Source organism: Elgaria multicarinata, chromosome 10, assembly GCF_023053635.1.
Source record: "Elgaria multicarinata webbii isolate HBS135686 ecotype San Diego chromosome 10, rElgMul1.1.pri, whole genome shotgun sequence".
In the NCBI taxonomy this organism is placed as follows: Eukaryota; Metazoa; Chordata; class Lepidosauria; order Squamata; family Anguidae; genus Elgaria; species Elgaria multicarinata.
This window is the reverse complement of record NC_086180.1, coordinates 84514121-84618997: the sequence shown is the minus strand read 5'-3', so window position 1 is coordinate 84618997 and position 104877 is coordinate 84514121. Positions and strand designations below refer to the sequence as shown.

Sequence of the window (104877 nt, the reverse complement as noted above, 5' to 3'; positions counted from 1 at the left end):
AAACAATCCATGACTACCCTTCTGGACACCTTAAGATACTGATTCAGGAAGCTATTTGTAGATCAACAGTATGATCCTAAACATATTTATTGAGACGGTCCTCTGAAATTAATGCTGCTTACTCCCAGGTACATTTGTATAGCATTACAGTCTAAATCAGTTTATATCAAGTACAACAATTTTCAAGTTGTACCAAAGCATACTGTGCTAAACAAGCAATGATCACTCTACTTATGAAAATACAAAAGCTAGAAGGTGATTCAACTGTTTCTAGCAGTAGTTACAACACACATCGCAATAACATGGTAGTCCACATATTAACAAAGCTGGTGATTAAGTTAAGTCATGAACTAATAGAACCTGCTTCCAACTTAATATATGTGAGATTAGGCTGAATGTGCTGAAGACTTCAATCAGATAAACCTCAGCCAAATGTTCTCTACAGTTCAGAGGAAGTAGGAGCATGCAGAATAACCAACCATTGACCACTCAACTGACGGTTGACTACTTAAATAAATCACCATTGGTTATCATGTTGTCTCAACCCAGATGTAGTCTTTTAATGATTGAAGTGAGAATCTTACAACTTTTATATATCACATGATTTTAAAAGTTTTCCTTAACAATGGAAAAATCATATAATGTCAAACCATTACTCTTAGTTGCTCCTAAGGGCTGTGGGCTGCCTTTGTCATGAATAAGCATGTTCTCAAATACCGAGCGATTTAATGATGTTTTGGATCTGCTTAGCTTATGGGCAGTCCATTGTAAAACTCAGTGTAATTGAATTTAATCTAATACAACTCCAGGTCTGATTTTTAGCAAGTCCACTTATGACAGCTGATTTAATTTTTATTTTATTTTTTAAAAATGGAACCTGACTGGAGTTCTCAAAATAAGAGGATGTAGGGAAGTACTAGGAAGTTGCATTCCTATGACTATTTACTTGGGAGTATGCTCCACTGAACTCAGTGGGACATATGTCTTGAGTTAACATCTATAGGATTATACTGCAAGTAAGTTTGTTTATTTATTTACTGCATTTCTATATCATACTGCCCAATAGCTGAAGCTCTCTGGGCAGTTTAGCATGGGAGTCATCATACAATGAATGTGAAGAAGATTCAGAAAAGGAGCATGAGTGGGAGTTAGATATGGAATCCCTGGTGGATTCCATATCTAACATGGAATTTCGTTTTTGTACAGTACATACTATTTCTCAAAAACAACAGCACACAATTGGGGTGCTGAGCACTCAGCCACAAAGACACACACATGAAATATAAGGCAGACGCAATCTATTACAAATATGGGTGTTTTTGCTATTTCAACCACTGCCTTCTATTTTCTCTCCATACTATTTCTTAGGCATTCAGTCAGTCAGTCAATCCAGTCACAGCAGGAAATGGTGATAGAGTGACAATAGCATAGAAATACTGATGGGGTGGAAAAAGAATAAGAAATATGCCTTCTGGATATTTCCATTTTTTCATCTTAATTACATTGCCTTCTTTACTAGATTTTAATTGACTGAAAGTTAAGTCTGATTTTTTTCCTTAGAAATATTTTTTTTTCATGATGTGCTGGTCCGACCCTGCCTAAAATGAAAAGATGTGTTGAAGATTTCTATACTTATAATACCACAAGAGGGCACCAACCTACAACTTTAAAAAGTCAAGAATTATTCCTGTTTCTTCTGATACTTCTCCTATTGCTTCTCTTCGGCATGATGCTAAGAAAATAACGCAAGTTAGTATTTCTAGACACATAAAGTGAAGCTTCTTAGCCTATATATTTATTTCAAGTCAAATAAATATATAAGTGCACATATGATTAATAATCTACCGTATTTCCTCGATTCTAAGACGCCATCGATTGTAAGATGCACACTAATTTCAGTACCACCAATAGAAAAAAAGCTTTGATTCTAAGAAATAATAACCACACCCGCGATTCTAAGACGCACCCCATTTTTGGAGATGTTTATATGGGGGGGAAAAGTGCATCTTAGAATCGAAGAAATACAGTAATTATTGAACAATGACTATGAGTTCCATCACACCAGCGATTTATCATGGTCTCGCCATGCCTGGCATGTGTTTTTGCAGTGCGGTTTCTGAACATTTTTTGAATCCCCACGTAGAGCATATTACAGAACTCCAAGCAGGATGTAACTAAGGCATGTGTGACCATGGTCAGATCAGACATCTCTAGGAATGGGTGCAGTTGGTGTACTAGCTTCAGCTGTGTAAACACTCTTCTGACCACTGCCAAAACCTGGGCATCCAGATTCAAAGCTGATTCCAGGAGTACACCCAAACTACGAGCGTGAGCCTTCAGGGGACTGTAACCCCAACTATAGCTTGAATCCAAATTCCATGATCAGTTCTTATATATTAGTTAGTAGTTTCTTTCTTTAGGCGAGGACTATCAATTACTTCCAGTTGAATCCTATGTATATTTACTCCTAAATTCCACCATGTTCAATGAGTTTTACTCTCATGAAAGAGAGAAAATTGTTTCACTGAGTTCAATGTGGTTTACTCCCCAATAAGTGTGCATAGGATTGTGGGGATAGGGTTGCAATCCTGCACATATTCACTTGGGACTCAAGTCCCACTGAACTCAGTGAGACAGTTGAGCTACATGGCGAACCACAGGCATGTTTCCTTGGATTAAGCCCCACTGAAATTAGTGAAAGTTATTTGTAAGTAAACATGCGCATAGGATCAAGCTGCACAGCACAATCCCATGTATGTTTATTCAGAAGTAAGTCCTACTATGTCCAGGGAGGCGTACTTCCAGGTAAGTGTGCATAGGATTGCAGCCTGATAAAAACATGTCCATGATGTTCTGTTTGTTAGTATGATCTTTGTACTTAGAATCGTTGTGTTTTAGGAGCATCAACATTAAATTACAATTAAAATACATTAAAATACAATGTGAAAACCATTTACATAAAACACATAAACAAGCAGTATACAGAAGGATAACTTATATCCAAAAACAACATTTTTGTAGTAAGATTATATGGAAATGAATCACCTAGACTATTTGTGGGTTGTAATACAGCTGACCTATTAGTTAGTATTAACTATTAGTCATCTGTCTTCTTATATTCCTTGGCTTTATTTGTCCGCATAGTTTGAAATAAACAAGTGAGCCATCTATCAGAGCTTACTAAACATGAGGATGGAGATGTCTCCTGGGCATAAGATGGTGTGATTTGTTTTTAATGTCAGTTGTTTATCAGAGAGTTTTGGCTATTGGGTAGTTCAAAAACAAAATGAAATAAAAATGTAAAAAGGAAATTGATGTGGTCAAAAAATGGCAGAAAGCTGGAAAACTGCCAGTTCAAATGTTGCTGTAGCCATAAACTTTCCTCTGTCTCTCAGCCTGAGGTTGCTTCCTGTCCAGGCTTTTATTGTTTTCCGATGGCTTCTCCCTGTTTTTATGAAAATCATGAAACTGTTGCAAAACCATCCACCAGCGAGGATGTACCACTGCACTACTTTCCATATTTTAGTTGGGGGAGTTGTTACGACGTCTTCTGCAATCAGTGCAAGGTTGAGTTCCAGTGCCACAACTACTAAGCTCTGGAGTCTCAGCACCTGAGGACATCTTTGCATTTCTGTTTCCAGTAACCGCCATGGAAATAAGGAAAGAGTAAGTTGTCCTTTCACTTTTGAAATGGCTGATGCTGGTAGTTTATGAAACTCCCATATTGCACAAATGCTAAGCACATTGCTTATAAATGTATTGAAATACCTGTTTCAGACCTTGCACAAGAACGCCTACTTATTTAATTTTAAAGAATCAAGGGGAGAGAAATATAAAACACTGCTAAAAAGAGCAACGCCCAATGTTAAGATGATAACCACCTAGCTTCTCAACTCCTGGCAACCTTGCTGTTTTCTTCTACTAGCAGTGGAACAGAAGCAGCAATCTCTAGCGGAGCCTGGGAAAAGCTTTTACTTCTTCTACCCCCCAACTACCTCAACCTGCAAGATCGTTTCTGGACACAGAAACAGCAATCTTGCAAGCAAGGTCTCTGGGGTGGAGAATGGGAAAGGCAAACACCTCTGTCTCCAGCAATCTCAGTGAGGAAGAAGAGTATGTGTGTCTGTGCATGTGTATGGGGGAAGGGACAAACAGCTTGCTTTACTATTAATACTTCTGTACGCTTGAGATGTGCACCACACACAGGCTAGGCATGTTGGTTTTCACAGCATTACAAGTTCTAGAACTTGCACAGTAACTCCCACTCATGCTGCAAGGTGCCAGGCAAGTGGCCTTGAGAAGAACATTTTACTATCAGGCTACCACTACTGAGAAGGCCCTTTTGCTGGTTGCTACCTGCCTAACCTCTGAAGGCAGGGACACCAGGCAAGGGCCTATATTGATGATCTTAACTAGCAGGTAAGTTCATGTAGAACAGGCAGACCTTTGGATAGAAAGTGATAAGCTGCATATTGCTTTAAGGCAAAAGCAAGTACTTTGAATTGTGTTCAGAAACAGACAGGAAGCCAGTGGAGTTTTTAAACTAGTGACTAAAGCTGGTGTTATATACCAAAATGTTTCACATTTGAAAATCTGTTTATATAAGGGGGCATTTAATATTTTTAAAGCTATATTTTAAATTTTAGAAATTATTTTTAAAAATCTATAACATTTATAAACTGGATGTGCTACTTGTGGTCATTCTTTTCATTTTTGGAGAACCAGTGATGCGTTCCAGCAAACTGCTTCTGGTGCTGCATCGTGAACCAATTAATTTGTTTTATAATAGCATTTAGCCAGAGAGTTTGCGGCCTGGAGCCTATTACACTAGAAAGCACCTGTTTTTGTATGTAGATGGTCAGGTTCAATCCCTGGTATCTTGAGCAAAACATATGATGTAGCAGAAGATATGTAAGAGCTCTGACTGAGACTGTGGGGAGCTGTTACTTCCAGTAGCAGAGGCCCTAAGCCTATATATACCAGTTGCTGGGGAACATGGGTGGGAGGGTGCTGCTGCCCTTATGTCCTGCTTGTGGGGTCCTGGTCAATACCTGGTTGGCCACTGTGTGAACAGAATGCTGGACTAGATGGATCCTTGGTCTGATCCAGCATGGCTCCACTTGTGTTCTTATGCTTCCAGCCCAGGAGGCAATACTGGATTAGTGAATAAGTGGACCAACAGCCTGACTCTTTATAAGGAGCTTCTGATGTTCCTCTGAAAGAGAAGAAAAGCATTTGACAAGTTTACAAAGCAGGAATGCCTTATCACAAATCATTGGGCATGTCTACACCAGCCCTATATCCTGGGATCGTTCCTGTGCATCCAAATGCTACACAGGGGATCCCGGGAACAGGCAGGGAGGATCCTTCCGTTTCCCTGGAATAATCCTTAGGTGCAGAAAGGGCCATTATCTCCAAAAAGAAATCTTCCTGCTATTCAGCTATGAGAAAACTCTGGCCCTTTCTACACCTAAGGATTATCCCAGGAAAATGGAGGGATTGTCCCTGCCTGGTCCTGGGATCACCTGTGTGTCATTTGCATGCACAAGCATGATGGGGTGGGGGGAGGCAGGTGTAGAAACGGCCTAGGCTGCCATGGTGATACAATTTCAAAACACCAAAGGTAGCCATGGTGGCCCATGAGGAGGGGGGGGAACTACCGTTGGGATACCTTTATTACTATGATTATATACCTGTAAAATGTTTTTGTCCCAGTAGGATTTATACTCAGGGCCAGTGCTACCATAGAGGCCATTCAGGCGGCTGCCTAGAGCGCCAAGCTAAGAGCGGCGCTGGGTGTAGCACAGCACTCACGTGCATTGGCTGTGAGCCGGCCCGAGGATTCAGCTGGGCCTGGGCGGGCGAGATGGCGCCCCACGCTGGGGTGGGGCAGCTCCACGCTCGGACTTCCAGAACGCGCCCGGAAGAGAGAGAGAGAATGTATGGGTGAATGGGGCGCATGGGGTCTTTGAGTGAATGCATGTGTTCATGCGCGTGTTTGTTTGGAGTGAGTGATGCTGAGTGTGTGTGTGTATGTGCGTGTGTGAGTTGGGGGGGGATGATTTGGAGGTCATATTCCTACTAAATAATGCATTTTTGACCCATAGATGTTCCTTTCCAATTTGTTTGCTATAATTGGCATGACGTATTCCTTGCACTTTAAAATAAATTTAGCAGTTTCAAGTTTTGTGCTTCTTATTTTTTTCCAGGAAACATATATTCTTAAAAATTATTATATTATTATTATTTATTTATTTATATAGCACCATCAATGTACATGGTGCTGTACAGATTACACAGTAAATAGCAAGACCCTGCCGCATAGGCTTACAATCTAATAAAGTTGTAGTAAACAATAAGGAGGGAAAGAGAATGCAAACAGGCACAGGGTAGGGTAAACAGGCACAGGGTAGGGTGAAGCTAACAGTATAGAGTCAGAACAAACTCAATATTTAAAAGCTATAGGGAAAAGAAAAGTTTTTAGCTGAGTTTTAAAAGCTGTGATTGAGTTGGTAGTTCTCAAGTGTTCTGGAAGAGCGTTCCAGGCGTAAGGGGCAGCAGAAGAAAAAGGACGAAGCCGAGTAAGGGAAGTGGAGGTCCTTGGGCCGGCGAGAAGCATGGCATCAGAGTTGGTATTTTTTGTGAGTGTGAGTGTGAGTGTGTGTGTGAGTGTGAGTGTGTGTGTGTGTGTGTGTGTGTGTGAAAGTAGCTCACCTTGCCTAGGGCGCAGAATAGTCTGGGCACCGGCTCTGTTGATACTTCAGCCCCAGCTTTGTTATTGCATTCCCCGTTGTGCGGGATGAGAAAGACTCCTGAGGCGCGGGGGAGCGACAGGTGCGCCCTCAGCCACGTTAATCCAGGTAAGCGCTGTAGAGGATGCTTCTGACGGCCCCGCCCCTTTCTCCCGCGCGCACGCGCAGCATGCCATTTGCGCTTGGGGCGTCATGTCGGCCGGTGGTTGACTTTCCCCCCCTCAAGCGGGCGCTCATGGCGGGCGGCGCGAGCGTGTGAGGGGCCGCGTGCGCGCGCGCAAGGTTTGTGGCAACCCCTCCTCCCCCTCCCCCTCCCCGTGCTCCCATGGCGGGGTCTGAGCCTGGGCCCGTTCTCGGCCTCGACGAGGAGGCCGACGAAGAGCTGCTCCAGCTGGAGACGGAGCCGCCGCCCGTGGCGGTGGCTGGGAGGGCCGCGAAGGCGACTCCTGGCGGCGCCGTCAGGGTCAGTCCCGGCCGGGGCTCAGGGCCGGCAGCTGGACTGGAGTTGGACCATGACGAAGGCGAGGAGGACGACGACGACGACGACGAGGAGTCGGAGCCGCTCCTGGGCGCGGCGGCCTCGGGCTGGAGCCGCAGGAGCCGGGAGAGCCGCAGCGCCGCAGGTTAGAGTCCGCGCCGATGCCTATTTATTTATTTATTTTCTTAGAATATATACTGCTCCCCATTGAAAAATTTCGGAGCGGTGTACAAGGTAAAATGAAAATAAAAACAATAAAACAGTTCAAACAAAATTTAAAAGAAGCAAAAACAGAGATCCAAGGCTGCTTCTTGGAATAAAGATGTTTTCAGGAGGCGCCGAAAGGAGTACAAGGTTGGAGCCTGCCTGACCTCCAGAGGCAGGGAGTTCCACAGGAGGGGGGCCACCATGCTGAAGGCTCTTCTCCTGGTGGATTCCAATCGGAGGATGGATCTAGGTGGAACCACCAGGAGCAGGCCCTCGGATGACCTCAGTGAACAGGCAGGTTGGTAAGGGAGAAGGCGCTCTCTCAGGTATCCTGGTCCCAAGTTGTTTAGGGCTTTGTACACAAGTACAAGACCCTTAAACCTGGCCCAGTAGCGAATAGGCAGCCAGTGCAGTTCCCTCAGCAGAGGAGTTACATGCTGGAAAGGGGCAGCTCCAGACAACAGCCGAGCTGCAGCATTCTGCACTAGCTCCAGCTTCCGGAGCAGCTTCAAGGGCAGCCGCACACAGAGCGCGTTGCAGTAGTCCAATCTTGAGGTTACCAATGCCTGTACCACCGTGGTCAAGCTATCCCTGTCCAGGAGAGGCCGTAGTTGGCGCACCAACCGAAGATGGTAAAAGGCACTCCGAGCCGTGGTGGCTACTTGAGCCTCCAACGACAGAAGTGGGTCTAAGAGTACCCCCAAACTACGAACCTGTTCTTTCAGAGGCAGTGCAACCCCATCCAGAACAGTGAGGCAAGTTCACACCTGAGGTGACAGAGTCCCTGCAGTGGTGGAAGGCGCTGGCTGTACCACTTCAGACCGCGGGGCAGCTGGCAGCATATTCCAGGGCTCCTCCCCCCTGTGCACGAATCCCTCCCTTTGGGTGAAAAACTGTTTTATTTATTTATTACATTTTTATACCGCCCAATAGCCAAAGCTCTCTGGGCGGTTCACAAAAATTAAAACCATAATAAAACAACTAATAGGTTAAAAACACCAATACAAAACTACCCGTATCTCTTCGATTGTAAGACGCCATCGATTGTAAGACACACACTAATTTCAGTACCGCCAACAGAAAAAAAAGCATTGATTCTAAGAAATAATAATCGCACCCGTGATTCTAAGACGCACCCCGTTTTTAGAGATGTTTATATGGGGAAAAAAGTGCGTCTTAGAATTGAAGAAATATAGTACTACAGGTTAAAAACACAAATAAAAAACTTCTATGGTAGGGAGAGGACTGGCCCTGCTTTTCGTCCCTGGTGCTTTAGGTTTCTCCTTAGAGGGATTCCCCCCCCCCTTCAATCCACGAACATGACCTACTTGCCCCCCCTCACACACCTGCAGTCTGAAACAGTACAGCCCTCTCTACCGTCCAAGGATCCCACTGTCGGCCTACTGGACAGGACTTTATCGGCTTGAGCTTATAGCTCAGGAAAAACTTCTGACTGTTAGAGCAGTACAACAATGGAATCAGTTACCTAGGGAGGTTGTGGGCTCTCCCACACTAGAGGCCTTCAAGAGGCAGCTGGACAACCATCTGTCAGGGATGCTTTAGGGTGGATTCCTGCATTGAGCAGGGGGTTGGACTCGATGGCCTTGTAGGCCCCTTCCAACTCTGCTATTCTATGATTCTATGTGTAAATAAGCAAAACTAAAGCTCATTCCTTCCCATGTCCATATCAGATTGTAGCTTTGTTTCTTGTCTTTTTGCATGAAAATTAATACATATGTTTTGCGTTTCCCCCAAATGTATTGATTCGATTGTGCAGTTTTGAAATGTATGTACTTTTCTCCCATTGAGTAAAGATTCCAAAAGCACACATTTTTTCATATGCTTTTTGTTTTGTTTTGAATGTGCTTTCCCCCTATGAATTTCATCACAAACTCTGAAATGTATGGACTTCAGCTTCAGATTGTCTTCTGTGTTTGGTTTCAGGAGATGAGACCTGGGTACATTCTGGTAAAAAATGAACTAAAATGAATTTCTAATACATCCTTAAATATAGCAACTAATTGGAAAATAACGGTTTGATGCTATCTGGAGTCCTATCCTGTTTATAGGACACTTAAGCCTATCTGCTGCATTTGTAAAACTGCCTGTGTGAGGAGACCAGGGCACACAGCTTCTCTATCGGGTTCTCCTGAGCAAGAGGATGCTCTTAACTTTTTTAAAAAGAAATGTATACATTAAATGTGTCTTGCCACACACACTCTTCCAAAGAGCTCAGAGAAACATAATGGGTGGGGTACCCTATTTAATTCTACCACCTCATAATAATTTGTGGATTTATTTACTTATTTATTTATTTATTTTTACACCTCTTCTCAGTCCCTCTCACCCACCCAAAGGCTCCTGGAGTAGCTTGCAATATTTATTTATTTATTTATTTATTTATTACATTTTTATACCGCCCAATAGCCTCTCTGGGCGGTTCACAAAAATTAAAACCATAATAAAACAACCAACAGGTTAAAAACACAAATACAAAATACAGTATAAAAAACACAACCAGGATAAAACCACGCCGCAAAATTGATATAAGATTAAAATACAAAGTTAGAACGGTCAAATATAAGTTAAAATTAAGTGTTAAAATGCTGAGAGAATAAAAAGGTCTTCAGCTGGCGACGAAAAGAGTACAGTGTAGGGGCCAGGCGGTAAAATAAAATCAGTAAAATAATCCTTATTATGGCATATCTGAGTGCTCCAAGTGATTAATTCACATGGGGTTCCTAGCACTACCAGTTAGAAGGCATTGTGTAGCTATTCTGTTTTTTTCTCCCTTAATGGATTTTCTGTGGTAAGAGGAAAGATGGAAGAAGCAGTAGGAAAACAGTGGGGCACTACACGTTGAAGATGACATTGTCTGGATTCAGTTAAAATGAAGTGATTGCGCAATAGAACCCTTATCTGGAATTATTCATCATGTCAAGCTTGATATTCCCATGCAGTAGGATGTAGTGGTGGAGTTGCTGCTGACTAAAAGTAGAATTGTAGGTTGGATTGCTCTTCTATGTGAAAACTCGCTGCAAGTAGAAAACTCGGAGAGTGGGCTGGGCTGGGCCCTTTTTCTCGGTTGTATGTCTATTTAGAGAACCTTTTACGTGGGACATCTTTTTAGTGTTATGATTGGAGTGCCACTGGGGAGGCTCAGCTTAAAACCCACACTTAGCCAGAAACTCCACTGAATGATCTTGGGCCAGTCACTCAGTCTAACCCACTTCACAGGGTTGTTTTGAGGATAGGTTGGAGGTGGCGGGTGAAACTGTGTACACTCCTTGGAGGAGAGCTGGGAAACAAATCTCATAGGTAAGTGAATTAGAAGTGCAGTGCTCCATCTGAATCCTAAATTTGCACAGTCCATTCTACCATATTATTATTCTGCACGTGTACATCAAGCCTCAGTAATTCTTTGAACAGCTCTGTGAAGTAGGTCAGTGTTGTTGTCTGTATCTATATCTTACAGATGAAAGGGAGGGCTGAGGCTGAGAGAATTAGTAGCTTGACTGTGGTCACTATGGGCAGATTCTTACTACTACACTACAGTACAACTTCCTTGCTGGTTGAAAAGCCCCATCCTGCATGGCCAATGGTCAAGGTTTGTGGGAGTTGTAGTTTTGAATAAGGTTGCCTACCCCCTAATCAGTGGCCAGCCAGATGCCTCTGCCCACTCACAAGCAGCCATCAGCCACCTCCTCCTTTATCCACAGCCATAGCAACCTTGGTAGATCCTCTTCAACTCCAATTAGCCAAGTCTGACTGAGGCCTTGAGCTTCTGGCAGTGCAGGAGCCATTTGAGATCACACATTCCCAGGTGTTAAATCATACACTGGGCCTGGGCTGATGACAGGGCTTTTAAAGGAGACACAATCTGACTGGTCCAAGTTCTTCACAGGAGGGACCTTAGTAATTACAGGGCAATTGTAACAGGCATAGGGGAAATGTTGATCAGTAGGACATTAGGGACACACATGTTCATATATTTAGGCTATTTTGGTTCTGTTGCGTTACCATAATAGGGAATGAAAAATAAAATATTAAAGGTAATCATTCCTTCTCGCAGTTAGTGCCAGTTATAAATTCTAAACTATCTCAAACTTTAATACCTAAAAAAGTGCAGCTATGTTAAACATTTAGTATTTTTCTTTCTTTCAGAATTGGTGCCTAAATTTGCTTGCTGTTCCTTCCCATGTTCTGATTTCCTTTATATAAGTGATAAATAATAGTTTAAGTGCTTGAAATAATTTTAAAGCTTTTAAGTGATTAATTAGCAAAAATTCTTCAGTTTGCAGTCCTAATTTAAAGTGCCTTATCTAGCACATACAGGAAATGTTGGAAGTACTGCAGAGATGAATTTCTTTTTGGATGATCCTGAATTTGCTGAAATCATGCAGCGAGTAGAACAAGCCATAGAATGTGGAGTCTTTCCCGAAAGAATTTCCCAGGGATCCAGTGGGAGCTACTTTGTCAAAGATTCAAAGAGAGTGAGTGCATTGTTGCCCCAAAATATATATAGATACATATTTAATTGTTAAAAATAGTGTAATAGCTTCGATAAAGGTTTGCCATGGTCAAACTTAAGTACACATTGTCGTGTTGAGGCTGGTTGAATTAATTTCACATTGCAGTTTCTGCAGTGTTAATGAACTGCCTTGAGAAAAATAACAGTTTTTTTCTTCCTTACAATGGTAAGGAACCAAAAAGCTTTTGGCAGACTGTAGAGCTGACTTCTATAACATAGTAAAGCACTGATTTGTGTAATTAGAATTGAGTATTTCAAGAGTCTGTGTTCGTAATGTATAAAATATGTAGGTTAGTTTCCATTTGGTCTCAAGCTCAAACCTTCTGTTCATTTACTTTGAAATGCTGCTAAAAAACTACTTTATTTGGTATTTACCTCTTAAGTCTTCCTAGTAAAATAATTTCTAACAAATAAGTATACATTATTTGTATAAGAGAAGTATATCCCTACTTTTGGTCCCTCATTATAGAACTTAATCTTACTAAGATTAAATTGATATAACCTTTCATTACTTTTAATTGCTCAACATTGGCTATGTATTGTATGAAATTACACCGTGTTCTGCATATAAAGGGATGATTAATAACTTGTTCTCAGGACATTTTGAAAGGACATTACATAAAGAGTCAGCAATATGAAAATACATCGATGAAGGTTAAGTTTCAGGATTTATGTTGTATCAAAGCAGTTTAAATCCAGGATTTCCAGTTGAACTGGTTTATGTGATGCAGCATAACAGCCTGAAGTTAATTGCTGATGCTCTTACAAATACATGCTTAGGTTGAATAGCATTGCAAACTTGGAGATGTTGTACCGGCTTTATGGAGGCCAAAGTTGGGAATGGGCACCACTGTCAGATCTGGCATGGTTTCTGTGCCACCGTAAAGCTGGATAGGCTAAATCATTGTTCTGCCAGCAGGGTTTAGTTGAATGACCTGCTGCGCATGTAATGAGAAGCCACAGTGGGTAAATTTCCCTGTGGGGTTTCTCGTGGTGGTAGTGGTCACCATTTTGAATATTTGAGCTGTGGCAGGGGTGCACTGTAGCTTGTCGTTATGTGTGAACCCCATGAGGGTGGGTTGTTGGGATAGTTGACAAGCCACCCAGAACCCATTGACTGTTTTAGGGTTGCGGCTGGCTTCTTAACCACCTCAGCAAGCTACTCTTTCTGGGTTTGCATGTAACAACAATCTAAAGCATGCTGCCACTCCGGCTCAAGTATTCAAAATGGTAGCCGCCATCACAAGTAGAAGCCCTGCAAGGAAATTTATCCATGGTGGCTTATCGTTACATGCAAACTGGGCCAATGAAGATCTCTCTATTCTAACAGAACAGTGGAGGTCCCAAATAGAACAGGAAGCCAAGTTATATGTGTTAACTTAAGCTTTCTGTTTATTTTATTGTATTTCTCTGGATAACAAGGTTATATTTCTGTTGCACTGGGTTTTATAAGCCATTTTCTTAAGTCAGATACTTGAGACTAGTTTTGGTGAAAGTATTTATTTTTACAACTCCAGAGTCACAGACCCTATTTTTCTTTTAAGTGTTGCCTATTTGAAATATGTTCTACTGTGCTCAGTCTTTTGAGGACGTGTTTTAAAATGTGTGTACCTGTTTGTAGAGGTTAACTTATAAATTTATGAACCACCTTTGTGTTGATGTATCAGCTGTCATGAATTTTGAATTTGCATACTTTACTTACACAGTACCAAAGGAAAATATTGATGCTGTTTCCTACCTTGCTGCCTATATATTAAAAGTATCGTATTCCTCTTCCGTACTTGATGAGCCACAAAGGGAGTAAGGGAAGTGGTTGCAAGGTAGCTTTTGTGGGAACTGCTAGGAAACATGAAATGGACAGATGCTTTTCTGACTGCTTCTATAAAGAGGATATTTTAATAAATGAATATTAACGACTTGCTCATTCTTTTGTTTTTTCCCCCTGTAGAAAACTATTGGAGTGTTTAAACCAAAATCTGAAGAGCCTTATGGTCACCTAAACCCAAAATGGACCAAATATTTTCACAAAATCTGTTGCCCCTGCTGTTTTGGTAGAGGCTGTCTTGTTCCGAATCAGGGATACCTTTCTGAAAGTGGTGCCTATCTTGTAGACAGTAAACTGGGATTAGGAGTAGTACCTAAAACAAAGGTAAGAGTGTTTTGCAGCAGGGGTTAGCCCTGCAAAAAATTATGTTTTACAGCCTTTGTTAAGCTCTCATTATATGACGTCACAAAAATAAGATACAAACCACAGCCTCTGATTTCTAGTATATTGGGTTTATTGCGCTTCATAACACTTCTGAGAGCTTTCATTTTTTTAGTTCAATCTTTTTGCCACTGCTGCCCAGGTGACTTGCACTTTTTTCACAGATTAGGCTGGGGTAAATATCTCAACCACCTGTATTCGTACACTTTATTATTGTTGTATCCTGTCATGCAACGTAGTGTGTTCTCAGGGTGGCAAAATTGCAATAGTAACAAAACAATTACATATTCATAAACATTAGTAAAAGATCTACACAATTAAATCAGTGATCCACTTAAACTAGTAATTGTGATCCACTTAAACTATAGCAGAAAAATAAGTCTTCTGAATGAATGATGAAATAAAACGCTTTAACTGGTTTTCAGAATGTGAAGACAGAACTGTCTTGCTGAGCTTCCATAGGGAGGGAATTTCAAAAAGAGGATGCTACTATTGAGAGATCCTTGTACCCGCTGACCTTTGTCAAAATAGGCATTTGGTGTAGGGTTTCTTCTGGAGATGTCACTTGAGCTACGAGTGTCCACCCTCCAAGGAATAAGAGAAGACGAAGAGTTCTTAGACAGAATGGTGGAACTTCAACAGCAGAGAGAAACACAAGAGGTGGAAGAGCAACAGCAAGTGGAAGCAGAAGTGGGGAATGCTGAGGTGAGGAAAGCCAATGAAGAGGGAACTCCCTGGAAAAGGGTGACAGGAGCAGAAGAACTAGAAGACACTCTGCACCAGTGGAACCACTAGAGCTATGTAACTGCTTTCATCTACTAAAAGATGAGACTGGAGGACAGTCTGCAGAGGAAGAATTACAGAGGACCCTGTACAGCAGTGAGCAAGAGTCAGAAGGTCAGTCAAGCAGACGCAACAATACCAAGGCCTACAAGAAGAAGAGCAGAGTAGTCATTGTGGAAGACTCCCTGCTGCTTGGGATTGAAACTCAAGTATGTCACGAAGACCAATGGACTTGCTGGGTATACCGTCTCCCTGGAGGACAGATTCTAGATGTGACTGAAGGGTTGCCAGAGCTCTTAAAGCCCACTGACACATATCCTTTTCTTCTCATCCATGTGGAAACAAAAGATACTGCCAAGCAGAGCTACAAAGAAATCATGTCAGACTTTGAAGCTTTGGGAAGGAAACTCAAGAACTTTGGGGCCCAGATAGTTTTCTCATCCATCCTCCCAATTCTTGGAAGAGGACTACAAAGGGAATGGTAAATACTCTGGGTGAACGACTGGCTACGAAGGTGGTGCCGACGTGAGAGATTTGGATTCTGGGACCATGGGCTACGCTACTTGGAAGATGGACTGCTGGCAAGGGACGGGTTGCACCTCACAAGGGCTGGGAAGAATGTATTTGGCTACAGCATGAAGAGCTTTAAACTGAATCCTATGGAGGAGGGAGACGTAAACTTGGAGGCAACAAAGGGTGAAGGCTTATGCACCGTAACAGACAGAATAGCTCTAACAGCACCCCAAAATAGTCTTCACAATAGTTTAGGAAGGAAGCCAAATTATAAAGCACACGGTCTTCGATGTCTATATACTAATGCCCAGAGTATGGGAAACAAACAGAACAAACTTGAACTCTTAATACATGAAGGCAAATACGACTTGATAGGTATAACTGAAACTTGGTGGGATGACTCCCATGAGTGGAATACAGCAATTAAAGGGTATAATTTGTTCAAAAAGAACAGAAGAAATAGAAAGGGAGGCAGAGTTGCACTATACGTTAAAAATACTTATTCCTGCACACAAATACAGGAGGATGGGCCTGGTAGCCCCATCAAGAGCATCTGGATTAAAATAAATGGGTCAAGGAATAAAAGGAGCATGATAGTCGGAGTCTACTACCGACCACCCAATCAAGGAGAAGATGAGGATGAAACTTTTGAAAAGCAACCTGTCAAAAGTGGCCCTTCTAAGCAATTCCTCATATGTATGGCTGATAACTTTCTTCTACAGAAAGTGGAGGAAGCAACTAGAGGATTGGCTATCCTTGACTTGATACTGACCAATAGGGATGACTTAGTGGATAAAATGCCAGTTACAGGAACTCTGGGGGAAAGTGACCACATCATACTTGGATAATTGTTTTTAAAGGAAGCAAAAGCTGAGTGTAGCCATACATGTACTCTGGATTTTAGGAAAGCTTGATTTTAATAAACTCAGAACTATGATAAGTAAGGTCCCATGGCAAGTGACCCTAATGAGAAAAGGAGTCCAAAGTGGGAGTTTTTATAAAAGGAAATTTTAAAGGCACAATTACAAACAATTCCAACAAGGAGAAAAGATAGAAGACAACTGAGGAAACCAATGTGGCTCCACAAAAAACTTAGAGATAACCTGAAAACAAAGGACACATATAGGAAGTGGAAGGGAGGCCAGGCTAGAAAAGAAGAGTACAGACAAGTAGCACAGAAGTGCAGGAATGGCATCAGGAAGGCTGAAGCTGAGAATGAGCTGAGGCTAGCGAGGAATGCTAAAAGCAACAAAAAAAGCTTTCTTCGGGTATGTGCATAGTAAAAGACAGAGGAAAGAAATGGTGGTTCAACTGCTTAATGAGGATGGCAAATTGATAACAGATGATAAAGAAAAGGCTGAAGTGCTCTATTCCCACTTTGGCTCAGTCTTCTCCCAAAAGCGGGTCTACGACCCACCCACCCCCGGCAAAAGTGAAGTACAAGCTGAAGGGCTAGGATTGCAGTTTGAGATTGATAAACAAATGGTCAGGGAACACCTAAGTTCTTTGAGAAGAGAAGGCTGAGGGGAGAGTTGATTGCACTCTTCAAATACTTGAAAGGTTGTCACAGAGAGGAGGGCCAGGACTAATCGGCTCAAGTTACAGGAAGCCAGATTCTGGCTGGACATCAGGAAAAACTTGCTGACTATAAGAGCAGTGCGACAATGGAACCAATTACCTAGGGAGGTTGTGAGCTCTCCCACACCAGAGGCTTTCAAGATGCAGCTGGACAGCCATTTGTCAGGAATGCTTTAAGGCGGAATACTGCATTGAGCAGGGGGTTGGACTCAATGGCCTTATAGGCCCCTACTCTACTATTCGATGATTCTATGCTTCCTTCCAGTCAATCTTTAAATGTGCAGTCCCAATTTGAAGCAATTGAAATATCTGGACATTCTTCAAAAGCAACCCCACTTAAAGCAGTAGTCCAGCCTGGACATTACTATAAGAACATATATCACAATAGCCAGGTCATCACTTTTTTGCAATGGCTTAAGATGGTGAAAAGCTCTGTTGGCCACAGTTGCTATGTGAGGTTTGAGGAGTGATGCCAGGTCCAATAGTAACTCCAGGCTACACATCTCATTCTTCAAGAGAAGTGTAGCTCACTTAGTACAAGAAAATCACTAACTCCCAAATCAGACAGGGCCTTTTGCATTGGCATGTAAACCTAGGCCCACTTAGCTTTAAGTGGCAAGAGCTGTTTTGTTTAGCCTCAGTAGCCTGTGCCAAAGACCATTTATGAATGCTGCAGGAAACAGTCTATCCCTGAGTTGTGACTTCATGTTCTATCACTGTTAAGGGATAAGACAACCTTTGAATAAAGATGTAGCTATAATAAGTACAATCCCCAAGTTCAATTCAAACCCTATTTTACCTTGTGTGTTTTAAGATTGTCTGGATTGTTAGTGAGACCTTCAACTACACTGCAATAGATCGTGCAAAATCAAGAGGGAAAAAATATGCTTTAGAAAAAGTGCCTAAAGTTGGCAAAAAATTTCATCGAATAGGACTACCTCCTAAGGTAAGCCCTTTGAAAATATTTCAAAATTTTTATTCTGATAGTATCTCTGGGAATCATTTTGTTTTGGGGCCCTGGTGATAGAACAGTTTGTCTACTTCAATTCAAAACAAAATTGGACAGAATAGTAATCCATTCAATTCCTGCTGGCCAGGATCCAAAAACACACACACACACACCATTGCCAAGAGAATATTGAGCTTTCGTTTCTTGAACAGTAGTACAACACGCTACATCCCTTTTGAAACTGAGGAGACTCTCAAAAAGTGAAATATGATACTGGAGTGGCTTTTCAAAGAAATGTTTTTTAAAAATCTCTTTAGTTATGTCCAACCTTATGGCTGCACTTTTGTGCAGAAAAAAACCCTCCTTTGTTTGTTCATCTTTACTTTTTCGATATATCACTCTCCTTATTGTTGTCCTTTAATTCCAATTGACTTTTATTATCTTCAGATTTTTAATAAATTCCAAAAAAAAAAGTCCTCAAATGATATTGGAAGGATTCCCAGACTGTAGGAAAATATAGGCAGGGCTGTCTGCCACAATTCAGAAGAAGTACAGAAACATAAATATGGTATTGGGCATAAAATTAAGTTTCTTGAAAATCTTAGTTTTAATTAAACAAATATAAGCATATTTCTAGCCCTTGTGGCTGGGAAGGTATGCTAAAAGTGTGTGTACATTGCTTGTTGAAATTTTAGAGAGCAACAAAGCTGCTTAATAAGATTTTCAGTGGTTGGGGCTCTGTGAAGCTCATCTCACCCCCCCCCCCCTTCCACCCAGGATTAGCAAAATCAGAATAAACAGAAGTTAAGAGAAATTGGCTTGCAGGTCTTGGCATCCAGGCAATCCAATTCAAAGTTCTAATGTCTTTAAAGTGGAGTTCAAGCAACTGTGAATAAAGTTTCTTCTCATCCACTGTAAGAAATACAGTAACTTCTGTGGTTTCACAACTGCTTCGATTTCCCATGAAAGATTCTAATTTTCTCTTCCCTGGCTTATGTTAGCATATTTAAGCTGTATAACTTCAGTTTAATTGTTCTCACACTTCAACCTGAATCCATTTCATGGAGTCAGATCTGTTTCAAGTCTCAGTGTTTGCTACATTTCTTTTTAAAACAGTTGACATATTAGGTGGTTTTAAAGTCAATTCTATTCCTTAAATGCAGGATTTATTTTAAATTGCAGGTTGGCTCCTTTCAGCTGTTTGTTGAAGGCTACAAAGAAGCTGACTATTGGCTCAGGAAATTTGAAACGGACCCTTTGCCTGAGAATACAAGGAAACAATTTCAGTCTCAGTTTGAAAAATTGGTTGTGCTTGATTATGTCATCAGAAACACTGGTATTTAATAGTTTCTATTACTTGTATTAGATCATACTATGATAATATTCTTGTAAACGGAGAAATTAAAAGAATAGGTGGGCTTGAAAAATCGATTCTATATATTCTTGGAGGGCTTTGACAATGCATATCGTGCTAGAGGGGGGAAGAAGTGGTGTGAATGTCTATTCTTGGGAGTAATGAGGTAATTTGAATCAAGCAAATTTGCGTTTAGAAGGGCCCCTGCCAAATTGATATTCTTGGAAGGTTAGTGTTGGATGGTATTAGGTTAGAATGTTAATTGTATGTGTTGTGGGTCCTGAGACTACGTAAGGCAGATCCTGTGAATAAATAAGTAGAGAACATTACTATTGCATGGTTATGTTTTTTTCAAATAGGAAAAAAAATGAGAGAGTGCTGATTGATCCAAATGGAGATGGCTACATCGTTGATAATGTGGTTGTGTGGAAGTTTTCCTGATCAGGGTCCTGTTAGTGGCTCAGGTGGTGATTCCCTCAAGGTCATGAAGAGTGAAATGCCACAACTGGCTTACATAATAGAAGAACAGTGGCATTATTTGTTCTGCACTGTGTGTTGTTTATCCATGGAGTCATTAAAACTAAATAACTAGAACAACAGTATTATTTATCATATTATTCCTGTACAGAAGTTAAATCTGTGGTGTTGGCTGAAGACTGCCAACTGCCTGCCATTGCAGATAGGTCTTCTTAAGGTCCTCATTTGTTTTTGCAGCAGCTACCTTTGCCTAGTCTGAGGCAGGGAGATAGCGACTGCTGCTGGATCAAAGGAGGAAATGTTTTTTAAAAGATAGTTGTAGTTATGGGGGACAGTTATTTGGCGTGGGGTGTCAGCTTCTGTTTCTTCTTTCAGAGAGTACAGGATAAAGTCAAACTTCCAAAACTCTCATGCCCCTGCCAATCAACGTGAAAGCTAGTTGCCCTTTTCAAATTCTTAATGAGTGGAGAACTCTGAACTGTTCCTTCCCTTATGAGAAAGGAATATATGATTCAATAGATTCTTAACTATTTAGAAAAAGGAACCCAAGTATTTCTGCAGATGTCTACTTCAGGACAAAGAAGATAGGCTGGTTGTGGGGCAGACAGAAAAAAATAACCCACAGTGCAACTCAGAATATCATGGGAATGTACATGTTCTGACCAATACTGTTTGTAAAAACAAACAAACCTGGACTTGTCATTTTGATATAATTTCCATTTATTTAGCTTGTCCGCTTCTTCCATAAATATGATTTAAATCCTTCATTTAAAACATATATACATTCTAATAGATATGTGTGTGTCACTAATTGAGCTTTCTTCCAATTTCTTTGAAGACAGAGGCAATGACAATTGGTTAGTCAGATATGAAAAGCAGAATGATGAGATTGACCTTTCTGATAAGGTAAGACAAAGGTGCTTGTGTTTACATAATGTGAATGTTGCAGGATAAATTAAATGAGTTGGTTCTGTCTCATAAGGGCATGGGGGTTCCTTACTTTCTCGTCCTATTTACGTATGGAATGACATATAATTGGATAGGTATGCATTAAGAAGAACAACCAGTTTGATGTTCCCATGATGTAATAGTAAAACTATATATATGCTAACATACTTACTGGCATATTTTAATTATGCCCACTTAATATTTTTCAAGTTTTGCTTTTTGTTGCTGTACTGATGCAATGTTTCAAATGCACACATTCATATAATAAATTAGAAGATCTGCCAACTGGCTGCCATTGTGGATAGGTCTCCTTAATTGCTTTTGCAGCAGCGATGTCTGCCTAGTCTTAGGCAGAGGGACAATAACTGCTGCTGAATCAAAGGAGGAAATTGTATTCAATCCTTTTGCACCTACATTCTGACCTGTTTAAATTATTTTTCCTACAGGATATCCAGTGGCTTAATGAAAAAGAGCCTATTATTAAAATAGCAGCAATTGATAACGGTCTAGCTTTTCCTTTCAAACATCCTGATGAATGGAGGGCATGTGAGTTATTTTAAAAAAACAGTTACCACTTGAATTAATGTAACATCAGTGACTTTGCATACGTGTGAGCTGCTCTTTCGAAAGAACATTTTGTGTGATTTTACTTCATACTAATTATACGTTTTCCTCATAGATGGGACAACATGTCATATAGGTAGTGTTGTCTCTCTCATGAACTTCCCTGTGTGCTAAGATCTACTGGGAGTGCCATGCTTTTATATTGTATTTTATATTATGGTTTTATACTGTTGTTTTATACTTTGAATGGTTTTAATTTTTGTGAACCGCCCAGAGAGCTCCGGCTATTGGGCGGTATAGAAATGTAATAAATACATAAATAAATGCTGTTTCTTGTAGTGAAATTGCCAAGGGAGCAGGGAGCAGCATTTGTAGTGATTGCACCCACCAGTTTAGAAATTCCTGTGATAAACATGTCATTTTTACAAAGGTTTTTGAAGATGTGTATAGAGGGGACACTGGCAGCTGTTATTGACTAAGTGCTGGTTTTATAGAATGTATAGTACTTTATGTTTATATTTCTTTATTTTGTATGTCAGTTATAATTATTAAATAGCCAGAAGTCTGACTGATTGAAAATAAATATGAAGAATATTTCTCCCAATTACAAAATGTGCTGTTCTTTCAGCCTTTGAACTGAGATGCTGGAAAATAGCAACTACTATCTTGATTTTTTTTAACAAAAAGTAAAGTTGCATATTATCAAGTTGCATTTCCTGAAATCATTGAATTGAACAATGCATCTGAAAGTTTTAAGTTCAGTATGTTAATTTGGGAAATGTCCTCCTTCACCTCCCCTTTTTCTTCCTATTCCCCAGATCCATTTCATTGGGCTTGGCTTCCACAAGCAAAGGCTCCTTTTTCTCAAGAGACAATAGATTTGATTCTTCCGCGGATTTCTGACATGAACTTTGTACAGGACCTTTGTGAAGATCTTTATGAACTGTTTAAGGTAGCTTCAAAAATAAATTGGGCAGAGCTATTTAAAGTAGTTTCTAATATATGGCAAAATAATAATAAAATATTTACTCTTCTGAATTGGCTTTATCTATTAAAGTGAAATGTTTGCAAAATAAAAAAACAAGGCTAATTAGACCCTTTACAGCATATGATTTTAACAGTTTAATATATGTTGTATAAATTTTATACAAATGACCTTTAGATAGACCTGACTTGAATTATGAAACTTTCTGAAATCAACTTCTTTATCTTTCAATAAAGACCGACAAGGGTTTTGACAAGGCTACTTTTGAAAATCAAATGTCTGTGATGAGAGGACAGGTAAGGATGCTTTTTATCATATCAGACTTTTAAAAATATATTTCTGCATTTCATAGCTGTAGACAACCTACTATTCACTACCTTGTGAAGTCTTGGAGATTTAACTAAAAAGCTAAGGTTGTAATCCTATACAACTTTCCCTGGGAGTATAGGATTGTGCCGTAAGCTATTTTGTGCCTATTCAGAATTGATAGAAATGTAAAGTGATCAGCCAAATAACAATAACTTTACATTCCCAAATGTCCTGGAGACTTGGTTAGTTCTCTAACAACAACTCCCCATGGTCCCTGAAATAGGTTGGTGACTGCCGCTATTGGGCGGTATAAAAATGAAATAAATGAATAAATAAGGCAAACTCCATGTTAGGCATTCTAAGAAAAGGAATTGAGAATAAAACTGCCAGTGTCATACTGCCTTTATACAAATCTATGGTGTGACCTGTCACGACTACTCCCTTTGGGTCTTTTTTTAACCTTTCTGTCTATAAAAGGATTCCAACCATGGACCCTGTTGGAATATTGCTGCTCACTGGTTCTGTGTTTCACTGACTCTTCTTGGCCCCACAGCAACCAGCCCCACACTCTGTGCTCCACTATATTCACTCTTTTACTTCACTGCTACCACCATATATCCCAGTACCTTACCTCAGGTACTTTAAGAATACAGTCCGGCTTATAAAACAAAATAACTTTTATTTAACAATAAGTAAGTGCATGCAGTTCATCAATCTTGTGGTTTCATTTGTTGCAAAACATGTTTGTTACAATACAGTATCATGTACAGTATATCTGCCTACTCTACCCACCAGTCAACTCTATCTCCTCCTGTTCCCTCTTTTCCCAAAACAATAAAATGTTGATCCTACTCTGATCTAATCCCTTCAGCAGACAAACCCAGACTCTCTCACTCCCCTTCAAACACTTGAATCCAACAGTCAATCAGCATTCACTCCAACATTCCATTCACTCACTCACTCTCCCAACAGTATTAACCACTTACCATCCGAAGACCAAACAGCACTTACATCATAGATAAATAGCAATAAACAGTAAAACATTACATGACCACATTTAGAATACCGTGTGCAGTTCTGGTCACCACACCTTAAAAAAGATATAAAGCTGGGAAAAGTGCAGAAAAGGGCAACTAAAATGATTAAGGGGCTGGAGCATCTCCCCTATGAGGGAAGGTTACAACAGCTAGGATTGTTTAGCTTGGAAAAAAGGAGGCTAAGAGGAGACCTGATAGAGGTGTACAAAATTATGCAAGGCGTGGAGAATGTGGATAGGGAGACATTTTTCTCCCTCTTCTGTAATACTAGAACCTGGGGTCATCCCATGAAGATGATTGGTGGAAAATGCAGGAGAGACAAAAGACACTATTTAAATACTTGAAAGGTTGTCACACAGAGGAGGGCTGGGATCTCTTCTCGATCATCCCAGAATACAGGACACGGAATAATGGGCTCAAGTTAAAGGAAGCCAGATTCCGGTTGGACATTAGAAAAAACTTCCTGACTGTTAGAGCAGTAAGACAATGGAACCAATTACCTAGGGAGGTAGTGGGCTCTCCCACACTAGAGACATTCAAGAGGCAGTTGGACAGCCATCTGTCAGGTATGCTTTAAGGTGGATTAATGTATTAAGCACGGGGTTAGACTGGATGGCCTTATAAGACCCTTCAAGGGTGCTTTCTACACCTAAGGATTATCCCAGGCAAATGGAGGGATCGTCCCTGCCTGCTCCTGGGATCCCGTGTGTCATTTGGATGCACAAGGATGATCTCGGGACGATCTCGGGATATAGGCATGGTATAGACATGCCCCAACGCTACTGTTCTATGATTTTAAGTACTTCTACACACAGCGCATAGTTAAACTATGGAATTCACTACCACAAGATGTAGTGATGGCCAACAGTTTGGATGGCTTTAAAATGGGTTTGGATAAATTCCTGGAGGAGAAGGCTATCAATGGCTACTAGCCCTGATGGTTATGTGCTATTTCCAGTATCTGTGTGTGCCAGTTGTTGGGGAACATGGGTGGGAGGCTGCTGTTTCGCCGTATCCTGCTTTGTTGGTCCTTGGTCGACAGCTGGTTGGCCACTGTGTGAACTGAGTGCTGGACTAGATGAACCATTGGTCTGATCCAGCATGTCGCTACTATTCACTCCGCTCTAGGTGGCTGTATGCAGGGTTGCTTTGATTTCCATGTACACAAATGTTGGTTTCTCTGTGGGGTAATGTGGAAGGGGATCTGTATAGTGAAGTCTGCTCCAATATCGCCCATTCTGAATTGGAGCAAACTTAGGAGTCTTCCCTAAATGTGCTAATTTCTTAGTATTATACACTTTAATCTTTGCAGATACTTAACCTTACTCAGGCATTAAAGGATGAAAAAAGTCCTCTTCAGCTCGTCCAGATGCCCCGTGTAATTATGGAGAGAAGTCATGGTGGAAATCAAGGACGACTTGTTCACCTGAGCAATGCATTTACACAGACTTTTCATAGCCGGAAGCCTTTTTTTTCCTCCTGGTAGAGACGATTATATGTCTTCAATTTAGCAAGACTTTCCACTGTGTAAAGGGTTCAGAATAATGCAATTCTGCTGTACACAGACTGCTGGACTGCCAAAATCTCAGAACTTAAGTTTTGTATTTTGAATGTAATAAGTTTACAGTTTGTTTAAAATTGTGAAATTTTACATCAGGGAAATGAGGAGCTTGTCCTATACTGTATTTTTATAGACAGTTTAATGTTTTCTGTATTTAATATTAAAAGGGAAAAATAAAGTTTACAGATGCCAAAGACTACTTTTGATTAAATTGTACGAAGGAAGTGTTTTGTTGCATACAAATGTCAAAAATCATGTCTAATTTTGTGAGAGATTAAGCACTGCCTTTTCATTCCTCTACTGTAAGAAAGCTGCTTGAAATTCTCCCTTAATAACAATTATCAAATTGTTACATGGGTTCTTACTGATTTATGGACTCAAAATATTACAGACTTGTCTCTTGATCAAGTTACCACTGGGATCTGGGACCAATATTATTGTATCTGCTTTTAGAAAATGCAGGCATGAAAAAGGACTAAGTTAATGCCACAATGCCAGAGGAAACCCTCCTGCATCAAAAATTTTGCTTGAGGGCAGGGATGGAAGCACGTCTCAACCTATGCCTCTCACCACTACATTAGCAAAGTGAAATATATGTGTAGCTTTTATCCCTGCTGAAAAAGGGGTAGATGGAATGTTCAATTAGGTCCAATGAATATATGTGTAGGTTCTGGGTTATCCCTTGGAGGTAGATGTAAATTGAGGAAATGCTGGTGCTCCCTCCGTTATTCCTCGCCTCGCTACATTCTTTCTCTCTCCTTGATATTTAAAAACAACTTTATGGAGAAGGGAAGATGAAGGCACGTTTAATGACCTTCTGGTTATTGAGACTTAAAGTATGCCAAAGATGTGTGTTTTTGTTGTGGACCGTGTTTGGGATTAGCGTAACAATACCAAGAATTCACAAAGCTTGGCTTTTGGGGAGCTGTCTGCCAATATGGTGTATGCTTTGGCCTTGATATTTTGTGGTTCATTTGTAAGAATGATGTATGTGAAAATTAATATATTTTCTTTAAATAGATCAACAGTTTCATTAAAATAATATATTTGTTTTTTAAAAAACAAAAACCTGCCAATTAAATTTGTGAACTGACATCAAAATGGATACCTTCCATTACTGATGGTATATTTCTGCCCCCACCCCCCATATTGGTATCCTAGACACCCAAATGTGCTGTGAATTAGAAATGGATCCCTATCCATTTTATTATTATGAGACATGTCAGCAACCCTAAGCTATTTTCTTGGCTTCAAACATTAATTGCAGAGAAATCTATAGATTTCTATAAGTTGGTAATACCTGTTCTAAATTCAGTGTTACGCTTAAATGAGAGGATCTCATATACTGTCTGTAGCAAAGATTGCTGTTATGAAAGTTGTATGTTTGGTACTTCCAGAAATGCTGTGTCTTGCTGCTGAGCAATATTCCTGAAGTCCCCTTTTTTAAAAAAAGAAAAGGGGGTGGGGTGTTGGTAAAACAATGTAGCATGTTGGAACAATTCACTTGGTATACTAAAATGTATAAGCCTTAAAATACAAAACTCACTGTACTGTAGGATTAGAAGACAGTCATGTTTATGAACTTATGGTGGCTTCAGTTTTTATCAACTCCCGTAAATTTTAAAAGGATGTATAAGATGACCAGACTTTGCTGTCTAAACCCAATAAAGACATGGTCTAAATTATTTTTTTGCCATAAGTGTCTTCTTGATTGCACTTTATTTTCTTCCACAAAGTGTAGGGTGGCATGTATAGGGGTTTCCCTGTTTTATCCTCGCAACAGTCATATGAAGTAAATTGTGCTGTGAGATGAATGGCCTAAGGTTATGCAGTGAGCTTCATGGCTAAGTGGGAATCTGAACCTGGGTGTCTCTGGTCCAAAACGTAATACATTATGTATTACTCTACACTGGCTACGTTTATTGTGTAATGCATCAAAGACGAGAACCACTTGCTAGTCTTTATGGACAGCATCCAAAGGAGAGACATGCCTGATCTGCACAGAGAAATAGATATTTTCCTGAACTATTTTCATAGAAGGGGTACCAATCCAAAAAGGGTAAGAAACAATGGCATAAAGTTATATACTGTGGTCCCAATGCAGAAGTCAGCAATTTGTGGCCTACATTTCCCATCATCCCTCATCATTGGCTATGCTGACTAGGGTTGGTGGGAGTTGTAGGTCAAAACATCTGGACGGCTACACATTGCACATCCCTGTACCAATGTACTCAAGTTTTCACTATAGGTAGTGTAACTTGGAGCAGTCAGTATGTATGTATTTGAATCCTTGGGAATGGGTCAAATTAAGATCGGTCCAAATGAAATTGGCAAGTTAGGAGCTTAGAAGCCCTCTTAATTATGTGGTAGAGTTTACATGCACGCAAACAAGGACAAACTTTAATTTTATTAAGAATGTGCTAGTCACTATGATAGTAATCATCCTAATTATGTTGTATATCGTAATGAGTTGCTTGTTTCATCATTGCAAAGTTTTGTTATTCTCTAACACTATTAGAGCAATAAATATGTATTTTGTGTTATCTGGCTTGAGAGGTGCATCAGGGACCACAACCCATAAATTAATTCTTTAATTCTTAAAACACTCTGCTGAGATATATAAATGTGTTGCTGTGTGAAGTCTGTCCATGTAGCCACTGTTTTCTCTGTTGACCAGGTGAAGAGAAACTAGTCAGATGGAACAGGAATGGTTTACCTGTCTCACGGCACACTGCCAAGTGCTACCCTTCAGAGATTATTGAGCTCCCAAGTTTTGGTCTGAGCCTTGGGAGACCTTACAATCCTACAAGCCGCTATTTCTCAACCTTACGCTAGGGTTGGGCAAGTGTTTTTAAAGCATTAAATGTATTTGAACAGCAAATGTTATCTTCAATAGGAATGATAATTATGCTAATAGTTAACTAATTGTGAAACAATGAAAGTATTTTTTTAAAATGGTCATGAATGAAAATAATGTTATGTAAAACGTCTATAAATGTGAACAATTTACTGCACAATTCTTCCCTTTTGGCATTTATTCTGGAACACCAGGCTCAGCTTAAAAAGAAAAAAATAAAGCAATCATTTTTAAAGGCAGTTGGGCTAATTAGGAAACAAGCCAATTCTTCAAACACAATCTGCATTATGCAATATTTGTCAATTATGAAACAAGCTATCTTTTGCCTGGCATAACAACGCAAGGCTCACCTACAATAACTTTCAAGTAAGTATGTTTAGGATCGCAGCCTTCTTTTAATGTGGGATTCTGATTCAGCTATAATTTCCACAGGGGTCTAGCCACTGGGGCAGGACGGTTGCCGGCCGCCCCATCCCCGCTGGTACCGCCTAGGTCAGTCTTTCCCACCTGCCGCTCTGCCGATGTGTTGAACTACAATTCCCAGCATCCCTCAGCCAGCAAGGCCTACGCTCGCCATTAGCGGAATAGGAACTCCAAATAAAGCAGGAAGCTCGCGGGCGAGGAGGCCGGAACAGCGTTGCGCCGGTTGGGGAGGATGGAAAAGGCTCCGCGCTGCGGGGTGGCCGTGGTGCTTGGTCGGGACTCCCCAATCCCTGCTCCCCATTGCCCTCATGGTGAGTCAGGTCGAGCAGCGCTCTTCGTTTTTTAATCCTAGTTCTCCCACATTGGCCCCGTTCAGACAACACGCTAAACCAGCAGCGTGGTTTAGCGTGTTGTCTGAACGGGGCCATTGAGAACCAAGCCTATAATGGCCAGGTCCTGCAACTGTTCTCTCTTTCTAAACTCAGCCTTCCAACATATTAAGAACTCTGAAAGACAAGTGCTATAGAAAGCTAATATTTACATTAAGTAGGCTGACCGTATGAAAAGGAGGAGGACAGGGCTCCTGTATCTTTAACTGTTGTAATGAAAAGGGGATTTCAGCAGGTGTCCTTTGTATATATAGAGAAACCGGTGAAATTCCCTCTTCATCACCACAGTTAAAGCTGCAGGAGCTATACTAGAGTGACCAGATTTAAAAGAGGGCAGGGCACCTGCAGCTTTAACTGTGGTGATGAAGAGGGAATTTCACCAGGTTCTCCATATATACAAATGACACCTGCTTCTATGCAACTGTTAAGGATACAGGAGCCCTGTCATACTTTTCATATGGTCACCCTACATTAAGGCTTCTAGCTAAAAGGTGCAAATGACAGAAACGACAATAATAATAATAATAATAATAATAATAATAATAATAATAATAATAATAATAATAATTTCTTACCCGCCTCTCCCTTTGGATCAATGTGGGGAACAACATTAGTACAGGAATCAACACATTTTAAAAATTCTTGATTTTACATTAATCTGGGTAGGCCTGTCAGAAAAGGCTAGTCTTCAAAGCTGCCTTAAAATCACAGAGAGTTAATATTGTGAACCGCCCAGAGAGCTCTGGCTATTGGGCGGTATAGAAATGTAATAAATAAATATTATGAATCTCTGTCGGCAGGCCATTCCATAATCCAGGGGCGACAGAAGAAAAGGTCCTCTGGGATCAATGCTAAATATTCCTTCTCCACCCCCAAACCTCTCTCTGATATCAGTGGCATTTAGGAGCATAGGGGTGGCGGACGGAACAATTAATACTAATAACTATTAAAAATATAAATATTAGGCACGATTCAGCCAAAGGTATGCATTTCTAACTCCTGTTGATTCAATGGAAGAGCTCAACTGTGCAATCCCTTACATGTCTCCTCAGAAGTCAGTCCTATCGCGTTCAATGTGACTTACTTCCAGGTGAGTGGGGTACAGGATTGCACACTTACCTTTCCCATTGGAAGCAGTGGGGCTTAAAGATGTTTATCTCCTGCTGATTTGTATCCTATGACTTAATTTTATTTTAGTTGGGGGAGTTTACTTATTTTTGCTAACTTCATTTTGCAGTTTTGTGAAGTGATTGTCTTACTGTGTATTCTGTTTCATGATTTGGGGCTTACGCTCATGCAAAGCAGGGAATCTGATTTTTGTTGATGCTCCCCTACCTACTGCATCCTATCCCATACTGTTTCAAAGTGTCTCTCAACCCACAGGATCAAGTATTGGGTAGCTGCAGTGAATACAGGGGATTGCTGAAAAAAGGTGTTCATCTTGTGTGAACAGATGGACACTCTTTTAGTGCAAAGCCACCATTGGGTACAACCCATATTAAACTATATTAATTATTTAAAGAAACTACTATTCATCAAGGGAGGTAAAGCTGAGAGACCAGATATTAGCTTGGATAAATCCTGGTTTCAAATATGCATCCACTTTGTATTTTGGACTGTATTACAAGTCTGGTTTGGTTGTTGTACTGTCTTGTGTGTTTTTCATTCACTCTGATGTATTTTATTAATATTTCAAACTGTGGCATGTTTGCTTGTAACAACAGCCCATGGGTCTGTTGTGCAGACGTAAGCGAGCCTTCTGCTTGGTACTTCTGCTTCATGTCAACCGAGAAATGCCCCATTCCTGGGTTGTTTAATGTGACATCTAAACCCAGAACTCTGGGTTGTTGTGGAACAAACAGACTTTGAACTCGTGGTTTGTTGTTGGGATAAAGCTCTGGGTTGTTTGTTACTCAGCCCAGAGAAGTCAGATGTCTCATCAAACAACAAACCATGTTTGTTCCTCAACAATTCAGAGTTCTGGGTTTGGGTGTTACACCAAACAACCGAGGAATGGGGCGTTTCTGGGTTGTTTATGAAAGTGGATGCAAAGCAAATTGTAGCAAGCATGTGGAAGGTTTTACCTCGTTCTTTGGATGGTCCAGTGTCTCAATCTGCAAAACTTTATTCTAACAATAGAAAGATTTCAGAATCTGAATGGCACAGTGTGTCCACAGTTTGCACTCACTGAGAAACTCTGGTTAGCGAAAATGTAAAAAAATGCTTAAAATGCTTAAAAAAAAGGTTCCAATCTCCTCCTTGTGTCTGATCCAGAGGCTTATTCATGTTACAGTAAACCATGGTTTAGTGCAGGGGTGCAGAACCTTTTTCAGCCCAAGGGCGGGCTTCCATTGTGGAAAAGCTGTTGGGGGCCTTATCCCTGTGTTGTGTGGGGCTGAAGGCAAAAGAGGTGAGGTGGAGCTAAACTTACCAGCATATTTTAGCTTAAAGCTCTTGCTTCCAGTAACTAAGCTTTAGGAGAGGTATTTCAACCTTTTAGAATGGGGGGAAATCCACGCAAAAGTCAACAAACCACTAGGTGGTTGGAGGAGAGAAGGTGGGGGCTAGGGGAAGGAACCTCAGAGGGCCAAATTGGGACTGAATTTGACCCCTAGGCTTGAAATTCTTCACCCTTGGTTTAGTGTGATGGCCAAACACAGCCAATACATTTTATTAGGACTAAACAAAAATCTCAATGGCCTTTCTGATCTTTGGCTCCCTATATAGTATCCCTGTACGGAATTTCATTGTCCAGTATTTTATTGCAAATTGTAAATTCCCCACAAATTCAGTCTGTCTCCTCTCAGTACTATTAGTTTCCCCCCAAAAAATCTCAACAAGGTTATTAATGGATCAAATGAGAATTCGTAGCCGATTATAATTTGGATGCACTTAACAAACTTTTGACAATATTCCACCTTTGTAGTTAAGCGCTTACATTCCACTGCTTAGCCATACCGACTTCCTTTGGATTATCAATTTGAAAGTAATTTTATTATGAATCTCAGACATACTGACTTTCGCTATTTATTGCAAGATTCTATTGTCTCCCCCTTCCCCCATTTTCTGCACCGTTTGAATATACTTATTTTAAAGCTTTTTTTTTCTTTTTCTTTAGGCCCAACTCTTCTATTTGCAAAGATTCTTCAAGGGAAAGAAGGGAGAAGATTTTATGCTTGTTCTGCGTGTAGAGAAAGAAAAGACTGTAACTTTTTTCAGTGGGAAAATGAAAAGGTAAACAAAAACAATACAGGTTTTAACAGTGTGGATTCATCTGTTTAATCCCAAAAGACATGGCTGACCCCAAGTTCAGTACTTTTTAGTTGCACTTCAGTGGCAGAATTAAGAACTTGCTTAAAGCTCTTCCATGTTAGTAATATTCTTTCGGATTTATACCTTTTTTCCTTCTTAGGTGTCAGAAGCTAGACTTTCAGCACGGGAAAAATACAACCAAAGTCACCGTCCCTCTTTCTCACATGCAGACAATGTGGAAAGGTGCTGTTTCTGAACGTATGCTTATTTTTGTGTATGTTTTTAGTTAGGGATTTTGGAGTTGCCATCTTTTTTTGCCTCTGCACTTCTATTTAAATTTATTTATTATTTATTTATTTAAAACATTTCTTGGCCGCCTTTCAGAGCAGAAGCCCTCACAAGGTGGCTTACAACAGCAGAATATGTAAAACATTAAAAGCAATAATGCATAAAATTAAAACAATAAAAACAGGAGGATTGAGTTACAAATGCTGGCATGTGGACAGTTGGCCAGGAACTGAGGGCTAAGCCAAAATTTGATGGAGTTAGGGTACAATCCTATGTGTGTTGAGACAGAAAAAAAGGACTATAACTCCTAGCCTTCCCGAACAAGCACTGGTATTTTATTCTAATTTAAATACAGGAGTACAATTTGGAGGTGTAGGATTGGGGAAGGACCCCCAGGCCCTATCACTGCAGGCTTTTAAGAAGCCCCTGAAGACTAACTTGTTTTCTTTGGACTTCTCTTGATCATGTTTTATCAGATGGGTTTAGCTGCAGTTGTGTTGTAAGTTCTGTGTTATGCTGATGTTTGTTGAACATCTGGTTTTTTATTATGAATTTTGTTATATACATTTCTATGGTTATAAGCTGCCTTGTGAGGGCTCATGCTCTGAAAGGTGTTATATAAATATTTTCAACAAATAAAGAACTTATTATGCACGTGCACACACAACTTGGGACTGATTGCATGTTATTATGGTAGGGTGTCCACTTGTGGTTTTTGTTTTTTACAGTGTATGCCTAAAAGGTTATGTGTAGGTGAAACAAATATGTTTGGAAATACCTTTATTATATAGGAACTTCCTAAGAAAGTTAGGATTGGCTGCAATACCATGTCCTGTGTGTGCTCACAGTCAGAAACTCAATTTTGATGGCACACTATACACTAGACATAGAAAGGCAAAGGGTGTGCAGCTAAAAAGCAAAGAAAAATCTAAACACCAAGATTGAAATTCTATGCACAGTTGTTTGGGAGAGAGCCTTATTGCACTCAGTTGGTTTTACTTCTGTATAAATATGCATAGGATGCACATGCATTCCCATTCTATTCAAAGCAAAGATGGGTTCAAAATTCAGTCAAAAGGGTGTCCCATGGCTACATTATCTAAAAAACGTACCAGACAAACTAGCATTCAGGCTGCAGATCTGGAAGACTAATCCACAAACCAATTATTCCCACTCCTATTTTGAATTGAAGCCCGGCTGTCAATCGAACCTTTAAGATCAGCTGCTCTATTTGTTCAGCTTCTTGGGAAATAATATGTTCGAAGATGTTCCCCCTACCTGTACTTCGGTAAATGTTTTCCTGTTAAGGATAGTTGGTGGATATAGGCAATTTAGCATCATGCTTTCAGATCATGGGGGATTTCTGATGTGGCTCCCTCTCACACAGCTCCCCCAACCCTGACCCTAATGTGAGATGTGCCTTTTTATACAGGGGCCTAATCCAGCCAGAGTTCAACCTTTGAGGTTGCCTTGGTTCAAATGGGAGAGAGAAAATTATGTCATTGCCCATTGCAGTGAACGAGACCTAAGAGTGGATCTGTTGTTTTGGGGAGATGAAATGGCCAAGCTGCTGCTGCCGCTGTTTATGTGGAACAGGAGTGCAGAACTTCAGACCCGTGGACCAAATCCAGCCCTCTGGAGTTCCCCAGAAAGCCACAGCCCATTCCCTGGCTCCACTGACTTCCCCCACTCACTGATCAATTGCTGTTTTCCTGGCTTTTGTGTCGTTTCTCCCCAACTTGGTGCCCTCCAGATGTGTTGGTCTACAACTCCCATTGTTCCAGCCAGCATGACCAACACAAGCAAAAAACAGGTTGCTGCGCAAAGAGCTTACAATATAGATGGAGGGTGGGGAGACACCATGGCACATGAGGGGGAGGCAAAGGATGGAGCAAGCAAACGCAGGAACAGCAATGATAATTCTCTACTTTGTCTTCTAATACAAGGTACAAGGAGTTTGTCACCTTGCCGCTATCGGAAAGAAAGTTTTGCAGAGAATGCCAACAGCTGCTCTTACCACCGGAGTGGGGAAGACACTATGGCCATCAGGTGCTCAACAGTGTCTCTCTTGCCCAGCTAAAAAGACCTAGCCAACTCCTCAGCCCTCTGGAGAATAAGAAGACAAATGCACAATATCTGTTTACTGATAGAAGTTGTCGGTTCTTGCTGGATCTAATTGTTGCGCAGGGATTCAAAAGGGTGCTTTGTGTTGGCACCCCAAGGTAAGTCACTCAGCACCTTTGCTCCCAATATTTTTTCTTAACAAAGGGATATTGTTGGTCGCTCTCTGGGAATTTGGTTTAAAAGCTTTAGTTCAAGGCAGCTCCAAGCATGCTGGTTGGGCATGTTGGGAGTTGTATTACTTTTTTCCCTGACTAAACATGCATAGGATTGTGCAACAGGGAGTGATTTATTTCTAATATAGTTGAACTTTCATCTAAGTAAATAGCTCCATCATCTGGTTAATTAATGGAAAAAATGGGTTTTTGGGATGTTTGCCAGAAGTTGTAGCAAAATCCATTGGAAGTTTCTACATTTCATGTTGGTTGCTGGTGAAACAAAGCCTGAAAATAAAGAAAATTTCACTAATTAATTGAAGATTTCATTGGATATTTCTGAACTTGGTATATCAGATGTTAACAAAAGCTTGAATGGCTCTAGGTCTCCAAGTTTCTCTCATGTTACGTGTCCGGTTAGGGAAATTCTTTAATATGGTGCCATTTTCTAAATACTACCAAACGTATCCTTTGGTGGCGTATAGTGGATGAGCCTCCAAAGGAGGCTAGCTACAAAATAACTGACAATAAGTAGAACAAATCTAAATAATTTTATTTCCCGTCTGTCACACACACATATAAATAAGTACTTTTTGAAAAACATACAAACATATAAAATATGCACTGTAAAAGTAAGAATACATTCATATTTATCAGCATGGGGCTGACAATCATGGATGATCTAGTCAGGATAGAAACATTTCAACATTTCACAACTTGCTCAGTAATTGAAATATATACATGCAATAAATATTTGAAACCTTCAGTAAAATGATCAACACAGCCTCTATGGATTGTCCAGGAAAAGATTGTGTGATAGGGTGCATGGAAATTTCTATAGCCTCTCGATAAAATAGCAGTTAAAGAGAATGTGCAGAACAAACTCCACCGCATGAACCAGCTTGCCAGTAGCAATTGAAGGATCTCCGGTTCACTTCCTCGCATCTCCAGCTAAAATGTCTTTCTACTACCAGGTCTGGGAAGGAGTTTGGCCTGAGATCTTGGGAGAGCCACTGCTACTCAAATGAGCAATGGTCTGATTGTGTATAACAGCACTTCATGTGTTCATAGATGTGGTGGAGTGAGTTGAACAATATGAGGTGTCCTTAATATTGCAATGGCAAAACCTAGGGGTTCTCAAACATTTTCACTTATGTCCCCTTCTAGACTTCCTCTATGTTTGGGGGCACTCCCTCCCTTCCCGGTCAAATGTAAAATTTGAGATGTTCAGGTTCTTAATGTTAACAGGCAACAATTATAGTAAAGGAAAAATGCCTGTGCCTTCATATTCAGTCCATGAGGCCTCAAGGGGGAAACGGAAGCATTCTTGCATTGAGCAGGAGGTTGGACTCGATGGCCTTTTAGGCCCCTTCCAACTCTACTATTCGATGATTCTATGAAGCTTGACAAGTTTTAAGTCCCCATATGTTTTGTTGCAGACCTTGGGGAAATAGTTTGTTAATTCTTCCAGGAATTGAAACCTTCATAACTTCAGCCTTGTCCTTGAGAGTTCTAAAGGTGGCTTAGCCCATGAAGAATTTCCTGACAGAGATCACCTCAGTATAGCAAATTGTATGTACCGTGTGTATGCTGACTCTTGTACATTCATTATTTAGAGGTGATACTATGTATGAAACTTGTCATGGGGCCCATGGCTTTAATCTGAAAACAGTTTTGGTTTGGTTTTGTATTAAAAAGCGTATTCTGTACGTTCACTAGCCATTGTCTGATGTTTGTTTATTGTATGTTTAAATAGGTTCATGTTTATTTTTTAAGGCTTCACGAGTTGATCAAATCCCAAGCATCAAATGAACAGAAGATCTCCGTTAAGAGCCTCTTGTTAGATATTGATTTCAGGTAGGTTTTATTAAATGTTTGATGCTCTCTTCATTAAGATTTCTCATATTAAAAACTACTTCATTTCCAAGCTTCCTCAGTGTATGGTCAATATGTGTGATACTCTGTGCTGTGTAGTTGAAAAATCGATACTGTTTTTTTTTTTTTTTAACATTCATTGCTTCTTATCCTAACTCTTTTTCTAGCTAATCAGGAATTTAAGTAACTTGATTAGTGTATTGCCTTTGTGGCCATGATGTTTCTGACACCTGCTAACCAAGCTGGTGTGATGGCATGGAATGTTATTGAATATTCTTTTATTCAGGCAACGTGGTGGCCACAATGTCAGTGAGAGTAGGGAGATGGTCAGTTTGGTTGGAATTGAAATGTGACTCTGTCCTTAGGAACAGGAATAGCTTTGTGGGGCAGACTAAGGAGTGGAAGACGTCCCTGAAGGTAGGGACAGTGGCTGAAGGAAGGGTGCAGAGTAGAGAGGGCTCTGAGGAAAAGAATAGGTGGTAGATAAAATAAAAAGCCAAAGAACAAAGGGAGCTGTGGTATGCCACACATTTGGCTGCACACTACTCCTTTTTTAATATAATGAAAATAATTACTTTACAGGTATTCCCAGTTTTATACAGAAGAAGACTTCTGCCACTATAACATGTTTAACCATTACTTCTTTGCTGGAGAGGTAAGGAAAATTTTACAGAACATATATATTGAAATAAATGTTGGGAGCTGGTGATTTAAAAAGTGTAACTGTGCTCTTGCTTGTGGAGATTCTAGAAGGCTTGCATAGGCAAAATAGTGAACTTTCATTTCAGTTTATGTCCCGCCTTATCTCAGGGTGGCTAAATGAAACATAATAAAAATAATATATCAAATAAAATGCCTCTATAAAACAGAAAATCAAGTTGTTCCACAGAAGAGGGCTACAATGTACGTTACGTATGCAAGTACATAATGACACATGAATAGAATGCACAAGGATGTCATACATTTAAATGTACTCCTTTACAATCATTTTTCACTTTTTCTGAGTTCACAATTCTGCAGGGTCCAGTAAAAAATCAGAAGTTCCAGTTTGCGTTACTATTTATTCACGTATTTATTTGTGGCATTTGTATACCGCTGAACATAATAAAATCTCTCAGCGGTTCACAGTAAAAAAATTCAACATTAAGAACACAACAGTAAGATATTACTGTAGGTTAGGTTGGCAGCTCCGCCCTGCCAGGGAGAAGGGGAGGTGTCTGCAGAGGAAGCTGCTAAGTGATTCAGTCCTGCTTACTTCTGAGGCTTTCCTTCCTCTGAGTAGACACGTGGAGGCTTGTCCTGCTTACTTTTGAGTTGGCTTAAGATGAGTAGGGATCACATTTAGGGCCCACCTACTTTGCCTTTGACCCTGCTCAGAACTTTCCTGGGACCTCTAATCCCACCAAGACATTTCCTAGTTTGGAATTTCAGCCCTTGGAATGAAAAGAAGAAACAGTTCCCCACCCTGATCTAGAGAGATCAGATAGCTTTCCCTGGGTATAAAGGAGTCTTTACAAAAATTCTGAAGGCAGTGCTTCACACATGAGCCTCCTATGGCGTTTCATTTTTAAGAAATAAATGTGCAAATCAGTGTGTGAAAGAAATAAAGAGAATTGTGAAACATCTTTTTACTTTTCTCAGTCACTTTTTGATCAGATGTTCAAAATCAGCCCATTGAAATTGAGATGTAATACATTTGGGGATTCTTTTGGTTCCCTTACAGTGTTTGTAGCTCTTCTAGGAACTATTCCCATCACAATTCCAAGTGTTCCTATGTATCCCTGAGGAGGAGGAGAAGACGCATTGTTGTTGTTCCTTTATGAGAATGCTGAAGACCTTAGCATTCCAGAGAGTAATCAGTTAAGGGCATGTTTAGATAGAAAGAAGTCCTACAATTCCCAGCTTCTCTCGTGCCAGCCATCCTTGCTAGGGCATGCTGGCAATTCTAAGACTTTCTACTGTCTAAATATCCATAGCATTGCACCCTAAGTCTCTCATGTGGAATGAATGATTGAAGGCCAGAGTCCTAAATTGTGCACTGTAGCTACAGATGTAATTTTCACTGAAACGGATTTTTTTTTTAAAAAAGGAGAAGAGTTACATTCAGGACCAAAAGGACTAGAAATTTACTTTTCCCATTTTTAAGTAAAAGCTAATCATTCCAAGCTCTTTTCCTAAATAATGAGCTTCCCAAATGGAAAAAGTAAATTTCTAGCCTTTGTACTTGTATTTATAACCTATTAAAATTATTTAATGAAAACATAAATTGATCTACATTGTTGCTGTTTCTCATTGATATAATTACCTTCCTGGGGTCCCTTTTAGGCCTCTTGCTGTTGAAACATTTCAGGCTATGGAACCTTGTACTGAGTTTCTCTCTTGCTTAGAGAGGCCTAGTCTACCCCTACAGTAGAATGAGGTAAAGATAGTTTTTTTTTAATGCTCTTCCACGTTAAAACAAAAAACAAAAGCTCCCTGCAAATAAAAAACAAACTATAGTCTGCATCCCCTACTCGGTGACCAGCATGGCTTCTTAATGCTGGCCACTACGTTGTGTAGGCTTATTTACAGGACTGCTTGTACCACTTCATTTGGCTGCCTGAATGATCCAGATTGAAACTCTACTGATTGACGGGACACATAGTATTCCTCAGAAGCATGAAGTCTTGCTGTCAAATGTGATAGGATCTTTGTTGATTAAAATCCAGACACGTTTCGCAATTGTCAAATGCCTTTTCAGGTTACTTCTAGAAGTTTTAGATTTAAAATAAATTTAAATGACTCAAAATGCTTTTTGGATCCAGCTTCGCTTGCTCCAGCTTTCGTCTGGGGCAGCTGGGGCTTGTGGAGAATTGCGCATCACCAAAAAGGAGGAAGTGCATTGTGGGGGGAAAAGAGGGCCAGATTTGCATACAATTTGCATCAGTTAATTTATATGTATGGATGCAGATTGAGAAGTGATTACCATAATTTAAAAAGAAATACAGTTGATCTCACCATAGTGGTGAAGAGTGTGACAGATGACCTGTGTGCCTGCACAGACTTTTGTCTGATGATGGCAACTTCAAGGCCTCTGCTCACCCTCTTATGGTTCTTTACCTTTAAACTGGACTTGGATTGGACAGACCTTCCAATAAAGGATGCTTTCAAGTAGAGGACTGTCCTCTATAAAGTAGGACACTGGCCACCTTCCTTCTGTTCCTTAAACAGCAGCCAACTGCTTTTGAACTGAGAGGATTTTCCGAAACAACATGATGTGGTTCTTTAAAAATAATAATAATCAAAATTCCCATTGCGCATTTCTGACCCCAGCGTGTGATTATAATAGTGATTGGCTCTCACAAAGTAAGTTTGAAATGTAAGTTGACCCTGATCTCTTGCAGGCAGCTTATGAAATATGTCAGAAATTCTTGCAACAAGATGAAGGCAAAGATGTCGTCATGGTGGCTGATCCTCCGTTTGGAGGCTTGGTTGAAGCATTGGCTTTTAGTTTCAAAAAGCTGGTTGCAATGTGGAGGCAAACTGGAGGTGAAGGTAACTATTTCTGATGTGGTTGAGGGAGCAAGTGGGGGGGGTCGATATTTTAAAATAATTGTTTGATTTGAGGAAATGACTGCAACTTTTGTGACTATATTCTGATTTCAGTTGAATATTTGGCATTATGTACAGCGGGCTCAAGCTTTAATTTGCAGGCTTATCAATTAAAGCATTTGTTGAAGGTCAGAGGGGTAATGGCCGCTACAAAGGTGTTTGCAAGGGAAACTGGTTTGTGTGCTGTTGAGCTACTTGTAAAAAGAATTATTATCCGTTCCCTTTTACATTTGTAAAAGTGCATATACATTTCTTTTGTAAAAGTGCATATACATTTCTTTTGCTTACTAGATCCTGACAGCAATACGTTACCTATACTTTGGATATTTCCATACTTCTTTGAGTCACGCATTCTTGAATTTTTCCCAAATTTCTGTATGTTGGATTATCAGGTATGGGCAAAAATAATTGGTAGCTTTGTGAATGAAAAAACATGCTTTGCTATGAATGTTTGGGTGCTTACTTGTTTGCGATTTCAATGCCGCCGGTATTCAGAAACGCCCAGTCTTTAGTTTGATAGGTTGCTCTGACTATTTCTAGCCATAGAATCATCTACTTCAGTGTTTATTTTCTCTCTGGCAATTAAATTTCTCTAAGGAAGGTCTGAGTGCTACTCAGAATGCTTTAAGTTTCCTTTGTACTCGATAAATCTTACCTTTGCGTTTGTACATCCACCACCTTTTCTTTTTGAATATATGGGTACTATTTGTTGAACCATTCTAAATGAAGCAATTTGACCTCATGAGAAGAATTTATCCACCAAGTTTTCCCTACGTAAATTCTCATAGGCTGCAGCTCCAAGCCCATCACGCTCCGTCATTAGTGTTGGGTAGCATTGATGTTCAGAGGAAAAACTCTTGGCCTGGATTTGGCAGTAATCTAGTCACCTGCCGGACAGTTCATGACAAGTTGTGCCTTGGCCAGAGGTGAGCCCCACCCTGCAGTCTCAATTGGCACAGCGCACACCAAAGTTTACCATTTTGGTAATAACAAAGACTTGATGCAACAACATTAATTATGTTTACATTAATTATGTTACATTAATTCTAGAGGTGTTTTTCAAGTGATCCAAGAGTCTATAGTACTAGGAATGGGAGTGAATCCCACTCATAGATTGAAACATGAAAATATCAGCCCTGATCCATTGGGCAAAAACTGCATTGGGTAAAACAAAAATCTTATCTAGAGTTCGCTGACTAAAATGAATGGGATTTCAGTTAGTCATGGCTAACTTGCCCCATTCATTTTAGTGGGTCTACTCTAAGTAAGACTTACATTGGATTTGACCCACTGTGTGTAAAACCTACAGAGCATGTGCACACCTCTCTATTATCCCTGGGGATATTTTTGAGTTTACTGAAGTATGAATGTCTAAAAATTATAGGTATAGATAGAGAATAGATGGGAAATTTACATGAGGCTTTCTTTTAATAATTATTACTGGTTGTAACTCTTGGATTTTATTATAGTTGAGTCTCTCTGTTTTATAATTTGACTCCACACACACATACACACACACCAGCTTCCATTTTAATTTGTCCCAGACACCTGTTAGGCGGGGGGTACAATTCATAAATGTATTAAATAAATAAAATAATACTGATGTGGAATTTTGTTTATAGAAGTCTTTCAAAAGTCTATTTAAAAGTCTTTCATTGCATTTCTGCCCTGGCTTTATTTCCTAGGTGGACTATGACAATCATGCCCTCTATAAGCATGGGAAGACCGGTCGCAAACAGTCTCCCGTCCGTATGTTTACCAACCTTTCACCACAATTAATAGCGCTTCCTGTAGAAGAAGGATACAGGTAAGGTTTTTATTCAGCTGAGTAGAGTTTTTTAAAAATAAATTACATTTTAAAGTAATACTTTTTTTAAAAAAGCATTGATGTGGCTCACTGAGACATCAGTTTATTCAGTTTTAGCCATGCACCGTGAAACAACCCTTGAGGTAGGCTAATCGTTTTGACTGTTTTTTCCCTGTCTGCCAGGTTTTGCCCTGTCTGCCAGCGCTACGTCAGCTTAGACAACCAACACTGTGAAGCCTGCAATTCATGTACATCCAAAGTAAGTGAGTTCGAGAAGAATTTTAGCAGGAGTTTGCCCTTTCAATTTGAATCTAGTACAAATAACTTCAGATGTAAATAAATGCAGTCAGAATTAGGGGGTGGCGTGGAGAGGCGGGGGAAATTGGAGGGATTGGGAGTGGGAAGGTGGGGAACCTCAGATAGGAAGCTAAGGCTGCAGTCCCCGAGCCCACTTTGGGAGTCAGTCTCATTGAAATCAGTGGGACAGAGTAAACCTGGATAGGTTTGTCGTTGCTGTATCTACAGCACTGCCTTCAACTAGATTCTGCAGGAAATGACCAAGAAATAAGGAGGAAACTTGAAGCATTACAGCAGAGATGGGATCGTGAGGAATGGGTGGGAGGCTGCAACCCTCTTGTTCTCCCTCACCATCCCACCTCCAAACATCAGTAGTCGTTTGTGTAAATGTGGTAAGCCCTGGCTTCCATGATGGTTGCAGAGGCTGGTGTACATATGAGGGCAAGAAAGGGGTTGGGAGACTGATTGGCCCTCTTCATTTTATTTAGTGAAAAGTCTAGCGCAGGAGTGGACAACGTGTGGCCCTCCAGATGTTCTGGCCTACAACTCCATGATCCCTCTGCATTGGCTATGCTGGCCCTGGGGCTGATGGCAGTTGTAGGCCAAGACATCTGGAGGGCCACACATTTCTCACCCTGGTCTAGAGGCTCTATACCGTTGGTAGAAACCCTGAAGCCTGTGGCTTATGTATTTGCCCCCCCCCCCCCCCAATACTCAAGACTAGCCACACTGGAGGCAGGGTTCACAGGTAGACATGCGTTCTTTTGAAAGAAACAAATGATCCAATTTTTGTCCTTGTTGTGTTGTATGCCAGCCTTTCCCCAACCTGCTACCCTCCAGATATTTTGGACTTACATTAACATCAGCACCAGCCAGAACAGCCAATAGGAATCCTGGGATTTGGGGCCCAAAACGTCTGGAGAGCACCAGGTTGGGGAAGGCTGTTGTATGCTGTAGTATAGTATTTTTTTATATGACTGCAAGAGAAGAGAAATGTGCTCACTTTGAGCTTGCACACTTATTCCTATAAGAGGAGTTCATTGGAAAGGCAAAACGATTTCTTCAATCAAGTAAGGAATTCTAGTAAGCCTTTCCCCAACCTGGTAGCTTCCAGATGTTTTGGACTACAACTCCTAGCATTCCTGATCATTGGCCGTGCTGGTCCAAGCTGATGAGAGTTGAAGTCAAAAACATCTGGAGGGCTCCACGTTGGGGAAGTCTAATAGAGGCTCTAGCAATATATGCAAGGAAAATAGAAACTAGATAGCTAATGACACCTCAAATAATTTCATTTTAAAATCTTGACACTACTTAATTTTTTTTCAAATAGGATGGGAGACGGTGGACACATTGTTATCTGTGCAAAAAATGCGTAAAACCCTGTAAGTATTTTTATTCACATTTTTACTATGCAATTTGCAATCAGGGCTGATCCACGTCCAAGTGCTATTAAAATGTTAAGTCTCCATATTTCAGTATTTGGCAAGACAAGCCAGCTTTCATACCAGTCTCAAAGCAAGCAACTATTATGAGACACCTTGATTTCATGTGTGTCACGCAGCTATTTTTGCCCATTGTTTTCCAGGCTGGCTGGAGACCAGAAGCCCTCCTTTTAGGGCCTAGGGATACACTGTAACATTTTGTTCCAGGTCTCACATGTAAAACATAATGTTTTTTAGAAATGTCTTTTGAAATGGTCTCACTAGTGTTTGGAATTCTGTCCATATAGAACAATTTATACACTGTCAGTGTTGCCCTTTTCAGAATTCTAAATTGCCAATTTTATCTTTGCAGCATGGATTCACTGCAGCGTTTGCGATCGCTGTGCTCTTCCTAGTCACTCCTGTAAGGACACTGATGCGGGATGCTTTATTTGTGGAGCAAGAGACCATAAACGCAACACTTGCCCTAATCTGCACGTGGCTAAGAGAAGTTACCATTGAGTTTGCCACGTGAACACATTTGTTTGCTTATCTCACAAGAACGAGCAGTTTGGCATCCTTTTCATGAAAAACAGAGGCTGGGTTTTCTAAATGGGGCGCAGGACCTCCTAAAGCATCAGGATGCTATAAACTTTTCAGGCCTTTTTCCACTTCCGAAGTGAAATAGCATATTCGTTTTTTGTAGATAAGAATCACAAAGTATTAGAAGATTTGCAGTTATTTGCTGCAGATATGAAAAGGAGGAGGAGAACCACCACATTGCAAAAGCTGTTGTGCTTGTTTTGATTTTTATATAGCATATTTTTATTAAAGTCCACAGTGATTAGTTAAATATGTGTTATCCAGTAACAATTCACATTTACATGTGTACATTTACACATGTACACATGTTACATGTGTTTGGAACACGATGCAGAATTTTAGTTATTAATGTGCATATAATGCAATACAATTATCAAGATCCATTTTGCAAAAGAACAACACATATCTGTGTTCGATGCATATCTGCCCTAAATATGTAATGTCAGCATGCATATGAAAATACACAATAATACGTAATAATAATGATGGAATATGATGGGACAGGTTCCACACAACTCTTAACAGGCAAGGGAAGGTGAAAACTCTTCCCTGTAGCTGATATGGCTATAAAAGTGCATGTGCTATACTACTGCTATCATTTGTGTTACTGCAGCAATTCTGCCTTCAAAGTGCTTTCAGAATCACACAATGATAGTGTTATCAGCTTTTAGAAAGAGTGTGCATTTCTATAAAGATTCTAGATCTGTTAACTATTTAGTAGAATTCATATTTCCAGTTTCCTAGATTAGAGAAAGCAGCAATTGGTATTATTTCTCTTGATTTGCAGAGGTGCCCAAAAGGCAAGGCAAAAGAAGAACAAGGCAAAAGCGAAAGTTATGAAGAAAACTGGTGGAAAGAAGGCAAGAACTTCAAGACAAAGAAAGAGCAAGAAATAGAAAAGTGCACCCAATTTCAGTGTTCGCAGCGTTCCTCCATCCACAGTTTGCCGGATATTCATCTGGGTATTGACAATTGGACTGAATGGCAACATTGAATAGTAAATGAAAATGTCACAAATTTAGGTTCAACAAAACAGGCTAGCCAAACTCCTGCTGAACATATGTGAAAAGCCAGCCAATATTATAAACTCTTCAATATAATGCAGACATGCTTTGAAGAATGCAAAACCAATGGGATTTATTTTATAAATGTTAATATATTTTTTGTAAAAAGAAAAAAGAACTGACTCGCTAATGAGTTCACAATGTTTCATTGTCTGTTGGGGGACTTCAAAAACTGTGTCCATGTCTTCCTAAAAAGCAGTCGGTAAGGCACGGGCTGAGCATAAAGAACTGCATGGAAAGGACCCACTAGTTAAACCAATCTGTAATGTCCCCGGCTAAACCAGATCTTACAGCATAGGTCTGCTGCACATCTGGAGTGTTGATAGCCCATTCAGTGGGAACAGCAGGCTGGACTTCAGGGAACAACTGGTGGAAATCGGGAGACGCACTGCACTTGGTTGGTGTATAAAAACAGCTTCCTTGGAAGGCAGGCTTGAAAGGAAGTCCTTAATCTCTATCAGCTGGAGCAAGAACTTTCCGTCTCCCCAGACCTCTTAGGAAGTTGTTCACAAGGGCCAAGTGAGTGTGTGGCATCAGCCGAGAAGCTTATTTTCTGCAGGCAGTACATACCTTGGAGCTAAACATGCTGGAAAGGGCTAAAGTGCTCTGTATTTCATGGAGACAACGTTACATTTCACCTAGATCGCACCATTTATAACAGTGGGAGGGGCCCTCCTTCAAGCACCTTTCACCAGTGGTGGTGCAAATTCTCCCATCCTCAGCAACTACTGTGGATGTGACCACTTTGGTCACTGTCCACTTGCCCTGTTGCTCACTTTGAGTACCCCCTTGGAGCAAGCCAGAGGGTATGCTCTCCAAAGAGATGTGTTGACTGTCCAAAGCGGTTGTGCAGCTCTGCACCCAATCCCAAATGCCTGACTCTGGCTAAACAGAGGTCTAGGCAGCTGCTCTGGAGGAAAGGTGTCCTGGGAGATGGCCTGCCGCACAGGTGTTCTGGGACCCCTCTCCAACCAAGCAATGTTCAAGTTTCTTACTATGAATTTGGAACTACAACATGATGAATGAGAGAAAAACATTAAATTCACTGCTCCGTGGAGATTTCCGACACCAGATGTGCTGCAAGACATCTGGGGTTGCTTTGGAACCTGAGATGTTTGGTGGCGATAAAACAGGCTGGGTGGCATGGTGGTGCAGTTGAAAAAGAAATCGCAAGTGGAAGGATTAAACACTCTTCCAACATAACACTTTGCTTCAAACTGCATCCTCCCAACAAGATGCGGGGGTTAAGTTTGGGAGCTCAGTTGTCTAACTTGATATTCTATGTAAGTCCCTGTGAGCACACGTTAGGTGAGAAGAGGCACTTGTCTACAGATGTGCTGAAATAAGGTAATTATCACTGTTAGTTGTTTCTCCCTTTCAGTTCTCTCTGATCTCATGGTTTACAATTCCAGAACAAACCTTTTACCACTTGCAGAAACCACCCTGCCAACCAACTGTATGTGTGTATATGTTGGGGCTAATGATAGCTGAACGGTTAGTGGAGACTAGAGGCAAAGGCCTGGTCTACACCAGCCGAAAGATTTGGCAATAGAATTCTGACAAGAGAGAAAGGACAGTATTCAAAAGGGGGGTTATTTTTTTGAATTTTTCCCCATGTAAAAAAAATCTGCTAGTAAAAACTAGCACTGAAGTGTGTGGGGAGGTCTAGTCCAGCCTGCTCCCTGCTATGAGCCTTCACTACTTGCACATGGTTTTCATACCGACAATCAATCAAAAATATGTTTACCAAGGCCTGTTCGTCTTCTGTACTCTACCACCTCATTCTGCTGCTGGAAATTGAGGGCAGAAGGAGAGAGAAATCAGCTGATGATCAGACCCACTGTGAGAGCTCTATTTGAGCCTTGTCAACTTTCTTTTCAGGCTGGGTCTGTTTAGAGCCAGATTGATTTCTAAATGGCGCCAGTCTATAGTATGAATCCTTCAGGTTAATCTCACACTTACTGGTTATTTATGAACATTCTCTAACATCACTTGCAGACAATGTACAAAATACCTTACGTTGCAGATTACTACACATTCTCTAAGGTTCCTTGAAGATCATGCTTATTGCATTGGCAAATTATATAATGATGATTAGATTATGCTGAAGTATACACATCCTTCAGTGTTTATTGGAGGCTATGCATATTGACCAGGGAATGTGCAAAATGCAGTTGAGAGATACACATTCCTCAAGGCCTGTTGGACATTATGCATAATGGCTGGAGAATGTGCATTATTCCCTCTTCATGAACAGGTTATATGCATGTTCTCCATAAAGCATGGTGAATGTGCAAAATGGCTGGTTGTTATGCACATTAGCCATTCAACTAACAGTCCCAACATATTCATGGAACTTGGGATGACACATGTTTCTGATGAGGTGGCTTGTAGGCCAAGAAAGCTTATGTCATAATGAATTCACTGGTTTTTAAGGGGGGACAAGACACTCTAGTTTTTTGGAATCAACTTAACATGGCCAACCTCTGAAAATAAATAATTGTTACATCCAACGGTGTCATTCCACTGGTGCAAAGTTTCTACCACTTGCTCAGAGTGACCCACAACAGACGGTGGGCCTGATGCCAAGTGAGAACCCCCATTCCTAAAACAAGAGGGAGCATTCAAAGCAAGTGCCCCTCCCTTAATCCAGTCAATGGGAACATCTCCATCAAGTGCTGTGAAGTGGTGGGTCAATGAATTTTATTTATTCACTACATTTACCACAAAGCTCTCTGGGTGATTTTATTGTGCTATCCATAGAGAAGGATGCATTCTGTGATTTGAAGGTGGTTTGGGACAGATCCTGTGTAAGAATCAAGAGGATCCACATGGATCTGTGTTTTTGCAGCTCTGTGGGTCCCGGTCAGAATAAGTGTGTGTAGGTTGGATCCAGACTTAGTCATACATAGAAGAGACCCACTGAAATCAATAGGACAAGAAGGTAGGGTGACCATATGAAAAGGAGGACAGGGCTCCTGTATCTTTAACAATTGTATTGAAAAGGGAATTTTAGCAGGTGTCATTTGTATGCATGTCGCACCTGGTGAAATTTCCTCTTCATCACAACCGTTAAAGCTACAGGAGCTATACTGCAGTTATACTGTGACCAGATTTAAAAGAGGGCAGAGCACCTGCAGCTTTAACTGTTGTGATGAAGAGGAAATTTCACCAGGTTCTCCATATATACAAATGACCCCTGCTGAAATTCCCTTTTCAATACAACTGTTAAAGATACAGGAGCCCTGTCCTCCTTTTCATAGGGTCACCCTACAAGAAGGTAGTCATGACTATCTGAAGCCTCACTAATTTCAACGGACTACTTTTAAGCCTGGCTAACTCTGGATCCAACCCAATGTTTTCAAAGGGTAGTGAACCTACGCCATATAGCTGGTAATTTACGGGGGCAACTACCTGAAATCAGGTGGTGTGTATGTGATGCTAGGGGTTGGAGTGAGGGCGCAATCTTATGCGTGTTTACTCAGGGAAGAAATCCTACAACTCCCAGCATGCCCCAGCGAGGCATGCTGGGAGTTGTAGGATTTCCCCCCCCCCCGAGTGAACAGGCCTGTGATTGCTTCCTGAGGCGATAACGCATGTCGCCGCCTCGCCGGGCCTTCTTCGTGCCGAGAGGGCTAACCCGACGCTCCGGCCTTAAGCCGGCGGCCTCCCCTTTTCTCCGTAAAGGGGAAGCGGTTGCTGATGCCGCTTCCGGAGGCCCAAGAGGGAAGCGGAGCCGGGAGGAGGTGGGTCCCGCTGTGCTGCAGGCTGGGCGGGAGGAACGAGGCGCGCCACTGAGGCGGGTAGGAACCGGGCTCCTCCGCGCCCATTGAGCGCAAGCTCTTCCTCGATTCCCGCGGAGGCGTTCTGCCAAAATGGCGGCCCATGGCCACCAAAGGCGCAGGCGGCTGTGAGAGGGAGGAGGGTCGGAAAAACGGCCGAGTGGAGGCATAGGAAGGCGCCTGCCTTTCTCCGAGTAGGACTCCTGTGCCTTTCCACGGCCGCGCCATGGCAGGATTTAAACAGGTGCTTCCAGCCTAGCATGGCAAAGCTGCACCTGTTGAATTTCGACCAACTGCTTGCTAAGGGCGCCGTCCAGCCGCCCTCTCTCCCAATGTAGAGGCTGGGCTCTCGGAATAGAAGAGAGTGAGATTTGTCATTTCTCTGTAGAAATCTTGTGCCGTTCACAAATGCAGGACAGGCAGAAATTCGTCTAGTGCTGCTTTTCCTGTTATATATGCTACCCAGGTGGTGAAAGGCTCCAGAGGTTTTGATGAATGATTTTGTTTCCTTTTGATTAGAGAGCACTGGGAATGTAGGCTGCCCTTTTAAGTACTTGTTTTATTAGAAACCTATAAGAGCGTCATGGGCACCAAACCACCCAAACTAGCAGATGCCTGACTGCTAATCTTAGCAAGGGAGGACCCCAAAAAAGCATCTGTTGCAGCCTGCTCCAAGGTGACACCACAGTTCCAGCTAGAATCATCCCCCACTAATTTGGGAGTGGGACCATATAGGGCAGGGGCGAAACATCATCATTGTAAGCTTATGCGGCAGGGTCTTGCTATTTACTGTTTTACTCTGTACAGCACCATGTACATTGATGGTGCTATATAAATAAATAATAATAATCATCATCATCATATATTTCTTACCCGCCTCTCCATTTGGATCGAGGTGGGGAACAACAATGAATATAAAACACATTAAAAACTGATAAAAAAACATAGCATACATGATTAAAACATCCTTAAAACAGAGGGCCAATCTGATGTCAAGTAGGTTTCTAACCTTTCTGAATGTGTGGCTCCCAGTTCTTGTTGGTTTATGGTTTGTTCTAAGCTCAACATCAGTTATTAGTCAGTGGCCAGTTTTTAACTTGCTTTTAAGCAATGCCAGTATGCAAAGGTGAAGTTCCACTCACCCAAAAGGGGCAAAAGAAACAATGTGGGACTTTAGCGGAGAACATAATTGCATTTAATATCTGTCTCCCACAACAAAGCTAATGTGGCTTATATGTCCTGCCTACAGAGCAAGATAGGCCTGGCTTATTTTTGTTTACTGGTAAATGCAGCTTGTTTGTTTGTTGTGCAAGCTGGTAAAACTAACCAGGAAGAGATAGCTTAGCATTACGTCCAAACACAGAATCCTGGTTTGTTGCTCCCAAATAAGCCAGGATTGTACAGCAGGATTTGTTGTTGGCTTACAGATGCTGGCTTATTTGGGGATAACAAACCAGGATCCTGGGTTCAGATGTGATAGTAAACTATCCTGGTTAGTTTTTGCTGTTTGTGTGAAGGGAGGAGCAAATTGGGTGTGAATGGTCTGCATGGAGTAGCATGCCGCTTTCTCACAGTAAACCAAGATGAACCCAGAATACTGGCTTATCATTATGTGTGAACATGGCCAATAATTGCATAAACAATCAACATAGAGACACAATATAAGGATATTAAAGCTGCAGTTTCATACCAATTTAATCTAGGAGTAAACACCATTGAACTTAATGAGTAGACATGTATACGATTGGGCTGTAAGAGTTTCAATGGATCACTAAGCTCATATAGGAAAGATCTTTAGTGGACCAAGGTAAAATGGCATCTTCTCACCCATCCTTCTGTTCAGACTGACAGCTTGCAGAGGAAACACAGAACCTTCGATGTCTAGTTTGGCAGAAACTAGACCAGTGGTTCCCAATCCATAAACTCATGCCCAGTGCCCCCTACCCTACCCTATAAAATCATTATTAAGAATAGCGGTTTTCAGCGACCCACTAAGGACGATAATAACAATAAAATTCAAAACAGTAACAATTAATTGACTATTTATTCAAAACCCAAAGCACCCGCTTCAGGCTTGCCAAGGGAGGGAGGGGAAAGAGAGCGAACGCCTCTGTTTTGCAGCCAGCATGGTGGGGCACACCAAGCAGGATATGTCTCTTCATTAGCATTTTGGTGTTTTTGAAACATTTCAATTCACCGTTAAAAGGACTCTTCTTAATCGGTATCAATACATGTGTGGATTCTTCGCTTATACGACTTGGGACCAAACTAACTTCTCCCATAAAAATGTCCCTGGGTTTTAAGACCTTCTGGAGAGGCGCTTCTTGGAAAAGACCACCTCGAGCGCTTCCCTGCCACCCCTTTGCCTCTTAGCGCCCCCCCCCATGCAATCCCACCGCCCCCAAGGGGGCTGTACCACCCACTTTGAACTAGACTATCTGGGATATCTACCAGTATTTGGTAGCTGGTAAATATGAGACAGGACCTTTGGAGGTATGTTCAAGATCACTTTCCATTCCACTGAACATCCAATACATACGAAAGGAGGAGTTGAGGATTATAGTCATCTTTATGATACTTGGTGGAAAGCTAAGTGATGGTAGCTGGTCAGGATTAACGTGCAGACATGTGGCATGACTTTGAATCTGATGCATCTGAGAACTCAACGATTGGAGTCTTGATCTCTGTCCTTTGGTTTCACAGAGTCGCCACTGCAACCATGCCTGCTTTCCGGCAGGTTGGAGAGAAGCAGCTTCCCCAAGAAGTCATTTTTATGGCCTGGTCTCCCAAGCGGGATCTGATCGCCCTTGCAAACAAAGTTGGAGAGGTGAGGAGAGTGAATGGTACTTCGCACAATGATGTGGACTAGTTGCCGGCTGCCTTAGGTGTTGTCCCTGCTGTTTTGTTAAAAGTGAAATTGGTTGTCTTCTGTAAATGCCCTGGGAAGATATATGCGACTTTAGGTTCCATGGAAGAAAGGTGGGATGTAAATGCAAAAAATAAAAAGGGATTATTTAGGACCATTGCTACTGTAATGCAGCATTACGCATTGAAAACTTTATGTGCAATTTGATTTTACACGTCAGAATTGCTGTTAGGTACTGTATTAATCTTCCTATATTTTTCATCTTTGCATAACCTGTTCTGCATGTATTTCTGGAGCAGATAGTGGTTGAAAAAATGTTGCATTAGAGCAGGGGTGTTGATCCTCAGGGTGAAGGGGTCCCGATCTGTCCTGTAAACAGGGAGTTTGAATGTTTCTAACCATTGTTCCCAACATCTTAGGTTTTGCTTCATCGACTTGCAAACTTTCAACGCGTTTGGAGTTTGCCACCAAGCGAAAGCACAGGGAAAGAAGTGACAGCCCTTGCGTGGAGACCAGATGGCAAAAGTAATGTGCAATAAATGACACTTTTTACTGTGGTTTAGATTTTACATTAAATACTCCTCTTCAGGACTGCGTCATCCATTACCTCTGAAAGACTAGACCTGTTGCCAATCCTTTGGGGTGTGGTGTAGGGAGGTTCAGTTTACTATACTAAGCCCACTGGATAAGTGTTTTGCTTTACAGGCCTGATTGTGTTGGCTTGCAACCCAGAATGCATTTAGGGCGCAGTCCTATTCGGATAGAGTATCCAATGAAGGGTGGGAGGAGAGTGGTGCCTCCGCATTCCTGCTGCCCTGCATTTCTGCTAGACAGGTGATTTAACCCATCTAGCAGCAGCGCCTTGGAAGCAGAGGGAAGAAGGCTGGGGAGGCCATAGGATATGTCGTACAGCTGCCACCCTAGTCTCCTCCCCTTCCTGCACCTGGAAACACCCCCTTCCCCCATCTCTGCGCTCCATTTTCTGAGTGCGGAGAAATAACTGGCGCAGCTCTCTCTGTGCCAGCTACGAGAAGGCGGGGGAGGGAGCAGGAAGCATGCTTTCCTGTCTCTGAGGTCGGAGCCAGGAATCTGAACTATCCTTTGCCCTCCCCTGCAACACTGTCTGGGGGCGGGCATAGGATCTCTCTTAAGATCTGAAATGTAATGCTTTAACTGCTTGCAATGTCCATTGCCTTTTGTAGTTGACATACTGAAGTGGCTATCTTTTGTGCACTGTATATTTTAATATTTCACCATTCCTCCTATAGTTTTGGCTTTTGGACTTGCTGATACTAGGAGAGTTATCCTGTGTGATGTCGAGAAACCAGAGAGCTTGCATTCTTTCTCAGTGGCTGCTCCTATCACTTATATGCACTGGATGGAAGTTACGGAAGAAAATAGGTAAGTATAAGACACAGGCTTGCTGATGGCTACTCACCTGGGAGCTGATGTGATAAGAATTGCTTCCAGGTGATCAAGCAGGAAAGCGTTTGCACCCAAAAATGTAAATTGAAAGCTTTCTGTACATTCTGGAAAGTTCGAAGTAGCCCTCTCTGCCATTCATTTTCCATCTGTGCCCTTCCCAAATTCTTCAGTGCTTCCTGTATTTAAAAGAAAACCAAAACCCAGCAACCAAAAATCAAGGGACTGCACTTCCCAAAAACCTGGAACAGCATCTTTGCAATCTGCAAGATAATCAACAATATAAGAATTTGTCTGTTGCATAACTGTTGCAGTGTCCACATTTTATTTTTGTACTTAAGGGTGCAATTCTATGCATGTTTTGATGGAAAAAAGTCCTACACATTCCCCAGCCAGCATGGTTGGATGGAGAGTGCTGGTTGTGGTAGAATTTTTTTCTGTTTAAATATCTCCTTTTGTAAAGGGACAGTTTAAATGTAGCTATTTTAAGAAGGAGAGCCAAACATTTAGAACAAGAGTGAACAGCTAGTAGCCCTCCAGATGTTGTTGGACTCCAACTCCCATCAGCTCTAGCCAGCTTTGCCAAAAGCAAACAATGATGAGAGCTGTATTCTAACAACAACTGGAAGACCACAAATTGCCTACCCTGGATTTAAAATGTAAATTCTTGAGATCTGAATTTCTACCTATCACTCTTTTAGGATACAATCCTGTCCAGATACCCATCTGTCTCCAAACTCAGACATCCTAAGCAGAGTAGGAGGAGTGCAGAGGCGATCATCACACACACGTGCTTCTCCTGGTCCACATTTTTGCTAGACGGGCATTTTTGCTTGTGGGAGGAGTGCAGAAGCGATCATCGCACCTGTGCTTCTCCCAGTCTGCATTTTTTCTAGATGGGTGTTTTGCCCGTGGGAGGAGTGCAGAGGTGATCATCGCACCCCTGCTTCTTCCAGTATGCATTTTTGCTAGATGGGCGTTTTTGCCTGTCTAGCTGGGGCTTTTCAGAGGGGGATGGAAGGAAGCTGGCAAGGGCTTAGAGTAGCTCGTATTCCCACGCCTACTCCCCTCCCCGCTCACAGAAACACCCCCTTTCCGTCCTCTCCAGGGTCACTTTTATGAGTTCGTAGAGGCAGCCGGTGTGGTTCTTTCCACACCAGGTGCGAGGGAGAAAGGATGGGACACTTGGACTCCTGTATCCCAGGTCGGAGCAGTTTGTCCAAGCTTGGATCCAGGAATCCAAACTGTCCTATCCCCATCCACCCCAAAAAAGATGCTGTCTAGGGCCCGTAGGAGTGCTCCCTTAAAGTGCATTTTACTTTTGGCATAACGTCTGTGGAAATGAAGCCAAGAGATTCTTCTCTCGTTTCAGTGTTCTCACTTCGTTTTATAACGCGGAAGATGAGTCCAGTCTTCTTCTTCCTAAACTACCTGCGTTGCCAAAGAAGTAAGTGTTACTTCCTCTAGGCTTATTACCTCAGGCACAGTAGGGCCTTCTCAGGAATGAATGTGAAGCTCTAAAATGAGCTCCCTAAGGAGGTTCGCCTGGCACCTACACTATATTCTTTCAGGCCCCAGGTAAAGACTTTTTTATTCTCTCAGCGTTTTAGCAGTCTATAAATTCAATTTTATTTATTTATTTATTTATTGCATTTATATATACTGCCCCATAGCCAAAGCTCTCTGGGTGGTTTACAGTTTTAACTTTGCTGTTTAAAATTTGTATTTTAAATTTGTATTTCTGCACTGCTGTTGATTTTATCCTGGTTGTGCTTTTGCATTGTATTTTATATCAAGTTTTTGTACTTTTTTTTAATACTTCGAATGGTTTTGATTTTTGTGAACCGCTGAGGGAGCTTTGGCTATTGGGTGGTATAGAAATGCAATAAATAAATAAATAAATAAGAACAAGTATAGAAAGCAAGGCCTATATCTGTTTGCAAGCATTTGGCGGTTAAATTGAGGCATTTCTACTACTGGGGCTTTGATTCTAGTTGCTGATGGGGCTGAGTGTGTGGTTTTATTGTCAGCTGTCTCCTGACGTTTTTTGTACGTGTTTTTTTACAGTGCCATCCTATATAAGTAGGATTATAAAGATGTATAGTTATGGCTCTTTTCTGCATATAAATGGAATCATTTTTATTGGGCCCTCAGGTACGCCTGTGCTCTGGGGCATGACTGTAAGCCTATGCGGCAGGGTCTCGCTATTTACTGTTTTACTCTGTACAGCACCATGTACATTGATGGTGCTATATAAATAAATAAATAAATAATAATAATAATAATGCCATGATGCATCGGGGAGGGGGCGTTTAATCACTGGAGCACTCTTGTGCATTGGGCCCATGTCCTTTAATGACACCATCCATGCGCTTTTTGCTAATTTTTATTGTGTGTGTGTTTGTGTGTGTGTGTGTATATATATATATATATATATATATATATATATTACACACACACACACACACACACACACAAACATACTGTTTACGTGAGCGTACAATTTTTTCTGAGAGGACATCACCAATGTGCTTACATTTTTCTTTTTTCATCTAGCTATAGTACCACTGCCAAAATTTTCAGGTAAGATTCATTTTCTGTTTCTATCGTTTTTGTGAATTTTGAGAACAAGTCTGTGTGTGCATATATTGCAAATGATTTTTTTAAAATATTCTGTTTTAGTGAAGAAAAGTCAGATGAGATCATGAAACTCATGGGTGATGTCAGGTAAATGTCCCTTTTTAAAAATGAAACGTTTGGTTTATTTATATAATACATGAGAATAAGGAGATGGAAATTAGTTAAGAAGACGCGCTGCAAATGTTACCCTTTAGGTCAGTGAAATAAAGCTTCACTTGATTGGTCAGTAAACAACAATTGTTGGTAAAGCTGTAACTTTAGTGGAGGGCACTTGTTCTGGTTCGGATGTATCACTGTACTAGGGAATGAACACAAAAATATTAAAAGTGGTCAGGAGTTCTGAATTCCAGCATATCGTTCTTTCCGTCTCATGAGTCTCAGCAGGTATCCAACCATGCAGCATGTAATCAATCTATGGAATTCCTGGCAGAAGTTGTGATGGCCACTGACTTAAATCCCTTTAAAAAGGTGTTTGACAAATTTGTGGAGAAGAGATCCATCAAGACTAGTATTAGTGATACCTAGATGCTCCAAACCTTCCACCTTCAGTATCACTTTGCCAGGGGACAAGCAATTGGGGAGAGCTTTAAGTAGTTTTGATTTATTGAACTTTAAGTGTGCAATCCTATGCAGGTTTAGACAGAGAAATGTCCTGCAACTCCCAGAATTCCCCAGCCAGACATGCTGGCTGGTGCATGCTGGGAATTGTAGGATTCCCTTCCCCCTGTCTAAACATGTGCCCTAAGTTACCTTTTACTTGCTTCAGTGTTTCAAAAAGGCATCAAATTGAGGTTGGGGTAATAGACAAATATCTAAATAGTCAGTTGGTTAAAAGGCAGGTGACTAACCCTGTAAAACTCCTTAATTTCTTGAGAGCCCTAGGAAGGAAGTTAAAAAGGATCTGCTATTTTTATTATTGCTGAAGAAACAGACACCTCCAGCATGTTGTATAATTTAGCTCTTAATGGCACACTTCTCAGATTGCACTATGCTATTCAAAATGGATGCTTGAATAGTGTTATTTAAATAGAGGAACAACATCAAATGTTGAGGGGACTTGTGAAAATGACTGTGCTTTCCCAACGTGGTGACTCTTCCCAGTTGACTCCCCTCTCTTCTGTCTCTCAGTGGCTGCAGACACCACAGTAGTCTCACTCAAGCTCTATTCAAGCATTGTAAATCTGAGTAGAGCAAACGCGAGATGAATGGGCATGTGGTAGCGCACTCCTTCCTCATGCGTTTACTTTACTCTTCTCTGTAGCAGCACCCACCCTCTGGAAAACCCTCCCTCATGCAGTTCGAGAGGCAGAAAATGCGACATTTTTCAAATGCCTCCTAAAAACACACATTTTTACCCAAGCTCTCCTTGGGCTGTAAGTAAATTAACCATGGCGCTCCATTTTGCGGCTCTTTGAATTGTTTTTACTGGGTCTGTGCAGACGACACGCTAAGCCATGGTTAGGCCACTAACCCTTTTGCAGCAAATGGTTAGTGAGCGTGTTTAAACCATGGTTATGTAGCCACCATGGTTAGGGATGGTTCGCACAAGATGCTAAGTCATGGTTCACACGACACGCTAAGCCGTAACATTTAGCTCAGAATGTGTAACCACTGTGGCTTAGCGTGTCGCCTGAACAGGGTCATTGTAGGTGTTTCAATTTTGTGCTTTTAATGGCGTGTTTTTTAATATTGCATTTAAATGTATTTTAATATTGTGAACTGCTGAGGGATTTTATTATACTCAGCTGTATACATATGTCACAAATAAATAAATGAAAGAATGCTCAGATTTATAATGCCTGAACTGGGCTTATGTGGACCTAACCTTCAAGCTTGATACTAGGACTCCAACCCTTACTGGCAAGGATTCTACTATTGGTGGGGTACACACTGCACTCTGCAGAGGGCTTTATAATTGGCAAGGCCCCTCCCCAAACTCACCCCACCTGTCCACATGGACGGTCATTACTACCTAGCTAATATTGCTACCTAGCAATATTAACAAGCTGCATTTAGTGAACATTGGCTTGAATCCAAACGATAGGGAGGGGTCTGCCAGTTCCCTCACATGCATATAACATGCATACCATCTGGAAGGTCCCATGATCCTCTGAAGCAGCTTTGTAGAGGGTCCAAAGGAAGACAGATGGAAGGGATGGCAAATCAGTCATCTCCTTCCCTCACAGTACTTGAGCAGAAGTTTTTGTGCTGGTGCAAGAGGGCAGTTTGGCTCCAAGCCATCATGCTGTCAACTTTTTGATGCTTGCAAATTGTTGTTTTTCCTGGCTGAACAGAGGTAGGCAGCATTTTTGGACTTCAACTCCCAGCATTCCTGACTATTGACCATGTAAGCAGCAGCTTATGGGAATTGAAGTCCAAAACATTTGGAGACCTACTTTCTGCCCACCCTTGGCCTAGAAGACTGTAGTATGAAATATGTGTGAATGTAGTGACAACCAGAAGAGGGCAAGAGAGGGCATTTCAGACGTGACATCCATCTGTGGAATGCAATCCCCAGGCAGGCTTCCCAGTATGAGTGTTGTTTTCTTTTTGGTGCCAGGCAAAACATTTTTATTCTCCAGGCTTTTCAAAGTATTTTAAGTATTTTAAAATGTTGGCAACTGCTCTGATTTTATTTATTTCATTGTAGTTTGAACTTGTAAACTGCCTTGAAACCCAATTTGGCAAAGGATGGTTTATGCAGAATAAATGGCTAATGCGTAGGTATGTTTCCTAAGCTCAATGCACTCGTGATTATCTCTCCTCTTTTTTTAAAATACTTAAATTTAGGCTTAATGCTCTGGTTCTTGGAGGCAACGCTGGGTTCATTGAGATCTATGCTTATGGAATGTATAAGATTGCTACAGTTACAGGGGTATGTAGATCTTTTCGTTACCACAATAATTCTACTGGAGGTGAGTAGGAACTGTCCTCTCCTAAGAGGTTTACAGCTGATGGTTTTATTTAACTTTGTAGCTAAATTCTACCCTGATGGTTGAATATTTGCTCACATCTGTTCTGACTTAGATGCCATTCTTTTGACAGGATGTGATATGGATGGAAGTAGAATACCGACTAGTCACGTTTTTATGGATATTTTACAGCTAGTACATCCTGAGGACGTGGGCAGACTTGTGTCTCACCATTTAAAATTTTGCTCTACGCTGCCTTTGGAACATTTAGTCTAAAAGGCAGATTATGTATCAGTAAATACATAATTATTACGGATTATGTATCAGTAAATACATAATTATTACCAGTCATTCAGCTTTTAAAGACACAAGAGCCTTGTTCCCCTCCAAATATGGTGGCCATCCGAATTGAAATAAACTGTGTTGTGCCATTAAAATGAAGTTCTGAATTGTAAATACTGAGAGCAAACAAAATTTGTACTTTTGTGAATTGTAACTTACTATTTTAAACAGATTTTAGCATACACAAGTTGCAGTCCTATGCACTCTTCTGTGAGAAAGCAACAAACACAATTTATTTTTGAGTAAATATATATCGGATTGGGACGATAATACGGCTTTTGAAATTGGGGGACAAAACAAGTATAATAGTGTGTACAAAATGGTTTGTTCCTAAATAATAGAATATTTATAATTTTTGCACCGGATTCTTCCAGGTGACTGGTTCTTGTCTTGCGTTATGCTTATCGAGTGACTTGAAATCGCTGTCAGTTGTTACGAAAGTAGAAGTTTCTCCAGATTCCAAGCCAGAAATAACATACTTCCAAGTGAGTAGAATTGCAGGAACACTCAACAGCAGATTTATTTGAAACCATCATTGATGGTTCATTCCTTCAATGGGTGTGTTGCAATCTTTCTGAGCAACACTCTTAAGATTTGCTTTGTTGGATTAGACCACAGCACTGTCCTTCTAAGGATATGCACCCAACTACTTCTGGGAAGGTCACCAGCACAGAATATTAACTATTCATCCTAGTTTCCCCACAGTGTCTGGTACCCAGAGGTATACTGCGTCTGAGCATGGAAGTTCAGTTTAGCTATAATCATTAATAGCCATTGATGTGAATGTTGACCGTGCCCATGAGCTGTGTGTAATTCACTTCAGTCTGAAGGGGGACATCCATATGTGCAGAAGCCTCCCTCCACCATGACTGGAACCCTGTTTGACCAGGGTTTCTGTTCCCACAAGGAAAGCCTGCATGCATGCATACATGAAGGCCCCCTTCAGACTGACACGAATCACGTGTTGGATTGGGCTGGTGGGGACAGGGTCCTAGCCAGCACATGTATTGGCATTGAGAGGGCAAGTCTAGTCCATGCATTTTCGATAGCTGGTTCACGCATTCGGTACCCATGGATACTGAACCCCTGAAAAGGGCTGTGTGTGTCCTTCCTTATGACTCTAGTTATCTGTGCTGTAATATGCGCTGCTGCTAGTCCAGGACGTGTCATTTCCTCTGATTAGAACTTTGTTCTTTGGTATAGCTGGACACCAGTCTACTCTCAACCTATTTACCGGAAGTGACTCGAATGGCTCGAAAATTTACACACATTTCAACTCTGTTGCAGGTACACTTTTAAAATTATTCTGTTCTTCACATTGGCCTGGCACCAAAGTAGTTCTCTGAGCAGGCTGCCGGTTTGGGTTGGATTAAAGCCCTTGTATTAAACTCTGCATGAATAATTGGGCACTACCCACTGCAATACTACCACTAATGTAAATTATGTTGAGCTGTGCCAATAGTATTCGTTAATATAACATTTCTTATGCTAGCACGATGTAATTTATGTCAGTGGTAATGTTGCATTGGATACTGCCAAATTATTTTTCCCCAGAGAATCAATCTGCAGTCCTAAGCATATTTACATGGAAGTAAATTTCACTGAAATAAATAGGATTTATTTTCAAGTAGTGAGGATCAGGCTGTCGATATGATCTTAAGTTCCTTCTTAGAGTAATTCAGAACCAGAGAGAAGAGTGTGTTTTAAGATGATCTTGTTTTTATGCCATTTTTAATTTTCATTTATAACCTTTTTATCAGATTTTGATGATAGTGGTACTACAAGTTTTTTGTTCTAAGAAATGTCAAAATCATACATAAAGTCTGATTGAATTAATTATTAAGATACTTTCTGCAAGATCGTTTTGATTTCCAATATTGTGACAAAAGACATGAACTGCTATTTTTCTCTGTTTGTAAATAGTATATAAAGCTTTCGCTGACATGTATGTGTGAAGCTTGGGAAGAAATATTGATGCAGATGGATTCACGGCTAACCAAATTTGTACAGGTATTACAGAAACACTCCTGTTTCAAATGATATTTATTTTAATCCTACTTCTCCTAGTAATGTTTCTTTTCCAGGTAAAGCATGGGAGTAGATTATTGGCACAGTTGTAAACCATTTGTTCCATGATGATGATCATCATAATAATTTATTTCTTACCTGCCTCTCCATTCTGATCGAGTTATAAAAAGGACTATTTTACACACGCAGCTTGCATGAAGCAAGTGGTATTTTTAGAAGTTAGATCTTTAGGAGCATTGAAACGTGAGGAAAAGAAAAAAGGGAGGGGGGAACTAAGGTAGGTTCTCTTTGGCATGAGAAAGGAATGTCAGTCACTCTTTGGTAGAGCTTTCTGGATTTGCAGCATCTCCATCTCAAGGATCTTGGGTGGTGGGGCTGAGGGAGATCTCTGGAAGAGGCTGTGCAGAATCTTGGGCCATCAAGAGATGGGCCAAAGATCTGACTCCATAGACAGCAGCTCCACAACTCCACTTCACCTTATTAGCCTGTGGGTGGTGGAAAATGGAAGGAGCAAGTCGCAACAGCTTTACATTGGACCACTACAACGCCTAAGACATCCTACTGTATGCATATACCTTATGTATGGCTACTAGTCCTGATGGCTATAGGCTTCCTCCAGTATCAGGGGCAGTATGCCTGTGTACACCACTTGCTGGGGAACATGGGCAAGAGGGTGCTGTTGCACTCATGTCCTGCTTCTGAGTCTCCCTGGGCAGCTGGTTGGCCCCTGTGTGAACAGAATCCAGGACTAGATGGACCCTTGGTCTTCTTATGTTTGCTTGGTGTGGGTGTCTTTTTGTTGTTGCTGTTTTGCCTCCATTGCCACAGTGTTTCCAAGTGCAGCGCTTTAATTTTCTCACAGGAGTGAGTGCTGGTTATTAATCTATGTGGAAGAAATCAAAGGAGTTAACTCAGAGGTTCCGCTCAAGTAGGGGCTAAACCTGCTGTCTTTCCCTGGTGGACCCAGCCATGGAGAATCAAGCCTATTCCCATCTGTGGAGTTCCCATCTTGGGTTCTGTTTCATGGCAACTCTATAGCAAGTGCCTTCCAGATATTTGGGGTGACAACTCCCATAATCCTTGACCAATTGCCAGGCTGGCTGGGCCTGGAGAACATCTAGAGCATGATGAGATGTTGGGAACGTACATATGTGGATAATTCTGTGGGCCGGTTTGCACAATGCAAGGGTGGTTAATGGCTTGTTAACCACCCTGTACTTGCTGGTTGCGTGCAAGCACAACCAACATAATTACTCTCACCGGGTGCAACCTGGCGAAGGTGGGTGGATGGGGTGGTTAACAAATGGCTCAGCAATCCTAGAACAGGCCATGGGTTCTGAGTGGTTCATCAACCACCCCAGCCACCCACACTCGCCGGCTTCACAGGTCACAACAAACCACAGGTTATGTCATTTGGGCCGGCACCCCCAAGGTGGTTAACAAGCCAACATGGTTTATTAGCCACCCTTGTGTTGTGAAAGCCGGGTCAACGTATTCATGCCGCAATCTTCAATCCGCAGGAAAAGAATACAACCACTTCTGTGCAAGATGAATTCATGCAGTTACTGCTGTGGGGCAAAGCAAGGTAAGTAGGACACAGGGTCCTGTGTTCCCCCTGGATTTGTGCATTATTCAGGCAGAAAAAGTGAACTGTGTGTCTGTTTTTTGTTTTTTTACTACATAGCCTTGAGCTTCAGGCGCTACTAATGAATCAGCTAACAGTAAAGGTATGTTAATGTATATGTGAATATATATATATATATATTAAGGCATTTGGTTAACCTGGACTGTTAAAAACAAAAACTCTTCCACAGGGCTTAAAAAAACTTGGCCAGTCCATGGAGTCCTCCTATTCCAGTATTCAAAAGCTCGTCATAAGTCACTTGCAAAGGTAAATCTCAGACTGTGTGTTGAGTTTAGTGATAAGCATTTTTTAAAGAAAGCTGGATGAAAATAACATTTCTAATATTGGTAAACTGTTACCTTTGAATTATTATTATTATTTGTCTATTTTAGTTATAAAACCTGAAGACAAAAATAGTTGATATGTTAGCCTCCATTACATTAGAGGGGAAATTCTCTGGTTTCCTATATTTCTTCTTCGTGGTCTCTGTGCATCATATATATGGGCCCTGCGCCAAGCTCATATGTGCGAATGCACAGATGACCACTCAAAGAACTCCAGTTACAGGTAAGCAACCTGACTATGCAAGGAATTCCTAGGTTGGCCTGAATATATGAATATTTATTTATTTATTTATTCATTACATTTTTATACCGCCCAATAGCCAAAGCTCTCTGGACGGTTCACAACTAACTTAGTTATCCAGAAATTAAACTTATTTTAAAATTTGTACCCCACTGAAACATAGCTCCATGGAGCTCCTAAGGCCACTACCAACATAATAAAGCAGCATTAAAATGAGCTTCCGCCAGTCTGTCAGGCAGATTCTAGAAAACCTCTGCCATTTCTAAAAGTTGTTTGAATATTGAGTGTGAGGACAGATTCTTAATTAAACCATTCTGCTGCCTTCCTTCAATAGTGGCTCTGAGGCCTTGTTGTACCATTTAAGTGAACTGAAAGGAATGGCATCGTGGAAACAGAAGTATGAGTCTCTTGGATTGGATGCGTCAGGAATAGAAGGTATATGATGAGTTTATGGGCTAGCACCTTGCTAGCAAATTCAGTTGCCTTTAACTGTTAACTCTCTCTTTACAGAAGCCATTACTGCAGTGGGCTCCTTCATCCTGAAAGCAAACGAGCTGCTTCAGTACGTATTAATCTAAGATTGTTACCATATATGGACAGGACAGCATTTTTAGACAGTTACATATTCAGATGTTGAAACTAGCAGTTGCTGTTGTCCAAAACACAACTTTCCATTCCATTGTTTTAGTCTCCAGTTGTGTGCAGCTTAGATTTATTTATTGCAGTTAGTCCTCATGTTTTTGTCTTGCCCTGGCTTGCCCTGTAAAGTACACACCGACCCGGTTTGTATGATTGCAGAGTGGTTAAAAAGCTACAGTAGATTGTTAATCATCCTGTGCATACCAATCCAACCCTCCAACAGCCTATGGGTTCTGCACATCTTCTTAATCATGGCAACAAGCCACCCTGGCCAGATTTGCATGATATGGGAAGCTGTGCGGCCAAGGTTAATTATGCTGATTTCCCTGGCATGAAACTAGCATTCGCGGCGGGGGAAATGCACCACCACGGCTTTTTTCCCCACCATGATTGTGTGAACGTGGCCATTGAGAGCTAGTGTCACAATCTCACTCAGTTGGTGGCATCTCCTCAAATGCATGATGATGACATAATAATTAATAATAAATAATAATATACTAGCACTTGCCCACTGGCTGGCCCACATATTGTTGTGTACAGCGCTGTATCTACGGGGGCCGCTACATTGCTTAAAGCTAATGCCAGCCATGTGGAACTCCAATATCCCTGTTTTACATCCATTACAAGTGAAATTGGTCCTTAGTCAAGTGTGTACAGAGTGTTTGAAAGTCTCTTGCTGTACCTGCTTGTGAAATCCAAGTCACTGTTCATAGAAATCTTTCCTTTGTTGAAGTTACAATGGAAATTGTATCAACAGAGGTGCCCCATTAGCAAAGCTGCTGAAGAGAATCATCCATGTTTTTGTATTTATATCTATATATATTATGTATGTATATTTCAATTCCTTTTTAATTTTCTCTCCACAGAGTTATAGACAGCAGTATGAAAAATTTCAAAGCTTTTTTCCGATGGCTATATGTGGGTAAGGAAAATGGTGTTAATTACATTGGGCACTTTCCCAGCCTTCGGTCTCACCCAGGCATGACTAAGAAATAGATGCCAAGGTGAAAGGGCTGGGCTTAACACTTCATGGCTGGGGCCACCAGGGCCACCTTTAATCACTCCCATATAAGTGAATGGTTTTCTTTCACTGCTATGGAGAAAAGTAACGGGGCTGCCTTTGGAGACACTGTTGTGATAAAAGTCAAAAATTTCCCTCTACGCTGAGTGGCCAAGCCCCACCAACATGAAAAGGAGAGATGCCTTTCCTTCCTGATGACAGCTCAGGGCTGTTGAAGTGAAGCAATATGTTTTAAGTGTTTCCTTCCATCCGTCCTCCCGCTCTACAGTTGCTGGTTTCAAGACTGGGGGGGAAATGGGAAGGAGGCAATGTGGAGTCCAGTTAGCGTTTTCACTTGGGAAATGAACGATTGACCCCTGTTTCAGTCAAACCAGCCAGAGCTCTAAGGGAGCTCTCCAAAGTGCTGAAGCAATTATGGGGATAAGGTTCAGCACATTGGAGAGCAACTTTATAGAGTTCAGGCTGGTTCTGACTGAAACTCAGAATGGATTCACAGCCCCAGTGGAATCGGATCTACTTTGCCCAACTGATATAAAGATATCTTTGAATGCCCTTATAAGTGAAATCTACAGTGGCAGCCAAAATTGTGGACACTTTGAAATTTTCATGTTTTGCAACTTTGCATGCTTATACAAAATGTTCTGTTTCACAAAATTCAAACGTTTATATATCCATTGAAAGAGAAGTTAATGCTGAATTCAATACAAAAAAACCAGAATGCAAATATCTGCAGTACAGAAAATGTTGTGCTTACTTCAGTCTAAAAACAAACACAGGTGGGATTGAGTGAAGAAGCGGTTTGGAATTGCAAACCCTACTGGCCAATCACAGTCCTTGTTCTGGGAACCAATCACATGGCAGTACCTGCGATACATCATATTTCAAGTTGGGGCAAGTCAGTTTTGCTGTTTGTTCTGTAACTGAAGCGCAATTGGAGATGGTGTGAATATTTGAATTATTTCTCAAATTAAAAGTGTACGTACGTACATCATAAATAGAGCAATGGCATCAAAGGAAAAAGTTGGTTGGACACCCAGGAACAGAAGCAGGATTGTTGTATTACATGAATCAGGTCTTTCAATTGATATATAAACATTTGGATTTCGTGAAACGGAACCTTTTCTATAAGCATGCAAAGTTGCAAAACGTGAACATTTCAAAATGTGTCCTCAATTTTGGCCACCACTGTAAATGGTGTATGTAGTAGCATGGTAGTCTATGCAAACAAAGCAGTTGTGACATTCTGGAAATGAATTGGCAGAATTTAGGCCGTCTCAAGGGACAATACAGGGTGGATAACAGGAAGCTCCCCTCAAACCCCACATTTCTAGATCTAAGGGGGTTGGGGCAATTGTTGCTTATGTTAAGAACTGTTAGTTCTGGCGGCAGGTATCAAATTGCACCTTGCAATGCACCTTGGGATAGATAAGCAATAGCTGATCTGCATTTCTGGATACATAAAGGTCAGCTGCAACTCAGATATGTCTTTTGCTTTTTGTGGAACACGCAGATTCCTGATTTGGCATAGAACAGAAGTATAGAGAAACATGAGTCTTTATATTCGCAAAGCCGGTGATTAATTTTAGGTGGCGCGCCAGGTGCTACACCTACTATTGATTCATTTAGTCTGCAGATCTCCCATTTTGAAACGGGGTGTACACTTGCAGACCTCATGGCCACAACATCTGGCCAGATCTTTGGACTTCCCGTTTTCTTTCTCCAACCTCTGCTTTTTGTACCACTTAGCCTGATGAAGAATTCTGGAGAACTTGAAAGGTAGCACACACTTGTGGCATTTTGGTTTGTCCTAATAAAAGTGTTGCCCAATTGTAGATTTTGTGCATTATAAACACTTCTTAATCTTCATTTTATGAACTGGGAGAGTGAAGAACAGGGGACTTTCCAGTGGTAGAGGTTGGTTAGTTGCAGAGCTGTGGCTAGCATCCAAGAATTAATTTCCACAGTCCCTTATTCTAGCATTCTAGCTACAGCCTTGGGGAAATGGAACTTTCCTACTTCATTTCTGATGTGTTTCTATTTAATATGGGGAGTGAAGAATGTGGAATGGAGGAGGCAGATGTGAAATAATTTCTTCAGATGGTTCTGGTAATTTCTTCTTTTCCAGCCATGCTGAGAATGTCAGAGGATCACGTCCCTCCAGAGCTGAACAAGGTAGTAGTATTCTTTTGGTCAGTCATGTACATTCTGAATCAGGCCTGTATAACTTGTCACCATCAAGCCAAACTTGGTCCTAACAGCTGAGCACTGTGACCTGCCAGGTGCTTGACATCATTTCCTCTTCTCATATTTGAAATCTTAGTCAGCCAATGAAAGCAGGAAGTTCATTGGGATGGGGGTGTATGTGCACGAGGCTGTGCTACCCTAAAAGTAGCGGCACCACACTAAAATGACCACCAACACCACAAATTCCTTCCCTTGTAAAGTTACAGTCCCCGTAGATATGAAAGGTGTTTCAGGGCACCAACTTAGCTAGAGAATTGCCCCAGGAAGTTCAGTGGCTTCCTCTGAGACCTTGAGCAAGGGGAAGGAAACAAAATGGTGTCTGACTCTATAAAAGCATGTAGAGGAGCCATTTTGACTGACGATCCAATTCCCATCTCAGAGATTCCCAACTAACAGTGGGGCTGAAACCAAGTAAGGATCCTAAACCCGTTCAGTCGTATTGGCCAATAGCGCTTTTAAATTAAGATAGGAAGGTATTCATGGCTCAATGAGTTCATAACTTCATATATCACTCTAGGTGTACTACGTAGACAGTTAGTGGACCCAGTGAGATGGCTGCTTAACGCCATCCACCTTAGCCAAGAAGTCATTTGCTGTAGTAACGTTAGACACCGGTAAGGCCTTTGATCATCTGGAGGGGCTTTCCTTGCAAAATTAGTGCAAACAAACTGTAAATGGGTGATAGATATCTGGGGGCCATAGTGGATGGAGTAATTAGGGCCAACGTGCATGATGAAAGACTACCAATAGCCTTAAGAACCGAACCCTCCATAAAACCCTCCATAAAGGAGGGAGCCAGTGTGGTACAGTGGTTGGAGCGTTGGGTCAGTCTTGGAAATCTGGGTTCTTGTCCCCACTTGACATTGAAGCACACTGAGAGACTGGGACAGTCACAGACTCTCAGCCTAACCTACTTCATATGGTGGTTGTGAAGATAAAATAGGGAGGAGGAGGAGGAGGTGAGCTGCCTTGGGTTCCTCGCAAGAGAAGAAAAGGTGGGAAATAAATATAATAATAATTAATAATAATAATAATAATAATAATAATAATAATAATAATAATAATAATAGGGAACACGCAATAGGGAACATGAATATGTTTGTGAATGATGTAGCTCTCTTACTTATGAACCTTCTCAGCTCTGTTCTGGTGTGGCACAAAGCCTTAACAGAAAAGCTGACATATCAACTCAGGCTCATGAAAGGGGAAAAAAACCTGATTCCAAATGCCATTTGTTATTGTTGTTTGGCACCTTTTCATTTATTCCACAAACAAGAGAGAAAATAGTCAAACACCCCTCCGGCTGCCTATTCTCAGTTATAGAAAGAATGAGCCTTTGCTTAATTCCTGAGGTTGATATATATAAACTGGCAATGCTGTGTAACTCCTGTTTTGTTGGTGTTAACTGTTCTGTTGTTAGAACCTGTTACAGCCTGACGAGAAACATAATCATATACAAAAGTGTAAAGTTTTCCTATACATCTGAACAAAAAATAATAAAGCTTTAAAAAAAAATGTTTGGGATGTGGTCAGCTTGTCAGGTCACCGGTGGTGCAAGCCTGTTCTATAACTTCTGTAGCCAATGACTTGCTCTCATTCTTGTGAGGAGGGTGACTTTTAAGGGGCAATGTGTCGCATTTTAATTTAATACAATGCCCCCATAAATAGTTCCATTCTCCACAGACTTTTCTCCACTTGATAACAAATTTCTGCCTTTAACATTTTTAGCGGTCTCTCTTTAGCCCTCTTCAGGTGTTCTTCATCCCATGTTGAATGAATGCATGAGGAGAGGAATCCTTCAACCCCCACTCCCTCTGTCATCACATCTCTCACCCTATGCGTGTGGAGAGTGACTGTCTGAACAGGGGACCCTCCTGTATCCAAGGAGAGCCCCTAAGGGAACAGGAGGCTCTCCTGTTCAGACTGTCACCCTCCATGTGTTCAGGGTGACTGTGATGTGCAAGGAGGAGGTGTGTGACTGGAGCACACCTCTCCTCATGCATTCATTCAGCAGGGAATGAAGAAGGCCTGAAGAGGGCTTTTATTTCTGGGTGAGAGCGCTGGAACTGAGCTGAAGGCTGCAGGGATCAATGGATTATTGCACCATTTTAATGTCATGGAAGCTTTCTTTCCACGTCGTCCTTTGCCCTCTCTGGGTGGCTTCCTAGGGCTACAAAACTTCTTACCCCCAAGCCGAGTGCGGCCTGATGGTCTACCAGCCACTTGCTAAACTTCCTATTCTTGCTACTTGCACTGGGACTTCCAAAACAAGGTGGAAGCGATCAAGCTTGGGCTGCAGACTGCTTGGTGAGTCGTGGTTTTTGCCTTTCCAAGATGCTTCCAGCCACATGGCATTTCTGCAGTGGTTGATTAGGTGGGGCTGGAAAACAGCCACTGCCCACATCTGGCTGGCCCGTAGCAAGGAGTTGAGCCCTGCGGGATTTGCTGCCAAGGGCTGTTCTGCGACAGTTGATCTTAAGAATGCGAGAACCGCGTGGTGGGGGTCAGACAGTTCAGCATTCCATGTTCAGTATTGGTCTCGAGATGCTTTTGGAAGTTCACATGGTGGGCGCAAATGGAATGGCCAGCCCCCCTTTGTCCCTAGCACCTCCTGTTCAGAGTTGTGCTGCCTTAATATTTTGTTGATTTATTTAGTTGCTTTTCTGCTATTCCAGGAAAAGCATACAAAGAAACATAAGGCATTCTACAGCCCCTCTAGCGAATTGTAGGCCATCACCATCTCTGATACAACTAGCTCGGGGTTCAATAGATTTTACATCTATTGAATGTAATAGCAGCAAATCCTGCAGGGCTCAACTCCTTGCTATGGGCCAGCCAGATGTGGGCAGTGGCTGTTTTCCAGCCCCACCTAATCAACCACTGCAGAAAGGATAACTATCCCACTGATTTACACGGTTACACCAGGTTCTACAAGGTTATAGAACGGTTCCTCCACAAAGGAAGAATAATGAGACTCAAAGAATATGCATATATTCTTGAGTGATTGCTGGAGCAATGCAAAATACTTGCTGGAAACTTACTTACAAACATCTTTAAAGCTGCCAGCATTGGTTCAAAATAAGCATTACAGTGTTGCTGCTTTGAATTTTGTATTCAAGAATTTTAAAGAAGAGGTTTTTGGTGAAGGATTATGATGAGGAATGTTTGGTTTTGATATACTAATTTGCAGAATTGTGAGAGTTACTATTTTAAGATGCATAACATTATGTTTTTAAAATGTAAATTCATAGTGGTGGGGTGTTGTTGTTTTTTCCAAAGATGACTCAGAAAGACATAACATTTGTTGCCGATTTCCTTACTGAACACTTCAATGAGGTAAGTTTTTTTTTTATTTATTGGCTGGGTACTGTGACAGGTTTATTTAATTTGCAGATATTTCAGCTGACTTTGAGGGTTCGTTCTTTCAAAGGAAAATGAACAGACCTCTGTGTCCCAGGGCAGCGAGGGGATTTGTACATCGAGGCAGTTTGAAATGTGCCTTTAGATGCCGTGTTGGTTCAAGCCCTGTCAAACTAGTTAAATACATTTGATGGGCTTTCATAGCAAGGCTGTGAAATGTTGCATGGGACTAATTGCGCATACTGAGCTACTGTTTGCAGTGCAGTTTATTCGAGTCTGCAGGCCCAGAGAACTGTCAGTTAGAGCTGTGAGTTCCTTCTTTCAGGGAAAGGAGTTAGAGAAAACTTTTAAAATTATCCTTCTGCCACTGCATTGTTAATACTATTAAACGTACAATGTGTTCCATGTTTGCTTTTTAGGCACCTGAACTCTACAACCGTAAAGGGAAATACTTTAATGTGGAAAGAGTTGGTCAGGTAACATATTGGGCTCTTTGGTGGGATGGGAGCCGAGCAAAGGGTCATTTGAAGGCTTGAGCTACAACAGGGGCAACCAGGCATCCTACAAGTCCACATTTATTTATTTAATTTATTTATTACATTTTTATACCGCCCAATAGCCAAAGCTCTCTGGGCGGTTCACAAAAATTAAAACCATGAAGAGCATAAAAAACAACAATCTAAAAACACAAATACAAAATACAATATAAAAAGCACAACCAGGATAAAACCAGGATAGAGCAAAAATTGATGTAGGTTAAAATACGGAATTAAAACAAGGTTTAAATTTAAGTTAAATTACATGTTAAAATACTGAGAAAATAAAAAGGTCTTCAGCTGGTGACGGAAAGAGTACAGTGTAGGTGCCAGGTAAACCTCTCCGAAGAGCTCGTTCCGCAGCCGGGGTGCCACAGCGGAGAAAGCCCTCCTCCTAGTAGCCACCTGCGTCACTTCCTTTGGCAGGGGCTCGGGGAGAAGGATCCCTGTGGATGATCTTAAGGTCCGGGCAGGCACATATGGGAGGAGGCGTTCCTTCAAATAACCTGGCCCCAAGCCGTTTAGGGATTTGAATGTTAGTGCCAGCACTTTGAATTGGGCCTGGACCTGGAGTGGCAGCCAATGAAGTTGTAGAAAGACTGGCATGATGTGGTTTTGCTGGCCAGTCACTGTTAGTAAACGGGCTGCCTTGTTTTGTACCAGCTGAAGTTTCTGGACCGTTTTCAAAGGCAGCCCCACGTATAACGCATTGCAGTAATCCAAACGAGAGGTGATCAGAGCATGGATCACTGTAGCTGCGCTATCTCTGTCTAGATAAGGGCGTAGTTGGTATATCAGCTGAAGCTAATTTTGGGATCAAATTAATTAAACTAGATGAATTAATGTGAATGTGTTTTATTCTGCACAATCTGGCCAGTTTTTCCACTCTATTTTTGACATAAAAGCCATGCTGGATGAGACCAAAAGCCTATCTAGTCCATCATTCTGTTCACACAGTGGCCAACAGGATGCCCACAGGAAGCCAAGAAATACAATAACACCTTCTGCTCATATTCCCCAGCAACTGGTATTCAGAGGTATACTGCCTCAGATATTAGAGGTAATGACCAATAATCATTAATAGTCTCCTCTTTAATTAGTATGAGGAACCACAGTGGGAGAAGGCCTTCAAGCCATGCTTATAGGCTTCACAGAGGTTTCTCATTGGCCGTTACGGAAAGCAAATTGCTGGTCTAGATGGTTCTTTGCTCTGATCCAGCAAAATACATCCAGCTTCTGCCACCGTGTGGCCTAAAAAACCAAACTGCACCCAATAGATACTTTGAATGCCTTATTGATACCTGGGTGCTAGTGCTGCCGGTCTGGCTGAAGTTTGTTGGACTTCTGGAGCTGTGGATGCTCTTAACTCATTCACATAGTTCAGGCACTGTAGAAGATGCTTATGACTGGAAGCCAGTGTGAATCTTCAGCAACTCTTAACAGTTAAGGCATAAGCAATCTGTATTAAGGGATCCTGAGTGTTGTGATCCTGTACTACTGGATCACAATAAGATCCACCTTTTTTTGCATGAATAAAAAAGAAGATGCTTATGACTCCCATGCAAGGAGTTGCAGGACAGCTACAGCCAGGTCGCATGCGTTGGATATATAAATGATATGTGGGAAGCTCACAGTGCAGACATCACTCCCCAGGTCCCTGGCCAGTAATGCAGGTTTTTTTTCTGGAGGTCCACCTACAAGGGAACTGCTGGCAAATCTGCTTACGGCTGCCAACACTGCCCACCACCACCCCTCTTGCCTCTGACACCAACTTTTTTGGGGGGGGTGTGTCCCATTTCTGACACCTGCCTTATGTCACTGAGAGATTCTCACCCCTCACTCTCACGCAGGAGACCATAATACAGGGAAGGGTTTAATGCTTGTGCCTGTTCTGAGAAAGGTATGAAAATGTCAGGAACAGGCCTACATCTTTCCAAACTGTATTTGCGCATGACGCTGTACATTAGAAGGGAGCATTTCTTGGAACATAGAGCTCAACCCTAAATGTGTGTACTCCGGAGTTCAGTGGAGTTTATTTCCTAGTCTGTATGCTTAGAATTGCCGCCTTAAAATCACAGAACGGGGGTCGTGGTGGGGGTGATTGTGCGCATCCCAGGAGTCTCATGAAGTGACTGCATTGTATGTTGCATGGAGATTCCTAAGGCCAAACTAGATGGTTTTATTTCTTTATTTAATTTATTTATTCTCCACCAAAAATGGTGCTTGAGGTGGCTTACAGTAAAACCCAGATTAAAAGCAAACTCTTAATCACGGCATAACATAAAAACAAATAAAAAATGCACAATAGAAGAAATAAGCACAACTGTAAAAGAAAGAAAATATGTCAAAGGCCTGCTGGCAGATGCAGGTCTAGAAACTCCGGTTTCTTCTGAACAGCTATGGACCATTGCGAGGAAGGTGCAAACACCGGGGAGAAGTAAAAGACAGGAGAGGGGGTAGTTCGTCCTTTGCCCCCTTGTCGCTGCTCACACAGTGCATAGTTAAACTATGGAATTCACTACCACAGGATGTAGTAATGGCCACCAATTTGGATGGCTTTAAAAGGGGGTTGGATAAATTCCTGGAGGCAAAGACTATCAATGGCTCCTAGTCCCGATGGCTATGTGCTAACTGCAGAATCCAAGGCAATGCGCCTATGTGCACCAGTTGCTGGGGGACATGGGTGGGAGGGTGTTGTTGCACCCATATCCTGCTTGTGGGTCTCTGGTCGACGGCTGGTTGGCCACTGTGTGAACAGAGTGCTGGACTACATGGACCCTCGGTCTGATCCAGCAGGGCTCTTCTGATGTTCCCCGTGACTTTTTCCTGCAACGTGGCAAATACATCCCTGGGAACCACAGTCCTGGGAGGAGGTTGCTGGGGAAAGTGTTAGGTGACAAAAGAATTAAGTTACCCCCCCCCCCCCCGCCTTTCTTGCTTCTTCTCTGCAAATAGCGATCCCACTTCACTGCTTTGCAGTTACTTGGTGACTGGGACTCTCAGACCTGTGCCTGCTTGTAGGGCACCAGATCCCTTGAGCTACAGTGAAATAATTACATGGCTGATAAAATGATTGTACACTTTGTTTCTAAATCTTTTTGTTAAACTTAAGCAAATGTTTTGAAAGTACAGTACTGCAAAACAAAAATTGTTTTTTAGTTTTTCTCATGGCTAACAGCCTGACTACAAATTCAAACACGGCATTTGCTCACTTAATGAACAACCCCCAATCACGAGATGCTAGTTGGAGTTGTTGGTTTCATAGAGCAAAGGTTTATAACCATCTCTGATAAACTGTTCCACTCCACTTAGATAACATGGCATTTTGAGTAAACTGTGATGACCTGATTGGAGACTGGGTAATAAAATACTTTCCAAAGACCTAGGAAAAAGTCACTAAACTTTTAGTGGGCTAAGTTACCTCCTTCAAATTCAGAAGGGGCGGGGGTATAGCAAAAGACGCCGACGTATTTTTCCAATGTCATATTTGATTAAAAAAAATTGTCTTGTTCAAATAACTTTCTTCCAGTACTTGAAAGATGAAGATGATGACCTTGTATCCCCACCTAACACAGAAGGAAACCAGTGGTTTAACTTCCTCGAAAATAGTAACCACCTTAAAGGTACTGCCTGCTCCTAATATCCCACTAACTAAAGATGTTAAGGCTGCCAATATTAAAGCATTCTTGTATATGGTTTACTGGTAGAGGAGATTAACAGGGGATCATTTTGCCATCGTGTGTGTGTGTGTAAAATGATCGGGGAGGATGGGTCAGTTGGGGCTATCAATGTTGACTCATCTGGTCATTTGGCTGTTGAGTCTGGGTGATATAAACTGGGTCACTTTTGCATCCACATCGCTGTTTTATTTAGAAATGGATAAAGGAAGAAAGAACTTAGAGTTCTTCCCATAACATTAAATTCTGTTTCTAGTTCTGGAAGAAACACTCCAAATTGGTTGGTGTATCAATTCTTTGCGCAGCAGTCTGTAATGATCTTCTGGTGTTCATTTCCATTTTGTGCTGCTTCTCGTCCCCTCCCCTGTCTTAATAAAAACTTACAGATACGCTGCAGTGTAGGTGTCAACATTATGCTCTTATTTTTGTTCTCCTCCTCTCCTCCAATCCTGGACTGTGGAAATGTAACAATATTGTAATGTTTGAATGTGAATTCTTGTTCCACTGATTGGATGTACATCCAAATGTAGGTCCATACTAATACCTAGTTAGACACAGCCCTAAAAAGCAGATTCTGGACGAAACCCGTTTTAGTAGAGCAGGCTTTTCTGACAGCCTCTTTTCACTTTCTGGTGCATATAATTCCTTATTATTATTATTATTATTATTATTATTATTATTATTATTATTATTTATATAGCACCATCAATGTACATGGTGCTGTACAGAGTAAAACAGTAAATAGCAAGACCCTGCCGCATAGGCTTACAATCTAATAAAATCATAGTAAAACAATAAGGAGGGGAAGAGAATGCAAACAGGTACAGGGTAGGGTAAGCAGGCACTGGGTAGGGAAAAACTAACAGTAGAAAGTAACAGTAGAAGTCTGCACAACATCAAGTTTCTTACTTGTATGGGTGCTGACCTGCCCTAACATGGGAGAACTGCAGTCTGTGCATGGATTTCAGAGAGGTTCTTCTTTTTTAAACTAGCTTTCCATGCTATAATGGAAAGATATGCAAGTTAGTTTTCTATCTAGGAAAAAAACAACTTGCTGGATACACCCTTAATACATATGTTAATCTTCACAATAGACTTGTGAAGTTCAGACCCATAATGGATGAGTTCACATGTACTGCCTCTGAGCTATCCTATATGCTAAAGGTGGACAAGGTGTGGCCCTCTAGATGGTTGGGCCTACAACAAAAGATGTGCAAGACACAGAATAACAGGCTCAAGTTACAGGAAGCCAGATTCTTGCTGGACATCAGGAAAAACTTCCTGACTGTTAGAGCAATACGACAATGGAACCACTTACCTAGGGACATTGTGGGCTCTCCCACACTAGAGGCATTCAAGAGGCATCTGGGCAGCCATCTGTCAGGTATGCTTTAAGGTAGATTCCTGCAATGAGCAGGGGCTTGGACTCGATGGCCTTGTAGGGCCCTTCCAACTCTGCTATTCTATGATTCTGTGTAAGGCTTCTAAAAGCATGAAAGAGCCTTCAATGTGGTGTCCCCATTTTTATGGAATTCTCTGCCTCTGGAGGTCAGGCAGGCGCCAACACTGTAGTTTCAGGTGTCTTCTGAAAACATCTTCATTTCAAGAAGCCTTCCTTGACTAACAGCCATGTTTTTTATTGGTATTCTATTTCTTAAAAATAATGTTTAATATGCTTTATTTTTTTTATCTCCTTACCTTTTATTTTTTATTGTTCACCACTACGGAATCTGTCTATATGTGGAGCGGTATAGAAATGTTGTAAATAAATGAATAAAATAAACTTGCATCAGCCCTAGCCAGCATAGCTATATACTAATAGTGAATGTATTCTCCGTGTATGAATCCTTCTGTAGCCAAAACAGAAATGGAAAGGTGTTGGTAGACTTGGGGATACTCCCAAGGTTTATAGTAGTGCAACAAAAGTTAGAAAACGTTAGAAAACATAGCCTACAGGTTGGGAGGAAAACCCCAAAACAGCCCAATGAAGAATGAACATGTTTAGCGGGCACAGAAAGCTGGCTGACGAGGAGGGGCACATTGAAAACTGGGGGCGGAGGGATGGGAATGGAATGGAAACGGAATGGATTATCCTGGCAGGAGGAATGGCTGATTGGTTGGAACACTGAAGAAGAGAACTCCACACTGCCACACTTTTGCTGTAGGCGGCACTTCTTCAAATTGTTTAATCTTTCCGCTGAGATGGCTTTAGAGGTGGGAGTGATCTCGAAGAGAAGTGCTCCGATTTTGGGAGGCATTGTTTTAAAACCTGATCTTTGTGTAGGTGATGGATTCCTGTTGACGGTTACCTGCAGAATTCTGCTGCGGCTGGTCATAATGATTTTGTGATTGCTTAAAGATAATGACAATAAAGAAAATTTCATTTTGGCACGGGACCTTTTCAAACTAAGCTAGAATAATAGTGGTAGAAATGGGAGTCACAACATATAGGCTGACAATCATTGTTGGAAGTTTGGCACCCTTTTTGTATCTTTTAGAATAACTTGAGACAGAACAAAAATGTATTATTATTATTATTATTATTAATATTTATTTATTTATTTATTTATATAGCACCATCAATGTACATGGTGCTGTACAGAGTAAAACAGTAAATAGCAAGACTCTGCCGCATAGGCTTACAATCTAATAAGATCATAGTAGAACAATAAGGAGGGGAAGAGAATGCAAACAGGCACAGGGTAGGGTAAGCAGGCACAGGGTAGGGTAAAACTAACAGTATAAAGTCTGCACAACATCAAGTTTTAAAAGCTTTAGGAAAAAGAAAAGTTTTTAGTTGAGCTTTAAAAGCTGCGATTGAAGTTGTAGTTCTCAAATGTTCTGGAAGAGCGTTCCAGGCGTAAGGGGCAGCAGAAGAAAATGGACGGAGCCGAGCAAGGGAAGTAGAGGCCCTTGGGCAGGCGAGAAACATGGCATCAGAGGAGCGAAGAGCACGAGCGGGGCAATAGTGTGAGATGAGAGAGGAGAGATAGGAAGGAGCTAGACCGTGAAAAGCTTTGAAGGTTAACAGGAGAAGTTTATATTGGATTCTGAAGTGAATTGGAAGCCAATGAAGAGATTTCAGAAGCGGAGTAACATGGTCAGAGCGGCGAGCCAAGAAGATGATCTTTGCGGCAGAGTGGTCAACAGAAACCAACGGACTGATGTGAGAAGAAGGAAGGCCAGAGAGAAGAATGTTGCAGTAGTCCAACCGTGAAATAACCAGTGCAATGTACAAGTTTTATTTTAATAACCTCATAGCTATAGAAACTTACAAAGGGATCAGGGCTTTTATATTATTAAGAAATGTTCTTAATAAGAAATTTCTTCTTATTAATAAGAAATAAGAAATATTATTATTATTATTATTATTAATAATAATAATATTTCCTACCCACCTCTCCCTCTGGGTCAAGGCAGGGAACAACATCAAATACAAAAATACTATAAAATACATAAAACTGATTAAAAACAAATAAAACTAATATGTTATTAAAACAACAGCCAGACACCTTAAAATTCAATAGGGTATGCCTGCTGAAAGAGATCAGTCTTTATAGCTGTTTTAAATTCAAAAACACTGTTAAGTTAGCGATTCTCTCCCGCACGCCATTCCACAGCCTGGGAGTGGCAGAAGAGAAGGTCCTCTGGGTAATGGTTGTCAGCCTAGTCTTTGCTGACTGAAGTAGATTCTTCTCAGAGGACCTGAGTGTGTGGGGCGGATTGTACTGGAGAAGGCGATCCCGCAGATAGCCTGGACCCAAACCATGTAGGGCTTTAAAGGTGATAACCAACGCTTTATACTTTAGACACTGAGAGGCCCGGGGTAGAATGTTGATTTAAGCCCACCACACCCCTGCCTCTCACGGCAACTTATATCAGTGTCATTTGAATCTTAGCTAGAAAAAAGTAAGCATACATATAATACTTTAAAAGAAAACACAGCTATATTGACATCAGAATGTTAAGATTTTACGTTTACAGACAATGACAAACTACATTCAGAATAATTTAAAAGTTGTCTTGATCTTGTTTCTACTTTTCTTGTCAGCAAATTTAGAAATGAGATTATCAAAAGACATTTCTCTCAGAAGATCCCATTCTGTGGATAGCACAGATAATGTCAACAGTCTTGACTTTAGCATTGTGGAAGATAGCTTATTTTTTTTAGTAAAATCTAATTTGGAGAATGCTCTTTCTCCCTCACAATTTGAAATAAAGGTGGGGAGCTATGGTAACATTTGGAAAAGCTTCAACCAGGTCCTTATTATAAATTATATTCAAATGATTCAGTAGTCTCATATCCATCACATTCCTCTGTAGTATCTAAGAAATTACTGAAATGTTTTAGTTCAGAGAGAGAGAGAGAGAGAAATTTGCAGATTATTTGGGTAAGCTCTCACTAAAGCTTCTGCATCCCTTTTGAGTGTACCATGATTTTGGGAAGAATGGGCCATTCTTGCTAGGAATCCCAAAAGCTTCATAACTTCTGCGTAAGCACAGGACCGCTTCTCCAGTTTTATTTGAAGTTTATCTAAGACCCGGAACTTGTCCCTGTCAGTTAGTTTGCCGTCACTTTTTCCATCTGGGAAAGTTGGTTTGAGTTTCCAAGCTGTTGACCTTTCATCTGGATTCTACTTGATTGCTCAGTTCTTTGCCTCTTTTTCAATTTCTTCGAAGTTGTTTTGCATGTGATGGATAAAGGTGATGAAGGAAGAGAGCATTTTTCCCCTGACACAACATAAAGCCCTGGTTTTTGCAGGTTTTTGTTGACACAGTCAGAACTGTGAAGGATTTTATGCCGAAAGATACTTCAAAAGTTGTTTTTTAACCAAAGGGTTTGCTTCTAACTTAACCACTACTTTCTCTTTGGAATCATTGGCAATCTTTATTAAGGCTTCCAAAGTAATTTGTTTTTCATTAAATTCATGCCATAATACAGTTTTAGTGTGAAATAATTGTTTTCATGTTCCTCAAATTTGAGACATCTCCTTCTACAAAGGCAGTTTTCATCAGTCTAGAAGATTGAAACAATTTGCAGGCAAAACAAAAAAGAACTCCTGTTGATACAGAATATAACAGCCACTTACAACACTGTTTCCCCCATTTTCTAATACTTGCACAAATATAGACGATTACAGATAGCACATTGAAGCTGAATATGAGCCAACAGTGTGATATGACTGCAAGAAAGGCAAATGCTATTTTGGGCTGCATTAATAGAAGTATAGCTATCAAATCACGTTAGGTACTGGTTCCTCTATTTGGCCCTGGTTAGGCCTCATCTAGAGTATTGCGTCCAGTTCTGGGCTCCACAATTCAAGAAGGATGCAGACAAGCTGGAGCATGTTCAGAGGAGGGCAACCAGGATGATCAGGGGTCTGGAAACAAAGCCCTATGAAGAGAGACTGAAAGAACTGGGCATGTTTAGCCTGGAGAAGAGAAGATTGAGGAGACATAGCACTCTTCAAATACTTAAAAGGTTGTCACACAGAGGAGGGCCAGGATCTCTTCTCGATCCTCCCAGAGTGCAGGACACTGAATAATGGACTCAAGTTAAAGGAAGCCAGATTCCAGCTGGACATCAGGAAAAACTTCCTGACTGTTAGAGCAGTACGACAATGGAATCAGTTACCTAGGGAGGTTGTGGGCTCTCCCACACTAGAGGCCTTCAAGAGGCAGCTGGACAAGCATCTGTCGGGGATGCTTTAGGGTGGATTCCTGCATTGAGCAGGGGGTTGGACTTGATGGCCTTGTAGGCCCCTTCCAACTTTGCTATTCTATGATTCTATGATTTTGAGTATACATGTGCCAAAGCGTCACATTTTCCATCAGTGTTCTGAAATTGTTCAAACGTTCTGCTGATGCAGACATGTTGTATTTCTTCAGTAATTTCAGATCTTGGTCCATATTTTGGCGATTCCACTTTCAAAATGTCATAAAGACATAGTGGGGGTACTCAGTGAAGTTCAATCGCAGCTTTTAAAGCTCAGCTAAAACTTTTCTTTTTTCTAAAGCTTTTAAAACTTGATTTTGTTCTGACTTTTATACTGTTAGTTTTATTAGGTTTATGGAACTCAAGTTAATATGATTCTGAAAGAAAAGAGTTGGCAACAGTGCCCACATTGATGGGGCCCCTGCATGCGTGAGCCCCCCCACTCAAGTGTAAGGCCCAAGCAATTGCTCCCTGTGTCCCCCTTAAAAAGACCCTGTATAGAATTGTTTAGACACATGAACTGAGCCTTGTTCAGATCTAACTTGGGGAAACCTCTTTGTCTGGTTTTCAGTTTTTTAAAGACTTTTTAAGCAATGTCAGATGTACATTCGATTGGAATTAATAACACTGGACTATATTGCAGGAATTGTTGTAAAAGCCTCCGCCCCGTTTCCAACGTGTGGTATTAGCATTTTACTAAATTGCAGGGCTTTTATAAGCTACCTTTGTTACAGTAACACACACCCAACCTACAACATGGGGATAGTAAAGATGATTTGTGCATGTTTGTATCACATATATATCAGCTTTAAAAAAAAAAGCAAAAATGAAAATCACATTTTTCGCATGAAATAAGGCACAATGTGGAGCATCAACTCCTGCCTTTTGCAACTCTGTTTTGTTTTGGGGATTGGCCTGACATGCTGCTGCTCCGTCATAGTGATGAAAGCTATCTTGGATTTCTCTACCTCCACCTTCCCCGACCTGGTGCCCTCCAGATGTATTGGCCCCCAGCTCACATCAGTCACAGCCTGGCTGACGCTGATAAGAATTGTAGTGCATTAGATCTGGAGAACGGGAAGCCGGGGGAGGCTGCTGTATTGCTTCTCCTGTGCACCTGCCACATTTTTCTTCAACTCACATTGAGTTGAAGAAGATTTGGCATCAGAAACAATTAGGAAGGCCGGTCTCTAGACAAACAGAAAGAATCAATCAGGATTTGATTCATAGGCTCTATGTGTGTCTTTAATAAATAATTATAATAAATTTATTTCTTACCTGCCTCTCCATTTTGATTGAGGCGGGGAACAACAGTGAGTATAAAATACGTAAAATACTGATTAAAAACATAGTATACGTTGCTAAAGCATCCTAAAAAAGCATCCTAAAAGCATCCTAAAATTCCACTGCTAAAAGACTGTTAAGTTGACGAATCTCCTCCAGGAGGGAAGCAGAGCTCATTCTGCAATCCCCAAAAAAGCCCCCTCCTGTATCCGTTTGCAAGTGTATCTGTCTTCACCCGTAATGTCCCTATTCATCTGAAAAGTGCAATTTAAAAAATACAGACTTCTTCAAGTGAACATAATTAACTTGGCTTTTTTTTTAATTTAGAAAGCCCTTTGCTGTTTCCTTACTATCCCCAGAAGTCACTGCATTTTGTAAAAAGGCGAATGGAGGCAATCATTGATCAGTGTCTACAAAAGCCAGCTGTAAGTATTCAATTTTCGGTTTCACTTTTTTGGCTGTAAAGCGAGTTTGTAGGATATCTGAACTAAGCTGCCTTGTATGGAATCAAGCCGTCGGTGAAACTCCTAAGTCACAGAAAGAGGTGTCCTCTAACTCTGCTTCCTTCTAAAACCGATATGAACTTAAGAAGTACTACGCGGGGTCAGACCAAAGGTCCATCTAGTCCATCACTTTGTTCACACAGTGGCCAACCAGCTGTTGGCCAGGGACCATCAAATCAGGACACGGTGCAACAGCACCCTCCCAGCAACTGGTGCATATAGGTTTACTGCCTCTGATACTGGAGGTAGCAATGGGCGACCTTTTTTGTTTGTTTGTCCTTGGCCATGTGCCGTAGCTGAGCATGGTTGAAGCAATGGTGGATGGGGCCAGAGCCAAAAAGTGGGCAGGGCGTTTCCTTCCTTCCTTCTCCCTCTCTCCCGCTTTTTTCTCCTGCTGCCCCCTTTTCTCTTGTTCTTCCTGGCACGCCCATTTCTCTCTCTTCCCCTAGCGGGCTGCCAGGGAAGGGACAGATAGTTCTTGTAAGAAGTCTGAACTGATTGCTTATCAATGACCACATGAAATTAGGCTGAGCACCACATGTTGCCTGCTTTAAATGGAAACGTTAGGCTTTGGGCCTGAGATTCCCAGATTCGGAGCCTTTGCTTTGTTGCTGACCTAAAAAAGGAGGAGCTGTAACATTCAGAGATTGACATCCCTTTGTCATGGCACAAACAATAAAGCAATGGTATGTTCCTATGCTTGAGTGAAAGGCTAATTAAGCCGTGTTTAGGCAAATTTAGAGATGTCTCCACAGCCAGGGTCCAGGTTTTTTTAGTTATTTTCTGTACTAATAAAACTCAAAGAGATAATGATAGGTAAAGAGTTTCACAGAACCCAAATGAGTTGGTGCTTCATGAAAGCTCCCCCATTTTACTTCATGTCAAGGCCATTGTGATGTTACCCCACAGTTGAGTATCTTGTATGTGTCTACTAGATTAGTATGTCTGGTAAGTATGGAATGTTAGAAATGAGCGGGTGTGGCTTATGATGTAATATAATAAAGGAGAAAGGAGTATATAAGGAGATTGTTTGTGAGGTGTGTGAGTTTGAGTGTGTGTGAGGAAAGTAAGAAGAGTTTGGGTTCTAGGGTCTTAGGATTGGTGTGAAGAGAGTGAGGTGGTTGGTGTGTGGAGAGTTTAGATCAGGCAGGATTAAAAGTATTATATTTTATTTAAAGCTTTTAAACAGCAATAAACTTATTATTTTGTTAGCTACCAAATACCATGTGTCAGCTTAACATTATTTACCAGCCTTACAGTTATTAAATACCCACACCAGAGTATTCCCACAGTATATTTTGAGAGATCCTATATTAAACCTGCTTCCCTCATAGCTAGGGGAAAGGTTTTATTTAACGCTCCCTCAGTTTTTCAGGTGCTTCTGCTTGGCCTGAGAAGGGTTTATACAACGGGCCTAGTGTAAGGGTCTGTGACATCGCAGCCATCCCCACAAATGTGTATGGGACATAGGCAGAATTGTTGCTAGCATTCAGGTCAACGGGCACAGTGCAGCTGCGTCTGTGCGGCAGGGTCCCTGCGTGCACATTTGAACAGGGATAGGGCAGAATTGTGTTTGGTTCACATTTTGATAAGAACTTTCCCTGGTTCACACTTCCAGTTCTCATGTTGTTTCGGGAACACAGGTATTGTTTGATATTCACACTTCTCAGAATTTCCCGATGCCTTTATCCAAAAAACAAAGAGCTACAAAAATGTGTATGTTAGGGAAAAGTGCACATAAAAGTGCATATATTAACGGAGTAATGTACAAGATAACACTTTATTAGGGGAAAGTGCTTGCAAAAATGTATATTTAGCAGACTTGCATACAAAAATGTGTGCACTAGGAGGAATGCATGTGAATACATACACCTATTTTTGTGTAGACTTCTTTTTTTTGAAGTTGCAAACTGATGTGGAAATAGAATAAACAAGACTGAAAGAACGAGAAACGGAGAGAAACCAGTTCAAACAGTTACTTGTCTATTTATATACTTAAACTTTATTATGCTGCCTTTCATAAAAATCCCAAGGTGGTGTACAAAGAATAACACATAAATACGTAAAAAGTTTAAAACATACACTAAAAATAATAAAATGAACCATCAAAAGACTAAAATACGGTCACGATCCAGGGCAAATTATAATCAAATGGCAGCTCCTGGAATTAAACACCAGCGAAGGCCTGTGTACATAAATGCAAAGGTGTCGAAAGATCACCCATGTCAGTGCCTGCCTCCGTCCACGGGGAAGGACATTCGACAGGGAGGGGTTTCCTGATTGACACCAAACCTACCTCGCCAAACCGTGGCACAACTGGGAGGGGCCTCCCCAGCTGACTGAAGAGGTCTAGCCATATGGCAAGGGAAAAGATGCTCCTTCAGGTTTGTCCATCTTTCCACTGGAATGGCTGGATCTGGGCTAAAGGGTTTCAGGTTTTGCAGGTAGAGGAAAATGTCGATCTTCCATTGAAGAGTCTATGGCGTTGCATAGGCTACAGTCCACCTTATTTGCAAGCCTTGCCTCTAACTCCTTAAAGAGAAAGATTTTCAAAATTGCAGAAAAGTCTGCACCACAGCACAGAATCAAAAGCTTCCTTTCTTCCTCTTGTACCATGGTGGTACTTGGATCGCAAGCCTTTGCTCAAGGGTTTGATCCCCCGCCCCATTTCTCTGTGTAGCTTTTAGTTTGTTTTGAATGCTAGAGTGCTGATCCTGTAAGCGTTAAAGCCTACACCACTCCCATTTATTACACTGGCCCTTCCATGCACATTAAAGTGCCAGGTTTACTGTCTGTGTATTGGTGGGTGTGCTGCTGTGAATTATTCACTCCACGACTTTGATGTTTTTCACCTTCTCTAGGATGTGATTGGAAAATCGGTGCACCAAGCATTTTGTATGCCTTTGTACAAAGCATCGAAAAGGTAGGACATTTAAAATAAGTGTGATCTGTAACAAAACATTGCAGCGTGGAGTGCCCCAGCCAATCCTTCATACCTTCTTCCAGGGTACTCCATTCCCACTCCCACCCCATTTTCCATTTCACTTCCCCCTCTCAACAAGTCACTCAGCCTCATTGGGCTGTTATTGAGTTCTGTTTTTCCTAAAGTTTTATTTATATATTTCTGCAAACTTTGGAGATACTCCAAACCTGCTGCTTGGTGTTCCCGGGTTGTTTGTTGTGATGTCTGAAACCAGCGCTCTGGGTTGTTGAGGGAAAAACAACCAAGAGTTTTAACCCAACAATACACCGTGGCTTCAAACTGTGGGTTGCTTGTTCCTCAACAACCCAGAATTCTGGGTTCAGATGTTGCGGCAAATATCCCAGGAACTTGGTGTTCCTGGGTTGTTGATGAAAGATGATGCAATGTGGAAGTGGCGAGCAGGCAGGAGGCAGCAGGCTCATTTGCTCCTGCACAGCCCTGACTAACTATGGGTTTAACCCATTAGCCTGGTTCACAAGTTCATGCAGTGCATGCCAGCAGCCATTTTGAATGGGGGGGGGGGCGTTGCCGTGGTTTTTTTTGTGTCAGCTGAAGTCAGGCAGCAGGGGCTGTCTGAGGGTTAGCACGCCATGGGTTGTTCGAGGGTTGCTTAATCCTTGAATAACCCCTGCCACCTAGGTTCAGATGTCATGACATGCTGCGGCCGGAGCTTGGCTAGGCAACCTGGTGCTCACATCATGGCTTGATGGGCATGATGCAGTGATTGTCCAAACCAGGTCAGTGTTAGTTGTTATCTGCACAACGGATCAGTGAATTTGCTATTAGAATATGTTGCTTACATATTGTTTCAGTTTTCTTTCTGATTTCTTTTCTACTTTAGTGAGGACTCAACATCTCAGCTGTTTAAGTTGCCATTTTTGTAAGTATGTGACTGTTTTGTTAAATTCTATTCACAGAGTATTGATTTTTTTTTGTACTGATAAATATTCAAATTATCCTTTCAGGTGGAATGACAAATCATCCAATTTGCATTATGTTTTGTTCACTATGTTAGAAAACTCTGTTTCTAAAATATATATACTGAGGAGGCATACAGACATTTCAAGGTAAGATGGCATTAAATGGTACATTTTCTGTCCCGAAATACTCTGCAAATCCACCTTTACTGGCTGATCGGCTGTGATGTCACAGAATGTTCACAAACAGTTTAACTACTAATGGGAGAAGTTTGGTTGACATAAAAGTATAGTTGGAGAGTATTGGAAGAGTATTGCAAGGCCCCAAAGAGTGAAAAAGCCATATGTTGCTGACAAGAAGGGAATGTAAAATGAGGCAGCTGCAAGGGAAGGTGTGCCAAGAAAGTTAGGAATGGTAAGTTTCACATTAACTTGAATTAGTTAGCTCAATCCATGGCTGCATGTATCTAGCACTTCTTTATTTCATTGCTAAAAATGTATAGGAGAAATTGGCCCTGTTCAGAAGACACCTTAAACTACGGTGGTTATGGCTTAAAAACCTTAACCACCGTGGTTTGAGGCGTCTTCTGAACAGGGCACTTGTCTTTGTTACAACATTTCCTCGTTTGGAGACCTCCCTGATTCCGTTTTCCATCTCAAGGTCACCCTGAGCGTTTTGGTCTGGGGGATGATAACACGTTCCTAGCACTACATTAGTTTTAGGGCCCTGTATTGACACCCACAGCACTTCTGCTGAAGAGTCTGCCCTGTTTAGGTGCTCTAGTCTATTTGACACAATGCCCTCTTTGATGTACAGAGCAACATCACCCCCAGTACGCCCTTCCCTGTCCTTCCTGTAGAGTTTATATCCACAGATGACCATATCCAACTGGTTCTCTCTGTTCCACCAGGTTTCTGTAATGCCCACTATGTTGAGGTTCTCTTTTGAACCCAAGCATTCCAGTTCTCCCATTTTGGCTCAAAGGCTTCTAGCATTTGTGTAGAAACATCTATACACGGTGTCTCTCCCCAGATGTCTCTGCCATATCCCTTTTTCAGTGATGCACTTTAGCCCCTTTGATCATGTTCTATCCTGTACTCATGGCCTATTTGCTCCCCTTCTACACTGGGACAATCAAAACCATTTTCATATTTGTCTCCTTCAGATGATTTAACCCAAACCGGATGCTTCCCAACTCCTGTCGGCTTTCCCCAAGGATTTAGTTTAAAAGCTGCTCTGCCACCTTTTTTATGTTTAGTGCCAGCAATCTGGTTTAAGTGCAGCCCATCCCTCTTGTACAGGCCCAGCTTGTCCCAAAATGTTCCCCAGTGCCTAACAAATCTGAACCCCTCCTCTCTGTACCATTGTCTCATGCACGCATTGAGACTTCTCAGCTGCGCCTGTCTAGCTGGCCCTGTGTGTGGAACTGGTAGCATTTCAGAGAAGGCCACCTTGGTGGTCCTGGATTTCAACCTCCTGCCTAGCAACCTAAATTTGACTTCCAGGACCTCCCAAGAGGAGCTTGCTCTTCCAACCTGTATAAATTATGAAATTATGCAAATGCTGTATATTTACTTTTGCCTTATTTCTTATGCCGGAGAAGGGCAAAGAGCACTGCAGGGCATTGAAGCCTTCGCTTCCCCCTCTGACCACTGAAGGTTTTGCACAGCCCCTCACTCTCTTGTGTTTTTCTAAGGATTCACCAACCCTATTTTCAAAGCCATGGGTCAGCTTTCCCCAATTTGGTACCCTCCCAAGTGTTTTGTATTTCAACACCCATCATGTCCGAACTCCACAACCCTTTGCAGGAGTTTGACACAGGCCTGGTAGTGCTGCGTATGGTTTGCCTTTCAGAGATGAATTATTCAACCAATTTCAGTGGGACTGACTATGGATAAGAAATTAGGGGTGGAAACAATGCTAAGCTATGCAATCCCTTATAATGCTTACTATGTATCACCAGATGCCCTATAATGGCTGTGTAAAGCACCGAAGATCAGTTTACATGGTAACTTCTTTTCCACTTAGGTCTGCTAATAATGGACTACTTGCTGTTGATTTTGGAAATTTTGTGAACAATAGTATCAGTGAAACGTCAGGAACAAGGTAAGTATATCTGAAGCATGACTAGCTTCCAAACCAACTTCATCAAATCATAGCTTGTTTGGTTATGTATATATACCTAGTCCTTTGATTCTGGAAATGAAAGCAAGTCTGGAGGGTTGATTTTGGGGAATGGCAAATGCTTATTCTGAGCTTCATTTGACATTGTTTTCAAATGATATCAATTTCTTAATGGACTACAACTTTAAATAATCCCAGCAAGTGTCAACATTGCAAGTATCACTTAAGCTTTGTGGCTGAACAGGCCTTTGAATCCACGGCTCTCCTTGGTCTTACTTTGACACTATGAACTATACACACCCAAGAGCCTTGAAACTGGCCGACAGACATAAAAGGTGCAGAAACAAAAGTTAACGGCAGCAAAGAATTAATCCAATTATCCACATATTTGGATAATTTGAAACTTCTAGTTGCCACCTGAAAGATTCAATAAAAGTAACCTTTCAGAAATTCTGCAGGAGAAAATTCCAAACAAAGCCCTGCCATAGAAAATATCCAGGTGTTTGCATACATTAACAGAAGTTATGGAAGGATCATCTGGGACCTTCATGAGGGAGGGTGCGTACTTAATGAGCTGCTCTGTGTAGTACTCTAGGGTCAGTCATTTAGGGCTGTAATTGGTTAATACCAGTGCCAGGAATAATCTCCAGGCAGAAGTTTCAGCATATGATTCAGTGCCACCCACATAAGGTGTGTGAATGCATTTTGATTCTTGAACACAATAACACAATGCACGGGTGTGTCTATGAAGTGGGGCCTGATTTGTTAAAATGGCGAAAAAGAGAAAACTCAACGCCTTACAGCAAAATCTGAAACATTCAGGGCATTTTGCAGTACATTTCAACAAAAGATGTTTCCATGTTATGTCCAATTTTAATGAAATTTTTTTGGCCACAATTAAACTGCTTTTTCTTTGTCTATCTGTAGTCTCTACAGTTGCCTTGATGCCCATTTCTACGATGATGAAACTATAACAGTCATTGTTGCAGAGAATGTAGAGCAAGAGGGGAAGGAGAGGATTTTGGCCCAGCTGCCTTTATCATCCATATATATTGAGGAGACCCAGGAACTGGAATTCAGCTGGAATTGTGGTCAAAGGTGCTCACTGAAATTTGAGATTGGACCTTGGACCTTTTCAGGTCTACTATGTGTGTGCTTTATAGACGGATTAGTAGAGATTTAGACTGTCAGAATGTTATGAACTAAAATTAATGTACATTCCCATTGGTAAAGTAATGGGGGAAAATGGCATATTTTTGGTCAAAAATGGTTGTTACTTTCTGAAACACCCTTGTATTTATCTTTTATTTACTTTTTAACCCAACTTTTCTCATTCTTGTGGCTGAGCATTAGTTACTATAATATTCTCAGGCATGTTCTCTTGTCAAACTTGAGATTTAGTGTTGCAGATGTACTGAGGAAAAAGTTACACCAGTTGCTGTGGAACATGGGTGGAAGGGTGCTGTTGCTTCCAAGTCTTGCTTGTGGGTCCCTGGTCAACAGCTAGTAGGCCACTGAGTGAACAGAGTCCTGGACTAGATGGACCCTTAGTCTGATCCATCATGGCTCTTCTTATGTTCTAACCTGCATATATGGGAGTGTGACACCTCCATGGTTGGTAGCTAGCAGTATTGAGATACCTGACAGCATAAGTAGAGCTGTGTGATAAGTAGTTGAGCTTTCATGCGTCTGTAAGGTACGTACTGGCCTAACTTACAGGATCATAGTAAGAAAGCTAGGCAAAGCAGTGCTTAAAACTAGGTTATATATAAAAGAATGTGATGCCTTAAATGTGCGTGCTATGGGGATGAGGTGAAGCTTAGTATTTTCTTTGGAGTTAAAAAAAATAACTATTTTATTCTGGATCTTAACTAGGTTGGATGTGCAATGTGGTGGCATTCCTACACGCACTGTCACCATTGAGGGTCAGTGGAGGGTGCTGGAGAACATGAAAGCCCAGTATGTTGCTGTAAATGGCATCCGAAAGGTTTCTTGTGTGGTAAGTGTTGCACTAACTGATTTTACACAGGAGTGATTTACAGGTTGTTCCTAGAATCATAGAATAGCAGAGTTGGAAGGGGCCTACAAGGCCATCGAGTCCAACCCCCTGCTCAATGCAGGAATCCACCCTAAAGCATCCGTGACATCCTGTTTGTGCTTGTCCAATAATACTTATCATGGAATTCGAACTGGGTTTGCTCCCAAGGAAGTCTGCATAGGATTCCCGCCTTCATTTTCTGATGACATGAATGACTAAATTAATTCATCCATCAGCTTCAAGGAGAATTAACTGGTAAATTAGTTCAGATATCCTACATAATGGGAATAGTATTCTGCTGCACTGGGATTGGAGATGTGGAAAAATAAACTTCTCATTCCCCATCCCACAAATTACATCTGTTGTTTTGGGACGTAAAATGGATTTCTGTTCATTCAAGTCCAATCTGCAAATTACTGGAACAGCATGATGTGGGGACCGCTCCCCCATGATCTGGTCCCGTGGTCTGCAGCACATTTTTTGTAAAGAGGAAAAACTTGTATCAACTCAATGACAGGGGTCTCCATAACCTTGAATTATCTCTACGTGGATAATCTATAAATCAGGCCTGAGCATATAAGATCAATTTTGCTTGCTTGCATTGGCTGCCTGTGTGTTTATGAGCCCAATTGAAGGTGCTGGTTTTAATCTATAAAGCCTGACGTGGCTTTTGGACCACAATACGTGACAAAATGCCTCTTCCAAACGGAACCTACCCAGACACTACGATCAATATCGGGTCTCCCTCCGAATGCCACCTCCAAGGGAGGCTTGAAAGGTGGCAACAAGGGAGAGGGCCTTCTCAGTGGTGGCCCCCCAACTGTTCTCCACTGAGGCCAGTGGGGAACAGTTGGTATTTTTTTGGTGCCAGATAAAGACCTCCCTCTTCTCCCAGGCGTTTAATGATATATGATGGGGCATCTATGTCTTCTGTTTTTGAACACTTCTATTAGGAAATATATTGTTCACTGAAATTGCTTTTAGCTATTCACATTGTTTTAATTTTTCTGTTTTTATTATGTTGTATTTTGTCGTATTTTTATGAATTGTTGTAAACTGCCAAAGTGCTCCGGCTATAGAAATAAATTAATTAAATAGATCATAGTTTGAGATAAATTATTAAAAGGGGTACTCTAATAGTAGTTGGAGTGCTTCTGAGTAATGTAGGGTAGAAAGCATTTTTCAGGATGCTTGGAACTTCTGAAATGTATGTGTAACAGAAATGCAGAGCTTCAATGATGGGGCAAACTTTTTTAAGGTTCTTCAGGTGCCACATTTTTAGCAGTGTCGTTTTTTTTGTTAATGGATGCTAAACACTCAATTTTGTTAATAACATCATATCTTGAACTACGTTCGTAACATATCTTGAACTACGTTCGTAGCTAAGCTCAAACCTGCGACACATCCGGGTGTTTGAAATGGACGTGGAAGACGATGGAGAAGCTGAGGAGGAAGAGGAGGAAGAAACGGCTCAGCCTGTCAGCACAGGTCAGGAGGAACTCAACCAGTCTGCAGCCAACCCTGAAGACAGTGTCTGCGTTGGTTCCGCTGAACTGGCAGATGAAATAGAAGAACTTGAGGCAAGCCCCCATGCCTGAGACCAACTCTCATTTCAGTGACTTGCATGTTGGAGAGGAGAAATGACAATTATGGTACTGGCTGCTTCTTAGCTGTGTGAGCATGGAGGAATTCTTGGCTGGTTCTTCTTTTTCCACTGGTTTCTAAACACTGTGTCTCGTGTTACAGCTGCATTGCCTGAATAAGAGCAGCACTGGCAGAAAACAAAGTCAGTTTCCTCCAGGTAATCCTGAAGAAACGAAGCAACTTTTAAAATCTCATGCAGTGTTGGCCATGCTTTCCTTTCCAATCCCCATTACCTCCTCCCCCCATTCCTGCCACTTTTCCAAGTGACCTGTGCAACATCACATGCACGGGGGGGTGGGGGGTGAGGGGTGGGGAGGCCTTGGACCCTTTTTCCCCCCAATGTGCATTTTGTAATGGAAGATAAATTAAAAACGAATATATTTTTCTGTAGGAACTGTGTCCTCGTTTGTGGTTTCAGTTTCACATCCTCTGTCATATTTACTAATTTATAGTCAAGTGATTTTAAAAACATTTTCCTTTAAATGTTTTTCTGTTGCTGAGTCCCGGAAAGTATCTTGCTGTTGTTCTAGAGACCTAGGAAACTAGAGAAGGGTTTTAAATTAATTTCCGAAAGCATGATGCAGCATAAAAGTTACGAAAAATTACATAGGTGAATTTCGTAACTTAGCCAACTTCTGTAAGATCCCTCACTAGTGATACAGAAGCATTTTGCTGTGATCTTTGGAGGGTTTTGTTTGAGTTTTATCCACATTAAAAGTAAAAAGGAAATGGGGATTCACTTGCATTACCTCTGCCTTGTCTAAAGAATTTATATACAAATTGTGTCCCTCATGTCTCCCCACTCAGAAATTTTGTCACTATTTCACCAAATGTCTGGGACAGCTCTGGGACCTTTCTGTGCAGCCTTACTCCAATTTTTTTTTTTTTTTTTTTGCACATTCAGGGGTCAAAAGATGGGCCTCCATGCCTCTGTCTTTTTCTCCTTGGTCTGTTCTGTGTTTCATGCACTTAGCATTGAACTCCTTGCTTTCTTTATCAGTGCTGTGAACTTCATCCATGATATCACCCCTCTATAGCTGCAAGGAGGCATTACTGTCCTTCATAGCTTCGTAAGAGTGGATGGAGTTTTGAAGCAACAGGCTTGCCCCCACTCCACCCCTTAGGCTTTTGAGGATCTCTCAACAAGGAAGGGCGAAGACTGCCAAGAGGCAGGGAGGCGAGAGGAAGAGGAGAGTGTGTGGCATTCCCCCTCTCACCGCCAAGCTGGCTCCAGGGAATTATTAGCCGCCTGTTGGGGATGACAGTGGAGGGTGGGGGTCGGGGAGAAGGTCAGTCTTCCAATCCCCACCCTCTGGCCGATGGTCTAAATGCTGGAAACAAAGACAGGCAGGGGTCTAAATGCTCCTAAGGAGCCTTGGCTGTGCTCCAAAGCAGCTGCAACCACTGCAGAGAAATGGGCAGCTGAGGAGAGGCAGAGGCAGAGGGAGACTTCTGTGCATATTTGCTAAATTTATTCTGTGCATATTTCCAGAAATTTAATTTTCCTGACTCCTCAGCGCAGTGAAATTGAAGGCTATGAGTTAATTCAGAGTAGCCGTAGCCTCGTGTCCACCCTTTCAAGACGAGAAGGGGGGGAACCTTTGTCCCCAAAGGATGCTACTGCCAGTGGCAGGAAATAAGAAAATGCGGGGGAGGGTTTCACCCCATGACCAAAAGTCAGAGCCAGGCACAGGCATGCCCCTAGGCACACCCATCACGCAGGATTTAATTTGGGTGAATGGGGGCACATTGCAGCTGAAGCGCAGGAGCCACATTTAAGGGAAAACATCCACTACGATGACTTTTGGAAAATACACATTTTTGAGGGGAAAGCTGTGGGGTGGCGACGATGTCATGTGTTGCGAATGACGCGGAAGTGCTCTCCCTCCACACTAAATCACACATGTAGATGACCCCCAAGTCTCTCAGCTCTGGGTGACCATTGGCACCTGCTTCGTGGCTGAAATAGGTTCTAGCCATTTATACTTCCTTTATTAGCTTTGTCAGGCACAAAGGCGTCCAGTGCAGGGACTTTACACAAGGTGAGGGAAAGGAAAAAGCCTTTGTCTTGTGGCTTCTTTCCTTATAGAGAGCGAGAAAGGCGCAGGCCTTTGGAATGCATATATATATTGTTTTTGAGGTTAGTAATCCTCAGTCTTGTTATCTGAGACTTTTTAGTCAACACTGTGTGGGTGGACATTGTTCTGTGTGACCTCTTATAATTTCATTATGTAAGGTCTGACCAACAACAAAAAAAACCGTTGGGTCATTTGTCTTTCACACTAGTCCGGTGGCTGTGGAAATTCCTCAGTGTTTGCTCATTAACATTGAGAATTTGCATCCAGATTAAAGCCAGGTATTGGTATTACTGTAAGTATGCTATTCAGCCCCTAGAAAATTTTCCTACAAAGTTTTGTACCTACTGTTGCCTTGGTGTCCATCTTAGCACAGGACTCATGAGTATTTTTTCAGTATAAACAGTTGGACCCAAACTAAATTTTGAGGCTTCTGCTAATGACACACTCTTAAGTGGGTTTGTGTTACATAATTTGGTTTCTAAGAGAAGATGATTGTATAATACTTGAGCCTGCCCATTTTTTACATTTTAAACTGTATGTTATCACAGAGTAAGAGCTCTTAGGATTGTGGTTCTAATTTTTACATTCTGTCTTAATATTTTTCACGTTTCTAATGGATTTATGTTTTTTATCGTGTTGCCCTTTGTACTACTTTAGCTCCCGACAAAGGAGTTTTTACTCCAAAATACACAGAGCATAAAATAAGAGCTAAGGTCATTATCTGCCACCGAAGACATTGTCTTGTGGTTTTGTGCATTTGAGGTGTTCCTCCATTCCTTATCAATCAACATAAACATCAATAAAGTTAAAATGATTATGACAAACATTCAGGTTATTGTAAAAGTTATATCTTCCTACTTTTTTGGCAGCAGATAAGACATTATCAAAAGTAATTTATCCCAGAAGTTTCTGTTCTATCAAGAGAACAGATAATGCCAATAGGCTTGACTCTAACATTGTTGACCATAACTTATTTTTTAATAAAGGATAATTTGGAGAACACTTTTTTCACAATTTGAAATGGGCAGAGTTAGATAAAGACAGAAAGCTGTTTACATTTGGAAAAGCTTCAACCCTGTTCCTTATTGTAAATTATTTCTTGAAAATACTATGTGCGGTAGCCACAGGTCCATCATCACACCGCTCTCTACTATCTAAGAAGTGAACGAAATGTTTTAGTTCAGAAGATAAAGAAACCTGAAGGTCTTGCTAAAGCCTTTGCATTCCTTTCCTTTTTATCATTCTTTTGGGAAGAGTGGTCCAGTTGATTTGGAATTCCCTCTCACAGGCAATCTGCCTAACCTGGCCTCTTGACTACTCTTAGCAAGGCAGAATGGAGAGAGAAAGAACCAATTACTGGTTTTGTTGATGAAGTGAAAGTAGCTGATTCCATGTCTAAAACACTAAGTCTAATTAGAGCGCAATCCTATGCACATTTAGACAGAAAAAAGTCATACAACCACTGGCACCTACTTCATAGCTGAAACAGGTTCTAGCATGGCTGGGGAATGCTGAGAGCTGTGGAAGTTTTTATGCCTAAATGTACATAGGATTGTGCCCTTTGTGATGCACCAGCCACAGATGGCCATTTCTGTTTCAAAGGTATGTTAATTTCATGACAAAAGAACATTTGTTATCCTCCCGCCCCCCATTAGTTTTATAAAGCTTAATTTAGTGGGATTCAATCCCCTCCTCAAAAGAGTTGGCAATAATACAACAACATCTATGTATTGATGTTCATTATCAATGTGAATGTGCCCCTGTGTGTGTGTGAGGCCTAGGGCAATTGCCCCCCTTGAAAATGGACATGCTTAGAGGTGTAGAGCATTTCTATACTACAGTTTTATGGCACGCTCAAGGTGAGTTACTCACGGAGGTTTGTGGGTCCTTTACATGATGTTGTCAACCTCCAGAGCATCTCCTGTACTTTCTGCCATTTAACTTGTTTTTTTAAAAAAAGATTGGAGATAACCTCCTAAGAAATGTTAGTGTAATATATTGCCTTGATGTAAAATGAAACATATAGAACTTGCTGAGAAAGGAATTCCCTGATTAAAAAGGAGCCAATCTTAATTCCACAAAGAATCGAGAAGCCCCAGTAAAGATGCGGGATTTTAGCCCCATTAGAGCTGCTCTTTGGCTGGGGTTGTTGTTGTTTATTCATTCAGTCGTTTCTGACTCTTTGTGACTTCATGGACCAGCCCACGCCAGAGCTTTCTGTCAGCTTTCGCCACCCCTAGCTCCTCCAAGGTCAATTATGACTTTCCATGTCATAATGATCCAGCAAGAATCAGTACTAGAACAAACAAGTTCCTGGTTTGGAAAGGCTTCAGATTGGGAAAGGCATCTGAAATGAAGAGTTGTGATTTCTAAGTGCTTCTGCTATAATGCTGAAGATTGAGTAACTTTTCATGTGAGACTAGTGGTGAATAAAGAATTAATTGATCTAATAAAATAGAGGGCATTATAACTTAATTGCTCTTCTTGTGTTATGTCCAGGGAATAGATCAATATTAACTATTTGTTTTTAAAACCAACTTGGCCTTGGTGCAATTAAATGTCGGTGTAATAATGAACTTGTTGAACCAAAGATTTAAAGGATGCTAGCCAATAAACAGTGATTTGGTTTTGACAACTTGAGATAAGCATTGTACAATTTTATCCGAGCGCAATAATGGATTTATTGAATTGATGAAATCACAGTGCTGTTCTATATTGGGCTTATGTTCAGTTCAATCTTTATTTGCTTAAAACTAAGGGTCATCACAAAGCAAGAGGAAAAAGGAGAAAACCCTGAACAAAACCACAATAAGGAATCAACCAAACAATATCCATCACACACACACATTATACATAATTTAACAAGTCATCATTGTTTTTATTCTGTTTTAATTGATTTTGGCTAACTAAGGTATAGTAAATTTATTTTATAATAATAATAATAATAATAATAATAATAATAATAATAATAATAATAATAATAATATATTTCTTACCTGCTTCTCCGATTCGACCAAGGCGGGGAACAACAGCAAGAATAAAATACATAAAATGCTGATTAAAAGCATAGTACACACTGTTAAAAACACCCTAAAATGTGTAGGCATGAAGGGATTTTCCTCATTTTAGTGTGGGTGTGTCTGAATTGTTTTAAACTGAGATACTGAGTTATAACAAACTTTGGCAAAGTATTATGGGTCAAAGGAAACGTGTCTGGATGGAATTTGGTCTTCTGACCATTGGGCATAGATAGGACCGTTTCTATGGTTCCCAGATTGTGTCTGCGACATGGGATGGGATAATTCTTCATATGTGCACATATTTAATACACAAGAAGGAAGTGTGGTTCATCCAATCATCTGATAGGTTGGACAAAGACCTAAGGCATTTGATTGGCTACAGATGCTACAAGTGGACTAACTTTAAGTCTGGGCCTGATCAGCAAACATCTCACAATAGTGACTGAATCCTTGCATTTTCTGAATCTCGCAGGATAAAGGGGACTTTGCAATGCCAGGTAAGTTATAGCCAGAGAAGTTCTTTTCAATGAATGCCCATGGGTTGGGCCTAATTTCAACTAAAACCACCCCATTTACTTTTTTTTTTTTTACCTTGCTACTTGCTTCAAGTAGTGGAGACTGCTTCTTTCGCTGAAGTGAAGAAAAGCCCACTTTTATAAGAATTTGTTTTCTGTCTTTTTTTTAATGAATCCAGTTCGGACCACTTAACTACCTTGATTAAATTGCCTTCCAGGGCCTATAAAGGTCTTCATGTCACATAGATCGGACGTGTGAGACTTGGTCAGCCAAGATAATGCTAGAGAAGATGTCTGACAGAACTGTCTGAAATTACCCCACCGTCACTGAATAACGCCATTGTCACCAGTTGCAACTAAACGGTGTGTGGGTTATCTCACCTGTGTTTCTTTAACTTTGAGGCTTAGGTCTATAGAATTCACTGCTACACTTTTTAATAGAATTTCTCAATTAGACTTCATCGCAAGGGAATGCTGCTTCAGCTATAAAACCTTTTAATTGCTACCACTAGAAGAAACCCTCTCTACCTAAAGAAATTCAGTAGCCTGGTTCCTATGGCGTAGGCATGGGGTTGGACACTACCACTAGAGACCAGCTTTCAAAAGGAACACACACAAAAAGATGTTCATTAATGGAAATTATTTTAAAGAGTGAATAAAATGTTAGTCTTCAAATAATAGTTGGAGTGTTTGCTTAAGGATTCTTAAATTAGACAGTTGCTTACTATTCCTAAGCCAAGTCTTACCCCGGTCAATACAATCTCAATAGCTTTTTCTTCAGATCAGACTTCCCTAAGCTTCACCCCACAAATAGGAACAGGTCTGGGAATTTCCCTAAACTTTCTTACTAATAGGAATAGATTATGCGTGTAGTTCTTCCTGTTTCTTCTGGTTCTAGGATGATTCAGATGTTTCAGGGACTACTTTTTCATGTTCCCTCTGGTCAGACATTAAATAGGGACCTAAAATATGTTATGTATATTGTGTTTGGTATATTAAACTTAAAAGTATAGTTTATTTGGACAATGATTGCAAATTTACTTTTAAAAGTTTTTAAGTATAATGATCATTTTATGAGCAAACCAAGTTATACTTTATTTTTTTATTTTTTTTTATTTATTACATTTCTCCTTGATCTAACTGCAGCCTTTGACACGGTTGATCATGATCTTCTCTTAGATTCCCTTCATGACCTTGGATTTTGTGGCTCTGTCTATAACTGGTTTGCCTCCTATCTAGCGGGTCGCTCTTTCAGCGTGTTGACTAATGGCAGCTCGTCTTCCTCCTTTCCCCTTTCAGTAGGGGTTCCGCAAGGCTCGGTGCTTGGCCCGTTGTTGTTTTCCTTATACATGTTGCCCTTGGGCAAGCTTATTCAATCTCATGGTCTCCAATATCATCTGTACGCCGATGATACACAACTATATCTGTCATCTCCGGAACTTTCTCCTGATGTTCACGATCGTATCTCGGCATGTCTTTCAGATATCTCAGCTTGGCTGCTTCATCGTCGCTTGAAGCTTAACATGGCAAAGACTGAATTGCTTGTTTTTCCTCCTAAACCTTCTCCTCATCTCTCATTCTCTCTTACTGTCAATGATGTTACGCTTACTCCGGTCAAGGAAGCTCGTAGCCTTGGCTTTATCTTCGACTCCTCGCTCTCCTTTATTCCTCATATTGAGGCAGTAGCTAAATCTTGTCGATTTTTCCTGTATAATATTGCCAGGATTCGATCATTTTTGTCTGTCTCTTCTGCCAAGACGCTTGTTCATGCACTGGTTATTTCACGGTTGGACTACTGCAACCTTCTTCTCTCTGGCCTTCCTTCTTCTCACATCAGCCCGTTGGTTTCTGTTCACCACTCTGCCGCAAAGATCATCTTCTTAGCACGCCGCTCCGACCATGTTACTCCGCTTCTGAAATCTCTTCATTGGCTTCCAATTCACTTCAGAATCCAATATAAACTTCTCCTGTTAACCTTCAAAGCTTTTCACGGTCTAGCTCCTTCCTATCTCTCCTCTCTCATCTCACACTATTGCCCCGCTCGTGCTCTTCGCTCCTCTGATGCCATGTTTCTCGCCTGCCCAAGGGCCTCTACTTCCCTTGCTCGGCTTCGTCCATTTTCGTCTGCTGCCCCTTACGCCTGGAACGCTCTTCCAGAACATTTGAGAACTACAAGTTCAACCACAGCTTTTAAAGCTCAACTAAAAACTTTTCTTTTTCCTAAAGCTTTTAAAACTTGATGTTGTGCAGACTTCTACTGTTACTTTCTACTGTTAGTTTTTCCCTACCCTGTGCCTGCTTACCCTTCCCTGTACCTGTTGGCATTCTCTTCCCCTCCTTATTGTTTTACTATGATTTTATTAGATTGTAAGCCTATGCGGCAGAGTCTTGCTATTTACTGTTTTACTCTGTACAGCACCATGTACATTGATGGTGCTATATAAATAAATAATAATAATAATAATAATAATAATAATATACTGCTCCACAGCCGAAGCTTTTTGGGCGGTTCACAACAGTTAAAAATGGTAAACAATAAAAAGTATACAAAATTTAAAAACCATCAAAAACATAAAAACAACAGTATCCATTTAAAAACAACAATTCTGGGGTCCATTAAAAACAAACTTAACATTGTTAATGCTAAGGAGAAAATTAGTGCCTGGGAGAAAAAAGTCTTGATCTGGCGCTGAAAATATAACAATGTTGGCGCCAGGCGAGCCTCATCGGTAGATCATTCCACATATAACTTTATGAAGCTTCTCTGGTTATGAACCTTTATAACCTTCTCTGCTGTGGCACCCTGGCTGTGGAATGAGTTCCCTAAGGAGGTTCACCTGGCACCTACACTATATTCTTTCAGACGCCAGGTGAAGACTTTTTTATTCTCTCAGCATTTTAACAGTCTATAAACTTAATTTTAACTTTGCTGTTTTAAATTTGTATTTCTGCACTGCAGCTGTTTTTATCCTGGTTGTGCTTTTATATTGTATTTTATATCACGTTTTTATACTGTTTGTTTTTATACTTTGAATGGTTTTAATTTTTGTGAACCGCCCACGAAACTTCGGCTATTGGGTGGTATAAAAATGCAATAAATAAATAAATGGACATGAAGGCTGCCTTATGTTCCTAAAGCAGTTCTCCCTAACCTGGTGCCCTCCAAATGTTTTGGACTACAATACCCAGCATTTCCAACAAAGGGCCATGCTGCTTTAGGCTGATGGGACCTGAAGTCCAAAATATCTGGAGGACACCAAGTTGGAAAAGGCTGTCCTAAAGCAGCAAAGCGACGTAAGATCTGTAAAGAGCACTAAAAAAAAATGTAAGAATTGCTTATTTTGCAATTTCCCAAAAATTTCCATTCTGCCCCCATGATTTTAATATATATATATATTACATCTCTAGTGGGATCACCCCTTTTGGGAAAGTCTCTTTGGGGAGACACAAGGTCAACCCCCCCCACCACCAATGTTAGGTTGATTGGCTTTAGCAGTTTTTAGCAGGGGTTGGTTTTTCTTTTAAAATCTGGTCATATGCTGGGGGAATCTCAGGAAACTCCAATTAATGTGGTTACAGATCAAGGAGGATATGGCATTGGAAGATGGCTAGCCAGGTTAGGGGAACACAGCCCAGAGGGTTAATGGCTGTGTTGTGTTCCTGCCCTCCCCTAACCTACAGGTTTGGTGGTTGTCATATCAGCCTACCCTTGGTCTCCGGATGCTGGTTTTAAATGCCAAATTAGTTGGAAATATGTACTCCCTAATTCATGAAGTAGGGTCCAATCTGCCATGTGTAACCGAGACCTGCATGGGTGAGCAGGGTGTAGATAGTCTCTCCCAGCTCTGCCCACTGGGGTACTTGGTTCAGCATCAGGGTAAACTTGAGGGTCAGGTAGGATGGGTTGTGGTGGTGTCTGCAGGCTCCGTGTCCATTTGGCTGCTGGTCTGGAGTGTTTGCACTTTGTCTTGGGGCAGTGGAGCAGATTGAGGATACCGGTGGTGTACCACCCACCCCATTGCTCAACAGACTCCTTATCTGAGTTGATGGAGGTGGTCTCAGGGGTTCAGGACTTTGTGGTCCTCATAACAACCATGGGGCTGTACCAACATGTCATCAGTCCAACACATGTAGCAAGGCATACTCTTGACATGGTTCTCTCAACTGGACATAGAGATGGTGGTCTGAAGGTGGGAGACTTTGAATCAGTCCCTTTGACATAGTCATATCATCATCTGCTTATGGCAAATTTCCCCCCTATTAAGATGGTTGCCAGAAGGTTCTGGGGAGGTTTCTGGCCGACACGGCTGGCTCTCTTGTCAAAACCCTGGTTGATCTGGAATGCATAAATGACCTGGGTGGTTGACATGATTGCTCCTGAATGCCCACTCCAGAGTAAAGCTCATATTGCTCCAGGGTATACTCCGGAGCTGAGAGTTATGAAGCAAAAATAGGAGATGGCTTAAGTGCAGATGGAGAAAAATTCCTAGTGGAAGCAGTGGAACATTGGTGTGTGCCTATGGTCATGTATATTCAGGGAAAGTGAGAGTGGCAAAGAAACACCAACTTGCTGCCTCTACTGAATCCTCTAAGAGCCACCCAGCAACGCTTTTCAGGGTTGTCGAAGGCTTATTACATGCTGGCCCTAAGGACACTGTTTATCTCTCTGAGGCCTGCAATGATACATTTGCTACGCACTTCCATGATAACATATCTTGCATAAGCTGGGACAAACTCTAGTGTTACAGCAGGTTAATTAAAGCTGCTTTTCTTTAAAGAAAAGACAAAACAAAAGGCTGCATGAGCCTTTGGACAGGCCGGCCTTCGTCAGCAGCTCCAGCGCTTCCGGTTTTTCAGCTGAGTGTCGCACACCGTACAGAGGATTCATATTCCCATGCCCTACCAGCAGGGTGGATCCTGATGATTAATGAGAGTCATTTGAATTAATTGAGGAATCACTGAAGCAGGGAACTATCTAAACTGGTTTTGTTCGGCTAGACATTGGGTGTTCACAGCATATCCAGGAAATGGAACGCAAAGGATGCGGATATAGATTTCATAAACGATCTTAAGAGGATGACTTAGATGCTGTGTTAGCTAATTGTATACACAGTGTATACTCTATGGCCACACTCTGCATCTAAAATCATGTTCATATGCTTATAACGTCCTTTCCACAAGGCATTTTTAACATAAAGTAATGGGGAAAATTCATTCTCCGCCAGCAAACTTAAATTTCCCCTTCAGTGAAGTACCCTTTACAATTCACTCAGCTTTTGCTTCAGTACGAGGGTATGGGTCCATTTGGTCCTCTGTTCATCTCACCCAACCTCCCTTTTCAATAAATTCAAACAAACTCCCCCCCCCAGAGTACTCTTTTGACGCCGCTCCCTCCAAACAGTATTATTCAGAGCGCCACAACGATAACATGAGGGCTGTCTTGTTGTCGTCTTTGCCTTGGCGTAGCTCCGAATCTGCGCAGCATTGGTTAGGTGATGCAACTGCAGATTCGAAAGGGCAAAGAGCCGAAGATGCGTGGCTGAAAAGTCAGGGACTTACCCTGACTCTTCCCCGCCAAACTGAGGGCAGCCCAGCTCTTCTGTTGGTCTGTGCTCACTCCGGAGCCGCTCTGAGGCAACTCCTAATTGGTCAGATGGCAGATGGCAACTCCTTATTGGTCACTGTTGGCCCGAGGGGTGGGGTGGCGAGTGGAACAGCCGCCGGGACATGCTGGCTGCCTTGCTGTGGGGAGAAGAGTTTCTTTCAGCGAGGGGGGGAGGGGGCAGATGACTGCCATAAACCCCACGCTTGCTCCTTGGCATGGGGGTTATGTGGTGCAACCCCGCAAGAGCAAAAACGCGGGGTTTTGTGGGAACACGGCACCAACTCAGCACTGAGAAGATAGCCCCCCAATAACTGATAATTGGCGCGCAGGCAAAAAAGAAACTTGCTATTTCTGTCCTTTTCTTAGCTCTGAACAGGATCCTTTTGCTCTTCTGGCCATCTTTTCAGGTATGACAGTGAACCCTTAAACACTGGGGCAGAGGCTGCTGCTGTGATACTGTCCCCCAGGCCCAAGCATGTTCACTGCACATACGTTTAAAAAAATCCAATAAGAGTTAGAATCTATGCCAGGAAAAAAACTGGTTAAGTCAGGGGTAGGCAGCCTTTTTGGACCCATGGGCACTTTTCTGTGTTTTCCCCCCAGGTCTGTGGGCATATTCGCTGCAAAGTCATTTGTGCCTGTGGGTATTTATTTAGAGGATTCTCTCTTATCTCCTGCTCCGCTGTCTTCCTGCTCCCTGGCTGCCAGAGTAAGCAACCTTTTCAGGCCCACAGAGATAGGGAGAAGGTGGTGGCAGTGAAAGCAGAGTTGCTGCAGATGGGTGAAGGGCGTCTGGCAGAGGTCTTGGCGGGTGCTAGTGCACCGGCAGATGCCAGGTTACTGACACCAGGTTTAGGTTGTCTATTTACATTTAAAAGTCTCCCAGAGAATCTATGTTATGGAGCAACTCATAAATAAATAAAATTCCTTGTACCAGGGTAATATGAATTTGCATGGAGATACTATGCATATTGATAACAATGATAAGACACCTGGATCTCACACAATAGCTAATGATGCGGTTGTTTAACTCATAGTCATGTGTGGCTGTGAAATGGCAAGCGTGATGCCTCCCACGCGGGCATCTGTTCTGCTTTCAGTCAACAGCACGTAGGAGGCCGTGCGCTTGCTCACCGCTGCTCATCCTCAACAATTACTGGCTTAAACAAGACAGGAATTTTCATTATTCATGAACTGGGTTCAAGAGATAAGGAAGGTCTGACTATTCCTTTCCCCAGGGGGGTTTCATCAGGTCCGATCCCTCAGGTAAGGGAATTTAAGCAGCTTTTCCAGCCTTTTGTAGGAACTCCCTACAATCATCAGCCAGGTTGTTCTCATTCTTCATTCTCAATTGATTTTTTTTCCAAACAGGAAGGAGAATAAATGTTTGGAGAAG

The 104877-nt window shown here is 41.4% G+C and overlaps 3 protein-coding genes across 4 annotated transcripts; all 3 read left to right on the top strand.

The window, feature by feature from the left end:
* The first annotated feature begins 7228 nt into the window (after positions 1 to 7228).
* PI4K2B (phosphatidylinositol 4-kinase type 2 beta) lies at positions 7229 to 26917 on the top strand. Of its 2 annotated transcripts, none has more exons than XM_063135404.1 (10): positions 7229 to 7375; positions 11764 to 11930; positions 13917 to 14117; positions 17863 to 17994; positions 19180 to 19333; positions 20667 to 20734; positions 21223 to 21322; positions 22159 to 22292; positions 22562 to 22621; positions 24984 to 26917. In XM_063135404.1, exons 2-10 carry the CDS (start codon positions 11796 to 11798, stop codon positions 25155 to 25157), a joined length of 1158 nt encoding a protein of 385 aa, XP_062991474.1. In that variant the 5' UTR covers positions 7229 to 7375; positions 11764 to 11795; the 3' UTR covers positions 25158 to 26917. The 2 variants fall into 2 exon arrangements, with proteins under 2 accessions (XP_062991474.1, XP_062991472.1); XM_063135402.1 differs by having other exon boundaries at positions 7296 to 7375; positions 11773 to 11930.
* A 1807-nt stretch (positions 26918 to 28724) lies between these two features.
* Positions 28725 to 45508, top strand: ZCCHC4 (zinc finger CCHC-type containing 4). The gene is made up of 13 exons (XM_063135196.1): positions 28725 to 28823; positions 32020 to 32135; positions 32314 to 32396; positions 34388 to 34663; positions 36494 to 36574; positions 37175 to 37247; positions 39976 to 40126; positions 40475 to 40575; positions 41869 to 41990; positions 42174 to 42249; positions 43618 to 43669; positions 44082 to 44226; positions 45099 to 45508. The coding sequence occupies exons 1-13, from the start codon at positions 28745 to 28747 to the stop codon at positions 45205 to 45207; spliced, it is 1464 nt and encodes a 487-aa protein (XP_062991266.1). The 5' UTR covers positions 28725 to 28744; the 3' UTR covers positions 45208 to 45508.
* Positions 45509 to 49014: 3506 nt separating this feature from the next.
* Positions 49015 to 92653, top strand: ANAPC4 (anaphase promoting complex subunit 4). The gene is made up of 29 exons (XM_063135286.1): positions 49015 to 49121; positions 51861 to 51984; positions 52443 to 52548; positions 53292 to 53424; positions 54818 to 54892; positions 56002 to 56028; positions 56128 to 56172; positions 58876 to 58960; positions 59714 to 59824; positions 60543 to 60626; positions 61263 to 61349; positions 62888 to 62952; positions 63052 to 63094; positions 63182 to 63258; positions 63911 to 64011; positions 64087 to 64138; positions 65082 to 65137; positions 67362 to 67408; positions 70760 to 70816; positions 71260 to 71316; positions 74906 to 74999; positions 82381 to 82478; positions 85418 to 85479; positions 86381 to 86419; positions 86505 to 86606; positions 88486 to 88563; positions 89509 to 89679; positions 90457 to 90580; positions 92002 to 92653. The coding sequence occupies exons 1-29, from the start codon at positions 49078 to 49080 to the stop codon at positions 92215 to 92217; spliced, it is 2460 nt and encodes an 819-aa protein (XP_062991356.1). The 5' UTR covers positions 49015 to 49077; the 3' UTR covers positions 92218 to 92653.
* Positions 92654 to 104877: the final 12224 nt, after the last annotated feature.

Bases quoted from the DNA above. Each gene is read 5' to 3' on its own strand.
- PI4K2B (XM_063135404.1), top strand. From the start codon at position 11,796: ATGAATTTCTTTTTGGATGATCCTGAATTTGCTGAAATCATGCAGCGA. The intron at 14,118-17,862 runs GTAAGAGTGTTT...GTGTGTTTTAAG, and splicing joins GAGTAGTACCTAAAACAAAG to ATTGTCTGGATTGTTAGTGA. The intron at 22,293-22,561 runs GTAGCTTCAAAA...CTTTCAATAAAG, and splicing joins ATCTTTATGAACTGTTTAAG to ACCGACAAGGGTTTTGACAA.
- ZCCHC4 (XM_063135196.1), top strand. From the start codon at position 28,745: ATGGAAAAGGCTCCGCGCTGCGGGGTGGCCGTGGTGCTTGGTCGGGAC. The intron at 41,991-42,173 runs GTAAGGTTTTTA...CCTGTCTGCCAG, and splicing joins CCTGTAGAAGAAGGATACAG to GTTTTGCCCTGTCTGCCAGC. The intron at 43,670-44,081 runs GTAAGTATTTTT...TTATCTTTGCAG, and splicing joins CAAAAAATGCGTAAAACCCT to CATGGATTCACTGCAGCGTT.
- ANAPC4 (XM_063135286.1), top strand. From the start codon at position 49,078: ATGCCGCTTCCGGAGGCCCAAGAGGGAAGCGGAGCCGGGAGGAG. The intron at 86,607-88,485 runs GTAAGATGGCAT...TTTTCCACTTAG, and splicing joins AGGCATACAGACATTTCAAG to GTCTGCTAATAATGGACTAC. The intron at 90,581-92,001 runs GTAAGTGTTGCA...CTACGTTCGTAG, and splicing joins TCCGAAAGGTTTCTTGTGTG to CTAAGCTCAAACCTGCGACA.